This window comes from Ahaetulla prasina, chromosome 1 (assembly GCF_028640845.1).
Source record: "Ahaetulla prasina isolate Xishuangbanna chromosome 1, ASM2864084v1, whole genome shotgun sequence".
In the NCBI taxonomy this organism is placed as follows: Eukaryota; Metazoa; Chordata; class Lepidosauria; order Squamata; family Colubridae; genus Ahaetulla; species Ahaetulla prasina.
This window is the reverse complement of record NC_080539.1, coordinates 118,867,496-119,011,674: the sequence shown is the minus strand read 5'-3', so window position 1 is coordinate 119,011,674 and position 144,179 is coordinate 118,867,496. Positions and strand designations below refer to the sequence as shown.

The 144,179-nt window shown below is 39.6% G+C and overlaps 1 protein-coding gene across 1 annotated transcript; it reads right to left on the bottom strand.

Annotated features, from left to right (window-relative positions):
* Positions 1 to 34,682: 34,682 nt before the first annotated feature.
* On the bottom strand, positions 34,683 to 127,652 carry SCML4 (Scm polycomb group protein like 4). Its single transcript, XM_058174336.1, has 10 exons — positions 127,573 to 127,652; positions 126,123 to 126,233; positions 125,698 to 125,757; positions 85,594 to 85,805; positions 67,509 to 67,638; positions 65,671 to 65,871; positions 63,537 to 63,728; positions 56,180 to 56,449; positions 41,303 to 41,448; positions 34,683 to 36,497 (listed from the first exon to the last, which is right to left on the bottom strand). The coding sequence occupies exons 1-10, from the start codon at positions 127,586 to 127,588 to the stop codon at positions 36,372 to 36,374; spliced, it is 1,464 nt and encodes a 487-aa protein (XP_058030319.1). The 5' UTR covers positions 127,589 to 127,652; the 3' UTR covers positions 34,683 to 36,371.
* Positions 127,653 to 144,179: the final 16,527 nt, after the last annotated feature.

Sequence of the window (144,179 nt, the reverse complement as noted above, 5' to 3'; positions counted from 1 at the left end):
TGAGTCAACCTTGAACCGTTCAGAATCAAATCCTGGAGTGAAAAGCGAGTTGGCCTGCCCTGCAGTACTGCCTTCCTCATTTTACCAACCTCAGAAGGATGGAAGTCTGAGTCAACCTTGAGCCTGGTGAGATTTGAACTGCCAAATCGCAAGCAGCCCGCGGGCAGCAAAAATAGCCTGCAGTACTGCATTCTAACCATTCCGCCACCACAGCTCTACCTGTATAATAATAATAATGACCTTTTCTATTATGTATCCCAAAAGCACCATCCATGCACACCAATTTCAAGAGGGGAATGGGTGGGAAGTCATTAAAATGGACTATTCCAGAGAAGATGATGGCTGCTAATATATAAGATTGGAATGCTGCAACAGTGTCTACTTGGCCCTTTAAATCCGAAAAGTGTACCTATTGCTTTTAGTAGCATTTGTGCAATTCATCACTTCTTCCCAAACCATTGCAAAAATTGGCCAAGAACTCAGCAGACGATCTTGTCAGTCACTCTTTAGGGTTCTTTTTTTTTAAATCGCTTTTTATTTCATCCCACCTGGATGATCTCTGGCCATCGGTGAAAACGCTTCCGATTGTTACATTTGTAATATAGAAGGAAATTTGCTCTTTCTAGTATAACATTTCATTTTCCAGGCTGTTACTCATCCTTCCCAATGACTGTGATATTTTCTCTGGAGATGCACATCATCCATTTTAATAGCAAGATTTCTCCATAATCAGGACTCTTTGACTCAATTAATTAATCGCTCATTACTTTACCAAACAAAATGTATCCACAGATGGGATGAAGTCAGTGAGGAGTGCTGTCTGTGCAGCTATCAAACACTGGGGAAGTCAACCGCATGGAATAAAGTTGAACCATCCTGCATACTTGGGGACAAAACTGGGACCAAAACAGCAGCAGCAAGGAGACCATCTTCAAACAGGGTGGTTCTTTGAGGGGCTGCCACAGAGAGGAAGGAAGGGGTCAAGCTGTTTTCCAAAGCACCTGAAGGTCAGACAAGGAATAACGGATGGAAACTGATCAAGGAGAACTTCAACCTAAAAGTAAGGAGGAACTTTCTGACAGTGAGAGCAATCAACCAGTGGAACAGCTTGCCTTCGGAAGTTGTGGGAGCTTCATCACTGGAGGCTTTCAAGAAGAGATTGGACTGCCATTTGTCAGAAATGGTGTAGGGTCTCCTGCTTCGGCGGGTGGGGGGAGTTGGACTAGATGACCTACAAGGTCCCTTCCAACTCTGTTAATCTGTAAGATTTTTATTTTTTTTTGCAAAAAGCAGAGCCCAGTTTCTTTGCTTCTTCCAGCTGATTTTCCCTTTTACCCTTCTCGATCCCAAAATGTATTGCTTGCGAGAAACAAGGGTAGCTCAAGAAACGCAAGCAGCGTTTTTTTTAAGAGCGCAGCAGGCTTTGCTCTCACTTTGTTCTCGACAAAAATCCTTAAATTGCAAGAACGGGTCCAGACCGTTGCAACCTCGGCACTCTCACCACCTCCTCGATCCAGCTGGTGGTAAGCACAAACAAGCCTCCACATGGCCCTCCTGGCACACTGAAGGGGGACAAGATGAGCTCAGGTGCCTGCCAGACCCAGTGAGTGAGGGGTGGGGGGGGTGGGGGCTTCATCTGAGGCTGCTTAGCCAGGCTGCCGTTTAAGTGCTCTGCAAATAGCATAGTAACGCAGCCGAGGCTAGCACGTTGCCTCCATGGGCTAATTAGTCTCTCAGACCTTCTGCTCTCCTGGAAAGCCCAGCGTTGCTAGACAGCACGGCATGCTGTGCGTCTGGTGTCAAGTGGCCTGGTTCCACATCTGTGGTGTCGGCTTTGGGTTGGCCTGGCGGGCTCTCATTTGGCCCATAAACGGAAGCATCTGTTGGGGTTATGGCTAGCTTGCTGGTATCTTTCAGGAAGGGTGGGGCCCTGCCTGGTGCACTTCCTAGTCAATCAGTTCTGATCAGGAGGAGTTTGGGAAAGCAGGGGGGTGGGGAAAGATTCAGTCCATCCAGCAAAGCGTCTTATGAAATATGACACCCTGAAGTTTGGAAGGGGGGGGAGTGAAACCCAAGGATTGTGGAATGACAAATCCCAAGGATCTCTTCATCCCATCCCAGTGCAGACTCGGCCATATAATTATCCTTCAACGGAGCAAAATGTGGGGAGAGCACTTAGTATTTTTCGTGATTGCAGAGGAAAGGAAGGATTAAGTGATGGTGGGGGTTGGGGGGTGGAACTACTGGGGAAATAGTTGATTGTGTTACAAACTGATCCCATCACTATAAGATGCTGGAACTAAGCAACTGGATTCCCCATGGAAGGCAGTGGCTTCTCTCCCTAGAGCAGGGGACTGCAAACTTGGCTCTTTTAAGACTTGTTGCTTTGCTGGCTGAGGAACTCTGGGAGTTGAAGTCCACAAGTCTTAAAAGAGCCAAGTTTGCAGACCCCTGCCTTAAAGGGCCTGAGACCTTGCTTAGGGCCAGCGCATAGCTGGAGGGACGGGAGCTGTAGACTTATGGAGAGATGGATTGTCTGCCTCCCTCTCTTTCTTAGCTTTATAAAGCTACTTGAGATCACTGAAACTCTTGGCAGGCATTAATATAACACAATATCAAATGGTAAAATACTGTCAGTCCTTGACTTACGACTGCAATTGAGCCCACAACGTCTGGTGCTAAGTGAGACCATTGTTAAGTGAGTTTTTCCATATTTTAGGACCTTCCTTGCCACAGCTGTTAAGTGTATCACTTCAGTTGTTAAGTTAGATCTCAAAAGGGTATCACATGACCTGTGGCACATAAACATGAACCAGTTGCCAATTTTGATCGTATGACTGGGGGGGGGGACTGCAATGCTTGTAAGTGTGAAAACTTAGTTATAAATCACTAGACACAAGAACAGTTTCTTCCCGAATTCCATTAATCTTCTATTGTGTAAAAACTATGTATAATCTATTAATCTTCTCATCGTTCCCATCACCCATCTCCTTCCACTTATGACTATATGACTGTAACTTGTTGCTTGTATCCTTACAATTTATACTGATATTGTTTCCTGATTGCTTATTTGTACCTTATGACTATCATTAAGTGTTGTACCTTATGATTCTTGATGATTTTTGTTTATGTACACTGAGAGCATATGCACCAAGACAAATTCCTTGTGTGTCCAATCACACTTGGTCAATAAAAAATTCTATTCTATTCTATTCTATTCTATTCTATTCTATTCTATTCTATTTTTTCAGTGATGTAACTTTAAATGGTCACTAAACAAATGGTTGTAAGTTGAGGACCACCTGTACAGAAGAGGGAGGGGGAGAGTGTGAGGGAGAGAGAGACAGAGAGAAGAGTAATGTCCAGAAAAAAACATCAGAAACCAATCACAGCCCAAGGGGTCCACCACTCCTTCTAACCCAAGACCTGTGGAAAAATTGGGTTTTTTGTTTAAGTGAAGGTCAGGTGCCAAATGAATCTCTGGAAGATACTGTGCTACAACAGAGAAGGGCCGCTGCTTGGGTCCTATTGGGTGATCTGGTTTAATCAATGATGTTTCAAGGTGGGAGTTATCTCAAGGGTCATTTGAAGATGAGAAAGGAATGAAAAGAGTAGGGAGGGGCAAAGAAGGGATGTTCACTGTCCCCCTGCCATTGTCAACCTTGAAGGACAATTTGCCAATGGATTTTTAAAGTCAGTAGCCTCATGTTCGCATATTCTCTTCTTTGTGGGTGAAATTACCTTTTGAACAAACCCAAAGAATACCGGAGCCAATGCAAGATTGTTTTGCTGAACCATTCTCATTACTGCTTAGAGCCATTAATTTAAAAACCCTCACTGCATGGTTCAAATTCCAATTCTTGTCTCTATCTAGCTACCCTTCCCACTCTACCCATGATGCCACCAGCAAGGTCTCTGACCTTCTCCCTGGCCAAACAGCCCCACAAAAGGAGAGAGGACCGTGTCTTATCCTCATGGTTGTTTTAGAGCTCACTCAACCATCGTTGTGGCAGTAGAACCTCATTACTGGTCTCTCAGCATAAACGTGGCCCTGTTTCATGGATACTGCTTACTGAAAGCATATGGTAGCCATCTATTTTCATGTTGCAGGTCCATCAAGTGCCACAAGGGTCATCATGTCTTCCTACTTATGTCTCAACTGGTGGAGGAGAGACATTCTGGAATAAAGGCTAATTGATAAAAGTTCTGATCCTTAGAATATGTAATCAAGGAAGACTTCACCTGCCGTGTGTTTCCTGGGGTGGCACAGAACCATTTTGAATGGTTGAATTGAAATACATGCCAACATTACAATGTCAGTGGTAATGATAACACCTATTGCCGTGTTTCTCAACTTTGGCAACATTAATGTGGGTGAACAGGAGACTGGGGAATTCTGGGAGTTGAACCAAAGGTGCTTTTTCAGGAGGCAACTGGGCTTTCTTGGGTTTTTTTGAAGATGTTTCACTTCTCATCCAAGAAGCTTGAAAGGATAGTGAGGAATGGAAGGATTTATATTCCTTGCAAGCAGCTAGTCATTTGCATCCTTTTAGAGGGCCGTTGAAGCACTTGGAGGTTTATCTGTGTCCTCAGGGTCACCCAATTAGTGCTCCTGGTTCCTGTAGTCTGCAATTTTTCCTCTGGAAATCCATTCCTACTCCCACACCATTCAAAGGGTGTTCATCCCAAATTGTATAGCTAAAGGTCTGTAGAGATTCTCAGTCATCCAAGTCATGGCTGTCCCAAAGATACTTTTTCAGAAGGCAACTGGACTTTCTTTTTTTTTTTTCTTTGAAGATGTTTTGCTTCTCATCCAAGAAGCTTTTTTGCAGACTACAGGAACCAGAAGCATTACTCAGGTGACCCTGAGGACACAGATAAAATTCCAAGTGCTTCAATGACCCTCTAAAATGATGCAAATGACCAGCTGTCTGCAAGGAATATAAATCCTTCCATTCCCCACTATCCTGTCAAAACTGAAGAAGCTTCTTGGATGAAAAGTGAAACGTCTTCAAAGAAAAAGGAAGAAATCCAGTTGCCTCCTGGGACAACCATGACCTGGATGACTAAGAGAACCTCTGCAGACTTCTGAAATGCACACATCTTAAAGTTGCCAAAGTTGACAAACACTCAGCTATTGGGATTTGTCCTTCTGGATTATGTCTTTGGTGATTTCTCTCTTTTAAAAGCCTCCTTTGAAAATCCAGAGCAGTGAGTAAAAATAGAAAGAATCAGAATTGTAACTGGACTCCAATGGGCACAATCCTCTTTCCTCAGTCTTGAGAAGTTCAGTACAGCGTCTCCCTTCCCCCAACTGTGTACGTAGTACAGCAGCGGCGGTATTTGGCTCTAGGGCTCCATCTAGTGGTGCTGTTGAGGTCCGCTCCTAAATTCAGGAGAAAAATCACGATTTTCGCTGCTTTTGGAAAATCTACATGGACAAAGTGACTACAGTTAACAGCCAACGAGCGCGGTAAACTATATTTAGCACTGAAAGAAGCGAGTGCTCCCTTCCGCTTTTTTTCAGTCCTGGAATATTCTTAAACGCTTCGCTCTTTGACTGATGGGAAGAGACAGGAAAGATTCTGCTGTCGACCACAAGGGGGCAGGCGTGCGATGACGAGGTTGGTCTTTTGAGACGAATTCAACCGGCACCGATAATCCTCTACGATTCCTCCCTTGAATAGAATTCCATTATCCTCATTATTATGTATTATTTTTATCCTCTTCACCACATGCAATTTACTTTATGCTGCTATTACTGCACTATTGTTTCCTTTGTTCACTCTGTTTGTGAAACTATGGGTTAAAGTTGATAACTTGTGTTTTCCCTGCAAGGAATCTGCTACGGAACCTTTTTTAAAAAAAAATATTTATAGGCAGATGAAATGCTGGAGGAAGCCTCAGCTTATTACAAAGCGTTAGTCTTCTCTTTCAGAAAAAGTTACCTTTTATCGAAAGAAGAGTCAGGTTTTTTTAGGTTGCTGAGAGCTTTAGAGTGTGTTCATCAGTGATATATCACCATTCTAGCAGTCTGTAAGTTCATAGCATTGTAATATGTATTGGCCCTCTAGGTAGACAGTTATTATTTCTATTGTCTTGTATAGGGAGGTAGCTTTGTTGATGGATAATTATTATGCATATGAATTAGAGGCATAGGAGCCCTTTTGTTAAAAACAGAAGTTGCTAAACAGAAACACCAATTGATATATTTGCTAATGTTTGCAGATCGTCTATTCCATGGGTCTCCAACCTTGGCAACTTTAAGACTTGTGGACTACAACTCCCAGCGTTGTAGGAGAGCCCTCCTAAGATTTCTGCAAATGGGGCAGAAGGAATGCACAACCAAACACCGAAAATATTTGATACCAGCTAGATGGGAACTTCTGAAATGGAATCTTCTCCAAAGAGGCTCATGGAGGCCCAGAAAAAGACCCAACATGTTCGTGCATCTCCTCTTGCTGTTCAACTTTTCAGTCAAGTCTCTCCCTTTTTCCAGTGGGAAGACTTAACCTGTCACCTCTAGATTTAGAAGTGCTCCCATTTTGGAACAGTTTTCAGAATTTTAAAATAGCGTTCTATTTTCCCCAGTTTCAATAAAACCAACCCCCAAAATGTTTGCTTCTCTTCACACCCTTACATCCTTTTTGCTTACATCCTGTACAGAACTGGGTCTACAGAGGAAGTTTCATCTGCATCAAACTGGGGTGTTGTTACTTTTCAGAGATATGTCCAATTGTTCTAGTCAGATTTTTCTCGTGTCCCCTGTATTGCGTTCAATTACAATTCCCATCATGCTGCCTTTGAGTGCTGGGAATTATAATCAACTATATCTCAAGGGCAGTAATTTAGGGAAAACAATTTTCAGCCATTGTGTGATTTGCCTCTCAAAAGGTCTTTGGGGATTCCTGTGTTATACCTGTGGAAGAAAAATCTCACCCAAGAGAAACCAGTAAATGGAGAGGTTATTGGTTACAATCAGATTCACTGTATAACGAACATACCTGTGCGAATTCATGAACATATTTCAGTGACAGAAATATTCCCAAAGGGAAATAGATAGTTATATAATTGATAGACAGACAGATAGACCCACCAGGCTGATTCTAGGATGTGGGCCAAGGTATGTTTGTAAAAGCAGTGATTAGCCCACAGGCAGTGAAAAAAATAACCACCAGATGAAAGAAATAAGAGCCACTGAGCACCAAAATAGTCATGGCAAGAAAGATCAGAATGGAGGCAGAAAAAGAATGAAAGGAAGAAGTAACAAGGGGGGGAAATCATTAAGAGTGAGTGACTGTCTTTTATTCAGCAGTAGCCTCTAAATTTAGAGTCTGTGCACCCAATCAAATATTTGAATTTAAAGGCACAGATTGCTAGAAATCAAAAGTTCAGATTTGTAGTTTTCCACATGCCTTCCCAAATGTTCCCCTTGCTATCTCCATTCCCTCAGGGCCTCATGCTGCCTGCCATTTCAATGAAAACAAAAACTTTAAACCCTCAGCATTAAACAGCAACCAAAACGAAAAAGAAAAAAAGTAACAGCAGCACCATGTGACAAAATGGATCTGTCTGTCCTTACTTATGCGAACAACATCCGAAAGTTGCATCTCCCTTGGCAATCAGTCTTAGACTTTTAAACTGCAGAACACAGAAGGATAAAGAGTTGGGGCCTAATGCTATGCTAAGCACATGACAGTCAACCCAGATGCAAGTGAAGTTCAGATTTAATGGAACCTCCTGTTTCGGAATCCACACAGAACACTGAAAGGGAGAGGTCAGGGCTCTCCGCCCCGCCACCATTTCAGTTCTCAAGTGAATAAGCCATTGTACTTCTGGGGTCCTGACCTAGCAATCCATCAGAAGATGCACATCATCCTTGAAGCAGGGGTGCTGGTTCGTAACGGATCGCCCAATCCAGTAGCGATGGCGGGTGGTCCAGAGAACCGGTAGCAAAAATCCCTGCCCCCACCCCCATGCCCAGCTGAGCCACGCTATCGTCAGAGCCTTTTTTTACTTTTAAAAGCATTTTGTCTTCAGCTGAAAAAATGCTTTTAAAAGTAAAAAAAAAAAGCCTCTGATGATCGCGCGGCTCAGCTGAGATTGTTAGAGGCTTCTAAAAGCATTTTGTTGTAAAAAAAATGCTTTTAAAAGGCTCTGACGATCCCAGCAAAGTTGCCTGATCGTCAGAGCCTTTTTTTTCTTTTAGAGGCAAAAAAAATGCTTTTAAAAGAAAAGAAAAGCATCTGACGATCAGGTAACTCAGCTGTGATCATCAGAGGAGCCTTTTAAAAACTTTTTTTTTTACAACCTCTTCGGCTGAAGAAGTTGTAGAAGAAATGCTTTTAAAAATTTAAAAAAAACTTGGCCACACCCACCCAATCACATTACCCCACCTCCCACCAAGCCACGCCCACAGAACCAGTAGTAACAAATTTTACATTTCACCATTGCCTTGAAGCCCCTTAAGTGACTGATGAGTAACAAGCGGGCCCTATTTTCTGAGCTCTTGTGATGGTTATTAACTATAGTAGGCATAAGTACCTTGGAAGGTTATTATTATTATTATTACTTGTAAATCACTAGAGATGTGCTATGTTTCTTCTAGCTTCAAACACTCTACTATCATCCCAGTGCTGAAGAAGCCCACTATCAAGGAACTGAATGACTACAGACCAGTTGCTTTAACATCTGTAGTCATGAAAGCCTTTGAAAGGCTAGTGCTTTCCTACTTGAAAACCATCACAGATCTGCTGTTAGACCCCTTGCAGTTTGCATACCGAGTAAATAGATCAACAGATGATGCTGTTAATATGGCTCTGCACTACATCTTACAACATCTTGAATCTCCAAAGACCTATGTAAGGGTCCTCTTTGTAGGCTTTAGTTCAGCATTCAATACCATCATTCCAGACACTCTTCTAACTAAGCTAAACCAGCTACAACTACCTGAACAGATTTGTAAGTGGATCACAAGCTTCCTAACAAACAGGAAGCAGCAGGTAAAGCTAAGCGGGATCACTTCAGATACCTGTACAATTAGCACAGCCCCCCCCCAAGGCTGTGTGCTCTCCCCACTTCTCTTCTCTCTGTATACCAATGACTGCATCTCCAACAATCCATCTGTTAAACTACTGAAGTTCACAGATGACACAACAGTGATTGGTCTCATTCGAGACAATGACGAATCTGGATATAGACATGAGGTCGAACGACTAGCCTTGTGGTGCGACCGTAACAATCTGGAACTGAACACACTCAAAACCATAGAAATGGTGGTAGACTTTAGGAGAAACCCTTCCATACTTCCACCTCTCCCAATACTTGACAACACAGTATCAACAGTAGAAACCTTCAAATTTCTAGGTTCTAACGTATCACGAGATCTAAAATGGACAGTTAACATCAAAAACATCATCAAAAAAGGACAACAAAGAATGTTCTTTCTAAGCTAACTCAGAAAGCTCAAACTGCCCAAGGAGCTGCTGATAACAGTTCTACAGAGGAATTATTGAGTCTGTCATTTGCACCTCTATAACTGTCTGGTTTGGTTCTGCAACCCAACAAGAAAGACACAGACTTCAGAGGATAATTAGAACTGCAGAAAAAAATAATTGCTACCAATCTCCCTTCCATTGAGGACCTGTATACTGCACAAATCAAGAAGAGGGCTGTGAAAATATTTACAGATCCCTCACATCCTGGACATAAACTGTTTCAACTCCTACCATCAAAACGACGCTATAGAGCATTGCACACAGAATAACTAGTCACAAGAACAGTTTTTTCCCGAAGGCCATCACTCTGCTAAACAAATAATTCCCTCAACAATGTCAAACTATTTACTAAATCTACACTACTATTAATCTTCTCATCGTTTTCATCACCAATCTCTTTCCATTTATGACTGTAACTTTTTGTTGCTATCACTAAGGATTAAATTGCAACCTATGACCATCATTTGTGTTGTAAATGTTGTACCTTTGATGAGGGTATTTTTCTTTCTTTTTCTTTTTGTTTTCTTTTATGTACACTGAGAGCATCTGCACCAAAACAAATTCCTTGTGTGTCCAATCACACTTGGCCAATAAATAAATTTTGTTCTATTCTATTCTAAACTAACTGTCTCCACAAGACATTTTGCTGTCTCAGGCAGAAGCGCAGAGCACACCCATGCTGAGCCAAGAGTACCCAAAATACCCAGAACAAACTGTGATTCTGAGTAAAGAAATCCACACACATTTCTCTTCCTGGAAGTAAAAAAAAATACAAGCAAATTTGTTGTCATTTTATGGCACTTAAAAACTCCACAGCCTGAAAAAGCACCTGTTTTTATTTTATTATTTTTTAACATAAGATTTCCAATTATCTGTTTGCTTCATCGTCACAATCTAAGACTGCTATGTATTTCTGCATTCAAAGGAGTGTACAGTTAGTCCTTGACTTACAACAGTTCATTTAATGACCATTCAAAGTTACAACGGCACTGAAAAAAGTGACTTATGACCGTTTTTCATTTTTCACTTACAACCGTTATAGCTCTCCCGTGGTCATGTAATGAAAATTCAGATGCTTGGCAACTGACTCTTATTTATGACGGTTGCAGTGTCCCAGGGTCATGTGATCACCCTTTGTGACCTTCTGACAAGCAAAGTCAACAGGGGGAGCCAGATTCACTTAACCACCGTGCTACGAATGTAACAACTGCGGTGATTCACTTAACAACTATGTCAAGAAAGGTCGTAAAAGGTCATGAAAAAGTCACTTAACAAATGTCTCACTTAACAACAGAAATGTTGGGCTCAATTGTGGCGGTAAGTCCAGGACTACCTGTCATATTTTAAAATGCAAAAGGAGTAACATCTATCCAGATATTTGTGAGATAAGAACCATTATGATTGTCTTGATATTTGGGCATAAAATAAGACATGAAAGCTTAACACGATTAATTTGGCATTATAGCCTACAGAATCGTGGGGTACCATTTTTCTTCAGAAACTCGAAATGAGGTTCCATCGGCTATACAATTTCCATGTTCCGAAGCAGGGGTCTCCAACCTTGGCAACTTTAAAACTTGTGGACTTCAACTCCCAGAGTTCCACAGCCAGCTTGCTGGCTGAGGAACTCTGGGAATGGAAGTCCACAAGTCTTAAAGTTGCCAAGGTTGGAGACCCCTGTTCCAAAGGATTTCCCCTAAAGCTATTGGAGGTTGAGGGAGATGGATAATAAATCTCAACAGCTTCAGAATAGTGTAATGACTATGAAAATGTTTACATTTTCCCCAGCAACCTCCCTCAGGCCTTTGTGCTCTTCCCTGCACAGTTATATTTTTAAGCTCGCCAGTGGAGTGAACCATGTTCCTGACAGTGAAGGGTGGAGGAGCAATTATTCCCTTGGGTGGCAGTAAAACCATCATAACTCTCTTGTGGCTCATAAATGTATCGGAGAGTACTCCACAGAGGAAGAATCCGTGAGATAGATCACAGGTCTAATAATAAAAAAAAGAAAAGCCATTTGGACCGTAAGCTAAGGAAATCATTAATAATTTTTACACCAAATGCCAGGCGGCATTCTGCAAATTGGTAAAAAAAGAAAAACTTCTACGAAGAAACCCCATTCCGGAAAGTGTAATTCATCTTAAACCTTCATCCAGGAACTGCTATTTCACCCTTTCACCCAATAATTCTCACTTTATAAAACAGCTTCAATAATTCCTTCCTAATAAGGGAGGGGTGGGGGGACGGACACAACATTTCACAAATAAAATATGGAAATCCTGCTTCTTTGTTATAATGTATGTGGAAGAAAGAAAAAGGAAATGCATTATTCAGTTTTTGGTCCGTTCCAGTCCTCCCTCTCTGTCACACACACACACAAACATACACTCAGTTGTGTTTCCCCCACCACCAGATTGCAGATAAATGTCTGTCTCAACTCTAACAAGCCTGCATTGGCTAAAATATGGGGTTTTATCCTTAACCATGATGCACCATCCCCTTCATCCCCTAGATTGGCTGGGGACTATTGGGACATTATCTATGAAGAAGGAAGGTTTTTGCTTTCCTGAAGAAGAAGGTAATCTGTGAACAGAACAGGGATTGTGTCATAAATGGGGGTGGGAAGACACTGCATGGAAAAGTAGGGATTAGGCTGCTAGTTTAGAGGCAGATGAGTTTGTAACTTCTAAAAATGGCGGCTGCTTTCCTCAGAATTGCTTGGCTATTCATCAGAGATTTAGGGAAAAGAGGTCCTGGAGAGTACAATCCCGGTTTGTGAGTTCCTAGAAAGTAGGAACTGCTGTTTGAGAAGGTTGATTACAATGCCCTTTGGCTGTGGGCAACAAGGACCTTGGTGGCAAAAGATTATGGAGTAGTAGTTATACACATCTCGATGAGACCAAGTTGTGAAATGCTATTTAACAGCAACTCACTCCCTACAGATTATTTCCATCCGTAAATTTCTGAAGAATATTTCTGAATTGCATCCAGCAGAAGTCTTAGGTAAAGGAAGAGTTAAACACTTCATGTACTACAAAATGATTTATATGGCACAAATTTGCAGGGGGAAAAAATTCTTCAGTCAAGAATTTATGCATACTTTATTTTAGCAAATTCCTATCGAATCACAAACTGGATTTCCAAATATTGGATCATATTTCAAGAAAACACTCAAACTCTTGTCATAGGCCAATGGCCATTTTCGTGTCACCAAAAGAACTAGTACCCTCTCTTCCCCCTTTTACATAGGTACCTATAGACAGTGTGTTGAGCACAATCCACAGTCCAGCAAACGATTCTACTGACTCAGGACCAACACAGGACTGGTCACAGTTGCACTTGCACTGATCAGATCCAGGATCTTCCAATGAATTTGATGGGACTGCTTTTGAAAAAGTTTTGGAACCACAGCACTGAAAGGCTGATGTGGATCAATTATTTGGAACATATTCACTCCCCACTCTGTACTGGCTTCTGCTTGGTTTCTGAGGCCAGTTCAAAATATCTTCATTTTGAGGGGAGAGTTACCTACTGCTGGATTGTCCTGCCATTTTGATATTTGAACTGTTTTTGATATCGAATAGACTGGGCAGGAACCTGTAGCCAGAGTGGGAAAAATAAGCGCACGTCAGTGGCTGAAGCCGCAGACAGCTCCCGTTTAAAAAGAGTTGCCGTGGCTCGGTTTGCATTGCTGTTACTGGAGCTCAATAAACCTGTTAACTGGTTGCAAGTGTCCTTTGTCCTTACCTTCACCCACGACTCCACACCATGTCCACCTCAGGTTCAGTGGTGAGAACAAAAAGTAGAGACCTCTTGGTTAAATCCTCTGAGATTGGCCAAAGTCTTCCACAGAAATTCAGTTGGTCATTGTCCTGTTTTCTATTAGAAAATAATGAAATACATTTTTATATGTTCATGGTCCTTCAGAATCATTTGAATTGCGGGCATATTTTCACTGTTATTTTATTCCTTTCTTGCGGCTGCTGCAAAACTGGCATAGTGTTTAAAGCTGTTGACTGAATATATTATTTTTAATACTGGCTTTGCATTTCCTGATTACTGTACCATACTGCTTTCTCCACCCCAAGAATATCAATTGACTGTTCCTGTTCATACTATCTTAGTTTACCCTCATAGTGAAGATGTTAAGATGTTAACTAAAGAATTACAATAGTATTTGGCCAATATTGCCCAGCAGCTGTATTAGGATTTCAACTTGGGTCTCTAAATCCTCATCTGATGTTATCCATCATATTATACTAGTTCTCTTAATTTTTCATAGTTATTGCATTGGGGATTTATTTTGGCTGAACCATAGCTTATAAATAAAATGAAACAAACTTTCACTGAATAAACCGAGGCTCCGTTGTTACAACATGATGTCTGGAATAACATTTACTGTACCTATGGGCTCTGTGGAATGGCTGGAATGCTAGACTGCAGTGTTTTATAATATGGATGTTCAGCTTTAAACTCTTGGCAGTACATCCACAATGCAAAAACTAATTTGCATCGTACAATATTCATTAGTGCCACCAGTTGTACAGGGCCTTCACTGCCCTTATTGATATGCAGAGCAGCAAAATCAAATGATCAGGAGGCTGCAGGAATTAATCGCTGCATTTCTGTTGGACTTGTTTTATTTCTTACCCTGGGGAGTTAATCTGTTAACTGGGGCGCTCATTTGGAAATATAATTAGGAATACATAAATCTGCCTTTCTACCCTATGAAGAATGCACTCTTGATCCAGTATACATTTAACACAATTGTTACCAAATATTTAGAACAGATCCAGATTTTTAGGCTAATTGGTTATAACGGGTTGCATGCATGGTGGTTTTCATCCAAAAATGGAACAGCAGACTTTGAGTTAATGCATGACTCAATGATATATTTAGCTTTTGGTTTTTTGGAACTCTGGCATTCTTTACAAGGCAACATTTGGACAAACTCATTGAGCACTTCCAGACTTCACAAAGCCTAAAAGGACTACCCTCACATTGATCATTATATCTAAGGTCCTGCCCACACACACAAAGACCCATTCCTATATCTTTGTGGGGAGATATATTTGGAAGGCTACCCAGCTGTAATATGTTTTGTTTTATTCTGGGATGTAAAGATCCGTTTTCTTTTCAATATAAAGACAGTAACTGTATTGCATGTAGCTGTCCAAGTGGCTTAGTGTATTAATGGGCTTGGCTTATTGCCTGACAGCAAGAATGGAGTCTTCCTTGCTGTGGCCCCATATGTATGAAACATCTCTACTGGCTGCCTTATTATCTTTTATACAAGCTCTTAAGACTTTGCTTTGTCTGTCTGCCTCTAACATTGTGTTAGGGAATTTGGAAAGCCATGTTGTCCAAATTAAAGTTTGTTGCTGCACCAAATTATGCATGTGTCTGCTTGCATGTTGAGAAGGACTGAAATTCTGCTGCTCAAAATCACTTGTGTTTCTTTGCCTTCCACTCTGTCCCTGGCTGTAATAAACCTTCCTTCTTGCAGGAGGTTTGAGGGTGATCAGTATTTGTGTCTACATACATAAGCATCGTTTCCCGCTGTAACTTGCAAAGGAGGGAGGGAGGGAGGGAGGGAGGGAGGAAGGAAAGAAAGAAAGAAAGAAAGAAAGAAAGAAAGAAAGAAAGAGGAGGGGAGGGGAGGGGAGGGGAGGGAGGGGAGGGGAGAAATTTGCATAAAATTCACAATTGGACTCTTCAGATCTCAGCCCAAAACCCTACTAAATTGGAAATTGTAAACTGCTCTCTTAGCAGGAAATGTAAATAATGCACTAACCAGAACCAGATGGGGAAAGCAAACACAAGTCATCATCCTTTGGTAACCAAGCCAACTTGTGAACTGAAAACAGATGACACTTTAGTTTGGTTTCCTAAATCCTTCTCCCAATCCAGCCTTGGGATTTTGGGAAGATTGTCTGGGAAGAATGCCTTGGAAGATCCTTTTCCGTACACATCATAGACATCAGTGCTTACCAAGAGAGATATGGAATGGACATGTCATCAGTGTTCTGGGGCCCTTGGGTCCTGCGAAGAGATGGTTTCCTTGTAGCACATTCCCACTGAGAGAGTCATTCACATGCACCCTGTCTATCAGAATTTTTTTCTCTGGTCTCTCCTCCCTGCAGCTGCAGGGATTTGTAGCTCTGTAGCTTTTTTGTATATTAGAGAAAATTGGGCTTTTTGAAGATGAAATGTTCAGTCTTTTGTAGGATGGGATTTAAACTGAACATTTAATTAATGGAGCCAGAGATGCATTTAATGAAAGTGGAAGATCACCCATGGCTCAAATAGCCTTTGGGTGAGCTTCGCCACCTGTGCTTGGTTCCACAGCCATTCATCCCTTGCGCTATTTATGGCAGGTTTTGATGACTTTGGCTATAAAGTGGAAAAAATTGTAATGCAAGCTATGAATCCCGACTGGGTAGAAAAAAGAATCAGGAAACCTGTTTCACTCACAGATGTAAAAAAAATTCCTAATTTACATCAAGGCGGATTGTTTTTGTCACTCATGTTCAATACTTCCATATAGAGCCTATCATTCAACTTTGTTTTCCTTTTGCACGATACATTGCATTAATCGTATTCATAGTTTATAGCAAGATGAGATTAGCTTCATTTAAATCTGCAGGTATGGATGTAATAAAATACTGAATGCCTATTTAGCTGGGATTCAAAAGAAATTGCTTTTGGGATTTCTGTGTCGGCAGTGGACACGCACTCAACAGGTTCACATCCTGTTGCAAAGCTCCTTGAAGACATTCAATGGTGCCTGCCAACATTCCCCACCTCGCCCTAATAATGGGGTGCCATTTAGCCACACAGATGTGCTAGTTGCTGATTCCAGAAATATGGCTTTACAAACAACTGAAACAGGCATTCAGTTAGGTGACTAACTCTGTGCCTTTGCTGAAGTTGGTGTGTTCACAAGGAAGCTCCATAAGTTAAACCATTTAAAGCAGGATGGACATATCTGTGCAACTTTCCTGGCAATAGTCCAAAATGGCTTGTCATTGCCCTTTTCTAGGATGGTTTTCAAATGATTTAATGATACTTGCTGGACTCCCATCCAAGCATTAATCTGACCCAAAGTAATAGCAACGGCAATAGCACTTACACTTATATACCGCTTTACACTGTTTACAGCCCTCTCTAAACGGTTTACTGAGTCAGCATATTGCCCCCAATAATTTGGGTCCTCATTTTACCCACCTCGGAAGGCTGGAAGGCTGAGTCAACCTTGAGCCTGGTGAGATTTGAGCTGCCAAATTGCAGTCAGCCGGCAGTCAGCAGAAGTAGCCTGCAGTACTGCACTCTAACCAATGCGCCACCGTGGCTCATAATATAATGTAGGCAATAAAATAGTCAGATACAGCACCTCCTGTAGATTCATATACATAAATATTTCTTTCAAATCAGACAATTATTCTCCTTCAGCTTTGATAGCAGAAATCTAGACTAAGACTCACCATGATTCCTTTCTGCCTACTGATAAAATATGGGGGGGGGAATCAGGGATTTGTTAGGAACACTGTTTGAATACAATGGACATGTACTTTTAATTTCTTTTAAGACAGTTAATATCTTCCATGAAATATGAGCCAATCTCTGTGAAAGGTTGGGGAGCTACACTAACTTAAGTATCGACAGTGTTGGGTAAGAGCTAAATTTAACATTTGGGAAGAGCCTGAAGGCCATTCTTGCTAGAGGGATGGCAAATGGGTGGAAAGATGTTTGTTCTGGTTTTCCTGGGTATCTGCAAAGCCTTCTAAGATCTTTCTTCAAGCTATGTTAAATCTTCTCAAAGGTGCTTCCTGCCTCAAAATGGAGGGACTCTAGTGGCTGCTAAAAAAGACATTCGGGTTGCAGTTGCAGCCCAAGCTCACTTGTAGGTGTCCATTGTTCAGCATCATATAATTAGAATGACAAAATGTATTGTAGTGACAATATGACACATATTGTCCTTTTGTGTTTGTCCTGGAATATCGCTTATCAGTATCTACATGTGACAACATCACAGGGCACATTTTGCCACTTTTTCCTGCTGACTCACCCACCAGCTGCCCTTGCCCATATACCAACCAGCTGCGTAAAATGGAACTTGACATCAGTTCAGCTCTTTAAATGTGTACATCTTCATAATCTTTCAATTCCTAGAACTTCACAGCTAGAACAAGGCCCTTTCAAGAGAATGTGTTTACTTTCTCATATGTCAATTTAAAAAATCACCACACTTCAGATGCAGAGCGGTAAAGCACCTGAGTGGCTTTTTTAAATCTACTAATAATATGGATCACAGGTGAAATTTTCCAGTGTTTGTCATGTTACTTTTGTGGCTCTGAATAACAATTCAATTATAATATATAATGTTCATTATTTCATTGGTTATGTAAATAGCGTCCAGGCTTGTCTTTAAAAGAAGCCTTTTTTTTCACCTCTGAGAAATGTTACATGTAATATGCAGCTCTATCCAGCAGCGATTGTCTTATTAGGGTGGGGATTTACTGATTAATTGCCATTACCAAAATATCCCCCTTATACACATTTATAGATTCTGCTGGCTGTAGCACTTTTTATTCCTCCCTGGATGCTCGCAGAGAAATATTCCTCATTTCAGCAGCTTTTCCCTTGGCCTTTCAATAATTTTTATGGGCTCAAATAATAGGTTAACAATTAGTTAACAGAAACTTCCTGACTAATGGCAAGCCATTCATGGTGGGAGGGATGGGACGCTGTTCATGGAGAAAAAGCATGTGGCCTTTTTAAAAGCACTCATTTTTCTGTGCAACAAAGAGCTTCGATTAGGCCACGAAGCAACAAAGGCTGTGGGGAACTGATTGAATGCAAACTATAAATCAGTGATTGAAGCAGGAATGTCTCAAGCTGTTCATTTTACACACAGTGGATAAAAAATGACAGGCAGGTGAAACAGGAAGGAGAGTTGATTCTGGAAGCATCACTCTGAGTTGGGGATTAGGGCATCTCTACACAGTAGCATTACCAGCCCAAATGCAGAGTAAATATTTTGTTTCAACCGCTGCCCACACAAACAACATTTCTGCTCAGATAGCCAGTAAATAGCATAAGGGTGCCTCATGGTTTTGTGAATCCTCCCCCACCAAGCATGGACAATCAACTGCAGTGTTTATTCATTCCCCCTCTTCTCACCTCATACTTAAATATAAAACACTTTTGTAATCTAATTAAAGGGCTGTCTGTGGAGATTCGCAGTCATCCATGTCATGGTTGTCCCAAAGGCGCTTTCCAAAAATCACCTGGACTTTCATTGTTTTTTTCCCCCTATAAGACATTTCGCTATTCATCCAAGAAGGTTCTTCAGTTCTGACTGAATGGAACTGAAGAAGCTTCTTGGATGAGAAGCAAAACAACTTCAAGGAAAAAACAAAGGAAGTCCAGTTGCTTTTTGGAAAGCATCTTTGGGATAATTAAAGGGTTGCTACCTTACTCCCTGCAGCCCAGCCTGGGTTCCAGATTAAGGGTATCATTTCCCAAAGCAAATATTTTTCCAAGAATGAAGTACACTGAATTATATCATTAATATCTGTCCCTTCATATATATCTGTTTATCAGTCATATGCAGATATGATAAGTGAAAGTCCTTTGCACAGATCTGAACAGTTTTCTATGCCTAACAGAATAACCGTTCTACAAATATGGAAGTTTGAAAGTCAGACGTTAAGCAAGTTTCAGATCAGATGTGATCTTCTTCAATGCCATTAATTGTAATTCTTGTTGCAGAGATGGAATTACCATTCTTGAGCAAAAAAAAATTACTAGTTATATCAAGAAAAAATAGAACCAGAATTCATCAAAATATTTGACTCTAAAGGTTCTGAACTCATGACATATATTAATCAGCTCAAAAATGCAAGGATGCCTATATCACAGCGTATAATTGTTTTGTGAATGGCATCTATCAATATGTAATCATCAGTGCTTGCATCTTCTATATTTCATTCTCTCTGGATTCACATTTACTGTTATAGCCTCTTCTCAAACCTGGATATATACAGAGGCACCTCTAGGGTATGCAAGCAACGAAACATGAATTTGCACGTTTTGCCTCTTAAATTACATATGCATGCAATTCTCTACTGCAGCAGACTTGATAATGTCTTGTCATTTCGGCACTATGGTAATTAGAAGTGAATACTCACCGTTACAGGAAATCCTCTTTTAGCGACCACAGTTGGAAACTGGCAACTCGGTCAATAAGTGAAGTGGTCGCTAAATGAAAAATTACATGACCGCAACTATGCTTGCAATTTTACTTCAGCTTTTTCTTCGCTTTACTGCAGGGCTGTCAAAACTACCCGCCTGCGGGCCAGATGTGTCACGTGCTGGCCACGCCCATGCCTGGTTGAGTGAAGGGGGGGGAAGTCCCGATATGTCACGTGACACCGCCGTGACGATGTGCGTTTGACTCCTCTGCTTTACTGCATCAGATGGACACACTCTCAAACAAGTGAGACTAAATGGAGGGGAAGATTTCTAGAATTCAACTCACGAGGAAGCTGGGAAAAAGGGCAGATCTTATGGCCCTTTTTCACACTCTCCCATCCTTTGTAACATTCACCCCAGCACTGGGATAATTAGCAAGAAGGAGAATAATGTATTTATATTCATTGGAAAGGAAGGGATTGCAGGAGAATAAGCAGACACACAATGTGGAATACACATAGGAAAATGTGCTACAGCCACCTGTTTGCCTAATGCAAGCCACTTCTGAAAGAAACAAAGGTCTTTAGACTGATTAGGGTCTTGTCAATTTCAGGCAGCAGCTGCAGCTAGTCAAGGAAAGTTCACATCAATTAATTAAGGTCACAAAACTGAGTTAGTGATCTTTAGGATCAGTCTGCACTGAGAGAGAAGCAACTCAGGAAATGAGAACTTGTTTTAATTTCTCCACTCAGGAAGAGGGAAAAACAAAACATTAAGATACAGGACATGTACTAGCTGACTGTAATGATGAACCCGAGAGAGAGAGAGAGAGAGAGAGAGAGAGAGAGAGAGAGAGAGAGAGAGAGAGAGAGGGAGGGAGAGAGGGAGAGAGAGAGAGAGAAGAAGAGAAAGGGAGGGAGAGAGAGAGAGAAAGAGCGCAAAGGTTGTAAATGTGAGAATTAGTTGCCAACTTACGTTTTCATCACTGTTGGAACTCAATATATGAGGCAGTTTCTAAATGAGGACTACCTGTATGTGCATTTAAACACTCAAACGTATATTCAAGTCAATATTCTTCGTATGTCATGAATTGGACTGTAATCCAGAAACTCTCATACTATAATAAAATGGTTAGTCTTTCATACGCCATTTTAATAACATTAATATAAATTGAATATAGGTCTGAAGGCAGATGTGATAGTTAAATATTTCAAAGATGCATGTGGAAATGGAGCCTCAGATAATTTATAATTTCCTTTTCCTCCTCTTGACTGTGACTCTTAATCCAAGATGAGAGGAATTACTTCCACTGTATACTAATTAGAGGGGAAAATAAACCTCAAAAATGAAAAAGCAATTGTGTCGTGAAACGGAAAGTGGAGAAACTGCCCCGTTAAGCGAGAAGGTTGAGAATAGTGAGGAAAATGATGTCATGCAGTTGAACCACTGAGGGACATGATGGGAGAAAGGCCATCATTGTATGCAAAGTCGGAGCCAGATTTATTTATATGCAAGTTCTGCAGCAGTCATTTGGTTTCAAAATATAAACAGCCTCTTAGTTGGTTTTTATATGCAGTAGGTGTTGCTATGATGCAAGCCGATGAGACCAATATAGAGAAACTGCAATGCAATTTTCCAGCAGAAATGTGAATCTAATTAGACGATAACAGACTCAGTCATTTGTTAAGAAATAAAGCAAAGATGAAACACATGTTACATTTAGTCACAGAAATGTAGGCATTGGGAGCCACCATCCTCTTATTACAACAAATCTGTGGTAAATCTCATTTATGTATATCTTTAATTTATAAATTGACAGTATTATTCTCAATAGAGAGATCTGATCACTTCATTATATTTTAACTCATAAATAATAGGTATTTCTTAGTTGAGAAATCTGGCCACAGAAGTAGATCGGAATAGCTGCGTTGACACCCCTTTACTCTTACAGAATAGTGGAAACTGGAATATATGAATATTTTAAGATATTTTTGATGGCATGGTCAAGACTTAATGGCTGACGACACTCTCCTTCGTTTGCACATAATGTAAGTAATTATTTTAAAAATTGAATAAACGCTCAACATGTAAAGTGACCTAAAATGTAAAACCCTAGTTTGGGAAGTCTCCTAAACAAAGGTCATATGAATAGATAAATCTGGAGGCTACCTATACATTGTATTAGGGCTGCAAAAATCCAGTCAATTATTAAATGGCAGCAAAAAAAGATATCAAAATTCTATTTCTTTGCTGCCCTCTAGAGGTTGACTGGATCTTGGCAGCCCCACATATGGTAGCCCTATGGGCTGAATTAACACATTCATACACATACCAGTTATGAGAAAAGCAACATATAGAAAACAGATATGAAAGAGTGAAAGTATTTCTCTTTTGCACTCCTCTGTTTCATTGATTTTTCAGTTCAGCATGTGAGAAATTTCAGTTAGGGTATCAATGATCAAGGGAACATAAGTTGTTTTTGTACCTTAAAGAACTCCTGTAGTGTCTAGCAGTACAGGTAGTCCTCAAGTGACGACCATAATGGAGCCCAAAATTTATGTTGCTAAGTGAAACATTTAAGTTAATTTTGCCCCATTTTATGACTTTTCTTGCCACAGTTGTTAAGTGAATCACTGCAGTTGTTGAATTAGTAACATGGTTGTTAAGTGAATCTGACTTTGCTTGTCAGAAGGTCGCAAAAGTGGATCATATGACCCCAAGACACTGCAACGGCCATAAATATGAATCAGTTGCCAAGCATTTGAATTTTGATCATGTGACCACGGAGATGCGGCAACGGTCATAAGTGTGAAAAACGGTCATAACAAGTCACTTTTTTCAGTGATGTCGTAAGTTTGAACGGTCACTAAATGAACTGTTGCAAGTCGAGGACTACCCGTAGCACCTTCCTTGAGACTCCAGAGATGAAACTTCAGATCTTCTGTAATTCAAGCCTGTGGAGTCCACCACTAAGCTCCAGGCCTCCTATAGATCTTCTAAAATGAACTGTAAGCCACGGGGTTAGTCAATCAATCTCATCTCTGAGGTGATTTTTTTGTGTCGTGAAAGCTTTGAAAAGGATTTGGAAAACAAAAAAAGCGCACCAGTGTTGTATAAGCAAAGTATCACCTAAAGCAATTCATCTATTCCTCAGGCTTGTTTGGACACCTGAAAGTAGATTTCATTGTTTCAGGGGCCCATAGGCTAATAAAGGAATTGGAGCTCTTATAAAGTAATGCCTTTTTAAAAAGCTTATGTAGAAGCCTGGGCAAAAAGCGGGGGGGGGGGGGGAGGCGTTGCTTTGATGAATAGCAGACGGGTGCTGTGCAAGCATTTGTGTGAAATCTGAAGCCATTCTTCTGAATCGGTGTTGAAGGTTGCATAAGTCTAATAAACTTTACTAGCAACTTTCGGAAAGCAGTTTCAATTTTAGTTTTCTTCCTAGTTCTTCTTGGTTTGTTTGAATCAATGTTGACCTCTGGTGACTCCCTGGATTAGACCCTGTCGGGTTTTTTGCCCAGATTTCAAAAGCAGGTTATCCTTGCCTTCTTTGTAGGGCTGAGAAAAAGCGGCTGGTATAAGGTCACTCAGCTGGCTTCATGCCTAAAGCAGGACTAGAACTTACAGTTTCTCGGTTTCTAACCAGGTGCCTTAACCATTAAACCAAATTCTCTTTTTTTTCCTCCCTGTTTGATGCCTCCTAAAATCAGTTTGAAGAGAGAAAAAGACAGAGACACAGATAGAACATACTGATCAGAGGTGGGTTTGAGCAGGTTCTGACCAGTTCTGGAGAACCTGTAGCGGAAATTTTGAGTAGTTCGGAGAACCAGTAGTAAAATTTCTGACTGGCCCCTCCCCCATCTATTCTCTGCCTCCCCAAGTCCCAGCTGATTGGGAGAAATGGGGATTTTGCATTAACCTTCCCCTGGAGTGGGGACGGAATGGAAATTTTACAGTATCCTTTCCCTGCCACGCCCACCAAGCCACAACCACAGAACCGGTAGTAAAAAAAATTGAAACCCACCACTGATACTGATCCCTCCAAATGTTTGTGTACTGTATATTTCATACAGGTACAAATATCATATGTAATACCGGTATTCGCAAAACACTTGAAGCATTTAATAAGAAATAGTTAAATGCTGAAGAATTTTAAAAATAAATACTTCCATTTATATTTCCTACTTCAGGTTCATGGCACACCCATGGCAATATTCAAGGCCTTGTTTAAAGCATTCCTCAAAGACATTGACATGCACGGAAATATGAGCAAAACATAAAATCTGTAAAACCGCAAACTATACCAGTCTTAAGGGAGTTATACCATTTTAACAGAAATCCTATTCAAACGTGGGCAAAATATGATGCATGAGATAATTTTTATATTTATTCATTTACAAATGTTCTGGACTGATTCCAAGATGTGCTCTCTCTCTCTCTCCCTGCCTCCCTCCCTCCCTCTCCCCCCTCCCTCTCCCTCTCTCTTTCTCTCTCCCTCCCTCCCTCTCTCCCTTTCTCCCTCCCTCCCTCTCTCCCCCCTCTCTCTCTCCCTCCCTCCCTCTCCCTCTCCCTCTCTTTCTCCCTCCCTCCCTCTCTCTCCCCCTCTCTCCCTCCCACTCCCTCCCTCCCTTCTTCTCTCCCTCCCACTCTCTCCCTCCCTCCCTCTCCCTCTCTCTTTTTCACTCCCTCCCTCTCTCCCCCTCTCTCTCTCCCTCACTCTCTCTCTGTCCCTTCCTCCCTCTCTCTCTCCCTCTCTCTTGGAGAGGGAGAGAGAGCACCCTCAGAAGAAGTTGACAAAGTATTTTATCAATTGCTCTACTTTCAGGAAGCTCACTGTCAGCATTTCAGGACAATGGCATACAATAAATATACAGTATTTAGCACTTGCTTGCCATCCGTCCACAGGCCTTTCCTAATATTCCCTCTCCTCCAATATCTAATGAGCAGATTGATGCTGCCTCTGAATACTGACCAGTAACAGAGGGGATCACCAGCTACAGTTACTTTCCATCCAGTGCAGAAAATAAAGTCAAGAAAGGGAGAGGAATGGGGTCGGGGGAGAGAATGTCATAGTGCATTTTCTTGACTAGTTGGGTCAAGATAGGAGACTATCGGTGCATTGAGGAGCCACACTAAATTATGGGTCATTATTTATTTAAAGTACACCTGACTCCAACTGACCCAGGGCAAAGAAACAAAAAGACAAGATAACAGAAAAGGGGATATGGGTGGGGAACATACAGAACAAATCAAATATTACAAGACTTTGGGAGAATAGCTAAGTCTTCAGGGACCCTTGGAAAAACCTGAAGATGAGAGCCATATCTGGAAAAAAAAACTTGGCTCCAGAAGTTGTGAATGCTGAAACACTGGGAGTTTTTAAGAAGAGATTGGACAACCATTTGTCTGAAATGGTATAGGGCTTCCTGCCTGAGCAGGGGGTTGGGCTAGAAGGCCTCCAAGGTTCCTTCCATCTCTATCAGTCTGTTATTTTGTTATATAAATCTGTGCTGGAATGGGTCCCACTAGGATGGCATCAGTGGTGGGTTGCCCCCGGTTCGGACCGGTTCTATAGAACCGGTAGTAAAACCGGCTGGAGGCTCCGCCCACTGACCCGAACGTCATCAAAAGTAATCTGCGCATGCACAGAAGAGCACGCGCGGGTGGGCACAATGCAAACTGGTAGTAAAGGTGAGTAGAACCCACCCCTAGATGGCATTGTTTAATTGAGGGCAGGCTGCAGCACACTCATTTAGATCTTCCCAAATGGGCAGAAATTATCGGAGACGGACAAACATCTCAGAAGGGACCCTCCTTGTCTTGTTGCCATGTATACAAAATCTCACTCATTAAGGATTATCCAGATTGCCATATAGAAGAGATCCAGATGAATCCATGGCTCTAGAAATATTAAAGGACTAAAGGACTTCCCTTTTAGGAAAGCTCTGAGTAAATCATTTTAATGTGTTCTTTTAACCAATCTTTCCTCCTACATTTTAATATTTTGATTGCTGCTGTCTTTTTTTTTATGCTATTGCTTTCTTGTTATATTTCATTTGGAGGGCTTTTTAAAATTGATAAATAAATATTTTTGTGAAATGTCATCTAGATTTCAATGTTTTACAATATATAAAAAAACCAGAATATATACACCAATTAAATGTCTAGATATATATGAAGAGTATCTATGGTGTTTGTGCAATCACTTCTGCATGAGTGTACACTACTAAGCAAAGTATTGTCAGTCCTTAAATATTGTACTTTTAAATGTTTTTAAAAGTGCACATGAACTACACCACTCCTTTTAAGTAGGAGAAATGGAATAAAGGTTTGTTATTTATGAATCTGTTTATAAGAGAAAATGCATGTGTGTGAAAAAATTTTGATGGCATTTCTTTTCATCATTAGATATATAATTCTGCTAATAGAAAATCTGGATGAGTGTAGACAGAGATTTGGAAGACATGAGGAAGTGTACTCACATTCTACGGAATTAATGTTCAAACAGATGCTATCAAAATTTCCCCAATACATTGTACATTCTTTTTCCCACCTGGAAGAATTCAGCAATAATGATTTTTATAAATTTAACTATGCACCCACAACTTACATATCAATTAAAGAAAGTACAGGGAAAAAAGTTGGACTTAGAAAAAGCAAAATAGAAAAAAATGGCAATGACACTTTTGAACCTTGATGTTGGCAAAGACTTTTGAGAGAACCATAAATAGTCAAGAAAATAAACAAATGTATTTTACAGCAAATCAATTCTGAGTTCTCATTTGATAACAATGATAGCAATTGAAATAATCACACTCGAATTGTCATAACTAGGACACATTATGCAAAGACCTAGGCCTCCTGAGAAGGTTCTAATGCTGGAAAAAATGGAAGAAGAAGGAAAGAAGAAGGTCAAGGAGACAACCAAAAGCAAGTTGGATGGACCCAGTTACAGTGGTAATAGGTGCACTATTGGAAAATATGAAGGACCAAGTTAGGGACAGATCATCATAAGAAAAATCTATGTGGTTGGTAAAAAAATCACAAGGTGGTCACATGACCCTGGGTCTGGGACACTGTGATCTGTCACATATGAATCAATCTGAATTTTGATCATGTGACTATGGGAATGCTGCAATGGTCATAAGTGTGAAAAATGGTCATAAATCACTTTTTTCAGTGCCATTGTAACTTTGAATGGTCACTAAATGAGCTGCTGTAAATTGGGGACTACCTCTACATCAGAAGAAGTGATGGCCCTGAATGTTGCATCTTATACCTACCAATAATCTATACCTACCAACCATCTATACAATTGTATACATTTTTTTTAAAGTACTGGTATAGAATTCTGTATAATTGGAATACTAAAATTCTAGGCTGATACAGCACTGTGAATTGGATAACAAACATGTTGCATTTGAATATCACTGGGTAATTCCAAATATTTGAACCGAGGAAAAAGAAAAAAGGACAGAGAGCCTCAATTTTGAGGCAGCAAAAACTATTCTGACTGTATGGAGGGGGGTGGAGAATTCATTACCATATTTTTTGAGTCTAAGATGCACTTTTCCCCCCCTAAAAGAGGCTGAAAATCTGGGTGCATCTTATATTCCGAATGTAGCTTTTCTCGAAGCTTTTTTTCAGCCCTAACAAGGCGCTTGTGAGTGAAGCAACCTCCATGCTTTGCCTGCTTTTCTCTCTCCAAAGATCAGCTGTGCTTTAGAAGCTGTTTTTTTATCCCCAAACAGAGGATAAAAAGCACACACACACATGCTCAAAACCAGCAGACGAATGTGCTGAAGCTGACCAGACTAAGGACCCTAGCCAAATGAATACCTAATAGGCAGATTCTCCCACACACACACCCCTTATTTTCTTCCCCAAAAACTAAGCTGCATCTTATACGGTATTTTGTGCAATAAAGGCAAGGAATCCTTAGAGTAACAAGGATTAGGCACCCATCCTCTAATGTATTTCCTAACTCCAACTGAATTTTCAATCAATTTGGAATTTATGCTGTCTCATAAGGGGAGGGGGGGCAGAAGGAGCACTGTGCATTTTTCATACTTTCTCAGAACATGTGTGCTAATAGAGCCACAGCCTAAAAACCATTTGTGAGGAAATGCTTCACAGCTGCTGCTTATTAGCATTAGCACAAATCTTACAAAGCAAATAATAAGCAGACTTGTTTCCATAATATTTAACTTACAGCAATGAATAAAAGTGGTGGGAAGAGCGGAGAAATGTCTAGTTTCCAAAAATAAGAAAGCTAATTGCCCACAAACAATTGAGTACAATCCAGCAGCAACATGTAAAAAGAAATCTGAAGTATTTGTGCTTTATCCTTATTTTTTTGATTTCCCTCCACCAGTCTGTGGATTTATGTATGTTGTTCTTACACTTGGAGGTTATTGCACTTACAGTCATAGTTAGAACATTCCATTGGTGATGCTAAGATTTATTTCTTTCTAATATTTTTATAGCCTCCCATCTCCAACCAAATTCTGGGCAGCTTCTGATCAAGAAGAAAAACCACAAATCCACACTAAAACCCCAAACAATAATCCAAAAACTGAAGAACCTGGCACCATAGCTACTTTCCCCCAATACAGCCCACACATTCTCTCCCGCTCTAACTTCATCCTATATTCAGTTTAGCCCATTATCCCGGCTTAATGTGATTTGTAAATAAATTTACTTGGGTTGGATCTAGTCATGGTTTGAGCAGATCCAGGAAAATCAATCAATTTTAAATTTCCCATGAGAACCAGTTGTCTCCTACTTTTTGCCAATCTCCCAACTCTCAACAACCTCAATCCATTTGCCCACTGCTGTTAAATGTTTTCAGCAATAACTAAGAGGGCCACTGTATCTTCATCCCTGCACTGGAATGTTAATAATCCCAAAGATTTTGCAAAATTAAAAAAACCGTAAAAACAGTACTGTCAAATATGAACTGTGGGAACATTTATATTAGACCAGGTTCGGTGTAATTGCTGCTAGGATGGATATGGCCAATCCCAAAACGTCCATTTACAGAACAGTAAAATGGTGAGGTTGTTCCCCATTACGGGAAGCCCTTGCTTAGCAAATGTTGAAATTATGACACACACAGTCCAAAAGTTACTTATGACCCATCCTCCAAGTTACAACTGCTGCACCTTCTGTGTGGACTTGTATCACATTTCAGATTCTTAGCAACTAACTAGCTTAGCAATTAACTAACTAACTTAGCAACTAACTAACTAAACTAACTAACTTTACAATTGGTTGCAGCAGAAACGTGATCATGATTGCAACATTTTTTGCTTGCATCTAGCAAAAAGACTTACCCATTTCAGAAAATGGATTTGCTTAAATGACCACACGGTTTGCTTAGCCATGGTAACTTGCTTTCCAATCATCATAAAAGCAATCATAAAATCAAATCAGGTCACAGGGTGACTTGTTAATGACTGCAATGACTTATTATAGAAAATCCAGGCTCAATTGTGGTTATTGAGGTACAGTGTACAGCAGGTACAGTGACTACCTGTACCTGCTCTGGTCTCCCAGGTCCAAACAAATTACTGGGCTGCTCCGACCAATGATTTTTGCTCCCCCCCCCTTCCTTTTTTATTTTTACTAAGTAGAAAAGCAGCATAAAAATTAAAAAAAATACATACATAACATTGGAATCCCTAATTTATCTATGTTGTTATTTATTGTTACATTGTTAATATTATTACAAATTATGCTACAGAATCTTTGCACTAAGGTGCAGGTTGAAATGGCATAGGGCCGGGCTATTTACGGGACCGCCTACTGCTACCGAATACCTCCCACCGACCCGTGCGCTCTCACAGAGAGGGACTCCTCAGGGTGCCGTCGGCGCGTCAGTGTCGTCTGGCGACGCCCAGGGGAAGGGCCTTCTCTGTGGGGGCTCCCGCCCTCTGGAACGAACTCCCCCCGGGACTCCGTCAACTTCTGGACCTCCGAACCTTTCGTCGCAAGCTTAAAACGCATTTATTCATCTGCGCAGGACTGGGTTAGTTTTTTAAATTTATGGGTTTTAATTGGGTTTTTATTATTTATTCTAAATTTTTAATTTCGGCCCAATTGAATAAGTTTTTTAATTGTATTTTAATTGTGTTTATATTGTAACATTATTGTGTATTTTATTTGGCTGTGAACCGCCCTGAGTCCTTCGGGAGAAGGGCGGTATAGAAATTTAAATAATAAATAAATAAATAAATAAATAAATGAACATTCAAAGGTCAGGCCTTGATATAGTGATTAAGTTGAAAAAAGGCATTACAGCAAAAAAGTGTTCGAGTGGCCTCCATCTATTCCTTCCTTCCTTCCTTTTTGTGTTTTGAAGGCGGCCTCCCCTTCTTTTTGGAATTAAATACTGATGCTTAAAGCTGGTGCTGTTTTATCATTTGCTGGCTTCTCATTTAATGCCTTATCATTAAAATAGCCCAAGTAAAAGTAAAATACGAATGGGCAAGTGTTTGGCAGACACAGCAGAAGTACCACTGAGAGCACCAATCCTTGTAGACATTTGTGGGCATGTGGCATTGCTGCCTAGGTAGTCTATAAATCCTGGATGGGAAGTTCAAATCCGGGCATTTATTTTCCTGATTTCAATAGAACAAACAGAACAAACTATGAAAAGATGGGAAATAATTCAATTAATTGCCACTGCAGTGGCATCACAAATGATAGATTCTTCCCCATGACTTGGCAACAAAATTCTGTAAGAAGTAAAATGTCTTTAAAACTTGTCACAAACAAAGGCATTGGAAACATCAGAGAGTTCTCCCATAAAAACCAAATGAAACCTACACTGATGAAATTAATTGCACTGGGGAACACATACCTGTAATGTAATCCATACCTGTTTGGAAGACATCAAAACATGCCTTGATTGTCTGTGGTTTGTAGTAAAGCGAAGGGATGACAACAAACAGCCACTTATTTTGTACAGCCTGTGTCTGAAACAGCAGCTAATTTAAAAAGGAATGACGAGGATTTTCTGACGTTTCAGCATCATTCGTTCATAAGAAGTGGTCTGACAAGCATACCTAACAACTAAACAAATGCCTTTGACACCATTCACAAGGGGACTGGGGAAGAACTGAGATAATTGCTATATTGTTTATAGATGTTCAGACTCCTAAAATGTTTTTCCATTCATAACATGCAGGAACATGGCACATGCTAGCAATACTTCATTAAAGCCTTACTTTTTATATATATTTCCTCCCTTAGCACAAAAACATAAAACCATCTTCACACTCTCATTGTTGCACCCATTTTCGCAAAGTTTTAAAAACATCACTATTAGATATCTTAAAGAGCTGTGGTGGCACAGTGGTTAGAATGCAATATTACAGGCTAACTCTGCCAACTGCTAGCAATTTGATCCTGACCAGCTCAAGGTTGACTCAGCTTTCCAGTCTTCCAAGACTGGTAAAATGAGGATCCAGATTGTTGGGGGCAATACGCTGACTCTGAAAACCATTCAAAGAGTGGTATATAAAGCACTACGGAACGGTATATAAGTCTAATTGCTATCTGTAGAAAATCAGAATTTTATATGAAAAATGGGGAAGTTTCATCTGGCAGTTTACTTTGGGAAACCAAACAGTTCTCAGAGGGAAAGCACGATAGATGCTTCTTACTCTTGAGAATTTCCAAACAGGAACTACTCACCTGCAAACACAGATAAACCATCTTGATGCATGTAACATAGACAGAATCTGTCCCTTCACCACTCCTCTTTAATGCATTTAATGGAACATTATTTCATTCTGTAAATTTATACCAATTCAAAGAAAGCTCAGTTATTCAGGTTTCTTTTGTGATAATAGAAGTGTAGCCTGGTGTATTTCCTTTGTTTTGCATTCAGGAGCCACCAATGAATGGATAATCTGAAGACAGATTAAGTGCTGCTCACTTCGGTGGAACAGGACTAATGAACTAATCAGTAAATACATACATAATACCATCTTCTGCTTTAAGGATAATTGCAGTGCAAGTGGTCCTTGACTTACAATGGCAGTTGAGACCAGAATTTCCATTGCTAAACAAGGTGGTTGTTAAGTGAGTCATTCCGGATTTTTACGACCTTTTTTTGCACAGTGAAGCTAATTACTGCAGTTGTTAAGTGAATTACCAGGTCATTAAGCAGATCCAGTTTCCTCCATTCACTTTGCTTGTCTGAAGCTGGCTGGGAATGTTGCAAATGTGATCACATGACCCCACGATGCTGCATCCATCATAAATATATCCCAGTTGCCCTGTTCCTGAATTTTGATCACATAACCATGAGACGCTGTGACAGTCGTAAATGCGAGGACCAGTTATAGCTCCCTTTTTCCAGTGTGGTTGTAACTTTGAACAGTCACTAAACGAATGGTTGTAAGTCAAGGACTATCTGTAATGTCACTCTTGCTCTGGAAAGCAAGCAAAGCAAATACACCAAAGTCTGGCAATGTGCAATTGTAAACATTATTGTAAACAGGGGCCTCTGGTGGCTCAACAGACTAATGCAGTCTGTTATTAACACAGCTGCTTGCAATTACTGCAAGTTCTAGTCCCACCAGGCCCAAGGTTGACTCAGCCTTCCATCCTTTATAAGGTAGGTAAAATGAGGACCCAGATTGTTGGGGGCAATAAGTTGACTTTGTATATAATATACAAATAGATGAAGACTATTGCTTAACACAGTGTAAGCCGCCCTGAGTCTTCGGGCGGGATATAACTGCAAATAAAAAAAAATAAAAAAAATTATCTTTCCATAGTTGGGTCCAACAGGGTGATTTCCTAGATTATTTTTCTTAGCATGTTGTGTGAATCAAGCCATGTGCATGGTTGATAATTTATTCAACAAGCCCTGATTAAGAAAGAACATGCCTTATGGAGATATTTGAACCTGGGTTATTTTCAGCTGCATCCATCTCAAAGTTAAGCCACCTTAATTACTGCACCAGCATCTACACAATTCTTTTCCATCTTCTATTACTAATGACTGAGTGCTCAAAGCCATAAATCCAGTTTATGATATTATGTGCATCTGAATATATTTTTTATTTTAAGGGCATCTAAATGGCACTGCCCCATATGTATTTACAGAGGTAGTCATTTTATACGATAGGTTCAGGCACAGAAATCTAATCCATATTTCTTCAGAACTTACTACCCTCAGCTCAATAGACTTTATTGTCAAATAAGCATGCACAGAATTGTACAGTGACACAATAGGTGGGAAAGACTGTAGAACTGGCAGCCACTATGAGCTATCAGTAAATGGCAACAGATCCATAAGAGTGGGTTTGTGGTGCAGCTCAGACTTGTGAGTCATTCATTAGTTGGGGGGGGAAGAAATAAAATCTAAATTCAGAGGAACCAATACAGCCTTTTAATGTGGGATAAGCTAACATAATCAGGTGGATATCTTGGTTAGTAATAATATAAAAAATCACAAGGATTCATCAAAATGGGAGACATCTTAATGAAAATTGAATGCTTGTTGAAGAGGAACAGTATTTACATATGGTTATTTCCATGAAACAGAACAAAGAATTGCACTTAAAGGACAAAACCTTGTCCCCAATGAGGAGTAAGAATGAGACAAGATTGTCATGGGATTTGCAGAATTCAACAGTACAGTTATATTCAACTCTATATACACTCAGATGAAGCGGAACACCTTTGTCTTAAAAAGCAAGAATTGTGCTTGACTGTACAACTGTACAAATATCTTGTTCGTGTGTTCCCAAATTTTCAAGTTAAAGGAATTAATCCTCTATGCCACCTCAGAGCTTAAGCACTTACTTCTTCATTGGAAACACTGTTAAGCTTATTCACATATGTATTTCAGTTTAATTGACCAAACCTCAGAGGATGTGACCTGATTTAAATGTGCTTACAAAAATAGTTTAAACCCCTAGAGATCAAGATATGTATATACACCTCCAGTCTAATGAGAAGGTGATCTACACATAATAAGACGGTTCTGAAAGACAACTGCTCGTTTGCTTGTGGGAGGCTCCTGTGGGACCCATCCTGCAATTATGCTAACAGGATGCCAAGTTATGGACCTCTAAGGACCAGTAGTTGTTGGTATGCTGACATTGTGCGTGTGACAAGCTCCAAGTGGCCCCTTTCCCTATCTGTAAAACATCGGATGCATGGAGAAAGATCCATGCCTTGCAGCAACAAGACATAACGTTATTCAAGTTAGTAACAATAAGAATATATGTATCTGTTCTATTTTTGGACACCAATACTCTGAATATTTCCAGGGTATTTGCGATTATGTTAATCTAAACAAAAAACTTAGAATAACTGTAATGTATTTCCAATATATATTCCCAATATTAGGGCAAAACACTTATCTTTTTTCTCTGAGATGTACTTACACACAATTTTTAGACCAAGAAAAACAAGATATTATTCAATATTATTTTCCAATTTATCACTTAAAAGATCTTATTCTCGCCTTCTTCCACAGCTTATCAGATGTAGCATGTAGATGGAATAATGTCAGACATGTAGTACAACTGTATAGGAGAACACATCTGTTGATGATTAATGCAATTTTTGTAACTTCAGCCACAAGATAAAATTAATGATAACATATATTTCTTCTAGAGTGAACATCCTTGTAAGTCCGCAGTGCAGTGTTTAATTATTTTACCTTTCTTCCTAATGCATTATCTGAGTTCCAAATACACAGTATTTGCAGAATAGGACCCGATCAAGAAGGAAAATTGTTGGTCAAGCAATTTGTTTGGTTTGTAGGCTTTCTAACCCAAACTCCTGACCATAGGATTTTCATTTGCTGTTCTGGTATCAATCCAAAACCTCTTTTCTACATGTGAAAAGTAGAAGTACCATCTGCAGCTGGAAAGCTTGATTAGAGTGGAAGCTATAAGCCCATATTTGATTAAAGGTGAGATATCACTCAAGGGAAAGTTGCTCTTTAGAGTGCAATGATGCTATCACAGCTCAAGACTGGAGTTGATTAACATCAAATCCTCTCGTGACAAAACAGGATACTTCAGATAAGAGAGAGAAATACTGTTTCTACTGAAATAATTCAAGTTTTCAAAATAGTGCAAACCATGGGAGTTTTCCCATAATACCATAGTATAACATAATATGTTCAGTTAATTGGATACAAAGTTGTAGGTTTCCTGGCTCTTATCTAATCAACCTATGATCACTGTGCATGCATCAAATAAGTAAATGCAGTATTATTTTAGTTAACCAAATCACATCAAAGTTGGGTAGGAAATTGGCTCAGAGTGGATTACACTCCATAAATTTGTAAGCAGTCACCGGTAATGGTTCCTGGCCAGCAACAAGCAATCTTTCTATTACAAGTTGCCAAAAAATACACTTCCCTTGCGTTACTTCAAGCTTGGAGTAGGCAGATGTTAATCACTTCAAAACTTTGGGAGATATGTGACCTCTTGCTCCTGCTTCTCTGCACATTCAGGACAGCTTTGGTAAGCCAACTAACCACCAAAGAATGACTAAGCAAATTAGCATCTGTGACTTTTGTTACAAGTGTTAACAATCGTCATATAACATTTTCAAAAAGTATGGAGCAGTTCTATGAACTACGAATATTTGGCCATGACCTTTCATCTAGAGCCCAGGCATCCAAGAGTTAAAGAAACTGTGGGTTTCTACATTATGTCCTAGACTTTGGGGCCAGACTAGAGAAGGGAGATTTCCTCATTATTTTCAACTGGTGGCATGTTGTATATTTATCGTGTGTTATAAAACAGTCTGCTGCCAATATGCTCCTGGATATCCAAAATCACATTACTGAAACCTTCATGCTGATGACTATGTAGGAAAGCATATGATTCAGGGTAGCAAGGAAGAGCCTGGAGAACAGCATACAGTTAGCTGTTCAGTCAGTTTACAGGCTGAATGCCACATAAACGGGATTAAATTCACAGTGTATCTCCAAGTAAATGCACAATTTTTATCTTCATGTTCCCAGAATATTCTGTGATCCTCCCAGGTCACTGGGCAATATATAGATGGGTCTCCTGTTATAGGAATGCATGGGTGGTTACACAAAAGAATTAGATTATGAGTTTGTTCGCAGAAGCATGAATGTTGCTAGACTACAATTGATGACTGGCAGCTAAATGCATTCATTGATTCCAATTGAAAACCACTCTGTTTGAGGTGATATACGAGTGCTTTGACTCTGATAGCAAATTCATAAGGCAAGTCACCTGACATGACCAGATGCAATGGCCGGACTTAAGTGAAACAGCCCAGAAGAAGGTTTCCTAAAGCTTTTCAAATTTCTCCTTTTCTAAAAAGCAGGGAAGATCTTTTGGCGTACAATTTTTCTTTTATGATTACAAAAATAGGACTTAATAATAATATTAACAATAACAATATGAATAATACAAAATAATTATAATTGTATACCTTTTTGGAAAAGTATTCACACAAATCAGCAAAACACGTCAGTTCCCCCCCCCCAACTTCGTTGAATTAAAATGGTGAAGATGAACATTTTTAGAAAGGCCAAGTTCTCAGTACAAAACAGAGGAGAAGCAGCTTGAAAATGGATTATCTTTCCATAAGGCAACTTGTTACCTTTCATCTACTTCATTGATTTATATTGGAATTGTTTGGTCTTTTAAAAAAGCATCAGAACTTGGCTTGTTTCAATTTATCGATGTGATAACAGAGTTTGAGTGCTGGTCCCAGCTTCAGACCCAAATATTTCATGATCATGTCGCTTTTCAGTAGCAAGAGAGCATTGCCATCAATCTCCTAATACAAAAAGAAAGACAGAAGGTGGAATGAAAAGCATAAATCATAATTTGGAACTGTGTTTGCAGAAGAAATAAAACAATTTGCTGCAATGCTGTCGAAAGAATTGACCTGCACGTCTCTGACGATACTAAACATTTTTTGAGAAATTTGACAAAGTAGGACCTCAATTCCCAAACGTTCTACCATTCCAGAATTGGATCTATTTAACTGAAGTGCTGGTGAACAACATTAAGATGCCTTCCATAAAAATGTAAATGAACACAAAAGTAATAACGAGATCACTGAATAATGAAACACTACCACCCTGAAGAGACAAGCACTAATCATGGGAGTATAAGCCTAAACTGAAGTCAAATTTCAGAAGTAGCTGTTGATTTTCTTGATGGTCCAGCTTCCATCAAGTCCTCCAAGTAGAGCCAGTGTCAGATGTCTGTTCTTGGAGGACTACATAGTCACAAGGAGATACGATCTTTCACAGCAGCAGCAGCAATTACAAACTAACAAATCAGGTAACAGGGATGGAAACTTCCACAAGCCCCCGATAGCAATAGTACTTAGATTTATATACTGCTTCATAGTGTTTTACAGCCCTCTCTAAGTGGTTTATATATTGCCCCCAAAAATCTGGGTCCTCATTTTACCGACCTCGGAAGGATGGAAGGCTGAGTCAACCTTGAGCCCGTCAGAATTGAACTCCTGGCAGCCGGCAGAATTAGCCTGCAGTACTGCATTCTGACCACTGCGCCACCACGGCTCATATGGTCTTAGTCAGATGACTATGAACGGCAAAGGAAAGGACTTAACTAATGCATTAAAGCAAAGCAGTTCAAATATGAACTATAAAAGCTGCCTCTTATAGGATCCTTGCAGAAGATGTCCAAAAAAAAATCAAGATGGCAACCTTGGCTGCACTACTGAACCTCTGTCCCCTTTTTATATGTTCTGTGTCTGAAATCAGGTAAAAAAGATGGAGACTTCAGTTCAAATCTCATGATTGTCACCAGACACGAAACATGCCTGGCCAGTAAAAGCTGAGCAGCTTCTATTAAAGTTGAAAGAATTTGGGGACAATATTCACAGTACAAAAATTGTCCTCTTCGTGAAATGGGAGATTGCAACCCCAAGTAAAAACAGGAAGGACAAGGGGCCCTTACCAGCTAGTTCCAGAGCCCAGGGACAGAGGCAGGAAATAAGTGTCCATAAACAGGAGGATCATGCATTGTCCTAAAAGCCCACACTTCTTGTAAAGAGAATGTATTCCTCAGATGCTTCTCTCCATGATTCAGCACCTCTCTGCACCTTTCCTCAGATGCTTCTCTCCACGCAGCACCTCTCTGATGGCACGTGAACTGTCGCCCCAGTTCAACTTTGCTGCACATGCACATGTGCCTCCCGCTGGCCAGCTGGTCTTTGGGTCTCTGCCGCGCATGTGTGGGGGGTGGGGTATGTGCGGGAGGCCGGTGAGTGCGGGGGGCGGGTGCGCACATGCACAGGGGGCAGAGCACATACAGGGGCTGCACACGCATGCACAGGGGGGGCAGGATGTGTGTGGGGTTGTTTGCAGGGGGAAGGGAGCATGCGGGGAGTGTGCACGTTCATGCACAGGGCAGAGGGTGTGGGGGGCACGTGCACGGGGAGGCAGGGGGCATACGGGGGTACACATGCTTTGGGCACTCGGTACAGAAAAGGTTAGCCATCACTGGTATATTGCATCAATTAGAAAAACTAGGGTGCGTTGCAATCCAAAGTATGGCTAAATAACAGCCAGCAATCTGGGGTTAACATAAAAAGCTCTGGAGAATTTTGTAAAGCAGAAACAGCAGGCCAGGCAGTGATTGAGTACATATTCTTCCATCACAGGCTTGGTTCAGTTATAAAGCTGAACTATATTAATCATTTCAGGGGTGGTTTATAATGGTCACCGGAGCTCATAAGATGCACTGGCTTCTCAAACTCTGCTGTGAGGCTGCAAAAGTATAAAGCAACTGGAAACATTTCATGTTGCTTTATTACAATCTAATCCTGTGAACACTGACTGTCAGGTTTAATATTTCAAGAGTGGTGTAAAGCTCTCCGAAAGAGCCCACTAACCAATGCAAACAAGCTTTAAATCACAAGGCTGACTTTGCTGTGGCTTCTTAAAGAGTAAAACATTCTGCTTGGTAATTGAACAGAAATGGAAGGATTGCTTTGCCATCTCTCTCTTTTTTTCCCCCCCTTTTGCTCAGTTTTTAAAACAACTGGGAAGGCAAACTTTATTCTGCCCAGCAGTATAATCACTCTATTAAGTAAAGGATAAACTAATTGGAAATAAAGCTAAAATAATCCATACAAAGATGGTTCGGTCTTAACAAATACATATGCTTTCAGTTCTATGCATCATCCGAGGAGGCAGATCTAGTTCTGAAGTAAAGGTAAAGATTCTCCTCACACATATGTGCTAGTCTTTCCTGACTCTAGGGGGCGGTGCTCATCTCCATTTCAAAGATAAAGAGCCGCGCTGTCTGAAGATGTCCCCGTGGTCATGTGGCCGGTATGACTAAACTCCAAAGGCGCACGGAACGCTGTTACCTTCCCACCAAAGGTGGTCCCTATTTTTCTACTTGCATTTTTTATGTGCTTTCAAACTGCTAGGTTGGCAGAAGCTGGGACAAGTAACGGGAGCTCACCCCATTACACGGCACTAGGGATTTGAACTGCTGAACTGCAGACCTTTCCATCGACAAGCTCAGCATCCAGTTCTGAATAAACAAGTTAAATCTGTCTTCAGTTAAAAGCTGCACTTTCTCTTCTGTATTAATTTTTTGGTCCCAAATCAGAATTCAGTGAGAATTCTGTTGCATCAAAATCTCATTTTTGGGTTGGCTTTCTTATTTGTTAGTTAGCCTGATGGCTTCAATTTTTAACTGTACCCATGAACTCTGTTTCCACACTCAAGCACGATTTGTTTTACGTACAGCTTGAACAAACCACAAGTGATTGAGTTTATACAATATACTAAGCTATAAATCCTGGTTTAGAAACAATAAGGGCAGAGTTTACATAACCTAAGCTGCAACCAAAGGAAGCCTGTTGCACTCAGCCAATATTTAAATCCAGCCCAACTTTCCTTTTATTGTTCTACTTCTCCCTTGAAAATGCATAGATCGGCCCAGCAGGCTAGGAATGTCTACCGAATGTAGGGATTTAGGATCTGGTGAAGATCAGCCATCCCAAGAGTAACGAAGCATGTCTTAATTAAGACACACAGTGTTGATGTCACGGATCTTGTTTTCAGTATATACATTGCTGATCTCTCTTACGTTAAATGAATAATTCTTTTCATTGGACAGTGGTGGCATGTCACAGCCAAATTAGCTGAATGCAAGTCGGGAGCTGGGAATGTCAGCGGCATTCAGGACATCAGTTTAAATGATGCACCTGCACTTCAAAATGATTTAACGTGCTGAAAACTGTGGTTAAGGTTAATGGAGTAATCACTTGTCTCTCACCTCTGGTGTCTTCTTGTTAATCCAGTTTAGCTATGAAGGTTAACAATTGCTCAGAAATGAGTAATTCAAAGGCATAATTGAGCTGAATACGGTGATAGTTTTAATCAACCACTAGACCTCTTGTAGGTTTCCCTGCGAAGCTGACTGAATTATAAGCAGGAGGTGAGTGAGTGCCGGGGTGGGGGAAGGATTTAAAACCGATGTAACTTTGATTTCTCATCATTCTTACAAAGGATTGTTATTTTACAAAAATGCTAGCAAGCCTAGTTTGGATACTCTTCTGACTGAAAACAAAAAGCCAAACAAGGTCAGCCCATTAGTCTCTCAGCTAGCTCTTCAGCAGACTTTTTCCCACAGCGACTGAAGTGGTATTTCTGGGGAGTGCACAAAAAGATGGTTCTGCGATTCAGTTCTCCTGCAATTGACCCTCAGTGGCAGGCTGCCTGGCCCTGAAGTCCCTCTTTAGCTGTAGCACTAACAATGAGCTTTAGATCCTCTCTGAATCTATCCAAGCTCCACCTCAGGCTCTCGAAGATATGAGTGCCATCAAGTTGTGCGTGAGATCCGGGTTCAGTGTTTCTCAACCTTGGCTACTTGAAGATGCATGGACTTATTTATTTATTTATTTATTTATTTAATCACATTTTTATACCGCCCTATCTCCCAAGGGACTCAGGACGGTTTACAGCCTGATAAAACATACATATAAATACAAAATAAAACACCAATTTAAAAAACTTATTAAATAAGGCCGAATATTAAAATTACAATAAGATAATAAAACCCCGTTAAAACCAAATTTAAAATTTAAAATTCTAGTCCAGTCCTGCGCAGATAAATAGATGTGTCTTAAGCTCGCGGTGAAAGGTTCGAAGGTCAGGAAGTTGGCGAAGTCCTGGGGGAAGTTCGTTCCAGAGGGTGGGAGCCCCCACAGAAAAAGCCCTTCCCCTGGGCGTCGCCAGCCGGCACTGCCTGGCTGACGGCACCCTGAGGAGTCCCTCCCTGTGAGAGCGCACGGGTCGGTGGGAGGCAATCGGTAGCAGCAGACAGTCTCGTAAGTAATCCGGCCCAATGCCATGCTGGCTGGGGAATTCTGGGAGTTGAATTACTTCACCCATCTTCAAGTTGCCAAGGCTGAGAAACACTGCCCTAGTTTAAATCTATTTGCCTGGAGAAAAAATCACTTTGACTAATTTTTGTCAGCTGTCCAATTCAATTTCAATTTAGGTTGGTTCAAGTATAGACCAAAGCAGTTTGCTAGAAGGTTAAATTTGGATGCTGTCATTTTATTGCAGAAAGCCTTCTACGTACATGTTTCCTGAAGAGTTCCACGTGGGGTCCTAAAGCATGAGGATCCGCATCTTTAACAAACCATACCACGTCATCAACAGTCCAGGTCAAAGGATTTTTGCTTGTGGGTCTTGTGGTATCCTGTCTTTCTGGAGATGGACTGGAGGCTATAGGAGTGAAGCAACAATTAGTGGGAGAGAATAACACATGACAATTCATTCACCGTTCCAACAGTTGTGTGTCGGCTGCGACCAGCCATACCAAACAATTTGAAGTCTATATAACTAGGTTACATTGATACAATGACTGGGTTTGCATGCCATTTTAAGCTGTAATAAAGTTTCTTTGGGTTTGATTTAATATAGTGTGTGAACGCAACCTTTGTAAATTTTAAAGCATTTATTTATTTATTTATTTATTTATTTATTTATTTATTTATTTATTTATTTATTTTTCATATTTATATACCGCCCTATCTCCCTAAGGACTCACGGTTAACCGTTAACTTACGGTTAACCAATAAGTCATAATTAAACAAAACATGGCCAAGCCTATTGTTTCAGAGCTGACCGTTATTATTTTTTCTGCATGTTTCAGAGCTGACCGTTTTATTTTTTATTTTATTTATTTATTTGTTGAGTGCGTATTAGATAATATATGTAAGTATAAGCATGAATTGAATACATAAAATGAATACAATTAAAGGGAACATTAGGACAGAGACGGTAGGCAAGCTAATGCACACCCCTTACAGACTCTTAGGAATGGGGTGAGGTCAACAGTAGACAGTCTAAGATTAAAATTTTGGGGGGGGGTTGGATGAAACCACAGAGTCAGGTAATGCATTCCAGGCATTGACCACTCTGTTGCTGAAGTCATGTTTTCTGCAATTGAGTTTGGTGCGGTTTACCTTAAGTTTTGTATGAACGCGGTCAGTTACGGTTAACCAATAAGTCATAATTAAACAAAACATGGCCAAGCCTCTTGTCCGAACTTAACAGGAAGGTTTTTAATAAATGCATTTCTATACTGTTAATGCCTGTTAATTTTTGAACAATGCACAGCTAGGAAACAGAATGTCAGTGCTGCCGTCCAGCTTCGCCTCACTGCTGCTTCGCTGATGCCAGAGTACCATGAATCCTGGGGCAGGGGGAGAGATCGGCCAACCAACTCCAAACTCATAACCATGGGAATGCAATGCGGAACATCACTGAGCCCACTGAAGTCAGAACCATTACCAAAACAGTTTGTTTTTAATCTAGTTGGACACCAGGGAATAGCTGCAGGTGTGGGAACCTGGGAAAGGGGAAAGCAAGTAGGCAGTTTTCACACTCAAGCCTCAGATCTCTTGTAACCACTTGGCTTTAGTAAAGTTATTACTTTTCACTACTAATGCAGTCCAAGGCTCTTTTTTTATAAACAACCAGGTTGGGACAAGTCTGAAACATAAGTTATGTTGCATTCAGGAACAAGCAGTATTTTCATAGGCATTATTACAAATTGAAATAGCATCAAAAACACAGTATGTATAGCATGATATTGTGCAAATAACCTACTTATTTGCAAATAACCTACTATTCTAGATCCTAATCTAGAATAGAATAGAATAGAATTTTTTTATTGGCCAAGTGTGATTGGACACACAAGGAATTTGTCTTGGTACGCTCTCAGTGTACATAAAAGAAAAGATACGTTCATCAAGAATTCTAAGGTACAAGTAGATGTTCTAATGCTCCAGAATAAACCTTGACAAGCCCACATTTTATATCCTTGCCAAATGTCACTGGTTGTTCAATTTCTTTGGTACTAATAATTGTGGGGGATGTGAATGAAATCCAAGTTCCATAGAAAAGGCTTGTGTCTTCTTTTTTCTTTCTCTCTTTCCTCTATAAAAATTTTCCCCAATCCTGCACCCTCCAGAAATGTTCCAACTAGCATTAGACAATTTGGTGTCTCCAAGCCCCTGGAGATTTCAGTTCCATCAGCTAATAGAGGCAAACACAAAAGGCATTGGAGAAGTCACAGACCAATATTTCTAAAGAATTCTAAGCTGTCCATCCTGTTTTAAAGTGCAACTTAAAATTCCTGCCCAGAATAACCATGAGTGACTGGCTGGGAATTCTGGGAATTATAATCCAAACACATCCAAAGATACCAGCCTAGAAAATCTGCTCTTGGCAATGCACTAATGTCATTCCTCCAAATTAAATTATTTTATAGGATTTTTAAATAGCTATAATGACACAAGATCACCAATCTCTTGAGATTTAAGCCGTGGGAGTCCTGAAATGAGGGATCTCACAAGATTTCAGGTAATTTGGGGGAAGAATCTAGGGCCTGAAAACATTGATCAATCTCTGCTTTACAGCCTAAGCAAAGGTGAAGAACCTGTAGCGCTCCAGGAATAACGAAAATGCTATGTGTGGACTTCAACTCCCATGATGGATAGGGAATTCTGGAAGTTGAAGTCTACATATCTTAAAGTCTCCAAGATTGAGGAACACTGATTTAGGCATTCAGTGGTTAAGGATGAAGAGTGCTGAGCGTTTTAATTCAGCAATAACTGAAAGGCTGCAACTTGTCTATCTATGGTTGATATAGCAACCTAAAATGGTTGTGGCAGATTGTGGCGTAGTATGTTATGTGAATCCAATCAATTAGGTTGAATTAGTTAACTATGATTAATTAAACCATGGATTTCCATGTGAGAAAACAGCCTATAATTTCGTCTGATAGGATCTTTCTTAGTGTTTGGTGAAAGTGCAATTCTACACCTTCGACAGATCTAAAAAAGCAGTAACATTTAAATTAGCTCAGCCATTGATTTTTATACATATTTTGCTTTATTGCCACTTCATATCTTCTTGCAATTAAATTCCAAAGAACTTGCATTCAGTGTAGATCATTTTCACTTTATCACTTCACTGTCATTTGCATCCAGATAATGTTGAAATTCAGATAATATATGAAATGACAGCTTCATTCAATCTTTTGCTACGGCAACCCAACTGGGACTGAGATCTTTTCATAGTCCATCTAAGGTAATCCAAGTGGACATACGTTATTTATAGGGCCATCACCAATTTACTTTTTGTGTCCATCTCTGTCTGATAAATGTACAATATGTCTTGCACATTTATATTTCTGTTTTAATGCTACAGTTATGACATCGTTGCAGTTAGTCACTTCCCTCATTTCTTATTTGATTTCCGAGTAAATCTTTAGCATTTGTTTTTCCATTGTACTCTGTGTGATACCAGATCAGGACATAAAAAAAGAAAGATGTTAATAGGACGGGAGAAGAAGTAGAAAGGCAGGTCAGCTATAAATGCTTCCATTTCTTGTGAAATGAAACAAAAAAGATGTTAGCTATCAAGTTGTTGATTGAAAATAGTAAATATCAAATTCTGTATCATGCGTGCAAAACATCTATTTCATAACTCCACTTTGATCTTATTCCCATATCTTATTTATTATCCTGTTCCATTTTTTGACATTAATGTTTTCTGAACTTTAAGTGTGAAACTCATGGACTTTGTCCAGACCTCATATGGCAGCTGACAAATTCAGAAAGTCCTGACAATGACATCCTTTTCTCTGTTTCTCATTGTAGTCATGCCTGCACTTTTCCTTTCGTCAATATTTGGTTCATCAATATTTTCCTTCAACAATATAAAGGAAAGAAAACATTGCACGAGGGACAGGTCTATCCTTTGCATCATTTCCGGTTTTATGCCTTTGTAACCAGGAGTTTAGATCAGTGGTGGGTTTCTACTGGTTTGCCCCGGTTCTGGCGAACTGGTAGTGGCAGCGGCAGGATGCTCCGCCCGGACGTCATCACGGACGCTCTGCGCATGCATAGAAAGTTCTGCGCATGCGCAGAAGTGCCACGCATGAGTGAAGCGAGCACACATATGTGCACGCTCCTGGTTCCGAACCAGTAGCGAAGGTAAGTGGAACCCACTACTGGTTTAGAAGTAATGACTTCCTCTTTGGAGAGCTACTAAACAGCACGATGATGAATATGGTGGACATACATTTTAATGGCATTGAACCTGGGCAGATTAAGGTCATTTGGCATTTAATCAAAGCAATAAAGCATTTTGGGATGAAAGTGCATTTTTGTTTTTATTCTGAAACTACAGTATTATACATCTTGGTTGTTGTCTCCGTGCTCTGCTTCTTTCCTGAGCATTTCCCTTTTTGTTTACTCCTCTTCTCTTTTAAAGCAGGGGTCTCCAACCTTGGTCCCTTTAAGACTTGTGGACTTCAACTCCCAGAGTTCCTCAGCCAGCTTTGCTGGCTGAGGGACTCTGGGAGTTGAAGTCCACAAGTCTTAAAGGGACCAAGGTTGGAGACCCCTGTTTTAAAGTGCCAGATGGCACAAGATTAAATGATACCTGCTTAGTTGTTCTTATATCTGTGGTATGCTTATGTGTATGCATCTGGGGAGAATTTAATTTTAAATTTATTTTTACCTAGTCTTTATAATGTTCATAAATAACTCAAGGTGCCAAACATACCTAATACTTCCTATTTTCTCCACAACAATATCCCTGTGTGGTGGGATGGGCTGAGAGAGAGCGAGTGACCCAAAGTCACCCAGCTAGCTTTCATGCCAAACACTGGACCAGAACTCACAATCTCCCAGCTTCTGGCTTGGTGCCTTAACCTAGTGAATGGAAGGTTAAAGGCTTAGACAATGGGACATAATGTTAGTTACATAATTTAGGTGAAGAAGTCTCGCCTCAGTTTATCCTCAAAATAATCCCACATGATAGCTTGAGGGGATAAGAACTAGCTGAAATTCAAACAAAGAAGTATTTTCATAGATCTCTCCATAATTCCAATTCATCACATTGGCTATGTGGCCCTCTATATGATACTATGGGCCTCTGTGGCTCATATTATTAACAGCAGCTGCTTGCAATTACTGCAGGTTCTAGTCCCACCAGGCCCAAGGTTGACTCAGCCTTCCATCCTTTATAAGGTAGGTAAAATGAGGACCCAGATTGTTGGGGCAATAAGTTGACTTTGTATATAAGTATACAAATAGGATGAAGACTATTGCTAACATAGTGTAAGCCGCCCTGAGTCTTTGGAGAAGGGCGGGATATAAATGCAAATAAAAATAAAATAAAATAAAATAAAAATTTGGTTTATCAATCCTAAGTAGCCACTGGAAAGCAATTTTCAGGAAACCTCTATCTTAACATTTTAGCACAAAACCAGAGATGGAGTAGCTATTAATGCAATACATCTTCAGGACTTGCAACAGTGTTAACTTCTCATTAGCCTGCCTAGTCTGCCTAGACTACAAGAACGATCTGGATATCAGCACGGATGTACGTCATTGATAAGAGTCAAGGAAGGGCAGGATCCCTGTAGATAGCAGCCCACTGAAGACTCCAGATGCCAATTTCCACCTTCTCCTTATAGAGCAGGAACTCATTGTCCTGTTTGAGACTGCAGAACTGTGTTGGGTAATGTTAACAGTTCTGAAAAAAGCAGACCAATGGCCTGATATTCTATATTGCAGTTTTCTATGTTTCTACTCTACTACTGCTGTACAAAGCAGCATCAGAATGTCTGACAGAGCATTATACAATATAAGTGAGTAAAGACAAATTAAGGGTGTGAGAGATATGGAGGAATTGAAATGTCTAGTAGATGAAGAATAGGCGAGCCAAGAGAATCAAATATATTATTAAGAAATGAAAAACCCAGAAGCACCGTGTAATCTGTTAAATAAATAGAGATTACAAGAGATTACAATGATCAAGGTTTATGAATATAAGGTCCATTTCTGCAATATACTGATAAAGATAGACTTACTCCTAAGATTTCCTCTATTTGGCATTTACATGCTTTAAATGTTAAACTCAAAAAAGCCAAAAAAATGAACAAAATAAGCCCAGCTGTTTGCTTATAAACTAACCCAGAAAATAAATTCCATAAAAGGCCTTCCAGGAGAATTTTGGACTCGCATCATAAAGACTTTAAGAAACTAAATTCAACACCATGAACTGAGTCATAATTGATAGTCAGCAGAACTAATGTAAAACTGGTTGACACCCCTCTTCTTCATGAATATTGTATGCAGTTATTTTTTGTTTTGCTTTTTTTTCTTGCTGTAGGAGTTCTTCCTGTATATAAATCCTGCATTTATGCATCTGAAATTATTCACACCAGGGATTAAATACATTAATAACAATCTCATCTCTCACATGTCATAGGTATCCTAGGGCACTTGTCATCAGAATTAATCAAGATGATAAAGAATACTCAAATTACAAAGAGAGAGGACTGTTTGCCACCAATAATTACCCATAAAGATCATAATTTAGATAAAATCCAATTTCCTGGCTTTGGCAGGTGGGAAGGAAAAATGTAAATGAACTATGGGGTGCTTAAAAACTTAGAAAGCATTTCAAAAGAAAAGGGAACCTATTTATCCAGTCTTAAACAGTGTACACAGAACATGATAACATCAACTAGCAGATTTGGATTTACATAAACACCCCTGTTATTGGGAATCAGAAGCTGCATGAAGTTCGAATTTAGCAACTTGACTCATAGCATTTCAAGAGCTCCCATATTAATGCTGCTGCTTTTTTTCCCCTGTAAAGGACAGCACAGTGATTGATCTTAGTGTGCCTTCACTCCATGCGGTGAACTTCTCAAAGTTTCCTTTTTTTTTTTTTAAGAATGGGAATTGCAAACTTACAATAACCGCCAACATAATCAGCTCTGCAGAAAATATAGCAGCTAGTATTGATGAATGGAATGGCTGTCTCCTCTAGGCCAAATCCTAAAGATTGAAGTGCTGCAAATAATTAAAGCTTTGGTCAACGTCTTCTGTTTTACTTTCTCAGTTTCTCAATGTAACTCTTTGGCAGTTACTCAATGTAACTCTTTGGCCTAGTGAACAAGATCTGTTTTGTCTTGCTCTCTCAGCTCCTGGCTTAGAAGCAGCTGGTTGTCCTGTCTTTTTAGGTGTGTGATTGCTCACCTGGGACTCAGTTTCCCTGGAGGTAAGAGAGTTCCATAGCATTCACATTGCAGCAGATTCTGGATCCTCTTCATACTACCAGAAAACACTATGCAGCATGAGCACATCATTTCTGTCATTTAAAAGTGCACAGTTCAAGAAGAAATTCTCCTGCCTCCTTTGTTGCTCAGTCCATGGCAGCCTGAGAATCAGAAGAGCTTTGGGCTATGCTGATCAGGCTTCTGAATGTCATGCCCACCGAAATCTTGAGTCCGGTGTGCTCCAAGAAAGATGGGAGTTGGAGCAGAATTCCAGTCTCCAGGCAGAATGTATTAGGGTTATGCTTGCATCTTGTGTGCATGTGCCTTCAAATCACTATTTACACTTGGTGACAGCCTGGACAAGTCAGTTTTCTTTGGCAACATTTTTCAGAAGTGGTTTGCTCTTGCATTCTTCTTAGGGCTGAGAGAAAGTGATTGGCCAAAAGTCATCCAGCAGGCTTCAATCATAGCTATGTCTAGAACTCACAGTATCCTAGTTTCTAGCCTGAAGCCTTAACCACTACAACAGATTAATTCTCTTTTTTTAAAAAAAGATGCTTGTACCTTTAGGAAAGTTAAGTTTTAGTGACTTAGGTTTTCTCTTGGGTAGCAAAACTGATTTTATCTGGTCAGAAGTTGCATTAATTTTGGTGATAATGTAGTTTAAAATCTTGCTACCACTAGGCTAAATGATAACATTGGATTCTTATACTGAAGTTATCTCCTGTTTTATCAACCCCTTTCCTCATGGCTTAGTATTTTAGGCATAGTAGGTAGTAGGAGAAGGGAGAGGATAATTTCGGTCTGTTTCTTATCTCATCTGAGGATTAATTTATTGATTGCCTCTTGATGGAAATGTATCTAGCAAGAACATTGTGTGAACATGCTGTGGGGCAGGTCACTTACCAATGAGATAAATTTATTGTAGCAGCAAAATCTGCTCCTCAACTGGACAATATCTGTTTAACTAATAGAAGAGAATATTTGTAGCTCAGGGTTGAAGTGTGGGGTCCTGGGTGTTCTCTGAGTTTGGTGCACTGATGTTGTTACCTAGTTTGGCAATGAAACGCCTGCAAGAAAACCACCAACCTCAGAGCACCAAAGACCTCATAATATCTGTTTATATTGTCTGATTCAAGATCCTGGCTACAAAAAACCCAGACACAGGTGGCAGTGGAATAAGAAAACCCAGACACAGGTGGCAGTGGTGGCTCAACGGACTAAGTCTGTCTGTTATTAACACAGCTGCTTGCAATTACTGCAAGTTCAAGTCCCACCAGGCCCAAGGTTGACTCAGCCTTCCATCCTTTATAAGGTAGGTAAAATGAGGACCCAGATTGTTGGGGGCAATTAAGTTGACTTTGTATATAATATACAAATGGATGAAGACTATTGCTTAACACATTGTAAGCCACCCTGAGTCTTCGGAGAAGGGCAGGATATAAATTCAAATTTTTAAAAAAATACAAAAAACTCTAATTCTTTGCTGTCATCTAATGGCCATTTGGATTTTTGGTAATCCTATTTTAATAAATTACCTTCACGTACACGAAATAGCAGAAGGGTTTTCATCCCCCATTAGCCTCAACTGGTATAATAGATCCCATCAATCTCTGAAAGGCTAGAGATTCCCCATTCTATTGTACAGGTAGACGGTGGGAGGAGTACTATATTCATTCAATAGGATCCAATTTTCCTTCATTTTCAAAAAAAGTTGCTTATTATTTTCAAATGATATTTGATATCTGAATCTCATATCTGAACTTTAAAATGTTCCTATTTACAATGTTATTTTCTTCCATAATAAAATTAAGGTGGGGGGGGGGACTTGCAGAGAAATTAAATACAATCTATGTCTTATTAGAAGTATAGGCTTAAGATACAGAAGGATCTTGAGAGACTTGAACATTGGGCGCTTTCTAACAAAATGAACTTCAATGATGAAAAAAGTAAGGTTCTACATTTAGGCAAGAAAAACAAGATGCACAAGTACAGTAAATGTGGTACCTCACTCAATAGTAGGAACTGTGAGAGGGATCTTGGAGTCCTAGTAGATAATCACTTAAATATGAGCCAGCGCTGTGCTGTAGCTGCCAGCATAGTTCTAGGCTGCATAAACAGAGGGATAGAATCAAGATCATGTGAAGTGTTAATACCATTTTATAATGCCTTGGTAAGGCCACACTTGGAATACTGCATCCAATTTTGGTTGCCATGATGTAAAAAAGATGTTGAGACTCTAGAAAAAGTGCAGAGAAGAGCAACAAAGATGATTAGGGGACTGGAGGCTAAAACATATGAAGAATAGTTGCAGGAACTGGGTATGTCTAGTTTAATGAAAAGAAGGACTAGGGGAGACATGATAGCCGTGTTCCAATATCTCAGGGGTTGCCACAAAGAAGAGGGAGTCCAAAGCACTTGAGGGCAGGACAAAAAGCAATGGGTGGAAACTAATCAAGGAGAGAAGAAAAGAATAGAATAGAATAGAATAGAATAGAATAGAATAGAATAGAATAGAATAGAATAGAATAGAATAGAATAGAATTTTTATTGGCCAAGTGTGATTGGACACACAAGGAATTTGTCTTGGTGCATATGCTTTCAGTGTACATTAAAAAAAAAAGATACGTTCATCAAGGTACAACATTTACAACACAATTGATGGTCAATATATCAATATAAATCATAAGGATTGCCAGCAACAAGTTATAGTCATACAGTCATAAATGGAAAGAGATTGGTGATGGGAACTATGAGAAGATTAATAGTAGTGCAGATTCAGTAAATAGTTTGACAGTGTTGATGGAATTATTTGTTTAGCAGAGTGATGGCCTTCGGGAAAAAACTGTTCTTGTGTCTAGTTGTTCTGGTGTGCAGTGCTCTATAGCGTCGTTTTGAGGATAGGAGTTGAAACAGTTTATGTCCTGGATGCGAGGAGTCTGTAAATATTTTCACGGCCCTCTTCTTGATTCGTGCAGTATACAGGTCCTCAATGGAAGGCAGGTTGGTAGCAATTATTTTTTCTGCAGTTCTAATTATCCTCTGAAGTCTGTGTTTTTCTTGTTGGGTTGCAGAACTGAACCAGACAGTTATAGAGGTGCAAATGACAGACTCAATAATTCCTCTGTAGAACTGAATCAGCAGCTCCTTGGGCAGTTTGAGCTTACTGAGTTGGCGCAGAAAGAACATTCTTTGCTGTCCTTTTTTAATGATGTTTTTGATGTTAGCTGTCCATTTTAGATCTTGCGATATTGTAGAACCTAGAAATTTGAAGGTTTCTACTGTTGATACTGTGTTGTCTAGTATTGTGAGAGGTGGAAGTATGGAAGGGTTTCTCCTAAAGTCTACCACCATTTCTACGGTTTTGAGTGTGTTCAGTTCCAGATTGTTTTGGTTGCACCACAAGGCTAGTCGTTCGACCTCTCGTCTATATGCGGATTCGTCATTGTCTCGAATGAGACCAATCACTGTTGTGTCATCTGCGAACTTCAGTAGTTTAACAGATGGATCATTGGAGATGCAGTCATTGGTATACAGAGAGAAGAGAAGTGGGGAGAGCACACAGTCTTGGGGGGCCCCTGTGCTAATTGTACAGGTATTTGATGTGATCTTGCTTAGCTTCACCTGCTGCTTCCTGTTTGTTAGGAAGCTTGTGTTCCACTTACAAGTCTGTTCCGGTACCTGTAGCTGGTTTAACTTAGTTAGAAGAATGTCTGGAATGATGGTATTGAATGCTGAACTAAAGTCTACAAAAAGGATCCTTGCATAGGTCTTTGGAGACTCAAGATGCTGTAGGATGTAGTGCAGAGCCATATTAACAGCATCATCTGTTAAAATCTGTTAATCTGTTAATCATCTGTTAGCAACCTAGAACTAAGGAGAAATTTCCTGACCATTAGAACAATTAATCAGCGGAACAACTTGCCTCCAGAAGTTTTGAATGCTCCAACACTGGAAGTTTTTAAGAGGAGATTGGATAACCATTTGTCTGAAGTGGTGTAGGTTTTTCTACCTAAGCAAGGGGTTGGACTGGAAGACCTCCAAGCAGTGGTGAAATCTGAACTGGTTTGCTACTGGTTCTCTGGGCGCGCATGAGCATCAAGTGCCAAGAGCACGCTGTGCACCTGCATGCGCAATTCACACCAAATGCGCCCTGCACACACATGTGCAGTACACCCCAAAAGGAGGCTTGGGAAGGTAAGTAGAAAGGGGGGGAATCAGCTGTGGCACACAATCTTGGGAACCTATTTTTCAAAGCATTTTTTTTACTACCATTCAGGCGAATAGGTAGTAAAAAATGCTTTAAAAAAATAAACAAAAGGCTCGGACGATCACAACTGTGCTTTTTTTTACTTTTTTAAAGCATTTTTTACTACCTATATGCCAGAATCAGTAGTAAAAAATATGCTTAAAAAGTAAAAAAAAAAAGTTCCAATGATCAGCTGAGCAATACACAATTGTCAGAACTTTTTTTTTTTACTTTTTAAAGCATTTTTAACTTCTGGTTCGGGCAAATTGGCCCAAACCAGTAGCATTTCACCCTTACCTCCAAGGTCCCTTCCAATTCTTTTATTCTAAACTATTCTAAGCTATTATGTTTAATTGACCCCATCAGGCATCTTTAGTAGCTCCCAGGTATGAGGTTCCTAGGCTACCTTTTCCAACCTCAGAGCAGAGCATAGATAGATAGGGCTACTGTTCTGTCCCCTCCCAACCACAACCAAAAAGACACGCGAGCTGACTATCTTTGCCAGCAATTTACTCCGACAACAGATAACAGTTCTGGGAGACGACTTCCGGTATCCGGTGGCAACGGACGTCTGGAAGGCTTCTCCTGCCTCCAGTGTCCGAATCCGGCCGCCTCCGAGGCCCTTAGGGGCCAGGTGTTCCGAAAAGGACACCTGCCGCACGGACGGCTCGCCAGGGGTCTCCCAGCCGATACACAGGACTGGGGGGACCGATGCTGGCGCGTCCTAGGCTCGGAGGGGTTCGGAGGCCTCAGGCCGCGGCCATTACTTTGGTCGTCGCCTGGGCCGCTGTGCCCGGTGACACCGGGGCTTTGGATTTATAATTGCAGCAGCCTGGTGGCGAACAGGGAACGGAGAAGAATTGAGGAAGGGAGAAGGGAAGGAGATATCGGCAAATGTGAGTGGAGTGCTCCGGAGTGCGGGGGGGTTTCTCTCCCCTGCGACTGGAAGGAGCACGAATCATTTTGGAGAGAGGAGAACTTAAAATAACAAGATTACCGGTTTTGTGGAGCTCTGGAGAGAAGAGGTGATGGAGAAATTTAGGAGGGAGGGTTTGAGGCCCCCCCTCCCTCTGGGGAACAATGGTGGCGTCCAGCTTCCGCCTTCACTATGAGAATCTTGATGACATCACTTCCTTCGGCTTCCTGGTTGACTAACTGTACTCTGGCCTCGTTGCTCCTGTGAGTGCCCCCTGGTGGATCCGGAGGAAATTACAAGGATACTGTGCTTGCCTGAGGATTTTAAAATTTTTTTTTAAATGGCAAAAGGTCAGAGACCAACTGCTGGAGAAATGGAGAGAATTTTGGAAAAGTTATCTAATATGGACAAGAAACTGATGAAATAAGAGCAGAAATTGTGACTATCCAAAAGGATTTAAAGGATACTCAACAAGTCTCAGCAGAAAACAAGCAGAAAGTGGAAGGTCTGAGGGTGAGATGCGGCAGTGCAGAAAAGAGAGGAGACGACAGGCAATGCTGTGCTTGGACCACAGATGGATAAAATGTCTTATTTCCTTAGGTTTCAAAATTTGGAAGAAGTGGACCAAGAAGACTTGAGAGATGTTGTGACTAACTGTTGGGAGAATTTCTTGGGAGAGGTGTTGATTTTATGAATTGGGATGTGGATCGAGTTTATAGAGTTAATTCAAAATATGCACGCACGCATGCAGTTCCTAGAGAGGTTCATGTCAAATTTGTGAGAAGAGAGACGAGAGATGAAATTCTTAGAAAACATAGGAGTGGGGCACTGACTTATAGGGGCAGGGAGATAGCCATTCTGAGGCAGATTCCCAGACAGGTACGTGAAATGAGAAAGAAATATTACTTTTTGTCAAGCAAATTGTACCAGAAGGGAGTAGGCTTCAGATGGCTGATGCCAGAGGGATTGATGATTTTCCGGGAGGGCATTACGAAAAAATTAGGTACAATGGGGGGGGCTGCGGCCTACGTGGAGGAACACAAAGCCCTCCTGGAATTAGATGACCCAGGAGTTGAAGAAGGGGAGGTTATAGACCATGGGGCGGAGGCGGCTGCCGCTGTTGCGGCCCTGGAGTTGGGTCAGGCTGAACCCAGAGTTCTGAGATCCAAAACTAGGAAGTGACAATGATATTTGGTATTGTGTTGGTTTTCCTTATTCTCTTTTGTATGATATTCTGATTATTCTTGACCCTTCTTTATTGCGTATGTAAGATTGATAAACTTAGTTACTTCGTATCACCTGCTTGCCATATGGCTGTTGTATGTGTTTAAAATTTTGAGTAAAATTCTTATCTTGTATAAGAAAAATGAAAATTTACCATACCTGATATGTATTTGTATAAACCTTTTTTGACCAATAAAAACTTTTTGGAAACTAACAGATAACAGTTCTGGCAACGAACCTGCGATTGCCTGCCAAGTTGTCCTCAAACCAGCGTAATTGCAGTTCAGGAATAAACAGAAGCCAAAGCCAAAGGGCCGCGGTGTGGCTCAGGCTGTAAGATAGCCTGTTATTAAACACCACTGCCTGCAGTTACTGCAGGCTCGAGTCCCACCAGGCCCAAGGTTGACTCAGCCTTCCATCCTTTATAAGGTAGGTAAAATGAGGACCCAGATTGTTGGGGGGGCAATAAGTTGACTTTGTATATAAATATACAATAGGATGAAACTATTGCCTTACACAATGTAAGCCGCCCTGAGTCTTTGGAGAAGGGCGGGATATAAATGTAAAAAAAAAAAAAAGTCTGAATCACCAAATAGCACAGCCAAAGCTCCCAAAAGTCTATTTTTGTCCATTACGGAGCCCAAAGGCAGCTCCACCCACTTTTATACCCTGTGGGGTATGGCTCCATGACTCAGCACTCCCTGGGCCGGCCCCTTCCTTCCTTTTGCTGCGTACGCTTCACTCGGCGTCGCTGCCTTGCATCTAGCCACAATTGATTCTCCTCAGCTGGCTCTTGGAGCTCTGCCAGGGAGGAGGAGGAGGAGTCGGGGGAAAGAGGCCGTGTCAGCTCCTCTTCCTCCACCTGGCCTGCCTTTGGGACCTGGAGCGGAGCCAAAGAGGAAGGTCCCGCAGAGGGAAGTCCTGTTGGCTCTTCCCCCTCACTCTCAGCCAGGAGGCCCGGCTCGGACACAACAGCTACATTTGGTACTGCCCAGGGTCTTTATAAAATTACATCTTGGTGATATCTGGTTTATAAGAAAGAAATAATATGCAAACTTCAGAAATGTTCCACTATTACATGACGCCCAAAAGGAGCTAAATTAGAGTCCTAAATCATTGTTTTCATCAGAGCATTCAAAGAATTGAATGGGAAATCTAAAGTTACTGTCACAATTGTTACTTATACAGTTACTGTAATTTGTACCAGCACTTAAGCATAACTTCCATAGACTTATATGCATTAGATAGCACGAATAAGCCCTGCATGTCTGCAGACTTTGCATAGAGTTTCCATCTTTGCACAGTTACTGCACAAAGGTTGGGGGGGGGGTTCAAGGTTCGTTGCCACAATCCTACTATTATCTGATTGCAATTACTGTACCCACAATTGCTTTCTCAAGACGAAGCTTGAAATAAAGACTACAGAAATCAGCAAGGGGATCAAATCATTACAAGAAAGGGGAAAGTGTTTCGTTACCATTTCTGTTTCCTTCCAGAATGGTTCCGTTTCTGGTTGGGCTTGATGTTTGATGCCTCAGAGTAGCGGTTGATGGGCCTCCTGAAGCCACTTGAGCAGAACGATGACTGCAGGAAGAAGATGACCCTCCACCGTGCCGTCCCTCTCCAGAACTCTGTCTCATAGAGTACAATGATCCCATGCAATTAAAGGCTGAATCAGAGGGATCAATGCTGTAATGCTTTGTAGCCAGTGGATCAACCAGATAATCTTCAGGTATAACTGTTTCTGCTTGAAAGAGAAGAATTGGGTTATCATGGAACACGGTCCTATTTCCTAAAGCACCAAAATTGATTTTGAAACGTGTTCTTTTTAATTTTGTTTTAAAGACCGGGCAGACAGTTTAAATCCACTAGCAAATTAAAGTGTGAACTACTGCAAATGGAAAGAGTTGTATTATACACAAATTATTAATAAGGATGTATAATTAAAATAAGTTGTGCTTATTTTTAAGACAGTAGCTAGCTAGTTTGGAAATTAATTAATACTGACATCACTGTCAATCTGAGTCTCAGAGCTTAAATTGCTTTAGAATGATTATCTGAATATGTACAGAAAAGGTATTGTTAGGCTTAAATAAATATGTAAGTTCAAGAGCTTTCTAGGGTGATGGAGCAGAGGTCCCATCCTGGCTCCATGGCACAAAATAAATCACAGAGCAGATCGGTGATTACTGACTATTAAGTCTCCTCTTTGCTTGCACTTACAACAGGACGGCATGAAAGGGCCCTTCATTGGTAAAACCTTGCGCTAGATTTTAAGTCACAAGAATAAGCAAAATGGATTTTGTCAGAACTTTAATCTTCCTCAGAGAAAACGCTTTTTATTGGTACAAGCCCTATGCCTTATTTGAAATGGGGCTTTGTTAGCAAGTTACAGGAGAGGAAGCTGAGGTGATCCTTGGCAGCAGTTGTCTAATTTAGAGTTTTCAAACTTTTTCAGGCTGTAAAGCCTGTTTATTAAAAAATTTTTAAAAATCCCGGGATCCAGGCTCAAGAAGCAAAGCTCTAACGATCGAAAACTGTCTGTGTGGATTGAGGTTTCCTTTGCCTTTAGTCTCATCAAGTTTTTATGGAGTTCTATGAAACACAGCTTGAAACATCTTGGTGTAAGTTACTATTTTAGAATGCTTTAGGCATGATACTATAATTATGGGAAGCAGAATCAAAAAGTGGGACCCATGGAAATATTGGAGAGGCTTCTTATCTTTCACCTTACACTTGAACACTAATTCCCAGCTACCTGCTGCTGCAAAATACTGATACTCTGATAAGAAATAAAAAGCAGGGGTTATAATATTTCACATTTTATTTTCCATCGGTGTTCTCTGCACCACTATAGTCTTTTCTTTTATTCATTGGCATTAGCAAGCCATTATGACAAAAATATTAGTCATTAAAATGCTACCAGGGAAGATAGCTCTTGACAGTTTAATTTCAGAAACACGAATGAACTAGACTGTGCATTATGTCCAGAATGTTATCACATTTTCTGCACATTAAAACAATAAAGAAACAAAGACTGCCTGGGGATTTAGAATTTGCTACAGGAGCAAATGGAGCTCTCTTTTCTTGGTAGATGATTTCTCTCCGATAACAAAGAGTCTTCATAATATTATATGCAAATTTGAAAGTCACATGTTGAGGCTAGGGTGAAAGGTTCATCAATTTGGCAACTGACCATATTCCCATGTTCATGATAGCATAATAGCCTTCTCCCTTCAGATGTGGTGATTCAAATGAATCTCCCTTTGCTCTCAAGATCAGGACTAGTGTTTAGGAGATGGATGTTGTAGTCTTAGATATCTGGAGGCTGAAAGGCTGTTCTAAATTTTTCTTGGAAGCAAACTACAGGAACTAGCAGGCTTGGCATTCATTTGGGGTTATAACATTGTTTTCTCCTTTATCTTTTTTCCTTTTCCATTACTGTATTTTCCATGGTTAAAAACAACAACAACACCCTAGTTACTAAGGAATATAGCCAATGTAAAAATATTGTGCTGGATATAAGCAAAGGGTCGCTTGGTGGTGCAACCTTCTGTTCTCACCAGATGCCTTTGGGGAAATCAGAATAAAGGCTTATGCTATCTCATGAACTGATACAGAGAGACCATTAATTTCAATGCAAACAGTATTAATCTGGAGATTAAGAAGGAAGGTAGGGGAACAGGTAATTGGGGTCACAGGTTAGGGTTAACCCTAACCCTAACCCCCCATTTTTCAATGCCCTATAGCAGTGATGGCTAACCTTTTCCGGACCAAGTGTCCAAAGATCGTGTACGTGCACACAAATGCACGCCCGAACCCCCAAAATTCATGCACATATGCCCCACACACACATGCCCTTTCCCTCACACATGCACGTGTGGGCCCACACACATGTCCCCCCATATCTGCACCCCTAAATATACGGCAGAGACCCGAAGACCAGCTGGCTGGCGGGAGGTGCGTGCGCATGCGCAGCAGAGCTGAACTGGAGCAGCGGCTCGTGTGCCATCAGAGAGGGTGCTGCGTACCACCTCTGGCACGCATGCCATAAGTTTGCCATCAGGGCCCTATAGTCTTCTTCCCTTGGATATCTTCTGTTTTCCTTATTGCTGCTTTCCTTATTGTTAGGAAATGGGCCAGAGTGGGATTAGTCAATCTATTTGCTATTTCTTTCAGATGGAAGACAGACAGACAGACATTATGTATCATGTTATCTAATGTAATGAATGTGGGGTTCACTATTTATATACATGGTAACATTTAAATAGCGTTGAAAGGTATAGCTTTGAATGTATTGTATCTAAACATTACCTGTGTTCAGAGCCACATGTTGGGTTCCCTCTTCATTTTAACAATGGCTAAACAGGCAAACTATAGAGGTGCCTGCCAGATTCCAGAGGGTTAATAAATAACACAGGGAGGAAGGGAACCTTGATATCTGTTCTGGGCTCTATTTTAGCCAGCATCTGCCTGGGACATTAGCTGCTTTTGAATTATTCTAGATTATTCAGCTGCCACTCCTGACTCAACCTGTGCTTCCTGAACCACCTGCAGCTTTCAAAGCTTTGCTGCTTATCTATTTCATAAGATGATAACAATGTTTTCTTGTATTTAGCAGTACCAATAGCACTTAGACTTATACACAGCTTCAAAGTGCTTTACAGTCCTCTCTAAGTGCTTAACAGAGTCAGCTTATTGCCCCCAACAATCTGGGTTCTCATTTTACCAACCTTGGAAGGCTGAGTCCACCTTGAGCCGGTCAGAATCGAACTGCTGGCAGTCAGCAGAGTTAGCCTGCAATATTGCATTCTAACCACTGCATCCTCACATCATTCTTCCTATCACAGCTACTTTTCGGAATGCATGATCAGTAGTCAAGCGGCTCCTGGTTCAAAAAACATTGTGAACCTTGAGCTTAGAATTAGATGATTCTTTCCTGCAACTATGCCATGTGGAGCCAAGCCGTGAAGTCTCCCTAAGATTCACCAATTTATATAAACTATTGGGATCACATACTTTTGCTTACAAAATTGAAAATGATATACTGTATTTATGCATTACAAGATTAAAAAAAAACATATATTAACAAAACTGATCAATCTGGTCTGAAATCTACCAAAGAAGCTTCTCCTGTAACATCGGAGGAGCCAAGCACATCTGCCATCAACTGAAAGGAGCAGAGTACATTAACAAGTCTGGTTTGTATAAGGAACATGTTTACAAAATGACACTTTAGGCTGTGGTCACAAGAGAGGAATTTCGGGGGACACACACACACACAAAGAGTGAAGCCGGCCTTATGCCTGCTGAATTGAAACCCTGCCCTTTTGATAAGTGTGCTGCATGTGTGTTCCATACAGTGATGCGATTCAAATAATTTAACAATCGGTTCGCGCAGGGTCAGGTTGGCTGTTTTGGGACGCATAGCCCATCCTCATCCTCCAGCTCTGCCACACATGTGGGATGAGCCTCACACAATGGCTAACCTGACCTTGGGTGAACCGGTTGTTAAATTACACACACACACACACACACACACACACACACAGAGCTATTGAAGTGGATTCTGGGTGCTGTGTTGCAATGGAGAAACGGGCAACAAGGGGAGGAGGAAGAGCAGGGAGAAGGAAGAGGGAAAGTGGCCTTCTCCTTCCCTCGTGCTGGCTGCTCCATTGCCCGTTTCTCCATTGCAGCACAGCGCCCAGGATCCACTTTCATAGCTGGGGGGTGGGTAATTTAACAACCGATTCGCAAACCAGCTGAATCCCACTGAACTTCTGTATAAAAAAGAGAAGGGTGTTCAGTCATGTAGTCACAGACACCATCTTGACTTTTTTTTTTTGACTCTCTTGAAGTTGCCCTTGTAATAGCCTGTCCCTTGACTGTATTGCTGTCATTCAAGACCTGTCCAGGGGAGGCAGAGGCATCAGGACGCACACCCACTTTTGACTGGAGCTCAGCTTTCACAAAGAATAAAAAACCTGCCTCTCATATCATCTCACTGCATCTCATTTCAAATGCTGGAGACAACCTAGCAGCCTTCCCTTCACAAACTGCTTAAGACAGGCAAATAGCTTTCTATTAAATATTGTTGTGGTTGACTAGATTGCACAGATCTCCCGTTCCCCCTTTAAGCCTGACCTTAATATTTTATGTATTGTTTAAAGGATAATGTTCCAGGCAGAGAAATCTATGAGGCAATAAATGAATTGTGCAGGTAATTAAATGACGAACCAAAGCCAGAAATACTGATAACCATAAAAACCATTTATTTTGACTTTACTCCAAAGCTATGTGCAGCAATTATTGTATTGGGGAAAAAAGATTGAATGCTACAGGACTAAGTGAAAGGAAGACTAAAACGGCACATTTGTAGCATACAAGGAACTGAACTCAAATTCTGTTTGTTGTGTTTTTCTGCCTTCAGAAGAACATTTCGAAATCAGGTAAAAGACACATATGAGTATTATGTTGAGCCATTAAAATATGTTTTTAATGAATTCCTCAAAGCATTTAATGCATTTTACAGTTTGGATAAAAGGAAACAATGACATTAAATTTCATAACCTCCTTTGCCAGCACGTTCTAAGAAAGATTCCATATTTGGCAAACCTGAAAATGACATAGAAGGAAAAAATAACCCCTACCTCTCAAATTATATTTGCCTAGAAGTCTAAATACATGGCAGAAGGAAGCCTAACATGCATAATACAAATGCTGTTGAAATTAGATTTCTTTTTACTTTAACAAAAACACATTTCACAGAAAGGCCAACAGTTATATTGAACTAGCTGGATCCCCGTGCTTTGCTACAAAACTATGTGATCGGGCTTGATAAATTGACACTTACAGTTTGAATCCTCCCCTATCCTATCCCCTTCTCTCCCTCAGGCTTGCCCCACAGAAGTCTATCCTATGCTATCCCATTCTCTCCAGAATTATTTTCAAGTTGGGAGGGGGAGTAGAACGTCTAATTAGCATCAGAGTGTGTTATAATAATATAGGAAATATTAATTATCTGATGGTCATTTCAAAAAAATCCTTTCTTAATGAGCACCTAGAAGCCAAGAGGAACATACAGGTCAAATTTCAAGTTTGTAGGCTTTACGGTTCTGGAGATTTCGTGATTAATGCATGAGTGGTTTTCGTTTTTATATATATATTGATTTCAAAAAAAATCTTTCTCTCTCTCTCTCTCTCTCACACACACACACACACACACACACACACAAAATATGGAAGAGAGCAGAACCTATGACCCAATTTGTTTCCAAACGTTTTGTTATTTTGAATCACTTCAAAAATAGTCTTATTTCATCCTCCAGCAAAATTCATGTACTCCAATTACCTACATCATTTTAAAAAGAATTTAACACACTCCTTTTCTTCTACACACACACATCACAAACATTCCCTTCTGTTTCTTTTTCATAATCTTTATAACTCTCTGTTGTTCCCCACAGCCCTTCCTCACTAGTGCTACTTCTTCTCACTGTCACGCTGACTGCTCTTCAGTTCATCCTCAGCTTTCTCCCACATGTCTTCATGCCATTCCAAGCCAGACAGGGGCAAGATTCTGCTACAATACTCTGTTATCAATAAAGCTGACCCCAGAAACCCAAATGGATTTTTGTTTCCTGAGGCTGTTCAGGAAAAACTTGACCTCGATCTTGAAAGTCTCTCAACTAGTTCTCCAGGTCAACTTATACCTAGCGTACTTAAGACAGAATTACTTTATAGCTCCTTCTCACATTTCTGCCTTATCTTTAAGGAATCTTTATCTTAATTCCCTGTGTTTTCTGCTTTACCAGGACTCTCTCCTCTCTGTTTCCAAGGCCTGTTAGATATTTCATCACAATTTGCAATGAAAAATGGATAGCTGGGTAAAAATTTCTATGAACCCCCACCCAGCCACCCAGCCACGTCTGGTTTCTTCACTTGAAGAGTGCACTGGCTGTGACAGGTAAAGGAGTCCTCAGTTAAATTCATTTTCCTTTCCTGAAACTGACATTAATTCTATAATTGACAGAAAATACTGGCTAGAGAATCAAAATTAGGTGGCAGCACCTAGCTAACATTGGCCCATCTCAAAAACTAAGCAGGGTCAAATTCAAAATTCCTTTGGTAGGAGATCTCAGGACTGAGGCCAGCTTGAAAAATGAACTATATGCAGACTAATGGCAAAGTACTACCTTATTATTGCCAAGAAAACTTTATGAACTGAAAGAAGATTTTAATTATATGACAGTATCTATTCTTTCCCCTAGCTTTGAGCTAAAGCTTTTTTAGAAACTTAGAGCTGGAAACTACCATGCAGCAGAACAGCCAAAACTCTTCCCTATGCTGCTGCAATCAAAATGTTCTCCCGCAAAAAAGTCTAATCCCTATATATATTTTAGAAGTTAAGACTGAGTCAGAGTTCTCCTATATCACATCTGATTTGAGATGCAACTTAAATATGTATGAAAAGAATTTTAGTTGGTGAAGAGCAAAAAACAGCATTATATATTTTGGTATGGTGTAACAGCCAAATAGTCAATTGGAACTAACTTAGTGGGATCTTTTTTTTTTCTTCCATTCAATCATGCCTGATTCTTGAACCCTGCCTGGATAAGTCCCTACAGTTTTCTTGGCAAGCTATTTCAGAAATGATCTGCCATTGCCTCTTTCTAGGGCTGAGAGAAAATGGTTGGCCCAAGGTCACCCAATTGGCTTTGTGTCTAGGACAGGACTAGAACTCACAGTCCCCCTGTTTCTAGCCCAATACCTTAACCACTGCACCAACTGGGTCTCTCTTGGAAGATTCATATTTTTATAGCTCTTAAACCTACCTGATTCCATCTGTCCATTTTCATACTCTTCTGGGTTTTCAGAAGTATTATATTGTGGAAAAGGCTGGTTGCTGAAAAGATTGTCGCATAATAAGTTACGGCAAAGCTTTTTGAGGAATCGCAAAACGTAACCAATACTGTTCACAACTGGGAGACTCAAGAGGTGCTGTTTTCCTTCAAAAGAGGCAGAAACTGATGGAGAGAGGGACAAAAATGTAGATAGTTACAGTAGTTACAGTCTTACATGAAAAGCAAGCTAATGTCCCCTTGGCTGAGTATGGCTCTTCCCCACCATTGGCATAGTGAAATTACGACCTACATCAGCCTAATATGACCTCCTGTCAGCACGGCCATTTTTACACTATCAACAGTTGCTAAACTATACATTTTCCATGTTCATTTATGTTATTGAAATGCTACCACTTTAGAATTGTGGTAGGATAATTTTTGGGGTTGGAGTTTATACTAGCGATTCCTCAATTCTGTCAATTTTGATGGAAATAAAAAAAGATGTCCAAGGTCTTAAAAACAGAAGTTATATTTCATCTTTGTTACATTGAACTGAATCTAATGAGAAGCTTTGAACTGCCACTGCATTCACATTTATAGGAATTCAGCCTTAGCCATTAAGAAAATAATAATAATTTTACTAGATATAACAACCTGGCATATTTTCAGGATTCAGCTGAAGTATTTTTTGTATGTGTATATTTAGCTTTTTGTTCTTTCAGCACAGGTGCAAATAGGACCAAAATGCCCAGAGGGGAAACGAAAATGGAAACAGAATATAAATAAATGTTGTACTAAGGGATAAAGCTTAGAATTGCACAACATGACAAGGCTTGTAGTGGAGTAAAACAGATTTAATGGAGAAGATAATTGTCTTAAAGCATATTTCCATCTGTATTTTGAAAAGGATGATATAAATATTGTGATTCATTGCTGTATTTCAAAATACAGTAATGAGGTAAAGAAACTTCTTGGGTGAGAACCGAAATGTCTTCAAAGGAAAAACCAGAAAGTCCAGTTGCCTCTTGAAAAAGCACTTTGGGACAACCATGACCTGAATGATTGAGAATCTCCATAGACATGTATTTCAAAACTTTTATAAATATGATTAATTTTTATAACCATGAAATATGGATTAAAACACTTCAAAAAAAACCAGAAGCCAGTATCCTAGTATCCCAGTATTGTATAATAAGTACATAACATTTACTTTTAAGAGAATATGATCTGAGGGATAGCAGTTAGAGTGCTCACTGACGATCTTTTCATCAGAGTAATGTATGTTATATGTATGTATTTGATTTATATCCCATTTCATTTAAAGTCAGAAGCTCCAAACACTAGACGCAGCATACCCTACTCCCATTTTTCTTCACAACAACTCTTGGAGTAGGTTGGGTTGAGAGAAAATGATTGGTCCAAAGTCACCCAATGAGTTTCTGTGGTTGAGGGCAGATAAAATGGCTGCCTTTGTCACAGCACCTGACTGTACCTTCTTGACCTTAGTTTATGTCAGTAAGTTGAGCAGAGTAAGAGCTGATTAGTGTAGTACTACTAGGATACTATCAAGAAATCCAAGGATTGTAAGATAGATCAGGAAAGAGAACAAACAAGAAAAGTACTTTTTCATATAGCCACAAGGAGTCAAATCCAACATTTTACCTTAAACAATGGCACATTATAAATGTGGAATTACCTAATTATTCATTGTCACAGACAAACAGGCATGGGGCACAGAAACAAGTTGAACAATGAAATCAAGTGGATGCAAACTGCAAAAAATACTGACTGTTTATATGTTTACTGCATGACAGCTCAAAGTGGAGATGAATATCCATTGGTGAACAGCTTTTTGGTCTTTGTTCTACTTATTCATTTATTAAATTTATATGCCACCCATCTCTCCTAGAGGTGACTCTAGGCAACTTACAACCAACCCGGACTTTCTCAAATATGGAATGGATGGAGGGGAATATCATTACAGGCAAACAAAGCTCTACCAATTCTACTCTTAATCATTTTTATCAATGAACGCTGGAGATAAAACTATCCAAGGCCCATGATCCTGGTTAGCATTCCTGAAAGCAGAAATACATTTACTGCAATACACTGTCTCCAGTTTTACCTGACACCATTTCAGCGCCGTAGCCCTGCTTGACAAGTGAGAAGACAGTCTTTTGCTGGTGGGCACAATCAATGCATGCCTGAACTGCCTGCTGTAGCACCATGGAAGGTCGTTCAGGTCCAAAATGATCTGGGAGTTGCTGTACTCTCTTTCGCTCAAGGTATGGCCCCACATTTGCTTGCTTGTTGACATAAAGGCAGACTGCAGGGAGGGAAAAATTCCTTGTCATTGTTCAAAAGGATCTCTAAAGACTTCATAAAACATCATTTCCTTTCTGTGTCCCTGATTGGGTTTGTAAACTAAGAGATTCAGGCCTTTGCAGACCCTGCATATCTGGCATCAGGTTAGGAAATGCTTCACTGGATAACTACAGAAATATGGTTGTCCTAAAGGTGTTTTTTCAAAAGGCAACTGGACTTTCTGGTTTTTCTTTGAAGATATTTCACTTCTCATCCAAGAAGCTTCTCCAGCTCTGAGCTGAAGCTTCTTGGATGAGAAGCGAAACGGCTTCAAAGAAAAACCAGAAAGTCCAGTTGCCTTTTGAAAAAGCACCTTTGGGACAACCATGACCTGGATGACTGAGAATCTCAGTAGACATATAGGAATATATTTGTTGATTTGTTTGCAGAGAACAGTCTATACTTCTGAAGGATTTCCAATTAAATCCAGAAATTTAGGCATATAGAATGAGCTGAAAACCCTGGTTCTATATAATGAAGAAAATCATGAGTATAAAATGTGAAAGAAAGCAAGAAATAAAAATGGTTACAATTTGATAAAATGATTTTTTTTAAAAAGTTACAGTTTCTGAGGAAGAAAAATAATTGTGACTCTTTCTTCATCCATGTTTCTCTAATTATTCCAGAGATCAGCATAAAGACTTTTACTGAGTCTTCCATCATATCTTATATTCCATACTACTTGGTTTTAAACTTTCAATGCAATTTATTACTATAAAATACAAAATTATCTTAATCCAATCTATTATGTAGTTGCACAGAATAATACAGTAGTTTGTAATATCAATATTGGTCTTTTCTAGAACAAAAATGCTAACATTTGATATACCAGAACTTTTTTTTCTTTTAAGAAGGATATCTACTGTATGCAGGTCTATTTATGACTATGTCTTATGACCTGGTCTCAGTCATATTAAAACAAGACACATTATTATTGCTGGCCACAAAAGTATTAGAGTTGTCATCATTCAGAACATAGATCATCATCCTGTGACAGAAATTAGAGAGGTGACAAAGAAATTATTACATAGCAAAGAAGATAGATGTGCAATGCTGTGGATAATAGACAATTATTACAACCATAATAAAAATGTAGTACTTGAAGTGTTAAACAGCTACTCAGACTGAACAATAAAAAGTCTCAAAGCATTTTATTCTGGATAAATAGGGGGATAATGGCAATAATAGCATCACATAGCTCTGTAAGCCACTAAAAGCCTACATAACAAAGCGGAAGATGTAAACAAAGCAGGAGAACCCATTGTAAGCACAAATGAGGGGCACAGATGGCTTTTCTAAGTTCTGATGATGAATCTATTCAAGCAAAAGCACCCATATTTTACTTTCAGCCTGTGGCACAGGGGCTCTTAATTCAGCCAGTATACAAGTTGCTTCTGCGAACTCTTTTTCTATTGTGTACAACCAAAGGAGCAAATAATACTGAAAACAAAAATAGAGGAAAACATCAGTTTGGAAAGACAGCTGGCAAATTAATTGATAAGCTGTCTTGGGGGTCTCAGAAGGACAGGGAAGAAAGCTTTCTTAAAAACATTGGATGTAAAACAAGGCTTTCATTTTGGTGGATTTGATTCCACATACCTGTGAGGGCTTGCGGTGCTGCCGAGTTAGGAATTGTAGCCGCATCCTGGGGGATTGAACTAATGTCAGGTTCTGGGGTGCTTCTTGGTGGGGAGATTGCTAAAGGAGTCATTAGAACACGAGATTTCAGCTGGAAGACACAACAGACGTTGGTCATGAAAAAGACATATCAAGTCTATTCTGTTATACCACAGCTTTGAGCTCTTTCAACTCCCAGAAATCTTGCTTGGCATTCTTTCCCTGATATAGAACATAGAACATCAGAGTTGGAAGGGATGTTTCAGAGACCCTATAGTTCAACTCCCTGCTCAAACAGGAGACTTTATACCATTTCAGACAAACGCCTGTCCAGTCTCTTTTTAAAAGCCTTTTAAAAGGGTGATGGAGCACCCACAACTTTTGAAGGCAAGCTGTTCCACTGGTTTATTGCTCTCACTGTCAGGAGATTTCTCTTTAGTTCTAGGTTACTTCTTTCCTTGGTTAATTTCCATCCATTGCTTCAGGTGCTTTGGAAAATAATTTGACCTCCTCTTCTTTGTGGCAGCCCGACAAATATTGGAAGACTGCTTTAAAGGCACCTTTAGTCCTTCTTTTTACTAGACTAGGCATACCCAATTCTTGCAATCATTCTTCATATGTTTTAACTCCATCCCCCTAATCATCTTTGTTGCTCTTTTCTGCACTTTTTCTGGAGTCTCAACTTGTTTTTTCATATTGTGGTGACCAAAACTGAATACAGTATTCCAAGTGTGGTCTTACCAAGTCCTTATAAAGCAGTACTAACACTTCACGTGATCTTAATTCTACCCATCTGTTAATGCATTTTAGGATTACATTGGCTCTTATGATTGTTGTAGCACACTGCTGGCTCATATGTAAATGATTCAGAGGTAGATTTCAGCAGGTTCTGATCAGTTCTAGAGAATCGGTAGTGGAGATTTTGAGTAGTTCGGAGAACCGGTAGTAAAAATTATGACTGGCCCCACCCCCATCTATTCTCTGCCTCCCAAGTCCCAGTTGATCAGGAGGAAATGGGGATTTTGCATTAACCTTCCCCTGGATTGGGGAAGGAATGGAGATTTTGCAGTATCCTTACCCCGGAGTGGGGTGGGAATGGAGATTTTACAGTGTTCTTCCCCTGCCACGCCCACCAAGCCACACCCACCAAGCCACACCCACAGAACCGGTAGTAAAAAACCCACCACTGAAATGATTGTCTACTAGGATTCCAAGATCTCTTTCACAGTTACTGCCAAGTTTCACCTAATCTGTACTTGTACATTTGGTTTTTCTTGCTTAAGTGTAAAACCTGGCTTTTCTCTACATCACAGGTGTCAACTTGATTGCGACACATGACGTATCATGACATATTGCGATGTTTTTTGTCTTTGCGGAGCCAGGCTGGGCATGGCCTGTGCGTGATGCATCCGGCCTGTGGGCCAACAGTTTGACAGGCCTTCTCTACATTGAATTTCATTTTGTTAGATAAGCCCCAGTGTTCAAGTCTGCTGAGAGTTGATTAATTTCTCTAATTAATAATTAGAGAAATATGAGGAAGATGAAGAAGACGACAAAAACAAATTGCATTTTAAATTGCCATGCACATTATGCACAATGTGCACAATTAAGATGTAATTTGTCCCAGAATTTATTTCTTCCAGAATTTAGAAAAGGGACAGTGAGGAGCCATCAAGTTTTCTATAGTCTCATTCCCAATGTGTATTTTAGTTGGAAAGTATCATTAACTTGCAATTACTCTTATCAATATAATTATTTTCATATATACTGGGATACAATTTAGCTGCTACTAAGGGACCTATTAAAAGTCAGTTATGTATAATCTACATGTTCAAAGACACATTTCCCCCTTTTATAAATTTCAATCTGGCACAGTGTGTAAGGACCTCCAGGAATTACTCAAAACAGAGATACTCTGTCTAGTTAAAAACTATATGCTTGTCATAATCCCCACATCCTAGATGAAAGTTCTGTAAATATATTTCCACCATACTGCCACAAGTGTCAATAAGTAATAGTGATAAAACTGATATGATTAAATCCATCTGTTTTTTTCTATAAATGGCACAAGACATATGTCTTTGTAAACAATGGGCACATTTAGCAATTTACTGAGACAGAATTGGGAAGCAAATATGTAATTTATAGATGTGCATCCAAAGCCAAGATCGTATCATAAGTTAAAGCAGGATAATGTAAAACAGGTTTTCATATATCTGGGATGGAGAAAATAAGTTTGAACCCACTAAGTTTGGCAAAGACTGTCTCTGTCTGCAAATTGGAATGACCTGCTACAGGTTTTTCTTTCCTTGTTCTTAACTTCTGTTGCCATTACCCCTTGTTGCGAGAGAATGAATGAGTTCCAGATGAGTACAAATGCCATGTCCAACTACAGGTCTAGTTCAACTGCAGCTGAGTCCAGTTTGGCCCTACCATTCAGATTCTGTAGGCTGTAATCATCTAGATCCAGGGGTGGAGAACTATGACCCTTTTATGACCTATGGACTTCAACTCCCAAAATTCTTGAGGCAGCATGGCTGGCTCAGGAATTCTGGGAGTTGACATCCACAAATCATAAAGGGGCACTAGTAGTTCCCCACCTCTGGTCTAGACTTTACTAAAGAAATTGGCTCCAAGTTAACTTTTACAGATATACAGCAATATTGTAACTAAAGGTAACTTCCACCAAAGCATCCTTTTCACTCTATTTCCACCCCCTAATCCCTCACAAAATCCAAAATTTGCAGCAGATTTTTTTTATCAGTATCAGTTCTACCCAGCTAGAAATGCTGAGAACCACCAAAGAATACCACATCTTACTCCCTGAACTGCCGAATCTCCTGAAAGAATAAAAATGTATTCACTCACATTCCATGCAAAAAGAAAAAAAGAAAGATACAACGAGGTTCCTTTCCTCCCATCCAGGTCTCCAGTGTGTATGAATGTATGCACCTTTGTGTCAGTGTTGACTCTTGGCTCCATTGTTTTGAACTAGCCCCTGAAGATTTTTTGGCCAAGTCTTTTGGAAATGGTTTGCCATTCTCTCTTTTCTAGGGTTGAGAGTGTGTGACTGACCCAAGGTCACCCTGCTGGCTTTGTGCCTACAATATTTTTTTTCAGAATATATACAGATAAAAAGAATACCTTTCTACATCTCTACTGAAGCTGTTGCAAAGGTGCTTTTTCAAAAGGCAACTGGACTTTCTGATTTTTCTTTGAAGATGTTCTGCTTCTCATCCAAGAAGCTCCTTGAATAAGAAGTGAAATGTCTTCAAAGAAAAAGTTCAGTTACCTCTTGAAATAAACACCTTTGGAAAACCATGACCTGGATGCCTGAGAATCTCTACAGAAGCTATTTTTATGACAAATTACAATGAATAGTAGGCTAGACAAGTGGTTATGTAAGATCCACTCAGAGTCAAGTAACTCTCCAGAAATTGTAACTTTATATTGCTCCATGAAAGAAATGGAGGATAAAGAACCTGAAAGAAAGTCCAACCCAGAACCTTTGTAATGGCCCTTGATTTTTCTTAAGCTTTATATTTTTTTTTCCAAAAATATATTTTAAAATATTTTCATAATAATGCTATAAACCCACAAAGCCAATCCAGAGCAGTAAAGGAGGGGGGGGGGGGATAGGAACCTTCTCTGATTTAAACAGACTTTCACAGAGACAATCAAAAGCAATGGAGAAGAAAATTGCATGTTAGAAATCCTAATTTAGATCTAATGTAGAGTTTATAGAACACAGTAAATCAATAAATGAAATGATGTCTTTTGTCTGCCGAAATGAAAATCACCAGATACAAACAATCTGTCTTTACATGCTTCTGCCTAACCTCATATAGTGTGTTTTTTTAAACTTATGCAACTTTAACCCTATTTTTATTTGTCCCTTGAGTCAGCATACTCTCTCTTGCACTTGCTCGTTCTCACGTGAGTACATACACATAAAGAAACATAAAAATGCTTTCTCTAGGAAAATAACGGCCCACTTAAAATAGTATTTTATGGCAGGTCTAATTTCTCCCAAAATCTAAAATTTGCCACTTAGTGAATGGACCATACCTAGTGAATGGTCTATCAAGGCAAAGTAGATTTCCCTGATCTGGCACTGTCCAACTGGGCTATATAGCATTGTACTTAAAGCTATACAGCCTGGTGATCAAGAAAGTGGCCAGTCAACAGTTCAACAAACTGTGATGACACAGTGGTTAGAATGCAGTACTGCAGGCTAACTCACTGCTCACTGCTAGCAGTTCGATTCTGACTGGCTCAAGGTTGACTCAGCCATCCATCTTTCTGAAGTCGATAAAATAAGAACCCAGATTGTTGGGGGAAATATGCTGACTCTATAAACTGCTTAGAGAGGGCTGTAAAAGCATTATGAAGTGGTATATAAATCTAAGTTCGAATGCTAATACTTCTGGGCAACCCCATATTAAAGCAGCATCTTACTTCCTGGAATGCTCAGCTAATCTTTGGGCCTCCCCCTGGGCATGTCTGCTCCTGTATTACAAACAAACAAATGTGCAGGCTCCTGGATATGGTAGGTCTGAACTCAAGATCTGCTAGAGCATATGCATGCACCAACTCTATAAACACAAAATGCAAAGCTTGTTGCGTCTCCTGGATTAGGGTTAAACTCAATAGTACTGGCTTTCCAGTGAGGTCTCAAATTGGGCCCCTCTTTAATACAGATCATGAACTGGGATTCAGCATCAAGACAAAACCTAATCTGAACAGACTAAATTGCCAGGTCCCTCAGTGACTGCATCTTTGAATTTGGACAGCCTAACTATTTCTATCCAATTAGGTACCGTAGTTGCGGTCTCATTTTGGCTCTTTTCAATTTAGCCTTCCTCGGTGTTTAGCAATGAGTTTAATCCTCTTTTTGAGTTCCTATTAGTCCTTCAAGGTGGACATCATCAGGAAACATAGATACTAGAACTCTGCTGATATGGTCATAATATTGCAAAATATGGTTATAATATTGATGGGAATTGTCCTTTCCTCTCTCTTATACCAAAGAGAGTGAAGGCAGGGTAGTCTTCTGATTTCCTGGGCTAGGTTTATGTTTTCATAACAGCTGCCATATATTTTCTTTTACTGCTTCTTATTTTTGCCCTTTCCACAAAACAGAGGCAAATCCATGCATGGAAATAGCTCAGGGAATGGATGAAAATCTTTGACTTACATATCACAACTGCTAAAATCAAACTTTGGGGTGGGCTCCCATAGTCCATCAGCAAAATGAACAGGAAAGTCCCCAGATACAACAAGGAAGTCTTGCCATATTTTAAAGTTAGCAAACTAACCCATATTGCCATCTATATGTGTATTTAGGAAGCATCATACCGCAAGTCCAGATCAATCTAAGCCCATCACTGTTTATATTGTACCCCACAGAAATAAAAATGTTTATCCATAAAAATAAAAATAAAAAATCCAACTATCTGAAAAATATTTCCTTGCTAGAATAATATATTCCTGGAATCATTATTATTATTAGTATATGGTGCTGTTACAATAGCTACAGGAGACCACAGTGCAATTACTGAGTAGTAGTTTGGCTTCCAAAGTATTACCTTAGTTGTAGGAAATGCTCACACGCATCCCATGGTGTGCCACAAGCTGGTTTCACATCAGAAAGAAAAATAAGTGGCTCTTCCTGCACACCATCCAAGGCCCTCTCCCTCCCTAGAGCTGCCTCACAAACAGATGCTGCAACCGGGAAGGTTCAGAGAACAGAAATCTGACTGCCTGCACTGAGCACCAGCTTGTTCAGGGGCTCATCTCAAACACACAGTGCCAGAATTCGAACCACTAAAGTAGAAACTATCTCCTGTGTCATTAAGCCATCGAGCCACCACGTCTCTTATATTCTTGGAAATGAATAAATCATTCATTTAGCTTTGGTCCTGAATGAAGACATCTGGAAAATGATGCTAAGTACTGCCCACACACACACAAGCATACACATGCACAAACGTTTCACAAACAGTGAAATACTGCTGCACAGTCACATTTCTCAGGACTATTCTTCAGCCTCAGTGGTACCACCTGATAAGTTTAAAGCTTGGTCTGGTCTTACAACAGTTCCCTTTGGATAACTATTACTTCGGTTGGGAATCACACAGCTTACTTGACAATAAACGTAGCAGCAAATGTGAGAGTATGTTGTTTCTTTTCTGGAAAACAAGTGACTATACATATTTCTATTGGATGTTTGCTGGTGCTGGAAAGTGGGCAGAGGGAAAGGGAGCAGGAATGGAGGGAACAGATACTGTATTAACATTTTTATTTTTTTATTTAAATTATGAATAGACTGCTACATACTTTCCCCCAAGGATACAGAAATCCCTCTCTTAGGTTGTTACGGACCCATTTAGCCTTCCCTTCAACTCGATTGCCATTCCTCCATCATTGCCACTAGAAATCATTACGTTGGAGTGAAATAGACTACTTTATTAAACATGGCTTCTCCACAGAAATAGCATTAGGTATGCATAAGCAGCATGGAGATGGTAGTGGAGAACAGACGGCTTCATAAATATGCAGATAAGGGGCAAAGTGTAATAAATCTGGATCTCCAGAGTGGTACTTGTGAAAAGCTATTTTAGCAGAACTTTGAGAGCAAAGCTCAACATACAACCCTGTCAGCTGAGCTGACGTCTTTCCCCAAATTGAGATTAGATGAACTTGCGGTTTTAATGTGGATGGGATATGACTCTTGATATATTTAATTTACAAATAGAACAACAGCACAAAAGGTTACACACAATCACACACTTGCTCCAGTCAAGTGAGAGTGCAAGGTGGCAAACCAAAAAAAACCCAAAACCCAAACATGCAGCAGAACCACCAAAATGAGTGCTTTCTTTTGGCTTCCAGGGAGACAATGTTTGGAAACTAAAGGAAACCATGAAGGCAATGGCAAACTTTCATAATGATTATTTACTGAGTAAAAAGTGGGAAAACGTTTATTCTTTCAGCTAAAAAAAATCTTCTGCCCAAAACTGGTGTCAAAATGAGTAAGCATTTATGCCTCGTATAATGGAATTGCCAAATAAATTCACAAGGAAGAAATAAAACCATCTACTGTAAATAACATGGATACCTGTATAGTTATGCGTTACAATGCAGCACAGAAATACAGGTCCAGAATTCAACTGTAGCTGTAAACATGTTTGCTTTGTCATATGGTCACATTGTCATGTGGTTATTTTGCAAAATGTTTTTTGTATTCTGAGGAGCCTGAGAATTTCTCTAGTCTGCTGAATATTAGCAACTAAAACAATCCTGTCCTATCCGAAAGGCAGAAGATAATAAAATCAGGAATAAAATAAATAATGACCTATCAAACCAGAACTGGTTTTAGAAATAAAACATCCTCAAAGTGGTAATTAAATCTGTAGATAAAATTGACACACTTGTTATCCTAGGTGAAGTCAGATTGTAGGAACAACCTGAAATAATTAGGGAACAGTTCCCTTTGTGTATATTTCTGCTGATGTCTTTAATCTTCTTGTAAACTGCCAAGAATGGATGACCTTGGAAGAAATAAATAAATAAAATGTGGGTAATTCCAAATTGGATGCCCTGCATATTTTAATGGTTACAGCTAAAGCTACATGTTAAGAAATATTAATATGGTTAAGGAATATTAACCTTTTATTTTGTTACCAATTCAACTCCAAGAGTTTCAATAGTCTACAATTCTTTCCAAGGTAGGTAGGTAGGTAGATTATATAAACATACATATATAAGGTAATGGTAAAGGTTCCCCTCGCACATACGTGCTAGTCATTGCCGACTCTAGTGGGTGGTGCTCATCTCCATTTCAAAGCCGAAGAGCCAGCACTGTCCGAAGACGTCGCCGTGGTCATGTGGCCGGCATGACTCAACGCCAAAGGTGCATGGAATGCTGTTATCTTCCCACCAAAGGTGATCCCTATTTTTTCTACTTGCATTTTTACGTGCTTTCGAAACTGCTAGGTTGGCAGAAGCTGGGACAAGTAACGGGAGCTCACCCCGTTACATGGCAGCACTACGGATTTGAACCGCTGAGCTGCCGACCTTTTGATTGACAAGCTCAACGTCCTAGCCCCTGAGCCACCGTGTCCCTTATACATACATACATACATACATACATACATATAAATATACATATACATATACATACATACATACATACATACATACATACATACATACATACATACATACATATATATATATATATATATATATATATATATATATATATATATATATATTTGTTTTCTGAGGTTTTCGCGGGTGTTTGTATGTAGGTCTTTGGTTATTCGGGTTTTCTCCCGCGTAAAATTGGAAGTGTCTTGGCGACGTTTCGACGAAGTCTCATTCGTCATCTTCAGGCTTCAGCTTCGTGCTTCTGGGAGCAATGTGTGATCGCAGCTGTTTCTTCCTTTTAACTGCTAGTGGGGGTTTGAACTGATTGGGTGGGAGCTTGGCTGTGCTCTGATTGGATGGGGGTGTGTCCGGTTTGGGTGGGGACTTGGTTGTGCTCAGTTTAGTCTGTGTTGCAGGGGGATTTGAGCTGGTGAGCTACATTGTTGTTGTTTGGCTTCGTGGTTGTGCTACATCTTCATAGTGGGTGTCAGTCTGCTGCATGTATGGATTGGAGGGGTTTGAAATGGCTAATGTTGCAGCTGCGGTCTGGCTTCTGGTCCTTGGTCGTGCTTGATCGTGCTTCATGATCAGTGTGGGTTTGGGTCTGTTTTCTGAGTGGATGTGCAGTGGTGACATCCTGTGTGGACCTCGTGAGTGTGGGTCTGGTGTCATTCCTCGTGTTAGGGACTCGTTTGTCAATAAGGGCAGGTTTCCAAATGGCTGGTAGGCGGGAGGTATCATCTCGTTTGTTCATGCTGTGTGGGTGTTTTTCTATCTCAATGGCTTCTCTGATTATTCTGTTGTTAAAGTGTTCAGTTTTGGCGATAGTTCTGGTCTTTTTAAAGTCAATATCATGTCCTGTGACTTTAAGGTGTTGGATCAGGGAAGAAGTTGGTTCCTCTTTTTTGACTGAGTTCTTGTGTTCTTCAATGCGTGCACTTATTCTTCTGTTGGTTTGTCCGATGTATGGGGCGGAGCAGGCGGTGCATGGGATTTCATATACTCCTTGATTTTCTAACTCAATTTTGTCTTTGGGGTTTCTTAGGATGGTGGATATTTTTCGGTTTGTGCAGAATGCTGTCTTGATGTTGTGTTTGTGGAGGATCTTGCTGATTCTGTCTGTAGTGCCTTTTATATATGGGAGGAGGGCTGTGCCATTTTCTTGTTCTCTGTCTTGGATTTTAGTGGGGAGTTCTTTTTGGATTAGCTTGGTAATCTTATTTCTTTGGAATCCATTGGATGTTAGTACGTTAGTGAGAGTGTGTAGTTCGGTTTTTAGGTGTTGTTCATCAGCTAAGCATTTTGTTCTGGAGATGAGTGTCTTGGCTACGGAGTTGATCTGTGCTGGGTGGTGGTGTGAGAGTGCGTGCAGATAGCGGTTTGTGTTTGTTTTCTTCTGGTAGATGGTGTGTCCTAGGGAGCCATTGGATTTCCTGTAGACTAAAACATCCAGGAAGGGAAGTTGGTTGTTAGCTTCTGTTTCCATGGTGAACTGTATTTTGGGGTGTAGGCTATTGAGGTGTGTGAGGAAGTTGTCAAGTTTTTCTTTCCTGTGTGGCCAGATTATGAAGGCGTCGTCTACGTATCTGAGCCAGAGTTTGGGTTTGTGATCAGATTTTTCTAGAGCTTGGGTTTCAAAGTGTTCCATGTAGAGGTTGGCAATGACAGGTGAGAGGGGTGATCCCATGGGTGCTCCTTCTATTTGTTTGTATTTTTGTCCATTATAAAGTATGTGTTGGATAGGCAGTGGTTGGTTAGATCTAGGATGTGCTTGGGGGGGTTATATTTGTTTTGGATAGCTGTCAAGGCTTCTTTGATTGGCACTTGGGTGAAGAGGGATATGACATCAAAGCTCACGAGTAGGTCGCTGGGCTGTAAGTTTTGTTTCTTTATGATCTCTATGAACTGGAATGAGTTTTTTACGTGTGAGGTGATGGATTCTGCATAGGGCTGTAGTTGTTTGGTGAGAAATTTGGCTAGGTTTTGTAGAGGTGAGCCTATGGAGCTGACTATGGGTCTAAGTGGGGTTCCTTCTTTGTGTATCTTGGGGAGACCATAGAGCTTAGGGCATCTGGATGATTTCTCTCTGGGAATGATTCTTTGTTGGATTTCTTCGCTGATGGGGGAGGCTTTTATTTTGGATCTAGTGGTTTTTTCTAGGTAGGTGGTGGGGTCTGTGTTTAGGGGCTTGTATGCAGGGTCTTGGAGGAGGTTGGTTAATTTGGTTTGGTAGTCAGATGTGTTCATAACCACCGTGATGTTGCCCTTGTCTGCTGGTAGGATTATTATGCTGGTGTCTTTTTTCAGGTTAAGTAGTGCTGTCTGTTCCTCTTCAGGTAAGTTGCTTTTGGGTGGCTTGCTGGTGCAGAGGATGTTGGAGATTTCGAGTCTGATTTTGTTAGCGTCATCAGGGTTGATTTTGGTCAGGCTGGTTTCAACTCCGCATATAAAGGTTTCAGTGGGGATGTATTTGGGAGTGACTGCAAAGTTGAATCCTTTGGAAAGGACATCGGTTTCAGCTGTGGTGAGGATCCTATCTGAGATGTTATGCACTGTTTGTTTCATGTGTGGCTATGATGGGGGAGGGGTTTGTTTCTGACGTTCTTGTAGTCTTCGGAGTTTGTTGGTGTGTGTGTCTGTCTTGAAGGTGGTCTGTGTTTCGGCTCTCCAGATGGCAAGTTGTTTGGATTTGTCCCAAAGTGCCGGGTGGATCTTGTTGCTGAGCAATGCAACTCACCAGCTCAAATCCCCCTGCTACTCAGACTAATCTGAGCACAACCAAGCCCCCACCCAAACAGGACACACCCCCAGCCAATCAGAGCACAAAAAAACCCCCATTCAATCAGAGCACAGCCAGCTCCCACCCAATCAGTTCAAACCCCCACTAGCAGTTAAAAAGGAAGAAACAGCTGCAATCACACATTGCTCCCAGAAGCACGAAGCTGAAGCCTGAAGATGACGAATGAGACTTCGTCGAAACGTCGCCAAGACACTTCCAATTTTACGCGGGAGAAAACCCGAATAACCAAAGACCTACATATATATATATATTCTCGTAGGTTTTCACGGGTATAGGTATGTAGGTCTTGGCATATTCGGGTCTTTTCCCGTGTAAGGTTGAGAGTATCTTGGTGACATTTCAACGAGGTCTCACTCATAATCTTCAGGCTGGTGCTTTCGGCTTTGTGCTTCTGTGAGCAAAGCGTGGTTGGAGCTGCCGTCTCTCTATAAATACTGGTGGGGAGGTGGGGAATGTTGCTGTGAATGGGTTGGTTGGCTGCATGGTTGCATCTTGATTGGTAGATGGAGTGGGTGTTTGCAGATTGGTTGAGGTGGGGAGTGTTGCTGTGAGCGGGTTGGTTGGCTGTATGGTTGCATCTTGATTGGTAGATGGAGTGGGTGTTTGCAGATTGATCGGCTGCCTCACAGCATCCTGTGTGGGTGTGGTCCAAGTCTTTTGTTCCTGAGCTTTGGTGTTTTGGCCTCTGGAGTTCTGTGATGTGATGTCTTGAGCAGATGGCTGTGATGCAGCATCCCGGGCTCTGGTCTGGCTCCGAGTCCGAGGTCCTGTCATGTGTTCCTGGCATGTGTCAGCTTGCTTTGTGTGGGGATCTATTTATAGCCAAATTAGACTATTACCAGATTTTATGTAGTGATTCCAACCAATTTCAAAACAATATGGTCTTTTATAGGTACAATACATCATGATTTTGTATGATTTTTGAACGGTTCATAATTGTAAATGCAGAGATGTATAGAATGATTAATGCAACAGGAGCATTTTGTTTTGAATTTACTGGATTTTTACTGCAATAGCTATGGAAAAATAATAATGGATAATGGAAAACTGTACAAAGCCCAGGCATAAGAATTCATTTCTTCATTTCAACACTTTCCATCTATATGCACTTAAATATAATATTCAGTATGAACGCTACTACATCTCAAAACAATATTGAGGCGCTTTCAATACAATATAAGAGTTATCACTGTATGATGACAGAGATGCTTTCCTCTAAGAATTATCCAACAAGCCAGATATAAAAACTATTTTGTAGATGATAGAATTTCCAGAGAAACCCTGATGGACAGGATAAACAAATGTCTCTTGGACTATGCTGTATACCAGAGTTCCCCAACGTTTCCAGCTTTGCTGGCTGGTGGGGGTGGGGAGGGAGAAGAAGTTCCCACTGTCAGTTTATTTCTCTGGACAACTCTCTTTCTTAAGGGAAAGGAATGGAAAGCAACCATTCCTTCTACATGAATCTCTTAACCTTTAAAATACTAGAGGAGACGTTTCTTGCTACCACCTCCTCTATCCATCCTTGAGGATAAACAAGGAGCAATGCGAAGGTTATGGAGCTCCTTCATAGAAAAGATTAATCCAGTTGGCTGCTTATCTATTTTTAGGCAAACAGGACCGGCCTTTTCCATTTCCCATTGTTTTTAAAATATAGCCTAGATTTAAATTCACTGCGAGTGCCTTGAAATGCCCTACAGATACCTCTTATAATTATTTTGATTGTCCTAATGCAGAGACAAGCAAACTTGAATGGGGAGGCAATGCTGGTGAGATTGCAACATCACCAAAAAAGAGTAGACCACCAAATAAGTTAGAACATTTGGAATGTTTGGGGGATAGCACTGACATACCTGGAATCCAGAAATCTGGTGTTCTATCAATGCCATCTAAAGGTCACCCAAGTATTTGCAGTCCAGGAATGGCAAGCCTAATTAGGGGGAGGTATTATGTGGCAAATTGGGTGCCTTAAAACTTGAAGAGGTTTGAAGCATACTTACCTCCGTGTCCCCGTGGGTTTTATCCCACAAGATGTAACCAACTTTATGGGGCGGTGCTCATCTCCATTTCTTAAGCCAAAGAGACAGCATTGTCTGGAGACGTTTCTGGAGTCATGTGGACAGCATGATATCATGCTGTAGCACAAAGCATATAGCAAAACATGGGACGCTCTTACCTTCCTGCGTGCTTATATGCAGTACCTATCATCTACTTGAATTTGCATGCTTTCAAATTGCTAGTAGGTAGGACTTAGGACAAGTGATGGAAGCTCACTCCATCTCTCAGCACTCAGATCTCGAACTGCCAAGCAGTAGATCTTTAATGGGCTAAGACTCAGCGTCCTAACCACTGCACCATTGTGTCCCCAAAATTAGAAAACTGGGCCTAATTTGTTAAGAGTTATAGTTTTGTGTGTTTTAAACCTGCACAAATTTAAGGCATGTGTTTCTACCTGTCTTTCCCAAGCCCTTCAAATACAAAATGTTTGGTCCATTCTCTTTTTTGGGCTGGTTGCAAATAGAGTGTCAAGATGTCACTTGCAATTTGAAAACTGCATATGGCTCATCCATGCCTGATTCCTATTTGGGATGTTATTTGTAATTGTTTAAATGGAAAACAAGAAGAGTACATGATTATAAGCTGAAAATAAATTGGCAATCTGCAAGAAAGACAAATGCAATATTAGACTGTACTGTAAAACTAAATTTTCCAAGGCAAGTAATTTCCTCCCTATTCTGCAGTGATCATCTTTCTTTCCCCTCTCCTCCCATTTCAAATATTATCTCCCGTTCTGGCTATCTCAGTTTACGAAGCATTCAGTAGACTACATCAGATATAAGGAAAGGTAGCAAACATTATCAGGGACCTGGAAACTACTGTAAATCCTATTAAGAAAAATGAAAAGAGCGGAGAATGTCCTTGAAAGAAGAATATAATAGTAGCCTGAAAAGGATGCTATATAGAAATCACAATCTGTTCTGTATTACTCCAGGGTACAGAATGTAGAGTAATTGTGGTTTAATGCAGTCAGCCAGATGTTCTGTCTGGATCTGGCATTTTTATCCACCTATTGAGACCTTTCCAAGGACTTGGGATAGGTAGATGTTGATGATGTTAAAGGTATCCTTGCAGGCTGTAAGTTGTTCCAAGTAAAGCTGCCTTTTGCAATTGACTGATGGTGATTTTGTCAATACGATGGAACTCAAGTGGTGCTCCAGTTGTTTTGGGATTGCGTCTAAGGCACCTATTAAGACTGGTACTACCTTTGCTTCCTTTTGTCATAGTTATTCTATTTCTATTTTCAGGTCTTTATACTTTTATTACCTTCTCTCGTTCTTTCTCTTCTGCTGTCTCCAGGTACTGCCACATCCACTATCAAGACTTATTATTCATAAAAAAATTATTTGCCTGAATTATTCCAGACCCAATAATAAGAATAATTATCTATTTATCACTTTCTCACTTTTTTCTTGAGTTTCCCCTCTAGTTGCTATAAAATATAAGGCAGAAAAGTTGTACCAAACGACTACATTTTTTTAAAAAAAACCATGTAAAATAAGGAGATTTGTAAAATTTACTGAGTAAAATTTAGGTGCTAAAATAACTTACAGCCTCCATAATACTGGGGATTATATAAAACACAAGTTTTACTGTTCAGCCTTAGGTGTCGTCATATATTAAAAAGTATCAATAGAAGAGAATATATGTAGCTCGGGATTGAACTGTGGAGTTCTTGGTGCTTTCTGAACTTGGCAGTTTCCTTTAGATATTTCAGTATTATCAGTCATGGTGAATGTGGGGTTTGCTCCCGGCTTATACACAATGGCTTGCCCTTCCAGTGTAAGTGGGGGTGTGGTTATCACAGATAAACAGAGATCAATACTAAACAAACAATCAAGCAGAAAGCAATATTCTAATAAAAAAGCTACCAAGGAGACAATCAAATAGACAAAACTAATGAGATCTTCTAATCGAGGAGCTACCAAGGAAAACCACCCATCCCCACCTACACTGGCAGAGCAAGCTACTATATATAAACAGGTAGCAAACTCCACTTTCACTAGCACTGATGATGCTACCTACTCAGGTAATGAAATGTCTGCAAGCAAGCAAGCAAGATGACAGAGTATCAAGGACTCCACATATTAAAAAATCTTCTTACAATGGAACGATTACATCTGGATGAGAAGTTAGTTTAGAAGTACGGTAACTCATAGTTTTTGAAGTCTGGGTTTCCCATTAAAATCCATGTTCTTTTATTAAATCATCTGCTGTGCAATATCATGGGTGAGCGCATAAACTGATTCTCTAAATAAATATCCATACATGTTTTGTTTTGTTTTTCCTGATCATCTTTACATCTGGTAATTGTTGGAAGTTCAGAATAGGACACAATAAAAACCAGATGAACAAGACAGAATTAATATCACATATAAAAGTTTTGTAGTCTTGACAAGCTTCCTAAAGATTGAAAAGGACCAGCTCTGACTGGACTCACTTTCTAGATTGGATGCATATAAACTAGTAACTAACAGGGGTCTCCACCCTTGCTAGCATGGTTAGCTGAGGAATTCTGAGATTCAAAGTCCATAAACCTTAAAGTTGCCAAGACTGGAGACCCCTGATCTAACAGACTTTGTGCAGGTGACATCTCAAAATAACTAGAAGCAGAACACTCTCTTTGATATTGTAAACATTGTGTGATTCATGCAGGGACCTGGCAAATTACAATTTATTTTACAGCTTCTAATACAATCAGAGGTGGATTTCAGCAGGTTCTGACCAGTTCTGGAGAACCAGTAGCAGAAATTTTGAGTAGTTTGGAGAACTGGTAGTAAAAATTCATACTGGCCCCGCCCCCATCTATTCTCTGCCTTCCAAGTGTCAGCTGATTGGGAGGAAATGGGGATTTTGCAGTAACCTTCCCCTGGAGTGGGGTGGGAATGAAGATTTTACAGTATTCTTCCCTTGCCATGCCCACCAAACCATGCCATACCCAAAGAACCAGTAGTACAAATTTTTGAAACCCACCACTGAATACAATATATTAGCAAATATTCTATAAAGCTTGATTCCTGGAATGAAAAACATTCAATCTTTTCTGGTTTTTTTTTTTGTGGGGGGGAGCACAGTTCAAAATAAGTAATTTCTCCTACCTGATTGGAAAATAGAGCTTTATTTGATATTTTTAACCATGGCGTTTTTATTGCTAAATGTAGGAACTCTTATTTGGTTTAAAGTAGTGTTTTGCTTCTTCAGCAATCTGAGATACTATAGAGAAAACAAAGAAATGTCTGGTTGTAGGAAAGCCCCAAAATGAATTCATGGCAAATGGAACTGGGGGGAAAAAAACCAGTTGTTTGAAGCTCTAGAGAACTGCTGGTGATTAGTGTCAACAATACTATGCAAAGAGATTAATGGCACTTGTACGCTATCACTGTCCACTCCTTTATCCCTCAAAACCTTTACAAATGACCTGCAATCACTTCTACTAGTCAGAATAACCAAGGACATTTCACTGCCCAAGCTGTTACACAGTTCATAACAGCTAAATTCCTCATGCCTTGCTTTACCCAAAGGAAGGAAGGAAGGAATACCAAAGCAATTTGCTGCTTAATACCTGGCCTGATATTTGCCAAAGAAAAAAGAGAAGTGCAGTAAATTGTCAATTTCACCTCTGCTCATTTCACCTGAATTACTGAGGAAGAGATGCAGAGCTGTCAAACCAACATTTCACAACACAATCTGCTAGGGCAGCTGAACCTCAGATCTGAGGAAGAAAGTTGAGGCATGAATTCCCTCAATGGGGAAGCAGCTTGCATCCAAATTCCAGAGATCCCCCCCCCTTTACTGCCTGAAAACCAATTCCTCTTTCCCTACAGCTAAGTGGTGAGTAAACTAGCTCAGCTGCCAAAGAAAGTCAAATGGCATGGGGGTCATAGAAGGGAAAAGCTTGTTCAGCAGCAGCAAATTGTCCTGTGGAGGGAAATATCTTTATGCCATTTCCTAAGCCACTAATTGTGGTTCATGCAGAATAGGTAGTTTCTACTATACGATGGATTTTTGGAAGGTTTAATAAAACACAACAGACAGGTTGTTACAAATTTCCCTGGATCTGGGCAAGCCAGCTAGAAGATTTTACATTTTCTGATAATACCCTGAACAAAGTACTCTGATAAAGCTTTACACAAGGACTGAATCTAAGCAGAAGTTTAATAATAATAATAATAATAATAACAATAACAATAACAATAATAATAATAATAACAACAACAACAACAATAATAATAAATCCACCAACAATCCAAACTGCCAGGTTTGCAATAACAAAGTCGAAACTGTTTCACATTTAATATGTGAATGCAGAAAAATCGCACAAACTGATTACAAAGCTAGACATGACCGAGTTGCTAAATTAATCCACTGGTCATTATGTAAAAAATAAGACTTACCTGTAACCAAAAAGTCATGGGAACATAAAGTGGAAAAAGTTATAGAAAATGGAGAAGATGAAGATTTTGTGGGACTTTCGAATGGAAACGGATCGTCATTTGGAACACAACATGCCAGATATCACAGTTGTCAAAAACTGAAACATACAATTTATTGACATCATGGTACCAGGAGATGCCAAAGTCGAAGAAAAAGAACTGGAAAAAATCATGAAATATTGCGACCTGGCCATCGAAACTACATGGCTATGGATGAAACATGTAACAGTGATACCCATTGTCATCAGGGCACTTGGTACCATGTCCAAGAATTTTATAAGATACATCAACAAATTTCAGCTTCCTGCAATAACACCAGCGGAACTGCAAAAAAATGTGCTACTTGGAACATTGTACATGTTAAGAAGGTACTTGGTTGATACCTAGGATGCTGGCAGCAATCCATATCAACCATTAGCACCAGTCAATGATATTTCTGATGCATTTTTGAATGTTCAGTTGACTGAGTTTTGTGTTTAATGAATAAAATATATAATAATAATAATAATAATAATAATAATAATAATAATAATAATAATAATAACAACAACAACAACAATAACAATAATAACTACTATTACTATTACTACTACTACTACAAAATAAGCAGAAAATATCGTACCTTATATCCAGGTTTTCTCCCTCGCTTCTTTGGGATTTTCACAACCGGCAGAGAACCAGGAGATGAAGAGTAAAGATTATGAACTGCCATTTTCATAGGGCTGGAATGGAGTGGAGGTCTTCCTCTTTTTCGGCCTGGAATTCTAGAAGACTGCATGTCAACAGAATCCAGTCTTGGAGGCAAGAACGGCAAATGATTCATAAGTAAAGGAGCTGAATTTTTAAAATAAAAAAAACAAACATTGAAGAGTGAGGATATATTTAACATGTATAATACAACCATCATTATTCCCCAGCATGATAAGTGACATTTTGTGAATAAAGAGTAAGAAATACTGTAGTAAGTAAAAGAAAAAGAAAGACACGTGGTTAAAAAAAAAGAAAAGGAAATAGATAAATTCAGTTCACGCAGATGCCATTACTATACCTCTCCGTACCTTTTGATCTTTGCAAACTAGCTTTCTTTCATCATGTCCATACACTGTTTGAAATATTAATTTTGTCCTTTAAACTTTTTTGTGTTTTGTTTTGGTTTGTTTGTTTTGTTTTATTTTGTTGCTCACTTTCATTCTCTCTCACCATGCTGTTTTTGGTCTCCCTTCTTCTCAGCCCATTCACTGTTCACATGTACATTTTGCAATTTGTTCTTCATTCACTTTCTCTGTATGATTAAACCATCTGCATGGACTCATTTTGTACTGATCACTCATCTAACATTAATTAATGTTCACTAGGCATACGTTATTCTTGATTCTCATGAATGAAGGCAAATATAGATTCCCAGGATAAGGTTGCAGGATCCAATCTGGATCAGTCACGGGACCAAAGGTTTAGCTATGCAGGCATTCGGACTTGTCCTGGATCCCATCTTCAGGGAACTTCTCTCTTACCAGAAGTTCACTAAGGAGGGGCTCCAGCACGTATCTGAAAGCTCTGAAGACTAAACTTCTGGTCCCGAGTGACTGACACAGGTTGGATTCTTGATTGTCTCTCTTGTTTGACAACAAACAGGTTTTTTTTTATTAAAAAGTTTTACAAAAAATTCCCCCCCATATCCACCCCCTCCCCTCCACCCCCGAGACTTCCCAGAACAGAATACAGGGTATAAAATTAACAATCATAAATTAAAATACAATATAAGTCATAATCCATAGTCCCTCCTTTCTCTAAAACCTTAACTCTCCTTCCAGAAACAAGAAAGTACATTCTTCTTCCAGTCCATTATATATCAGTCCATTCCACTCCTTAAAGTCTTCAGAATCTTCCGATTAAATTGGTATTTCCAGTTCTTCGATAAAGTATTTAGTTTTTAATATCCAATCTTCATCGATCAACGCCAAAACAACGTTCCATCTTCCAATATTAATCAGGAATTCTTCCATAATATCTTTCTTCCTTAAACAGTCTCTCAAAAATAATTCATGTTTCCAACTTAAATTCTTAAATTTTACTGTCCAATCTCCAAAAATAAACGATATTCTATCTTCTCATATCTTTGGTATCACTTACATATATCAAATAGCATTGCTAATATTAATATTAAACCTATATTGTATCCACAATATATCAATTGTACTAATTAAAATCTTCAATTTAGCTTACATATATCAAATAACATTATTGAAATTACACCTATAACTTATATCCAAAATATATCAATTATAACAATTAAATTCTATTTAATCAAATAACAACATTACATCCATAAACAATCTCTCAAATATAATATTTAATCCAAATTCATAAATTTTACTGTCTATCCTCCAAAATTAAACAAAAATTAAACAAAATTAAACAATATTCTATCTTCCCGTTTCTTTATACCTCACATATATCAAATAATACCCTAAAATTACACATTTATATCCAAAATAAATCATTTGTAAAGATTAACCATATTCAAATTTATTAGAATTAAACATTCTCCCTCCCCTTATCTTCTATCTTACACATTTTCCACCATCTGCTCACCAATCAACTTAACATCTAGCAATAAAGGATTTCCAATCTTTAATACATTGGTATAGAAAGCTCTAGCTTTAAAAACTGTATTAAGAAAATACTTTCTTCCTTTATAATTCACTGTTAAGCCAGCTGGAACCTCCCATCTAAAATATATCTGATGTTTCTTAAGCTCATCCACTAAAAAAGCAAATTCTTTTCTCTTTCTTAACATTTTAGGAGGAATTTCCTTCATCATTATTATATCTTATATCTTGTCCTAATATTTGAAATTTATTTTTATAAAATGCTTGTAAAATTCCATACCTAATCTTCTTAGTTGTATAATAAATAACCACATCTCTCGGTAAACACTTCTGCCTTGCCAACCTGCCTTGCCAACCAAGAATAGCCGGTGAATAGCGCAGGCTGGTAAAGCCTGTTATTAAGAACACAAAGCCTGCAATTACTGCAGGTTCAAGCCCGGCCCAAGGTTGACTCAGCCTTCCATCCTTTATAAGGTAGGTAAAATGAGGACCCAGATTGTTGGGGGGGCAATAAGTTGACTTTGTAAAAATATACAAATAGAATGAGACTATTGCCTTATACACTGTAAGCCGCCCTGAGTCTTCGGAGAAGGGCGGGGTATAAATGTAAACAAAAACAAAAAAATTAACGCGATAGATTTTTTCAATATTAACTTCAAAATCTTCTGGTTCCACTCCATCTATCTGAGCAAAAGCCTGAGTAAAAATCTCTTTTAAATTTTCCTGCCTACATTCCTTTAATCCCCTCACCCTTATAGCATATTCCATTAATCTCTATTGTAATATAACCCTTTCTTCATCTGCCCTATCCACCTTAACCTGAATATCATCTATTTTATTTTCTAAATTCAAATTAATTTGATTCATTTGAACTTCCTCTATTTTCCTTTGCAAATCTAAATTAATTTGGTTAAGTTCTTCCAGTTTTTCCTCCATCTGAATACTAGATACCAATAATGTAATTGAATCCTTTACCTTTTTCATAGCCCCGCTCTGCTCTTCCACCATATCTTTAAAATCCAATATTTCTTTCTCCATTTCATTAAATTTTTGATCTACTTCTAAAAAATGAGCCTCCAAAAGTTCCTGTAAAAAATTCCTTAAACCTTCCTTGATATCTTCTTTTAATTTCCGTATCTGAGCTGAAGAAATTTCCAAGATTTTAGTAGTAGTTAATTCTGTTTGCTTAAGAGCCATTTTTAAATTATGTAATCTACCAAAAAGAAAAAAAAAATCAGTAAACTTTTCTTCTTAAACACTGTAATAGAAAAAAGAACAAAGGTTTAAAAAAAAATCATAAACAATTCTTATTCATTCCATTTAAAAAGTATCTTGTTATATTCTTCTTATAGGTTCCACGCCAGCAGTTGTAGTAAGCATTTCCTTAACTTTCATTTCCAATACACAAAGCGCCATTTGCTTTCAATACACAAAACGCCATTTCCTTCCTTCATCTCCAATCTTGACTACAAATATATCCTCTAATAGGGAGTTAAAATCTTCTATAAAACAAATGCCAACGGTCCTGTTTCTGCTCTGTCTGCGTTAGCAATCCATCACAAATCCATTTCAGTCACGGAGATGGGCGTTGCATTTTGTTCCACCATTAGGCAGAAACGTTCCGGATTCCAGAGCTTTTCTTGGGCTATAGAAGGAGCGTTCACATCAAGCCTCCAGAAATTTTTCTGGGGCTTTCCTGGGGGCTCTACTTCAGCCTGAATGCTCACCTCTCCCTCTTTGCCCGAGGGAGAGATTTTCAAGCCGCCAGACAGCTGATTAGCGCTGTTTGAGCGGCTCTACGGAATCACAGAGCTGGCAGTCTAAAATAGACCGCCATCAATGAAGCGGAGCCACCAGAAGTCTGACAACAAACAGTTCTTAACGCTTTCCCCACTACATTCAACTTATGCAATATATACATAATATATCCTCACTTCCATGTAATAAAGTAGACAGAAACCTGCTCTTATATCCATCCGTTTTCACTTTTTTGCCATGTATTCCTCATAACAGATACATACTGTACTAATTCCTACCTTTCTACCAGCATTTGTGCATCCTCAAATTTTTCCACTGATTTTCTCATCTTTGATAAACATTCTACCAAAATACACAATTTCACCATTTATACATAACTTACAATTGCTCATCATTTTCCCTGTCAAACACAATCACAATATCTTGTGCTTTGATACATTGATTTTCAGATCCATACTCCTTGTTGGATTATACATTTCTTTAATATTTGCTGCAAATCATTCAGACTGTCAGCCAACGAAATGATATCATCAGCTTACAGAAGAAATTGCATAGTCATGTCTCCAACTAGCAGCTCTCTAATGTCACCACAAGCATTCTTTATATATTTATCCACATGTACATTAAATAACCAAACATAATACTTGATTTAGCCCATATTTAACATTTAATAATCAACTTTCAACTTCATATTCATTCCACAAATTCTGTAATTCAAGCCCATTTGCTTTATCATTCGCCTAAACTGTCCTTCTCACTTTCACCTATTTCTCAGTGACCCACCAAAGAGCAAAAATTTGACTTGCTCATTGCCTGACATAAAGCTACACTGAACGTCTTAATATTGTTCTTTGCCATCAGTCGTATCTTTTCAATCAAAAGTCTACCAAATATGTTTCCAGGCACACCTAATAAGCCATTCCCATTCAGTTTTTGCCTTTGCTCATGCTACCTGTCCCTTTGGATAGGGAGAATGTTAACAGTGTATTTCCAATTGTCTGCCCTATATGGAGTCTTCATTCACACATTTAATTTGTCAATGATTTCTTCATGAGCACTAATATTTCCACATTTATGTCACTAACATTCCCACCTCCCTTTTGACTCCAAGCTGGACAAGTCCCTGCAATTTTCTTGGGAAGATTTTCCAAAATTGTTTACCCTTGTCTCCTTCCCAGGGCTGAGAGAGAGCAACTGGCCCAAAGTCACACTGGTTTTGTACCTAAGGCAGAACCAGATTTGTCTTCCAATTTCTAACCTTCTGCCTTAGACATGCTTCTCAGAATTCCCATGTAGATTCTTTCAACATTCCCTCATTTCTAATTCACCCCAAACCACTGCATCATGCTAATTTATTATTTCATTCATACTGCCGGAGGTATTTTGATTAGTCCTCTTCACCCACATCCGAAACATTTTTTTTTATTTTTCACCAAAACGGCTCCACATTTTTTCTGCCTGTTTTAATGATTGGATTTTTTGACTATGTTTTCTGCAACTAACTTTTACTCTCCATATACATAATACATCTTTCTCTCATTCCTATTTTTTTAACAATCACTCAACATTTTTTCTCATTCATAGCCTCTTTCTCTTCATCATTCCTCCAAGCATCCTTCTTTGTCCTTCCTAGTTTACACACTATTGTGCCATTTTATAACTTTTTTTAATTCTACTCTGAACAGTGTCCACTTTCTCTTTTCTTCAGTCTACTTTCCATTTATTTGCTTCACGGATTAATTGGAATAATTTTTCACATAGGATTTGTTCTTCCCCATTCTGCAATTGTTCTAGTTTATTCTTATTTCTTTCGCTTCCTCCTTCTTCCATGTCCATTATTTCCTCACGGTCCATTTTTGATACTTTCAAATTATATTCTATCTCAAAACTAAGGACCTAACCACCTTATATCTTTCACTAATTACTTCAATATTACTATTCCATTTTATAAACAATCAGAGATGCTTTTAAATTTACAGTCATTCTTTTGACATCTCTATATATCATATACATTTACATACTGATATAAATACACATACACGTATGTATACAGTGGTGGGATTCAAGTAATTTAACAACCGGTTCTCTGCCCTAATGATTTCTTCCAACAACCAGTTTGCCAAACTGCTCAGAAAGTTAACAACCGGTTCTCCCGAAGTGGTGCGAACTGGCTGAATCCCACCACTGTACGTATACATATACATAAATATACATAGGCTTCTTCTTGCCTTATGTAGTTGGAAGAAACAGACTTTTAAAAAAAAAATCACAAAAGAATCTCTGTTATTCATTCATTCTTGGCTTTCCTAATGATCCAGTTATTTTCTTCTGTATCCCCATCTATCTATTTATGTCATCTAGCATGATTACTTTTCCTGAATGCAATTCATTCAGAATGTTGCACAATTTCAACTCTTGTTCTTCCATTACAATTTAATGGAATTTAAAGAACTCTTCTTCTTCCATTAAAGTATGGGTGCCCCAGCATTGGAGCCTTTTAAGAAGAGACTGGACAGAGGGTTGGACTAAATGACCTCCAAGGTCCCTTCCAAGTCTATTACTGTTACATTGCCATTCATTGGCATGTAACATGCAGCTATCACCAATATATTAATTCCCACTTTCACATGCACTTACAACAATCTCAGTGACACATTCATACTTTCTGGCATACAATTTTGCCCTTTCATTTGTAATTATATTTAAACCTTCACACCCCCGCATCACTTCATCAACTCCACTCCTCAAAATCAAACCTTCATTCAGATGCATTATTTCCTCCTCCTTTCTTTTAAATATGCCAGTTTGAAGCTGCTATAAAGGCAAATTTTCAATAAGAAAAAAATCATTTTAGGGCCAATCTGGTAAGGTAGGGACTATTAATTTTGAAATTCTTTTTTAAGGTTGTTTTTTTTTTAATATAGTTAGTGTAACAGAATTAAAGGACAAGAAATCTGATATGCAGAAAATAATACCTGAAAGGAGTATCCCATTTATGTTCCCGAATTTCATGAATGTGAGTAGTGCTACATAAATTAACCTGTTGTAATAGGTAGCTTTAATGGCTTAATGGATTTTTGATATCATTCGCAAAAGGTCGATGGTGGAATTATAAATGAGCTATAATAACCTTCTGCTCAAGCTTTCATTAATCTTTCAACTGTTAAAGCGCTAATTCATAAATTTAAAGGGTCAAATCCAAGGAGTGATTACTCACATTTGCCAAGCCCCCTCTCCCCAATGCGTACAGATATATACACCCATCTGAAAATAGTTTTGGGAAGAAATCCTTAGTAGTCCAATGTGCTGATGGAGTTCTATGGGATTTGCTGCTGTTGACAAAAACTAAGGGATGCAGAATTTAAAATGGCAGCCGGAGAAAATCCTCTCAAAATTGTTGTCCTCTAACAGAGGTCTTCATTTAGATGCAAATATCACCAGATCAGACACAGTGGATGTTCTCCGCTCCAGTTGTGACAAGATCGGAAAACCTCCACTAGATGCATAACAGTGTGTTTCCCAGTAACCCATTACTGAGTGAAGACATTTAAAGAAGCCTAATAATATCTTTTAAAGGGACTTTTATTTCATTTCTATAGAAAAGCCTGAGTAAGTGATTATGCTGTTGAAGAGGCAGTGAAATTAATGCTTTACTTAAATATGGGTTTCTGCAATGTCCAGCAATTGTTCCTTTGGGGAAAGAAGTTATTACATGCATTAACTCAATTTCAAGATTCAGTGTTTTTAGATGTGCATATTCTTTGGAAGTTTTATTCCTATCACATGGGAGTTGACCTGGTGAAAGAATGGGGATTTTCCATACCTTACCTGCAGCTGAAAGACCTATTGTTCAGCACTGCAAAGGCAAATATGTGGCTCCAATATTCAGCAGACTGCAGAATTGATGTTAGCAGCAAATTACAAATCAATATCTTATCAATATAGATTAGCTAGGGATGACTGTAATGAATTATGATTTTCATTCGTTGAACAGTTTACTGTACATCACTCATGTAATGTGTATGTAATGTAAATCTATGATTATATGTTCTCTATAAATTGTTTCTTTTTACAGCTTTATTATTCTGTTACAATTTTGTGCATTCTTTTCCTTTGCTTTTTGGTCTTAGTTAATAAGGACTGCGAGGAAATACAGGTCTATGTGTTGCAGCCATTTTAAATCCCCATAATATTGAACAAAGAAAAATATACTTTATTTCAAGGTTATATTCATGTGCAAGAGAAATGTGACTAGTATTCTCTAACAGATGTTTTGTTGCTGGAAGGTATGCCGCTCTCCTTTTTAATTTTTTTTTCCAGAAAATTAATTTTAAAGAAGTAATTACAATCACCACATTGTCCTGTGAAATCTCCCATGATCTAATGTAGGGAGAAGTCTATTATATTTGTTATTTCATCCTTAATAGCTTTTCTCCCCACTTACGCTATGAATTTTTCAACTGGGGGGACAGTCAGCATGGTAAAACCAGTGATTTCCTCCTTATTTTAGCCTGACCCATTTTAACTGTTTTAGTACATGACAGATGTGCAGCCACAGTGTTTCTGGCTTCCTCCTGGTGCAAGCTAGATTTCCTGTTTTCCTAAAGGTGTTGAGTTTGTGTGGTGGTGGTGTTCTTAAACATAGTCATGTCAGGATATTTGACTGGCTGGTTTCTACCATATATTACTTCAGATCTTCAGATGAGAAAATACACAGTACAGGCACAGCTCGTTAAAATATGATGCTGGTAATTTATTGACGGGAAGATGTGCTGTGTCTCCATGAGTTTCTCCCCATTGTTGCAATTCAGACCCCCTCCCTTTAACTTAAATGGGATGCACACAAAGCAAATGACCAGAACTGAAGTCCAAAGAAAATGCTAAATAGTCCCATATTGTGCTTGCATGGTTGACTGGCAATTTCCACGCACATTGACACTACACTGAGAGCTTCGCCTCTTACTATTCCAACATGAGCAGAGCTCCTTGTGAGTGTAGAATAGTGAAGTGTAACACATGTAGACAAGGCAGCTATAAATAATTCACTGAGCAAAAAGCTCTCTCTACTGGGATTAGCTATTTTCATTTGGGTATTTATATTGGGAGAATAAAATTAACGTGAGATAAAATAAAACAAGCAGCAGCATTCAGCCAGAGCAGCCAGGCAGATATGAAGATGGTTGTGTATATATTGCAAAACCAAAGATGAGTTACAGCCCGTTGGCAAGAGAATGGATTTCCAACTGGCTTCCGCACAGATTCCCTGCTAACCGAGTAATAGGCAACTTTTGGGGACAATACACATTTGGAACTTTAAATGCGTGCTGCGGATGCATTCAAAAATGGCTCCCATTTACAAAATGGCTGCCATGGTAGGGGGTGGAGGATTTACCAAAATTAAACTAGTCACTGGGATGCTTTCTATCATCCCATTGGGATCTTTCAAACTCCTGGGCAGTCTTGGATTATTTCTTGATTGGCTAACAAGTATTTTCTGCTCTTCATTGCAATTATCTGTTCTGTAATTGTACTGAGGCTAGACTGACCCCCAGGATTCACAACTAAAGGGTTTTTTTAAAAAACAACAACAACAACAAAGCTGAAACTCAAGGAAGTTATCCCAACACCCATGGAGGACAAATCCTCCCTAGATCTATTAGGACTTCCTGATAGATTACTTCTGAACACCTCTGCTCTGGTCTTCAGGGTGGAAGGGAATCAGAGCAAATGGGTCCTTGGTGACATTTTGCAGCACTTTTTTTTAAAGTCATATTCACCAACAATGACACTTTGCTGTCCTTCAGGAGATGTTTCTTTTGAAGTCTGACACTCAGGTGACAGAAAGAAGAGATGCAACTGAATATGCTTCTCACTAAGGTTTGGTTAATGAGCCAGAAGAGCTGGGAAGCCTCCTTGGAGGAAGAGCCCGGAGGAGGAGAAGTGACCAATTTCCACTGCTGCAGATTTACCTTTGTTCTTTTGGTCTGACATTTTTATTGAAGACTAGCAGCCTATGGCAATGAATTGATGATATAAGAGTCTACAGGCAAGCAAGGTGCAGACAGAATCATTTTTTAAAAAGTAAATATATTAAAAAATATAGCTGACAAGGTGACATAGATCTCTATGCTTGCCATGCATGGGCGGGGGAGAGCGTAAAAATAGAAAATATTTAAAGAAGAAACCATCCCAGCATCTTTGTCTTGTACACAATGAATACCAATATTTCTAAGAAATAGAGGAAGAAGAGGGTATGGGTTTTTCTTCTTCTTTAATTGCAAGAATATTTCATCAAAAACTTTTCATTACTATTTTAATAATTGCCATTTTAAATTATTGTTATTTTATTTACACTTAAGCAGTGAAAGGGCCACAATTGGGCAGCCTGGCTCTGAGGCTATATCTTGCATTTGATGAAGAGACAATAAATGTGATGGAAAAAAGCAGTGGTTTTTCTGAGACTTCACACTGTTTCCCACTGTTGGAGAAACTAAAATGAAAAAACAACAACAACATTGTGCTTCTAATAAGGGTCACATACAGCTTAGACAGTGTTCCAACTGTGTTTTTATTTGTGTTGTGGATTAATTTGTTTTAAGGATATTCCTTCCTTCTTTTTGCCACCTTGAATGCCTTTTTCAGGTAAAAACAGAATCTAAATTTAATCAATCAATAGAGTCAGTATTTCAGTCCACAAACTAAAGAGTTTCCTTTATTGGCTTTCTGTAAATGTAAGGCTAATTTAATTATTTTAAAAGCAAATCTTAATTTTCTATTTAAACATTACAATAGAGATCGTGTTTACCTAGTACAAGTAATTTCTGTCCAATAGGTTTATGTATCTTCAAGAGCCTTTTTCATTCTGAAGGTTAAGTATTTATTTTTATACCTTTATTCAAAGCTCTGGAATGCACGCTTATGAAGGTTATAAGTGGATTAAAAGTTCTCTGAACAAATTGCTCATTACAAAATTATTGGTTCATTTTTTTAAAAAAACAGTGATAAATGCTCAATAAATATTCAATCATTACTTTGGAGGACAAGAAAACAGATGCAAATTCAGATACACACACACACCTGGGTATATAACATTATAAATTAAATACACTAAATGTAGGTTCAGAAAATTTTCTGATATTTTAATTTCTTTAAAAATGTGTAGCACAATACTAGTTCCACAATATCATTTCCTATCTTAGCATTCTGCTATTCAAAAATACATATACATGTACACATACACACACATACTCACAAAGACAGGTAGGAGAAGTGTAGGGACAGTTCAAAGAGATTTCACATCAAAGTAAACAGTCTACATTTATGCCTCACTCTATTATCTTGCAATATGTTTTCAGCCTGCATTACAATGTTTTTGTTCTAAATGTATTGTCTTGTAAAGTCAGGCTGCACTTGCACTGCTGGAATTTTAAGCACTTTCTAAACACATTTATGACAGTTACAAGAAGCTACAAGGAGCTTGGATTATAGCTGGTTTGGTATTCTGGCTGTAGATTATTTATACTTCTCTTCTTTCACATTAGGTCCCTTATCATTTTACTCTTCAGCTTCTATGGTCTTCCATTACATAACAAAGAGCAACCGCTGTGCTTTGTGGATGATCCCAAAAGTGCTTTTTCAAAAGGCAACTGGACTTTGTTTTTCCTTGAAGACATTTCACTTCTCATCCAAGAAGCTTCTTTGGTTCTCATCGATAGAACTGAAAAAGCTTCTTGGATGAGAAGAGAAACGTCTTCAAGGACAAACAAAGAAAGTCCAGTTGCCTTTTGAAAAAGCACATTTGGGACAACCATGGCATAGACTTTGTAGAGGATGCCATTTTGGTCATTGGTCAACTCATTAGTCCTCACTCCCAACTATTTCCAGTTGTGCTCTTTATATTCTGTGTGTAGCTCTTTGGTTTATGAAGCACAATTTTCTCTACCAATTATTCATAACCTTTTGCTCTGTCAAAGAAACTAAGTCTCACCAACATGAGTGTGTGTGTGTATGTGAAACTTACAGGAATTTTGTTGAAAAGAAGGAAGGCTGCAATAATGCTGTTGACACTATTGTTATAGCAATAAACTGACAGACAACTAACTGTTGCCAAAGGAGTATTTACCATTAAGAGAGCTGTCTTCATTATCTCTAAATCAAAAAAAAAAAATCTAAGGCTATAGAGTAGCCTGGCAAGCTGAATAAAACCCCGAGACCAGGTAACAGCAAGCTTCTTCTGTATTGCTGTCAAGAGTCCCCAGGAGCCAACTCAACTTATGACTTTACATTTTAATGAAGGAGTGGGTTGTAATACTTTATTGCTTACACCTCTGACTGATGTAATGTTGGAGTGCAGGAATTGCTTTGCCAGGATGCTGTTTCCTATTCTGTGGGGATTTGACTGGAGACTGGTGATTTGGTCTTCTCTTTGATGATTTATTTTTGAATTTGGAAACTGCACCCCAGCAAGATGGATGGATGGATGGATGGACATTGGTTGGTTAGTTGGTTGGTTGGTTGGTTGGTTGGTTCGCTCGTTGTGTCCTGCCTTTATTATTTTTACAAATAACTCAATGTAATGAACCTCTCCAACATACCTTCCTCCTCCTATTTTCCCCCCAACAACAAACCTGGGAGGTGAATTGGGCTGAGATAAAATGACTAACCCAAAGTCACCCAGCTGGTTTTCATGGCTACGGCAGGACTTGAAGTTACAGTCTGCTGCTTTCTAGCCTGGTGCCTTAACCACTTGTTCAAGATGACCTCCATATGTGATTGGTGGTCTGTGCATCTAGAATGAAATCCCAGTTCTTATTATTTATAATTACAGGGTTTCTTATAAAGCAAATACTCCAGATATAGATATTTGGCACTTAGGAGCAGCCAAAAAGAACAGGATTCCACAGGAGAAAAAGGAAATTGTTGGGAGCGGGATGCTCCTCACAACTGCTTACAGGATGCTTATGTCAAGGTTGAAATATGAGACAAATGCCCCATCTACTAAATTCCTGCGCCAGCCTTAAACATCTGCCTTTTTTAGAAAGAAGAACTATTTACTTAACCAAGATAGTTATTTTTCATGACTTGACACTGAAATGAAAGCGCTGCTTGGAATTTAACGGAGGTTTGGCCTTTAAATCTTAACCTTACCTGTAAAATATCTTACTGAAATTGGAAGGCTTGTATGGTTGAGCTCCATTTCATGTTCTCAGTCAAGTGACCGCAAGCACGAAGGACCTTATTATGGCCTTAATCACATAGTGTGTCAGCATAATTTACAAGTTGCTGTGTGAGAGCACTGTTTGAACAAGCTAATAAAATAAATAAAAATAAATGGTGCTGTATTTTTTCAAAAGCCCTAACAGCTTTTATTATCTGTGCCCAGAACACAAATCTGCAAATCATAAATACCTCCTTGAAATTTAACTGCCTTTTCTTTATTGTGCTTATTGTCTTTTTTTGAACTAACAGCAGCCCAGTGGTTTAAATCTGAAGGCTGAAATCATCCAACACATTTATTTGGAAATAAATACCATCGAGTTCAAATGTACTGAATAAATACTTCTTGGGCTGATTTAAGAGAAATAATCATCAGAAAATATATATATATATGGAATTAATATCCTAATTGTGTTTGTACATTTGCTATTCTTAGTTTGCTATTGTATGGAAAACTCTGCGGCATCTTGAACTTTAAAAACATCACCTGAGTTCTGCAAAATGAATACTGAAAAAGGCAAAAGCTAATAATGTAAAACAAAACTATAATTCAGTATTGTCCTAATGTATATCAAAGGAAAATGCTGATTTCAGTATTAAATTGGTTTTGAAGCATTTTAAATACTTTGCTTTGGTTCCTTTGCAAAATTCCAGATAACATATTCATACAGCAAAATGTACATGTTCCTTTAAACCACTCTGGTTGATTAATGTGAACTTGTCTACAGGGGTGAAATGTAAAATTTGTTACTACCGGTTCTGTCGGTTCTTTACAACCTGCCGAAGAGGTTGTTAAAAATTGCTTTTAAAAGCCTGTGATGATCAGGCAACTCAGCTGGGATCGCCAGAGGAAAAAAAGCTTTTAAAGAGTTCTGATGATCCCAGCTGAGCCGCGCTATCATCAGAGGCTTTTTCTTTACTTTTAAAAGCATTTTTTCAGCCGAAGAAAAAATGCTTTTAAAAATTAAAAAAAAAACCTCTGATGATCAAGCGGCTCAGCTGGGCATGGGTGGGGATGGAGGAGGTAGGGATTTTTGCTACCGGTTCTCTAAACCACTCACCGCCATCACTACCAGATTGGACGATCCGGTCCGAACCGAGAGCATTTCACCCCTGCTTGTCTATTATATTCTTAGTTCTGCACTATATAGCTTCTTAACCATAGTCAGAAGCTCCTATATGGTTTAACATACAAGTTAAATGTAACCAGGAGTGGTGGTGGTCATGCTAAATAGCTGGAATAGTTTAAAGTGTCACAAAATCGCAGTGATGATGCCAAGACACTACAAACACTTATAACATTTTTCATATCTGCATAGCAATGAAATTCATTGTATATAAAATGTATGAATACAAACCTAAAAACAGTAATGGATTTTTCTGGAATAGATCATCAAATATTTACTGTATAAATGAACCTATGTTCCTTCTTATTCAAAATTCCAAGCCATAGATTTTTTTGATTTTTTTTTGGTCAGTACAGATAATAGTCAATGATTATTTATCAATTTGGGGATAAGAAACATGGAATGTGTGGCTTCTAATATTTTGAGCCAGAGTCAGAGATATTGATGTCCATTTTCCCAACTGTTTGGATTCAATAGATCTGCAATGTTTATTACAAATAAAGCAGTGGTGAAATGTAAAATTTGTTACTACCAGTTCTGTGCGCGTGGTTTGGTAGGTGGGTGGGTAATGTGACTGGGTGGGCATGGCCAACTTTTTTTTTTTACTTTTAAAAGCATTTTTTCTATATCCTCTTCGGCTGAAGAGGTTGTAAAAAAAATGTTTTTAAAAGGGTCTGACTATCCCATCTGAGCCACGCAATCATCAGAGGCTTTTTTTTTACTTTTAAAAACATTTTTCGGTGGAAGAAAAAATGCTTTTAAAAGTTTTTAAAAAAACCTCTGATGATCACGCGGCTCAGCTGGGCATGGGGAGAGGCAGGGATTTTTGCTACCAGTTCTCCAAACCACCCACCGCCATCGCTACCGGATTGGGTGATCCGGTCCAAACTGGGAGCTTTTCACCCCTGAAATAAAGGCAATATTTTCAAAGACATCAGAGCTATGTGAACAAAGGGAAGCCAAATTTCGCAGTATTGCCCCTAATTTTTTTCAGGTATGTACTAATATCTTGAATTTTGAGACTTCAGAAAAATCTAAAAGCTGTTTCACTTCGATTCACTTAGATTTTAGGCCACAATAGATGTTGGAGCCATAGTTTCATTTTCAATCCAGGTTATAAAGTTACTGCCTTGAACTCTCCAGGGTCCTGATAGTGCTAGAGCCCAGATCTGTTCTGCCTGCCATTTTCTAGGTAACAAATCCTTCGTGGCTTCCTGGGAGGTCTTCAGGTGGACCAAGGCACAATGGCATTTTTTAAATAGCCTTCCACCCAGGGGTGAAATGCTCCCGGTTCGAACCGGATCACCCGATCCGGTAGCAATGGCGGTGGGTGGTTTAGAGAACCAGTAGCCAAAATCCCTGCCCCACATGCCCAGCTGACCCGCGCAATCATTAGAGGATTATTTTTTTTACTTTTAAAAGCATTTTTTCTTCAGCCCAAACAATGCTTTTAAAAGTTAAAAAAAAAGCTTCTGATGATCGCACTGCTCAGCTGGGATTGTCAGAACTCTTTAGAAGCATTTTTTCTACAACTTCTTCTGCCAAAGAGGCTGTAAAAAAATGCTTCTAAAGGATTCTGGGGATCCCAGCTGAGTTGCCTGATCGTCAGAGGCTGTTTTTTCTTTTAAAGGCAAAAAAAAATGCTTTTAAAAGAAAAGAAAAGCCTCTGACAATTAGGCAATTCAGCCGGGATTGTCAAAGCCTTTTAAAAGCATTTTTTTACAACCTCTTCGGTCAAAAAATTCTTTTAAAAATAAAAAAAAGTTGGCCACGCCCACCCAGTCACATTACACCCCCCCCCACCAAGCCACACCCACAGAACTGGTAGTAATAAATTTTACATTTCACCACTGCTTCCACCAGTTTCTGTATGTATTTAGGTGCATATTCTCTTAGAAGCAAATGAAGGCAAATCTACATGTCCCAGGATAATGATGTGAGATTGAATTTCATCCACCATCACACAAAAAGAGCTGCGCCAGAACACTATATAGCAGAGTGAAAATTCACTGTAGTACCCTGCAAGTTAAGCAACTAGAGAGAAGGTACCTACATTAACAATTCAAGCATAATGGATACCAACAAGCATTTATTACAAGATGCCTGCGCCAAAAGAAAAGGAGACAAAAGAAAAAAGGAGGTAAAAGACAAATTATATGGCACACATCAAAAACATTTCAGAAGCTGTAGAATGCAGCTTCTGAGATCTGCAAGTGGGCATCACACATTGCCCAGAGGCTACCATACAAGGACAAATTATGCATTGCAAAGATTGTTTGGAGATGGGAGATACTTCCAATGTAATCTATCAGATCCCCTGCATGGATTGCCCCTGTGACTATGTTGGGGAAATGGAGAGGCAACTAACCACCAGATTGCAAGAACATAAGTGAGCGGTCAGACAAGGAGATCTGAACTTATTGGTAGCCTCACATTGCAATGAACAAGGACACACATTTAATTTTGCAGCAACTAAGATCATTGGCCATGCAAAGATAGCCAGGGAAGTGATTGAAGCCTGGGAGATGAGTCTTTTGTCAGTTAACAGGAAACACAAGGAAACAGCCAATCACCAGCCATCAATACACCATTCAGCCAATAGGAAGGCACCACACATAAACACGACTCACAGAACAGCTCAAAGCATGTATTCCAATAGAGAGAAATTCCTTGAGGATTGGCTCCAGCATGAGTCCAAAAGCTTGGAAGAGTATATCTCTGGTCCCGGTAACCAACCCAAATTCAATCTCGCATCTCTTAGACGCATTCATTTTCTCTACGTTTGACATCTAAAATGTGTTTCTTGATTTTGTGATTGTACTATATTGCTTTGTAATTGCTTGTTTTGATTCATCTGAAAAGATAATGGTAACAGTCACAACTGGTTCTACCACTGGAAAGTTCACTGCAAAAGGATCGAAGAGAAAAATCCCAAAATGGCCTGCCTAGTCTGAGGAAAATTCATACGGACTACATATTGAACGCAGTACAGATCCATGGAACCAAAGGGCAACAAGTCATCGTTAAGGCTTTCTCTTACCCTCAGCAAATAGGAATTGTATTTTTCTTTGATAAGAGAGGCAGTGTGCTCTTATGTCCCGCCTGTGGGCTCCCCAGAGGCATCTGATTGGCTCCACGGGAACAGAACACAATGCTGGTGTTCCACAGCAGGTCTCTCATACCCTTCACATTAAGTCACACTGAGAAATGAATGGCGTTTGCACAGAAGTATTCTCTTTGCTATTTTGTCTTTGCCTTTTCTCAGCAAAGTCTTTTGGAGTGGATGGCCACAATACATTTAATGAAGCTAACAAACAGCATTTGTAGAACAAGCAATTCTTTAAGGTTATGAAGCAATAATACCTTAAACTTTCCTGGGATCATATGGCAGCTGGGGAAGACAGCTGCAGAATTTATTTATTTGATTCGATTTGTTTATGCTGCCTGACTCCAACTGACTCTAGGCAACTTATAAAGTAAAAAGAACGTAGAACAACAAATAAATAATACAACTTGAAAAACCCAAAGTAATTTCAAAATAAAGAATAGTTAGCAATCCAGAGAACACAAAAATCTGAAAGGGGTGGTTGTTCTTCCACTGTCCCCCATAGCCAGGTTTTCATATCCTTCCAAAACATGATGTTCCAGAACTATTTAACACCACCAACAATGCTGCTACCCTTCAAAAAGACTTCGACTTTGTGTCGGAATGGTCAAAAAATTGGCAACTTCAAATCTCAACCAACAAATGCTGTCTTACACATTGGCAAAAAGAATCAGAACACAAAATACAAGCTGAGTGGACACAATCTTGTAAATGACTCTCACTCTGTCAAGGATCTTGGAGTACTCATATCAAATGATCTAAGTGCCAAAGCCCACTGTAACAACATTGCCAAAAAGGCATTAAGGGCTGTAAACCTAATCTTGCGTAGCTTCTTCTCCGGTAATATTACACTACTAACCGTGCATACAAAACATTTGCTAGTCCAATTCTTGAATACAGCTCATCTATCTGGAACCCGCACTGCACATCGGACATTAATACAATTAAATGTGTCCAGAAATATTTCACAAGGCGAGTCCTCCACTCCTCCGCTCACAACAAAATACCTTATGCCACCAGACTTGAAATTTTGGGCTTAGAAAATTTAGAACTACGCCGCCTTTGGTATGACTAAGCATAGCTCATAAAATCATCTGCTACAATGTCCTTCCTGTTGAAGACTACTTCAGCTTCAGCCACAATAATACACGAGCACACAATAGATACAAACTTAAAGTGAACCGCTCCAAACTCGATTGCAGAAAATAGGACTTCAGCAACAGAGTTGTTAATGCCTGGAATGCACTACCTGACTCTGTGGTTTCATCCCAAAACCCCCAAAATTTTAACCTGACTGGCTACTGTTGACCTTACCCCATTCCTAAGAGGTCTGTAAGGGGCAGGCATAAGAGCACCAGCGTGCTACCATCCCTGTCCTAATGTTCCCTTTAATTGTGTTCATTTTATGTATTCAATTCATGCTTATACTTATATATATTATCTCGACAAACGTACTCGACAAATAAATAAAATAAAAAATAAAATAAAATAACATCATTAAGATGGCAGCCATCTGGATCTCAAGGGAAGCCTCATTCCAGGGCTGCTTTAAGATGTTGCCAACATGTGTAATATTTGGGCTCCTGTATACTCACTGGCACATTCCGAAGATCATATCCGTGTATTTTAGAAAATGCACAATCTACAAGCCATGGAAGCCTTCCAAATACAAAATTACAGGAGAAATGTCAACCGGACAGAAAACAAACCATATGTTTTTATATCAGATTAGTTTTGTTTTGAACATTGCTTTTAACTAAATCATGCTCTTGAGCATAAACAATTTTTAGAACCAGAAGTAGGCTAAATAACAACAGAGGAATTGTCTCTTGCTCTTTCCCCCTTCCTTTAACTCTCCCTCGTCAGACCACATTTTCTTCATTCTTCTTCTGCATTTCTTAGATTTCTCTCCTATCTTTCCCTCCAGAAGTTCAGGGGCATGTGTCTGAGATTCCCTTCATCCTTTATCCACACCATGCAACATTACAATATAGGGGAGTGTAAATCAAGAGACAGTAACCCCAAATCACCCAGTGAACTTCCACAGTTGAAGTGGACTTAATCCAAGATTGTGCCTAATTCAGCTCCTTAATCACAACATTAATCGCAACATTCCGCCTTAGTAACAGGTGGAGAAGATGCCAAAGAACTCCATTGAATGCCATCATGCTTTGCGGTACAAGAATCCTGTTCCTCTTTTGCTTCATAAACAATCACAAAAGAAATGAAATTGCAGGTAAATCATGTATTTAGTGACATATTTTACTACTGGTAATATTTGTTATGAAGCCTAATAGATAATACTTTGTTAGTTGCTTTTGTCAGTCTTCAGGACCAAAAAATTAACACACAAAATAAAATATTCAGCATCCTTAATGGGCTTGTCTTTTTTTGCACATTCTACACAGCATTCATGCACCATTAATTGACAGGAAGATCCCGCTTCGAGAACATAGATTGTTTCAAGATGATTTTTCAAAACAGTTTATTGGGATTCAGAATTCAATTGCATTTTTATCCCAAATTTCTTGGTTAAAACTGTCACGCTTTCTGTCCTTCATACAGTTTTAAGATTTCTTGGTTTTTCATATTTCTCAAGAGTGATGGAAGGATTTATATCAAATGTTCATACTTCATTTAGACATGCCCTCCAGGCTTGTAAAAGACCAAAAAAAAAAAAAAGGCACTCTGCAAAGTCTGTACGTGCTGTGTCATACCACAAATTTTTAGATTTGGTTGGTTTGTTGGTTCTTTTCTATCCTTACCAGAATTCTTACATCTGAAATGTTGCATGTAGCAGTCTCATTGATTCCATGTTCTCCTTGCAGTCTCTTAATGCATGAAGTCATTAGACCTGTTATTGGCTTGCACAAAATTTCTGTCTTTCAATAAAGGATCAAACAAAAACGATCAGAATGGTATTTGTTTTATATCCCTCAACGAATAAAGAAATTGTTGGATTGTTAAGTGGGGGCTCGAATCATGTTAAGGGGGTGCGCGCTCGATGCTTACAGGCGATCGCGCGCCCCGAGTCCCCAGACTTTTCCCGTTCCCCGGATGGTCAAGACCCTCAGAGCCTGGGCCTTCGGCTGATGTTGTGTAATGCACGGTCCGTGGCCAACAAGGCCCCCCTAATTCACGATCTTATTCAGGGGGGTGCCGCGGACTTTATAGGCATTACGGAGACCTGGTTGGGCGCAGAAGGGGGCATGCCCCTGGTACAGATGTGCCCGCCAGGTTTCCGTGCATTCCATCAGCCGAGAGCCCAGGGTAGGGGTGAGGGGGTGGCGGTTGTGATTAGAGAGAGTCTGGAGCCAAGGGAGACCACTGTGCCTCAGATTGCCGGGTGTGAATCCCTCTTTGTGAAGTGGGGCCATAGATGTCAGATGGGCTTCCTGGTCGCGTACCTGGCTCCTTGCTGCGTGACAGCTGCCCTGCCCGAGCTCCTGGAGGTGCTTGCCGGAGTGGCAGTTGAGACCCCCAGACTTTTAGTCATGGGAGATTTTAACTTGCCATCTTCCGGCTCGTCATCGACAGCAGCTCGGGAGTTCATGGCTTCCATGACGGCCTTGGACCTGACTCAAGTAGTTGATGGCCCTACTCACACTGGGGGTGGCACACTGGATCTGATTTTTGTCTCTGGTCAGTGGTTGAGAGATCTGGACTTAAAGGAAATAGTCATTGAACCTTTGTCATGGACAGATCACTCTCTCCTTCGCCTGGACTTTCTGACAGCCATCCAACACCGCAGGGAGACGGAGCCGATGCGTTGGTTCCGTCCCAGGCGCCTGATGGACCCGGAGAGGTTCCGGACGGAGCTTGGGCCACTTCCTGAGGGTCTGGCTCACGGCACGTCTGAGGAACTTGTTGCGGCCTGGGAACGGGCCGTGGCGGGGGCCTTAGATCGTGTCGTGCCTTTGCGGCCTCTGACCCGGCGCAGGTCCCAACTGGCTCCTTGGTTCTCCGAGGAGCTGAGGGGGATGAAGCGCCGGAGAAGACGCCTAGAGAGCTCCTGGAGGTCCAGCCGTTCTGAGGCTGATCGGACACTAGTGAAGTCCTATACTAGGACTTACCTAGTGGCATTGAGGGAAGCGAGGCGTTGCTACGCCTCCTCCCTCATTGCATCGGCAGATAACCGCCCAGCCGCCCTGTTTCGGGTGACTCGTTCCCTCCTTCACCAGGGGGAGCGGGATGACCCGCTGCAGGGACGTGCTGAGGAGTTTAACGGTTATCTATACGATAAAATCGTTCAGCTTCGGGACGGGTTGGACCAAAATTGCGGCGACTCAGGTGAGACGTCCAAGGGTGGTCTTGGTGATGTTGTGTGGGATGAGTTTGACCCTGTGGCTCCCCAGGACATGGACAGGTTGTTGGGTAGGTTGAATGCCACCACGTGTTTACTGGACCCGTGCCCCTCCTGGCTGGTGCTGGCCACTCAGGAGGTGACACGAGGCTGGCTCCAGGCGATTACGAATGCTTCTTTGGTGGAGGGTGTCTTTCCGGCCACCTTGAAAGAGGCGGTGGTGAGGCCCCTCCTCAAGAAGCCTTCCCTGGACCCGGCTGTTTTAGGTAATTATCGTCCGGTCTCCAACCTTCGCTTTGTGGCGAAGGTTGTAGAGAGTGTGGTGGCATATCAGTTTCCCTTACACCTGGATGAAACTGTCTATCTAGACCCGTTCCAGTCCGGTTTCCGGCCCGGCTACAGCACGGAGACGGCTTTGGTCGCGTTGGTGGATGATCTCTGGAGGGCCAGGGATAGGGGTTGTTCCTCTGCCCTGGTCCTATTAGACTTCTCAGCGGCTTTCGATACCATCGACCATGGTATCCTGCTGCGCCGGTTGGAGGGATTGGGAGTGGGAGGCACCGTTTATCGGTGGTTCTCCTCCTATCTCTCCGACCGGTCGCAGACGGTGTTGACGGGAGGGCAGAGGTCGGCCCCGAGGCGCCTCACTTGTGGGATGCCGCAGGGGTCGATCCTCTCGCCCCTTCTGTTCAACATCTACATGAAGCCGCTGGGTGAGATCATCAGTGGTTTCGGTGTGAAGTACCAGCTGTACGCGGATGACACCCAGCTGTACTTTTCTACACAGGACCACCCCAACGAAGCTATCGAAGTGTTGTCCCGGTGTCTGGAGGCCGTACGGGTCTGGATGGGGAGAAACAGGCTCAAGCTCAATCCCTCCAAGACAGAGTGGCTGTGGATGCCGGCATCCCGGTACAGTCAGCTAAGTCCGCGGCTGACCGTCGGTGGCGAGTCACTGGCCCCGATGGAGAGGGTGCACAACTTAGGCGTCCTCCTGGATGAACGGCTGTCTCTAGAAGATCATCTGACGGCCGTCTCCAGGAGAGCGTTCTACCAGGTTCGCCTGGTGCGCCAGTTGCGCCCCTTTCTGGACCGAGATGCCCTATGCACGGTCACTCACGCACTCGTGACGTCTCGCCTGGATTACTGCAATGCTCTCTACATGGGGCTCCCCTTGAAGGGCATCCGGAGGCTGCAGTTAGTCCAGAATGCGGCTGCGCGGGTGATAGAGGGAGCCCCTCGTGGCTCCCGCATGACACCTATCCTGCGCAGACTGCACTGGCTACCTGTGGCCTTCCGGGTGCGCTTCAAGGTTTTGGTGACCACCTTTAAAGCGCTCCATGGCATAGGGCCGGGTTACTTACGGGACCGCCTACTGCGACCGAATACCTCTCACCGACCCGTGCGCTCTCATAGAGAGGGACTCCTCAGGGTGCCGTCAGCGAGGCAATGTCGTCTGGCGACGCCCAGGGGAAGGGCCTTCTCTGTGGGGGCTCCCACCCTCTGGAACGAACTGCCCCCAGGACTTCGTCAGCTTCCGGACCTTCGGACCTTCCGCCGCGAGCTTAAAACACACTTATTTATTTGCGCGGGACTGAGTTAGATTTTAAATTTATGGGTTTTAAATTGGGTTTTAGTTTTATATTTTTAATCATAATTTTAACTATCGGGCTTTTAGAATAAGTTTTTTAATTGTTTTTATGTTGTATTTATGTATTTATATGTTTTTTTAAGTGCCTGTTAACCGCCCCGAGTCCTTCGGGAGATAGGGCGGTATATAAATATGATTAAATAAATAAATTAAATAAATTGCAGACAAACAGTGTGAAATAGAATATTCTGTGATGTTTTATCTTGCTTGTGACATTTGGCTTTTGAAATTTATGTTTGGATGGATCAATGTTTCTATTTTCAGGTTTTGGCCGGAAGAAGAGAAAGATGTAGAGCTGAACTTTGCTCTGTTATCATCTTAATGTAGTTGCTGCCCCAATGCAGATATGGAACAAAGTGGATTTTGCCTTTAAACTCTGCTTGAATGCTTTTACATAAATTGAAATATTAGAAAGCACCAATAAATTTTACAGGCGCATTTTGAAGAGAAACAAAAATCTAAATAACTGTTCTTTGTTTCTAAAATTCAAAAATGGGATGACTGAAATATGCTATAAATCACATTATGGGCATCAAAAAGTTTTCATTAAAATACCAGGGAGAGTAAAGAAGGTGGTATTTTCCCCCAAAATAGTAACCTGAACACATAAGTCTTGAAAACTTATCATTTTTATCATTGTACCTATATTCATATTGCTATGACATGTCTGAGATGCACATTGGATGGATGGATAATATGAGGAAGAAGCAGTGCCACTCCTCTCCCAACTACGCAACTTTGATTTTCGATTGGAAATAAGTATGTGAGAACTATTGTAATGAAGTATTACTAATTTCAGAAGTGGGATCAATTGGCTGGAAGCTCTCTATTCCCTAGCTACATGCCTTGATTGCCTATATGATGTGCAACCCAGAAGTACTTATGAATAATAGTTAAAAAGAGATGAAGATCACTACTTCAGCATCTAAACATATCCCTAGAGCCAGGAAAAGAGGTACAGCATGCTCATTCTCCAAGGTATTTGGAGTGAGGACTTCTTGCTACAAGGCAGAAGAACCTAGGATGTAGCTTGCAAATGTTCTCAACTAACAGGCCCTTCACAATCTGAAGTTTAAATATCATCTTCCAACTCTGTTATCCTAGCTTAGCCTAGCCTAGCCTAACCTATGCACAATTCTTATTAGGTGAGGCAACTGTTTGGACAACTATAATAAGGGAAAATATACCTTCAGGGTTAAACCAATTCCTTCCTCTGCAATGCTTCAGTTCTGGGGTCACCCACATCTAGGGAACTTTCATTATAAACCAGTTTCACCCCTCTGGGAACTAGAAGGTGATTGAAGGGGGAACCCTCACTCCACACTGGGTCTGGCTAAATATAGAAAGAAATCAAAACATAACTTTATCATTCTGCAGATCAACCCAGTAGAGATGGGTACCAGAAGAGACCAATCAGCTCCAAGTTTTAAACCAAAATAAACTTTATTAAAGGTGCCAAAAGAGGACAAGGTGTGACATACACAACACACCGCTAAATGTATGTATGTATGTATGTATGTATGTATGTATGTATGTATGCCAGGTTAACTATACCCAAACAACTCGAGTTCTCACCTTGCCTGAATCCTTCAAAACTTCAGCCAACTCTCTCCAAACCCCAAAACTCTTCCTGCCCCCAAACCTGACAGAACCTCCTGCTTTTCCTTTATTGGTTCTCAGGGGTCAGGTGACTCTCCCTGGGCATCTAAGGCTGGCTTGTGATTTAAAAGGCCAGTTGTTTCCCACTACAGAAATAAAATAGCTTTGATCAATTCTTCTGCTAAATTGTTAATTTCCCTGGTTTTGACTAATTTTATTTCAGTATCAAGAATGACACATATACAACAATGAAACTACATAATATACAATGCCTTTATTGAGAACAAATCAAATTTGATCATGCTTTATTATTTTCATTACCAAACTAATTGAAGGCAACTTTTAAAGACAGATTCAAAACCTAATAAATGGCTTCTTTGCTCCCTTTTTTTCTTTCATTTTCTCTCTTTCTTGGTAAAATCAGATCCCTATTAAATATTACAATGTTGAACCCCTATTTGAAAATTCATCCCCAGAACTCTTTGGGGCCATGAAATCAAATGCAGCCTTTTGCTGTTCAAAATTAGGCTGTAATCATATCCTCAGTTTCCCAAATATGTTCCCCCCACAAAAACAAAAAATTCTGGATAGAAATTAATTCAACTGTATTGTTAAACTATTCTGCTGAATTAGAAATAAAACCAATCAGGTTTATTTTTTTTTAATCTAAAAACAGATTTTCAAAGAACAAATTCAAATTTAAAGCATCTTTTTCTAGAACAAAATGAAAATCGCAGCTCATATTTTAAAGCGCAGTTAGTTCCCATCTCCCTTCTTGTCTTCCCTGAAATCAAAAGCATTCCTTCACCACCACTCCAGACCAGTAGCGAGTGAAATACAACCAGTGCTTTTCCGATTCAGGAAGGGAAAAGATGCAGTTGTGATTTCTAATCTCATAAAGTCAGACCAGAAAACTTAATCAAACCCTGCTTGACCTTGAAACAAGATTAAGTGTTTAATCTAATCTGGAAACACAATGCTCTGAAGAAACATGGCTGGAATTGGAGACGCTTAAATCAACCTTTGATAAAACAGTAACCCAGAGGGCAGCTCTCTTTTCACTCTTTGAATGCCCAACATAAGCTTGGTCTTTATTAGCAAAAAGCATGACCACATGCTGGTCTGCTTGAGAGGGAAAAGATGGAGAAATCGCAATTCTCTTTAACTTTTCAAATTCTACACTTTCTTTGTCTCCCCTGCAGATTCTGATGGCACAGCGGACATCAGCTGAGACAAAGTAAGGCTACAACTGAGTTTCTGGATCTGCAAGCTACTCAAGTTATCAACCAAGCCACTTTACCATCATTATTACTACCACCTGGTAAACCAGAGATGCTTTTTGTGGCTAGATCCCAAACTTAAATTACTCCTCAGAGGCTCCAAGCCTGAACAATAAAACAGAGTGCTCACCTAACCAGTCACTACTTTTAAAAGGTGTATAAAATGAGCCCATGAGCCCACTGCTTCTCCAGCTTCTGTTACTTTCTTTTCAAAAAAATTAAACCCTAGGTAATGCTTCTCAATTCTCTTGAAGTGGGATGTATGCTACTATGCTTCCACCACACCCATGTGCATATTTCTATAATGTACTCTCAAAATCTGAAGGTAAGAACACTTTCTCTAACAATCATTTAATTTAAAAATCATCATTTTAACTTTTTTTTTTTTTTGCTATTATGAACTAGCTGATGATATAGTTGAAGAATTGTATCAATTAGCTCAGTGTGGAACTCAAAGCACTCTATTCTGGTAACAGTCTTGTCAGAATACATCTGTATCTCTGCAGAAGGATTGATTAGCCGATGATGTTACAGTGAGACACAATCATTCAGATGACTGAATTTTAAAAAGAAAAAGCGTCATTCAAAAAGTGAAATAGTTTACATTATGCATGAATGTTAATTGACGGGCATAATTGCACGTTTAGAAAGAATGGCTGCAATATAAATAGAAAGGTATATCTCATCATTGCAGGGAAGATTATGACCAAAATGGTTACATATTTATCCTCGTGCTAGTATCAGGTATTAATTGTGAATGAGCAGCTTCAAGACACTGTTCTATTTCACCTCTCTTCCTGCTTCAATCCAAATCTAAACTGGATCACCCTTCAAATAAAGGATCCTTACTAAAGGAAGACACACAGCTATCTATAGAACATAACTAAAGTGACTTTTCCCACAGCACAAAATACTTTGCCTTACTAACAGCAAGGCAGTGCTTGACTTTTGCACCTAAGAACAAAAGCCAACTTTAGAAAGTAGAAGTAAAATGCTGTTATTCCAACTTTAGCAAAGTTAAGGTTAATGAAAAGAGAGGCTGCTGGAATAGTGAACTGTCATTTGCAGAATTGACCACAAACAGATGTGGGAAGGACAGGTCTCTTGGATGTGGCCCACTGAGCACTTGATGGAACAGCTGCATGATTGACATTTATGATTCCTGCTTTTACTAGTTAATTGTAAGGACAAGTGAATATGTCCTTCGTGGCATACCAAAAAGCATAAGTACTTTGTTCAGCAGGTCATCAAATCCACTGCTGTTGAAATCAGCAGGAAAAAAACCACTCCTTTAAAAAAAAATGAAGGCAAAAAATACAACTTGTTGCATTTAGCAGGACAATCTCTTGAAAGCAAGAGGTTTACTTGCATGAAATGAAAAAAAAAAAGTGTAGTGTAAGTCAAAGGGCTTGATTAAAAATCATCTATCTTTTTTTTTTAATCCATAGTTTTTCAGATTTCATTCTATCCAAATATATACATAGATGCATAACCTGTATTTTATATAAATACATAAATATATGTATTGGTGGTGAGACCTCTCCTCAAGAAGCCTTCCCTGGAACCAGCTATTTTGGGAAATTATCGTCCAGTCTCCAACCTTCGCTTTGTGGCGAAGGTTGTAGAGAGTGTGGTTGCATGGCAGCTCCCCCGGCACCTGGAGGAAGCTGTCTATCTAGACCCGTTCCAGTCCGGCTTCCGACCTGGTTACAGCACGGAGACGGCTTTGGTCGCGTTGGTGGATGACCTCTGGAGGGCCAGGGACAGGGGTTGTTCCTCTGCCTTGGTCCTATTAGATCTCTCAGCGGCTTTTGATACCATCGACCATGGTATCCTGCTGCGCTGGCTGGAGGGATTGGGATTGGGAGGCACCGTTTATCGCTGGTTCTCCTCCTATCTCTCCGACCGGTCGCAGACGGTGTTGACAGGGGGGCAGAGGTCGTCCGCGAGACGCCTCACTTGTGGGGTGCCTCAGGGGTCGATTCTCTCGCCTACCCTGTTCAACATCTATATGAAGCCGCTGGGTGAGGTCATCAGTGGTTTCGGGGTGAGTTATCATCTGTACGCTGATGATACTCAGCTGTACTTTTCCATCCCGGACCACCCCAACAAAGCGGTCGAAGTGCTGTCCCGGTGCCTGGAAGCTGTACGGGTCTGGATGGGGAGAAACAGACTCAAGCTCAATCCCTCCAAGACGGAGTGGCTGTGGATGCCGGCACCCCGGTACAGTCAGCTGCATCCGCAGCTGACTGTTGGGGGCGAGTTAGTGGCCCCAAAGGAGGTGGTTCGCAACTTGGGCGTCCTCCTGGATGGACGGCTGTCCTTTGATGAACATCTGGCGGCCGTCTCCAGGAGGGCTTTTTACCAAGTTCGCTTGGTCCACCAGTTGCGTCCCTTCCTTGACCGGGATGCCTTATGCACAGTCACCCACGCTCTGGTTATGTCTCGGTTGGATTACTGCAATGCTCTCTACATGGGGCTGCCCTTGAGGTGCACCCGGAGGCTGCAGTTAGTCCAGAATGCGGCTGCGCGAGTAGTAACGGGAGCCGTTTGTGGCTCCCACGTAACATCACTGCTCCGTAGTCTGCACTGGCTTCCTGTGGTCTTTCGGGTGCGCTTCAAGATTTTGGTAACTATCTTTAAAGCGCTCCATGGCTTAGGACCCGGGTACTTACGAGACCGCCTGCTGTTACCCTTTGCCTCCCACCGACCCGTACGCTCGCACAGAGAGGGTCTCCTCAGGGTGCCGTCCGCCAAACAGTGTCGGCTGGCGGCCCCCAGGAGTAGGGCCTTCTCTGTGGGGGCAGTGACGCTCTGGAACGAACTTCCCCCCGGCCTGCGTCAAGTGCCTGATCTTCGGACCTTTCGTCGTGAGCTCAAAACATATTTATTCATTAAAGCGGGACTGGCATAATTAGTGATGTATTTTAATTGGGTTTTTTAATATTTTTTAACTTCTTAATTTAAATTTTAACTATCAGCCTTTAAAATTTGCTCTTTTTAATTGTTGTTTTAAATTGTATACATTTTTGTTTTATTTTGGCTGTACACCGCCCTGAGTCCTTCGGGAGAAGGGCGGTATAAAAATTTAATAAATAAATAAATAAATAATTATTGATATTTTTAAATTTTAAATTCAAATTCTTAAATTATCAGCCTTTTGCAATTTGTTACATTTTAATTGTTGGTTTTAATTGTATATATTCTGTGTCTTATCTCTGGCTGTACACCGCCCTGAGTCCTTTGGGAGAAGGGCAGTATAAAAATTTAATAAATAAAATAAAATAAATAAATAAAAATAAATAATATATATGCAGGTTGATGGATGGTGGCATAAAAATAACTTTAGAATTTAGACAAAAGCAATTTAGTCCATCAGCCTGGTGGGAAATGGCTAAATATAATATAACAACATGCTTAATGTATAAATAAATGTGTTAATAAATCCACATTAAGCATTAATAAATGCTTAATGTGGATGTGTATTATAGATTTTAGTCATTATTTTATAGTAGAATTTTTAATTGTATATTTACTGAGCATTTTTATTTGTTCTGGTCTCTGGTCTAAGTCTGTAATAAATTGATTGAATTGAAATTTGGATGGCGGAAAAGCAGGGGTGAAATGTTCCCGGTTCTGACTAGATCTCGCGATCCGGTAGTGATCATGGGCAGTGGTTCAGCAATCCAATAGCGATAGCAGAGCAAAGCTCCACCCACCCCTCCAGGTGTCATTACTTATTGGTTTTAACCAGGAAGTAATGTGTTTTTTACCTTCTGTGCATGTGCAGGTTTTGCACATGCGCAGATCTGCGCACACATGTGATGCACACACATGCCCAAGCGAAGCATGTGCACTTCTGAACCAGTAAGGAAGGTAAGTAGATTTCACCCTTGGGGAAAAGCATATATGAAAGGACATCAGAGAAACCTATGAGATGTACTTTTAATTGGTGCTTTACTAAAAGTAAAATTAAGGACAGAAATGTTTTATTTATTTATTTGCTTTTTTTAATCCTACCTTCATAACATTATACTTTATTGACTATTACTTTTCTTTTTATAAAGTCAAGTCTCATTCAGAAGAGCTCGGCTGGTGATTTTATTGAGTTTTTACAATATTACAAATTCCAAAGGCTTGACATACACAGATTAATTGAAGCAGTGCTGAATGGACATGCTCTTAGTAACAATAATTTAGTATCAATAATTTGATGTGCTGGGTAGCATCATACAGCTCATGGTTCTGGCCATAAAGAAACTCTTAACTGGGTAAAAATTGCCGGCAATATATACAGAGAGACAGAAAGATACACAAAGAAAGACATTCATTTTGCAATATTGTCTTCAAACTGAAGAACCTTGTCCAGTAAAAATGGTGTATGACACTCATAGAAAATAAATTTCACGTAGATATGCTGATTGCTTGACTTTACACAAATGTCACCATCTGTATCACTTCTGTTAATAAAAAAAAAGGCAAGCTAGAACACCTGTTTAAAATTGTTAACACTAATTCACTGCCCAGCTGCTTACTCCATACAACGGCAACTTCGTTTTGAACATCTAAGGAACCTGTTCGCCTATAAAAACAGAAAAGAAATGGCTAATTAGGGAATCTTCTCAGATGGTGAAAACGGTCTCTAATTCACAGAAATGGTTGAGATTAAATTTTGCACCAAGTCCTTTAAACAAAACAGATGAATCAGGTCTCAGCAGAGCCCAGAGATAGTACATCATCTGAGGCAAAGCTCAAAGAAGGGGACAATGATTAAGAGAGCTTCCAGACAAGCAATTCCGGGTATCACCATTCAGAAAGCACTATGCAGTTAATCCATCTTTCCCTCCTTCACATATTCCTAGGGGGAGGAAGGGTGGAAAATATTAAAGGGTTACAAGAAGATGATGGCATCTGGACTCCTCTTGCCACCTCCCCAGTAAAATGCTCTATTTGAAGCATACAAAACATTTCCCCTGGAAATACCTGGAATTACTTCAGTAAGGAAAGTGCCTTCTTATTTAAGTGCATGCCAGGACTGATAATCAAATGCTACAGTAATGAATGGCTAAAGAGAGAGAAAAAGGTTGTAACTATTTCAAATTTCAAGCAGCCATACTTTTTTTTAAAAAAATTGCTTTATGTACTCAAGAAGCTATAAGAAGTGTCTATACTTGCTCAATTGTTTCAGAAAAAAAAATAAAAATACTAATTTTATTAATAATGGACAATAAAAATCCCAAGAAAATTATAAGACAATTCACTTTATTTACAAAATAATCTTATGAATCTTACTCTAAATGGTTAAACTGAATGATCTTAATTTTAAAAATTGAACAGTTTAGTGGTTAGTAAACACGCACCCAAAATCACCACACTTGTGAATCAACAGGCAAGGGAATGAGCTGTACGTCAAAAGGGAGCTTCTCCATCTATGCATAGGAAACCAAAGATAATTCAGTGATTTGGGGATCAGACAAAATGCAGGATCAAATGGACACCAGACCAGATGAGCTACCAAAGTTTGCTGAGCAGAAGGTGCTGCATTTTCAAGGTCACAGAATAATTTCAAGAGCAATGTGAAGAACCAGAACTGCTCTCCCATATTTCTCTTTCAGTCCAAAGATTTATATAGTAGGTGACATTGCTTTAAAGGGGTAGTGCTGGGGTTTTGTTTCACCTCCGACATGTAACATTTACAACAATTAATATATTCCTGTCACTTTGAAAAGACATGGGATTAATTCAGATGCAATCAAACTTTCTGCCAGAGGGAAAAACAAGTAAGGTAAAACACAAAACCCTCTTGTTAAAAATACACGACAAATCCTTTCAAGCATGAGAATTCTCCTGGAACAACCATCGTAATTGCCACTATAAAGAGGAAACCGGAGCAGGAGACCATCTAATCTTAAGAAGTGAGCAAGTCTTCCATAGGGAAACTTGGGAATACATCCCAGATATTTGCAGCTATATCTGGCAGGTGAATGAAGCCATTCTGACAAGAAAGGGCCACAAAAGAGGTTGAAAGGATCTCACTGAAATTTGTAAGAGATCAAATTTAATTTGCATTCTAACACATCATTGTTAACTGTATTGCTAATTTATGTACCGGTTGCTTTCTGCTTATTCAGACAGACAATAATTGTCTGGAGCACAGCACTGAAGAACGTTCCACATTCGTTTTTATTCTGAAATAAAATGAAAGCCAGGGCACAGAAAATAAACACAAAATACAAACAGCCATTGGGGCAAATATGATTAAAGCCTTGCAAGAATGTAACTGTAGCACAAGCGATAAACTTTGGCTTTTAGAAGAGAGTTGTAAGGAAGAACATGTGTGTAATACAATCACAGGGGAGGCTGGGCTAGTAGTTTGGTCCTCCTGCCATCTATTTCTGGTTTCAAGCTCTGAAATAAATGATACCACAGCTTTGAAGCAAGAGTTTGCTTTACATTGGCCTGGATGAGTGTCCTCCCATTTCATCAACACAAATTTCTTCTCCAAGTCTAACATTTAAATATCTTTTAACAGAAATAATTTCTTTTGCTTAAAATGTTTCGCAAAAAATAACATTAATTAAGATAAAACCATGAAGGCAAACGGTGGTTGTATGCATACAGAGATCAATGGATCATTTTTATTTTTTTTATTTTGCCCCAAAATAAAAACTGGGCCATATAAAAGAAACATAAAGTGCAAACAATTTTGAGCAAATGTGCTTAACTGCTCTGATGTTTCAGATACAGAATGTTCCCCTGCTGAAAAGCTTCAGTTCTTTTGATAGGTCATCATTCTCCACAACCAAAATCGATAACAATAATAACATGCTTTTATAAGATATAATAATTTTAGATAGTGAGATTTATTGAATTTAATAAACATTTTTGGATGCTTAAACACCATAAATTACTTCCTGGCCAATTTAAATCATTGAATGAAAAAAATTCAGTTAGAATTTAATAAATATAAACGGGTTTTTTTTTCTTTCCTATTCAAATTCATGAACTGCCTGAAATTTATCCAAATCTATCCATGGACCCTAGGTTAAGAGCTTGCGCTTTAACATATTATTAAATCTACATTATATGCATAATTCTCTATCTTCTCATTTCTATGAATAAGCACATGACATCAGAGAACATCCTTCTTAAATCCACCATTTAATATTTACATATATTTTAGTCATCTTGGGTAACTACATACAGTATGCAGAAGAAGCAGTTTTCATCTCTTGATGCCTTTTTTTGTTGTTAATTTTCTTTTCCCATTTTAAAGAAACAGTTTCATTCTTTCCGGACAATTATATTTAATGAGGTTTAATTCAGGATATTCTTCATATGCTATATATTAATGTAACCACCTTCAATCAGATACCTCTGAGTGGGTTGGACTACATAATCCCTCAACCATTCAATAAAAACAAAGTTGAGCTAAAGTATAAAATTTAGAATGGGTAGCTTTCATGTTTGGAACAACTACGTTTTTCTCCTTCTTTACCAGAATCCCCAAATCTACCAGTGAAGATCTGAAAAAAATAATCAGTAGAATTCAAGAATTTTGAGCCCAGAACCTTATTTCAACCACCAGAACTAAAATGTCTAACTAAATTTAAAGTCCATTCTTAGTTTTGTCAAGTTTTCTTCATATCAATTGTATAATTTAGGTTGGGGTGAGGAGCCACTGTGTTGCTTCTATTTTCAGATAATTAAGAGACAGAGGCTTTTACAGATCTACTGGAAATAATTTGGTCCTTTCCAGTATATCCTGGTTTAATTTCAATCAATTTATGTTTCAATCTACCTACCTTTGTTGGAATGGATGTGAGTATTTGTTTTAATCCCCCCTAGATTTAGTAATCCTAGTGATGGATGCTGTTTTATGCAGTGAAGATATATATTTGAGATTGAAGGTATTTCTAAACTAGTAGCCGAGATTTATTATTGTCTAATTCTGGAATAAGAGAAAGGTATTGCATCTATCAAATACTGTCCTGATTCAGTCCAGAAATCCAGACAGCATTGATAGTTTTCTAGTTTCTGCTTGAATATCATGGCAGTATAATTCTTTACATAGTTATTTGTTCCCACATGGATGAGAGCAGTGGATAATTTTCAAAGATCAGACCTTGATAAGTCTTGGAAGTTGTTTATCACATCCTTGGTGCTCAGTTGAGAAAAAGGATAAATATGTATCTGTACATATTTCCTGCTGTATCAAGAATGTAAAATAATTTCAAACGTAAGAGCTGTTCCATTGTTGGATTCAAGCATCTAGTTACTGGGTTTAAACATTAGGACATAATGTCATTCATTTCATTTTAGATTCATGCAGTGGGTCAACCCAACCACTCACTATAAGTTTATACCTCAGTACTATGGATGATCCAAGCCATTATTTTTTTCCCAATATATCCAGACTATAGTAAAGTATGATTTAGCATAAGCTGTGCAATTGGTCTATGAGATCCTCACTAAAGAGAAGATTCCTGATTTCAGGCTTCTTATACACCCAAGACTGAAGTCTTCTCCCTTTAGCTAAAAGCTAATGTTTCATTTAAAATCTTTGGATGAGAAATTCAATAAAACGTGTGTGTGTGTGTGTGTGTGTGTGTGTGTGTGTGTACATATGTATGTATGTATGTACATATGTATGTATACATACTTTTTTATTTTATTTTTATTTTATTTATTTATTTTGTCATAACAGTATATATAAGCATTAACATGAATTAACTATATAATATATAAGCATATATATGAGCATAATACGTAATAACTATATTAATTGGATATAATGAAGAGGAACAATAGGACAGGGAACGGTAGGCACGTTTGTATGTATGTATGTATGTACGTATGTACATATGTATGTATGTATGTACATATATGTATGTATATACATGGTTAAGGGTCACACGTAAGTGCACCAACATGCCTACTGTCCCTGTCCTACTGTCCCCATTTATTCATATCCATTTCCTGTATTCATAATTTATTTATTTATTTATTTATTTATTATTCATATTTATATACCGCCCTATCTCCCAAAGGACTCAGGGCGGTTTACAGGCATTTAAAAACAGATAAATACAGTCTAAAAACAATTTAAAAACTTATTCTAAAAGCCTAATAATTAAAAATATAAGAATAAAACCCAATTTAAAACCCGTAAATTAAAATCTAGCTCAGTCCTGCGCAATTAAATAAGTATGTTTTAAGCTCGCGGCGGAAGGTCCAAAGGTCCGGAAGCTGACGAAGTCCTGGGGGCAGTTCGTTCCAGAGGGTGGGAGCCCCCACAGAGAAGGCCCTTCCCCTGGGCGTCGCCAGACGACACTGCCTCGCTGACGGCACCCTGAGGAGTCCCTCTCTATGAGAGCGCACGGGTCGGTGAGAGGTATTCGGTATTCGGTAGCAGTAGGCGGTCCCGTAGATAACCCGGCCCTATGCCATGGAGCGCTTTAAAGGTGGTCACCAAAACCTTGAAGCGCACCCGGAAGGCCACAGGTAGCCAGTGCAGTCTGCGCAGGATGGGTGTTATGCGGGAGCCACGAGGGGCTCCCTCTATCACCCGTGCTGTAGCCGGGCCGGAAACCGGACTGGAACGGGTCTAGATAGATAATCATCTGTATACATGTTTGACAAACTAAATAAATAAATAAAAATAAATTAATATATTTTAATATTATATAGTTATCTTTTGCAAATGCTATAGGGTCTCCGAAATGTAACTCTTCATACAGATGGTGAACTAGACACATTATGAAGTTTTTAAAAAATGATACATTTTGCTTTACAGCTAACTTAATATGCAAATAGATTCCAATATTTACTCAGCCATGACGGAGCATACTAGGGATGCCTCTCGTTTGTCACTAATTGAGGAAAATGCATGAAGGTTATCAGATGGAATCAGAACATATGCAAAATACTCCTCTCCTTCTAAGGCTAGTGCAGAGTTGCAATAACATTAATGATAAACTTGTGCATTTTAGCTCAGTATTTACAAGGGGAGGAAATACTGTGTATCTCAGGAAGGAAAAGTAAGGTATGCATCCAGTATATGAACTAAAATAAATATATATGGATACTCAAGTCAAATAAAACATTTTTTTACATCCAATAGCCAGCTAAAAATGAGCCCAGTGTGCATGCTGTCAAGCTAAGGAGCATTTGTGGGATGCAGTCTAGAGTAAAATGTATCTGTTACCCCATATATGTTGGCTTATCCAGACCACAGCAAATCTGGCCTAACATTAGCCATATTTGGACACTCTACTTCATGCAACTGATCATGTGAAAGGGGAAAAAGAGCTTGTCAGCTGCCACCTTATGCTTGCTTGTGCTTGCTGCTATGTGGTGACAGACTGCCACGAACTGTGGGGAGGGGGAATGAAGGGGGGAATGCTTGGGAAAACGAAATAAAGTGCTGTATCTCCTCAAGACGCTGCCTCAAGGTCACCCCACCTGGAAGGAGGAAGGAGCCACATACCAAACTCTGCTGGGACTGACTGCTTTGAAAACATCTTGCCTGAACCTGATTGGTTACACTGGGGTCGGCAATGAGAAATAATTAAGGGAGGGAAAAGTAGAATTTAGGGATTTTGGAGTGTGATTCTCAGTTCTGGCTTTGCAATACTGCAATACACTTGATCTCTAATAAACTATACCTTTCTCAACAAAGGGAACCAAGGATCGATTCTATGTGGAGGTTTAAGTTGTGGCAGGTCCAACAGAGCTACTATATGACTTATGGCAAGCTGTGAGGATAGGATTGGGGATATCTATACTTAGGGTAAAACTGCCTACAAATTGTCACATTTGCCTAAGGCATCTTGGTCACCTGCTTCGCCCTTTGACCCTTTGGGGAAAAAAGAAATTGTTCCAGCGTTTGGATGACAGAAGAAGCTGACTCCCCATCTGAGAGGTAGGAATCACTAGCAGGCAATCTTTCCAATTGAATGCATGAATTGTGTTTGGAGGCTAGAACTACAAAATGAATTATTCACCTGGTATTGACATAACAACCTGCATTCGATAGCAGAGTCACAGAATCTGGCTTCATATCCTGACTGTTTCAGAATGCAATAAAGATACGTCCGTCATCTTTCACGGAATAATTAACATAGCAGTAGCTAATCTTTTTAAAGTTTCTTTACAATCTCTGGTTACCTAGGTGATACCTGTGATTAGAACATTTCTCATCACATTAGCATTTTCCAATAGTGTAAGTCCATTTTGTAGCACAGTGGTATGGACTTGACTATGTTTCTTTCACATAACGTTTATCTTCAGGGAAATATCCAGTGATGATGTTGAAAATTGACAATTTTGTATCTATTATATGAAAACACTATAGGATTTAATGAATAAATAAAGTTCTAACATATAGCCCAAAGGGGGATGTGCATGTACTAAAGATTGTATTTTCTTTAATGCTCCTTTGGACTATTTTTTTTAACAAATGAAATTCCTTAAAAGGCTAGCCGTTTTGAAAAAATAAATGAATCGGTCTTTTGATCTATGCTTATGATCCCTGGCACTATTATTTATCAGTTCACAAAAAAGACAAACAGGCAAGTTATTTTTAACTACAGTTAGATCACACATAGCAGAACAGCAGCGAGCAAAATTCATGATTATGCAAACACAGCTACAATCACTGGTCCAATGACCAAAATAAAGTGATTCGATTTGTTCAGGAAAAAAACCCTCTTCTGCATCATTTTAGGGTTTTTTAACTACACCACAATTAGCTTTCAATTGTAATGTAGCAATATTACTTACAGTGGGGATGATTGCTTCTACCCATAATTTAGACATAATTTTTATATCATTACATAATCAATTGCTTCTGCTTTTGACTGATGGGTTAAATAAATGACTTAATATTTATTGGATATTTCAGTCTTCAGTGAAAAATGCAATGTTTTAATTGACATGCTGCATACTCACAAACAATATTTCAGTGGGATCTTTTTTTGCTGCTGAGATATTTAGTCTACCATCTCATATTTAGTTCTGCTTTATCATCTTTTCATGAAGTACATAGAGAAAATATTCCTAAATCCTAAGGTAGGCATACCAGGTATTTTCTGATTTATCTATATATGTATGTAACTTTAGCTACAATGATTTTCAATTGTTAGCCATGCAAGTAACTTTCAGATCTGACAGTGTAAAATAGAGTTTATATATATATGATTTTTGAATATTAGGCATTAATATGTATCTTGGGTTCGTAAGGATATAAATATAGATAGCATTTTGTTCAGGAATGGATACTTGTAAAGAACTGTATCTTCTCTCTCTGCAGCTCTAAAATATATGAATGCAAAAAGAAAAATATGCACAGTACTCTATGGTTGGAACTCATTGATGGCAAATATTTTAATTCCTTGTTACATATATTTTTGCTGGAGGGCAAACTAAGGAAGAACACTGCTTGATAGGCCACTAAATGTCCTGTTAAAAAGGCTATGCGGCCCAGATATTCTCCTCTGCTCCTTTCTTGACTCTTGATTGGCACAATAATAACATAGGGATTTCCATAATGTAAATTTTCAGGTGATTTGTCCCACTATATTATTCCCTGTGCATTTTGCTCAGTGCAAAACTGCAATAACAGTACGTTGAATAAAATAATTAACTTGAGGGTGTAGGTTGAGCCAATCAGAGAATACAGCTAGAGAAACAGTTAGATGTTTATATTACAGGGTATTTAGTATTTTAATGTTCAGACCATGAAGATAATGTTTTAGTTTGTTAATGTATAATTAAACAAGATGTTCTTCTACATACTATGTTCCTCATTGAATGATTAGTTGCAGAATTTAGTGGATTTCCATAGGCAGAACTGTATGTGTTGCTAATCAGCCAAAACGTTTAAAAGAGTTTTCAGTGTCACTGGCTTCTGACTTCCTTATTCTTGCTGTAATTAATAATGGGGGGAAGAGATATATAAAGTTCTGCAGTGATCCCTTTGAAAGTTTAAATTGTTTCTCTTATTTCTCTGCTCTGTATGTGCATATATAAATGTGCATGTAACTGATTTCCCAGAGAACCAAATTAATGCTGTGGTTAGATCTTCAACCATGTTTGAAGCTTATCTCTTCACCTTGGGGCAGTTATTCTGTTTCAGTGGCAGCCTAATCAAACTCCTAAGGCTGTTATGAAAATAATCCGGAAACAACAACAAAAAAAACACCCCATAAACTGGAAATTCTTGAGCAAAAAGCCAGAGAAATCTACTCAAGAAAGTAAGTACCTGTGAAAGCAAAAGGGGCTATTGTGAAGGGACCCTTGTGTATGCCATGCAAAAGAAGTGGAAGCTAATACAATAACGAAATAAAGCATGACTTTTTTTAAAAAAAAAACCTAATTTCAGATAAGCCAAAGCTGTCCCATAAATTCCTCAATTACAATTTCACCTGGTTATGAATGAGTGTGTGGCAGGAAAGAAAACTGCCCTGTAGCAATTCATGTCATCAAGGGAAAAAATAGAGAGAACATCCTTGTATAACCCAGGACGGGCTTACCTATTACAGTTAACAACTATATTTTAAAAAGCATGCTCTTCTTGTTGTCCAATTGCATTCAATTCACAGATACAACAAAACAGGGAAACAAAACTCACTTGACAAGAAAGGAAAGGCAGTTCCTCCGTTAGAAAAAAAAAAAACTTAAATATCTGCTTCACCCAGCATCCCACCTCTGACAGGCCAAACCAAGTCTTGCCAGGAAGCCATGTGAATCAGAAAGTGCTTCTCTAGTTTCTGCCCCTTTCTCATCTGGTACACTGTCTCTAAACATGGAAGATCTGCCAAGTTATCATGGCCTGATAAAAGCATGATCTGCAAGTTACACCAATCCTTTGGAAACTATATTTAAATCAATATCTGAGAGGGAAAATTGTACTGCAGTACACAGATGTGTGTGTGTATACCATCTTCTAATAGGTAAGCCCTATTAGGCAAAGCATAAAGATCAGTATGCAAAGAAGTATGAAATACCATGCTAAAGAAATTAAGGCACAAGGTAAGAAAAAGAATTTTGACCACGAAGATTTTTTTTATCCTACCTGTAATTAATGATAAAGGTGATTGATGATGATGATGATGATGAATGATATCATGAATACCTGGATAGATTGAAGGAAGAAAAGTATTCAGAAGCTAAAAATTTTAGTAGCTTTCAAGTCCAATATATTCAAAAGTTGGGGTGCTGGCAGTTTAAATTATTGAAAAACGCCCATTTTCAAGCATGATTGATTAGGAAGGAGAGACTTTTGTATTATTTCATTTTTAACATAAGCTCAGTAAGCCCCATCTCTAAGAGGAAAAGAAAAGGATTTGCAAAGAACATCATGCTATTTCACTTTCAATCTTCTATTTTGTCTACACTGGGACAGAAGAAGCAAAGAAAAACAAGGGTGAAAATTAACTGGGAATCATCTCTGGGGAAATGTATTAGTTAAACTAGGAAGTGGCTCAGAGAAATTCTCACTTTTATGCTGGGTAGTCATTGTTTGCTCATTCACAATATAAACTCTTGCTGTAGGCTGCTCAAACTCACATATCCATTTGTAGTTTTTATTCTGTTCTCCATGGCATCCACCTGTGTAGTAAAAAGTATTCTGCTTACAAATGTTTCAAACAAGTTTCTGAAAATACGAAATCCATCCAGCTGCTACATTTATACAAAGCTCTGCTTAGAATTGATTCTGATGGGAGATTCAGTTTGATTTTTTTAAAAATCTAATCCAGACATATTTGCTTTTTTTTTTTGCTCCAGATATGGAAATTAAACTACTGTCCTAGTCCTTTTCCAGCAATAAATAAATAAATAATATAATATAATGATATTTAAGCAAAATCAAATCTCCAAAAAATTATTCTTTAAAGAAATACATGCATACTCAAATAAATAGAACAGAAATATATTTAAACAATGCATTTCTCAAAGCAGAAATTTTAAATGTCAGTCTTTGATTCACAGACAGATTCTATCAAAATAATTTGGAGGAAAACCAATGAATAAAATATTAATTAACTGGATCTAAATCTAAACCATATAGTAGTTTCACTGGTTAGAGACCACAACTGCCCTTGATGTGGTATTTAGCTCCAAAGGCTTCTCTACACTAGAAATAGCCATGACTACCAATCTAGGAACAGTAGAAATATTTTAATCCAGTTTCTTTCAGGATTGCCTCTGTACACTCCAACTCACTACATGAGATTCTTGTTTATGTCTTTCCCAGCCTTGCTTTTCCTCCAAATTCAACCTGAGAAACTAGAGATAGATTTCTCTCTCTCACACACACACCTTTAAAAGCATCTGCTTCTCCAGACTATTTGATTACGAATCTAAAAGCATTTTGTTCAAAAATAAAATCTGCATTTCCAGAAAAAAAATCACACACACAAAGAGAAAAAAAATCCATACTGACACCTAAAATCCATTCATGGGTGCTTATTTACAAACTATTGTGACAAGGGGGTGGGAGAGAAAGGAAAGCCAACTTCTAAAGATGCTCATTGTTCAATTATTCGCATGATCTCCTTGGTATAAGTAATAATGTAATAATGTGCTTTATTAAACAACAGAGGCTTTTCACTGGTCACAAAAGAAAACTGTGAAAAGCTATTTTCTATTTTCTATTAGCTGTTAAACACACATTGCAATAAACATTTTCAAAAGACAAAAAAAAAAAGAACACACAGGCAAGCACATCATTTACTAAATCACATATTTTGTTTATATATATATAAGTTCTATGCTTTATATTCTCTAAGCGAAAACTGCCTAGCTTAACAACACAAATTCACAAGAGCTTCTCCCAAATATCCGGACAAATTTGTAAACCAGCAGCACCAATATTCAGGTATGAAATAGATCAGAGAGAACAACTCCAAGAAATCAGTCTTAGGAGGAAATTAATTTGAGAACGTACTATATATTTTCTGCATTAAACAGCCGTCACAAGAAGCTGCACACACACCTCTCCGCTGCTCAGAAATGGGGAAAGTGCACTTCCACGGACATGCGAAATGTTTAAAGCACTCGTATTAAAGGCACTCCAAACAAAAAACAAAAAAAACAACAAACCACGGAACTCACCACACACCCACAGAGTGTCAGTCTCACGGACACGTATTTAAAAAAAAAAACCGCGAAAGGGATTTTTTTTTTTTGCCTCCGACACCGAACAGTTCCAAAGAAGACACTATTAATTAGCTGGATAAACTTAAGCCGTGATTCGAAGCGCCCGTGGAAAGAGTGGATCCCGTGCCACAGATGCCCGCCTGCACACGACACATGCATGCACCCTAGCCGAAGCTGAGTGAGCGCGCAAGGGATGTGACAGGCGAGTCGTGCACGCCGCTCGAGTCTCAGCTGATTTTTCAAGAGCAGCGCAGAGCAGAGCACAGCAACCCAACCGCGCCGAGCCGGCGGAGGGGGAACTGCACACCGTCGCCTCGCCTCCTCTTACCTAAGCGCTAACGTTTAATGCTGGATCAGCTCCTTTACCAGCAGGTCTGTTGGCCCAAAGAGTAGAGGACTTGTAGCACGTGTGTAGCGACCCTTCCACAAGCCATCTTTTCCCTGCCTGTTAGCACGCTGAGCTTCCCCAGCTGCAAACATCTCATTAGACTAATGCATTCAGCACGGGCAGAAAACTCGATTTACCATAGCTACAGCAATGAATTTCCATTACGATGACAGCTTCTACCACATCATGTCCGGAAAAACCAGCCAACCACTGCCTTTTAAAGAAAACACACACACGCACACACACACGCGCGCGCAAATACACACACTTTGCATGCAGAAAGGGAGGCCTGCGTGTGGGTTCTGTATTTTCGTTCTCCTGCTGCTGTTGCTAAACTAAAATGGAAAAATCGTGGCGTTTGACAGGCTGCATAAATGCATTTTGCACGATGGATTTTTTTAAAAACGTTTCTTACACACACAACGACAGCAATTTGACAAGGGACGGAGTGAGCGTTTGGAAGCCCTCCTCTTTTTTCTTTTTTCCTTTCTTTTTTTTTTTCTCTCTTTTTTTTTAACTATTCCTCTGTTGTTGCCATAGTAACCAGACTGGATCCTCGTCTCTTTGTCCCAGCCATCCAGCAATGTGGCCCAGGATTGCGCTTTAGACCACGACCCCAGAGGCAAGCGGGACTCAAGCCGCCGCTTGACTTGGGAGAAGCTCCAGCAGCCGCTCCGCAAAACTTGGGAGTCCCCCGACTGGGCGGCTTCGGAAGACCGAGCCTTCTGCGCTCCGCCCCGCCCCGCCCCCGGCGCCCCGGACCCAAAGCTTGGAGAAGGGCGCCTCCCGTGTAACAGCGAAGGGGCAGGTCGCGCTTAAGGACTGAATCGGTGCCAACGGCGGCAGAGGACAAGCCAGGGGGGATAAAACGGCGACACACGGTGGAGTACCTCTCCGCCTTGCCAGCCCCCTGGCTGGACTGACTGCAACACAGCGAAGGGCTTCCATGGACGGTGGCAAAGTCTGAAACAATTTGAGATTTACTAGATTAGGGGTCTGCACCTTAAACACTCAAAGAGCCATTTGGACCCATTTCCCACAGAAAAGAAAACACCGGGAGCCACAAAACCCTTCCCCCCTGCCTGACTATTTCTTGAGCGGCCACTAAACTAGCATATGTAGTTGAATTAAATGTTCGGTTTTCTTCTGAAACTTTTCTTTTCTTGGATTTATCCATGGTTGGCCCACTGGGGGTTGAAAAGCTCAATAAATGTGGGTGTCTCACATTGGCAGTTGTGACACATATTTTGAGTGACAGGGAGCTGCAGCAGAGGGGTGAAAGATCCACAGGTAGCCCCAGAGCTGCAGGTTGCTGACCCCTGTACTAGACTATGGTTCTTTCAAAAGTGCTACAGAATCAGTAGCACTTCAGCTGGGCTTGTACCAGTTTCTACTTGGATAGGATACCACCTGAAAAATCCCAAGCTTATCAGCCAAACTCTCAAAGGTTCTTTTTCAAGAGGCAACTGGACTTTCTTCTTTTTCCTTTGAAGACATTTCACTTCTCATCCAAGAAGCTTCTTCAGCTCTGAAGCTCCTTGGGTGAGAAGCAAAATGTCTTCGAAGAAAAAACAGAAAGTCCAGTTGCCTCTTGAAAAAGAACCTTTGGGACAACCTTGACCTGGATGATTAAGAATGTCCATGCATAGTGAGGATGAAAATGCATTCAAAAGAAAGCACTTCTATGTGGCGGTCACGAAAAGTGCCATGGACGAACTTACAAAGCCATCAAAAGTCAAGAACTCAACTGAAGGGGACTACTTTGATAACCTGTACCTATGCTAAGTATATACCTACACAAACTGTATTTATGGTACAGTCCCTTGGATAAAATGCTCAGCAAGTGTAGGGAACCTCTGATAGGGAACCTGTTGCTGTGTGACTCCAACACCCTAGACAACAATGAGGAAAGTTTACAGGGAACAGAACTCATCAACATCTGGACAATTATAGGTTCCATATCCTAGTCTTAAGTAATTGTAAGAACTGCCTCATTGGCTCAAACCAAATCCATAATTTGTTAGGCTCCTTAAAACAGAATAAATGATTGATGATGGTGATGATGATAGCAATTTTTGGGCTGGTCCTCCCATCATCTAGCAACAAAAGGGAAGCAGAAATTGAATCCAAAAGTTCTAGAGATGTCCTCTAGATTCTAGAACATCTTTCCCCATGCAACTCTAAAGCTCAATTACTTCCAACAGAGCTGCCTTGAAATTCTGAGGATAGGAGGAGTATTGATGCTTTTGAACACTGGTATTGGAGAAGACTTTGGAGAACACAGTGGACAGACAAGATGAACTATCAACCCAGAGTTCTCACTCATGGCACAAATGATCAGGCTCTCAAATTATCCCATTGTAGACACCTTATGCAAAGACCTAACTTTCTGAAGAAAGCGCTAATGCTGGAAAATATGGAAGGAAAGAGAAAATGACTAGCAGCAAAATGGACGGACTTCAGTTATGATGGCAATCAATTGACAATTGGAATACCTGAAACACCAGGTTAGGGTCAGATCATCATGAAGAAAATGTATATATGTGATTGCTAAGAGTTGACAATGACTTGATAGCACATAATCAATCAAGTCCCAATCTGTCTGTTGGTAGTATCTTCAAGAAGGTTGATTACATGCTGATAAATTAAATTAAATGCCCTTTCCTGCAGAAGGAAATGGTTCATTGCCTGAAAACATAATTGGAAGTTGTGACCAAACATAAGACACTCAAAATCATGCTGGTTTTCCCTGTGAAGCTATCTCTTTTTCCTCCTTTTCTACCTCCTCCACCTTCCATTTGAAATGTAACTATTTAAGTTATTGCCAAGGGAATAGCAATCTATATGTTTTAAAATAGAGAAATATTTAACGAAAATACATTATTCAACACATTATCAGTAAATATATCTGTATTATTAAGTCATAATAGATAATCATTTTTTAAATGTGCACAAACTGTCACTAGCTTTGCAAAAAGATAATCTGTTTTATTAAACAATTAATACTTAGCAATCTATGTACTCTTAGAAATGAGACCAAATTATTTCATTATGTTATTATAAATGAATCGTATCAGTTAATATCCATGTTATACCTAATCTTCTTAAACTGAATGAAAAGATTCCAATTGTCATAACATTTCCTTTTCAGTTCCATCTCTTAATTTAATATGTACAGTAATTTAGCCAATTATTGCTAACTGTGTTTTAATGCTGGTATGAGATTATTACCTCCAAAGCAACTTTTTTTAGTATTTCAAAAACCAATTTATGGAATGTCATACTGGCATAATATTAAACTTTCCAGTATTATTGAAGTATTTTAACCAAACTGCAGTAGCCACAGCCAGGAAAAGCAGAATAACAGAATTTCCTTCTTTTGTACAAATATCATGATATAACGCATCCAAGCTTACAATATTGCTTTTATTACTTTGGGGGGGGGGGGGAAAGCCCATAATACAGAGGTAGGTAGATTGAATGTTCACAGTTATGTAGATTTCCAGGACCCATCAGCCTGAGTCAATAAAAATAGGTAATGCAAAGTATAGTCCCAAACTTTTCAAGGCCACAAAAATCCTTTATATCCTTTAAAAAAATATAATATGCTGAAAGATGGTTTCATTGAACCATTTAAGAAAATGTCATTTCTGATGTTACCACTGCTGACAAAAATCTGTATATGTGCCTTTGTAATGTTGATATTGTCTATGTTTATACATTTTGTACCACTTTGCCACTGATAAAGAGTTCTTTCTTATGTTAAAGCAGGTAGATTATTGCTGGACAATTAAAAAAGGGAAAATGTTGCCTTTGATTTGAGATTTTCATTCTCCATACAGCACCATTTGTCATGATTCTCACTTGCATAATTTCTTCCTAGAAAAGCTGACACTGAAATTCTCTTAGATACACAACCAGAACAAGGAAAATACATATAAAAAAGAACTACCTGTATGATTTGACGAGGCACACAAAAAGGATATAACAGAGCAACCCACAAACTCAATACTCAACCCAATACTGAGGACAGGATGCTCATTAACTACCATCTGCTCAGTGCTAGTTGGGAATGAAGTTAAACCAGGGCAAAGGGGAAATGCTTAATAGACTGGCTTTACCAAACATAGTACAGAGAACAGAACAAAATAACAGAGTTGGAAGGGACCTTGGAGGTCTTCTAGTCCAACCCCCTGCTTAGGCAGGAAACCATATACCACTTCAGAAAAATGATTATCTAATATTTTCTTTAAAAATTCCAGGGTTGGAACATTCACAACTTCTGGAGGCAAGATGTTCCACTGATTAATTGTTCTAACTGTCAGGAAATCTCCCTTTAGTTTTAGGTTGCTTCTCTTCTTGATTATTTTCCGCCCGTTGCTTCTTGTCCTACCTTCAGATGCTTTGGAGAATAAATTGACTCCCTCTTCTTTGTGGCAGCCCCTGAGATATCGGAACACTGCTATCATGTCTCCCTTAGTCCATCTTTTCATAAGACTAGACATACCCAGTTCCTACAACCATTCTTTATATGTTTTAGTCTCCACTCTCCTAATCATCTTTGTTGCTCTTCTCTGCACTCTTTCTAGAGTCTCCATATCTTTTTTACATCATGGCAACCAAAAGTGAATGCAATATTCCAAGGCATTATAAAGTGGTATTCACGTGATCTTGATTCTATCCCTCTGTTAATGCAGCCTAGGATTGTATTGGCCTTTTTGGCAGCTGCAGCCCATTGCTGTCTCATATTTAAGTGATTGTCCACCAGGACTCCAAGATCCCTCCACTGTTACTATTGAGCCAGGTACCACCTATACTATCTTGAAATAGAAATAATCCTAAACTTGCAACCACAACTCAGCCTGGAATTTTTATCATGTCATTGTGGTTATTAAGCCACAATGTCATTTTAACTTTTTTGAACGGGATTTGCTTTTCCCATCTGTCTTTCCATTTCAATTTCCCAAGAGCTCTCCTCCTGATTCATTCTAATTTCTCCATACCTTTTTTAAAGAGTGATGCTCCTAATGAGATACAAATAACCAGTGGTGAAATCCAAAATTTTTTACTACCTGTTCTGTGGGCGTGGCTAGATGGGTGTGGTGTGGATTTGTGGGCGTGGCTTGGTGGGCATGGCAGGGGAAGGATACTACAAAATCCCCATTCCCTCCCTACTCCTGGGGGTAGGAAATTGCACAAAATCTCCATTCCCACCCCACTCTGGGGTCAGCCAGAGGTGGTATTTACTGGTTCTCCGAACTACTCAAAATTTCTGCTACCGGTTTTCCAGAACCTGTCAGAACCTGCTGGATTTCACCCCTGAACTAATACATAACACAATGCAACTCTATGATCTGCATACTTTGATTCACACTTCTGATGAATGTCCAACTGGCTATTCACTGGAATCCCTTCATGTGAATGGTCATTCAACCAGGTAGCCTCTATCTTGCATATATACATTTAATTTTTTTTCTGCTGAGGAAATTTCCCTGATCACAGTTGTACTTCATCCTTTTAGACTGGGCCCATTGTTCAAATGTGCCAAAATCTTTTTGAATTATAATTTTTGTGTCCAGAGCGTTAGCCAAACCTCATACTTCGGCTTCAGAAATGATTAATAATCCTTCCATTCCATCCTCTAGGTCAGGGGTCCCCAATCTTTTGGACCTCAGGGACACTAAATTCATAATTTTAAATATTGTGGACCATTAATATGATCTGCCTAATGACCAGCTGGGTAGGTGTGGCTAGATGGCATTGTAACTGGGTGGGCATGATCAACTTGATGTCACTCGTGTCGAGGGGCACCTCACCAGCCTCTACTCAACCCTCCCCTCCTACCCACTCCTCCCCTCCCTGCCTAGGCTCCTTAGGGCCCCAACAGGAAGCAGATGTTGGAGCTGAGCAGCCATCATGAGAAAGAATTGGCAAAACAGCTGGCTCAGTTCAAATTGAATCTGACCGAGAAGGAAGCTCAGCAGAAGCACCTCACTGAGGACTAAGAACATAGGCTTTCCAAGCAGAGGGAAGAACTGCTGGAGTGCAAGGCCAGGTAACAGTGCTTGGAGGCTCAGTGGGCTGAGATGGTCAGCTAGTTCCAGGCCATGATGCAGTTCCACTGGAATAAGGTCCTCCGGCTCTTCACCACCAGCAGCACTTTCCTGCAGTCTTCGCCCAAAGCCCCACACCAGGAGGCTGAACCAGACCCCAACCCACACAAAAAGGCTCTGAAGGGGGAGACTCTGTAGTAACACAAGCATTTATTGCACGTATCCGGTCCGGGGCCATAGTTTGAGGACCCCTGATTTAGTGCAATATAAAAAATGCAAATAATTTTTCTGGGGACCACCAAAATTTTCTCACAGACCATCAGTGATCCACGGACCACCAGTTGGTGACCACTACTCTATGTCACTTATAAAGATGTAGAAAAGTACTGGCTGAAGGATGGAGCCCTGGGCTTCTCCATTTGATACTTTCCTCTAGGGGGACTGAACAACCATCTATGAGTATGAATATGATTGTTCAACTGATTGCATATTTACTTGACTATAGTCTCCTCTAGCCCACATTTAATTATTTTGCATGAATATCATGAATGACTTTACCAATCATTTATCTGAGATCAATCAAGTCAGATGATGTTGACAGGGTTATCTAATATATATTGGTGGACACAGAAGCTGTACAGCATGGCATATGCAGTTATTTTCTTTTGTATAGGAAAGATCTCAAAAAAATCTGAATAATTATTTTTTTGGGTAGAGGAGGGAGGAGTTATGACCAGTCCTGAAAAACAATGTTGTTCAGGATTCATTTAAAAAAATTGGCTCATTTTTGCAAATGCATTATTTAAAATTTTTTAATTTATTTTCTTCTTCTTCCAACATGTTAAAAACAAGAAAAAAGTCAAGGAAACAATTAGTCCATTGCTGGCAGAAAGTGGCAAGAAGGTGACAAGCAACAAGGAGAAAGCAGAACTACTTAACTCAGTTTTTGCATCTGTCTTTACACAAAGGGAAAAACCAGTCCAACCTATCGAAAACAGCAGCACAAAACACAGATTAGGAACACAAGTTAAAATAGGGGAGAAAATGGTAAGTGAGCACCTGTCTACCCTAGACAAGTTCAAATCACCAGGACCGGGTGGATTATACCTCAAGGTTCTGAAGGAACTGGCAGATGAACCACTGAGCTATATCTTTCAAAGATACTGGAGCACCAAGGAACTGCCAGAGGACTGGAAAAGAGCTGATATAATTCCCATCTTCAAAAAAGGAAAAGAAAATAGATCCAGGAAACTACAGACCTATCAGCCTGACCTCAATACCAGGGAAGATTCTGGAAAAGATAATCATGCAAAGAATCAGCGAACACCTAGAAGCAAACAAAGTAATAGCCAAAAGCCAACATGGGTTTGTCAAAAACAGATCATGCCAGACTAATCTTATTGCATTCGTTGAGAAAGTGACAAATTAGTTGATCAGAGGAATGCTGTCAATATAATTTACTTGGACTTCAGTAAAGCATTTGATAAAGTAGACCATAACCTACTACTAGATAAAATAGAAAAATGTGGGTTAGACAGCATGACCACCAGATGGATTCGTAACTGGCTGACCAACTGCATTAAAGGTGTGGTCCTCAATGGAACTGCATCTGCATGGATGAAAGTATGCAGTGGGGTACCCCAGGGCTCTGTTTTAGGTTCAGTACTCTTCAACATATTCATCAATGATTTGGATGAGGAAATAGATGGGGAATTCATCAAATTTGCAGACAATACCAAGCTAACAGGAATAGCCAACACTCCAGAAGATAGGCTTAAGATACAGAAGGATCTTGACAGACTTGAACATTGGGCGCTATCTAACAAAATGAAATTCAGTGGTGAAAGAAGTAAGGTTCTACACTTAGACAAGAAAAACAAAATGCACAGCTACACTATATGTTGTGCCTCGCACAATAGTAGTAATTGTGAGATGGATCTTGAATTCCTAGTGGATAACCATTTAAATATAAACCCAACACAGTTCTAGGCTGCATAAACAGAGGGATAGAATCAAGATTACATGAAGTTTTAATACCAGTTTATAATGCCTTGGTAAGATGACACTTGGAATACTGCATCCACTTTTGATTGCTATGATGTGGAGACTCTAGAAAGAGTGCAGAGACGAGCAACAAAGATGATTAGGGAGCCGGAGTCTAAAACATATGAAGAACAGTTGCAGGAAGTGTGTTTGTCTAGTTTTATGAAAAGAAGGACTAGGGGAGACATGATAGCAATGTTCCAATATCTCAGGGGCTGCCACAAAGAAAAGGGAGTTCTCCAAAGCACCTGAGGGTAGGACAAGAAGCAATGGGTGGAAAATGATCAAGAAGAGAAGCAACCTAAAACTAAGGAGAAATTTCCTGACAGTTAGAACAATTAATCAGTGGAACAACTTCCCTCCAGAAGTTGTGAATGCTCCAACACTGGAAGTTTTTAAGAAAATATTAGATAATCATTTGTCTGAAGTGGTGTAGGGTTTCCTGCCTAAGCAGGGGGTTAGACTAGAAGATCTCCAAGGTCCTTTCCAACTCTGTTATTCTGTTCCGTTCTAATGGAGGAGAGAAATAACAGTTTTCTGAAACATTTCCCCACCCACATACTGTATGTAGATATAATTGAATATCTAATTCTTAACTAGGTATTTATTTCCATAATTTCATAGATGACTTGCTGGCTGATGGAAGAGGGATTTAAATTAAAGATAGATTAATTTAGATCACTGAATATTTAGATTTAAATCAGTGAAAGCTTAGTCTGAATTTTAACAATTTAGTCAGGTAATATATTGAAATAATTTTGTAAAGGAATAATGTCAGCAGAAGCCCTTATTCCAGCCTGTAAGGGAGAAAATATAGAGGCAAAAACCATACTGGTTTGGATGCATGTAAAACAGTAGAGACTTTTTTTCCTATCAAGATCCATATTTCTTGTTATGGAAAGATATGGCAGAAGTGGGCAGTGCTGAATCCAAAAGTAGGATGAGACAAATCTTAAAATGGGCAGAATCACCTGTCTTTCCTTCCATTCTTTTGTGGGTTGCTGGAGAAAGAACAATCACAATTTACTGAAGACCTGAGTGGACATAGGTCTTCTACAATCAAGCCAAGACCACAAGAAGATGGGATGTGTAAATTAGTATTTTTTAAAATTCCAACAGTCACAGATTCATGCAAGAACTTTCGGAAGATAAAGTTCCTAAAGTAGGGAATGTATACTATCCCAAACCCATTTTTATCCTAGCCCATCATATGGGACTCTTAGCACAAAGGAAGGAAGTGGAGAGAATACGGAAATACAATCTGATTTTAAAAAAAATAAGGGAAAGCATTTCTTTCTGGGTTTCCCACAATATGTTGCTTTCCTGAAATCTTTTCTTGAACACAAAAAGTAGAGTTTACCTTAAAAACAATAGTGCGCCTGTCGCATCTAGTTTGGGCCTATCATGAGCTCTACATTTTGGATCTGTCAGTGCGCAGCAGAAGACGTAGGTGAGTAATTCTTTAAAAAAGAGACCAGCACGGTCTATATTCAGGGCCGGTATGGATATATCACCATTCTTAACTCCAACAGCTCTTCAGATTTGCAAACCATGCTTAGGCAAATAAATCCCCTTAACAATCCAGCCAGTTTCTTCAGAACAGTTCAAGTAACCATATTAGAAAACAAACTACTTTCTGTATTTAAAGAAGTGTATCTGGAAGTTCTGACTAGAGGACAATTTAGAAATTTGGTCACCTGTGTTTGTAAATTCTCTTTTGAGATAACTGGCATAAAAGTAAACAAATAAATTGTGGCCAGTAAGATGAAATATATATAGGAGACTAATTGAATAATATATAAGTGATGAATATTCATGCGGGTCCTGTGTGGGTGTTCTGTTTTTCTTTTTATACGCGAAAACATTTTTTCATATGAAATCCTACCTGTTCAAATAAAATTTCATTTAGCTTTTAAGTATTGTGCAGAGGCAGTAGTTGCATCACTAGATTATACTAAAAAAACAAATCAGTTGCAATCTTTTGTCTCTGCAAGAAGTGAAAATCCACCAGTGTCTTTTCCCAGTTCTCAGGCATCAGAAGAATATTTGGAGCTGTCTAAGGTCCTGTTTTCTACTTCCATTTTCAGACATTGTAAGAGAGCCGGACTGGTCTATGGTGGCAAAAAAAATTAAATCTGGTAGCAACTTTCTATGGTACTAAGAGTTTTTATTAAAAGACATCTTTTCATGATCTACAGCTTTTTTTCTATTTTATTATATGTTACATGTCACTTTCTAGGTTGATTTCTGGTGTTATTGTCCAAACACTTGATTAAATCAAGCCTTTTTTTCCTACTCATTGGGATATCATGGCATATTACAGTCTTGGATTCCCCCATCACAGAATAGTTCCAGGTCCTAATTTGCTTATCTTTTATTCTCTTTGGGTGTCCTAATTTATGATAAGAGGTTTTCAGTATTGCCATTGATACTGATATTGATGCTCCTCAGATCTATTGCTCTTTTGTTATCTTTGGTGACAACAAAGACTTCATCTTAGATACTTCTCATCACACAAAGATGAAGATAAAATGGAGAATGTTGTCCTTTGGCCTGATCATGTTTCCCAGCCTCCATTGTGTTTTATCCTACATGGCGTCTGAGCTCTTGGTTTATCCTGGTTTCCTTCCTTTGTAAACTCAGGATCTTCATAAGTGATCCACTGATTTTGCTCCCATTTACTGATCTTATGACAAGGACTTTCATTTGGTGAGTATTCTTAAGATCTAGTGATGGCCAATGGAGGAGATGGGTCAGTTGGCTATTTCATGCTTACATGAAAGCAATAGTGTCCTGGTAAGTGTTCTAAATTCCTCTACCTAATCCTGATATGAATCCAGAATAATGAAATTCAGGCTTTTCTGGCTCTTCAACATTTTCATGCTTCGTTACCTTACAAGGCTTTTGATGGCTTACTACCAGAAGCCAGAGCCCAGTTCAAACTACCAATGCCTGGACTTATATTTCCATCCTTCTGACTATAATTCCCTTTCACCATCTCCCAACCCACCACCCCCATGTAATCTACCTTCCCTTATCTCTTCATACAATCTGTTTGCTCATTATATTCCTCTGGACAGGGTTTTCTTTCTATTCTGTATTCCAAGATCATGATCTCCAAGCTTTCAAGGACCTGAATTAGCTCACTAATCCTCTTCAGCTATATCAACATGTTGATATCTGACTAACTATATCTGACTGCCATTGAAAAGGGGATCTCTGTATTTCACTAGAGGGTTACTGTGGGACTTAATGTGCTTCCTTTTCCTCATTACTGTAATATTGACACTGTCCAGATTGGAGTTTTGTTTTTAAAAAATATATGAATCATGGATCTACATTTATTCTGGAAAACTGTGTACTACTTCCTTAAGAATCAAATGTGGGCTTTATATGTTTTAACTGTAAATATTTATTGCTTTGGTTGTTAAGTTGTAAATTAACTTTATTGGGTGTAATTGTGCAATTATGCGTATGTTTTAATTTATACTGCACATTGGTAAAGATATATAATAAATTTTCATTATAATCATTATCACACACTTTACCAACCTAGTTTTATTGAATAATTAGCTTAGATGATTGTCTAGGGAAATCAAACATTATATCATAATAACATCATTATTTTATAAAAATATTCAAGTACCTGTTGTAAAATTTTGATTTAAGAAACATCCTAGCTACATTAAATCCTAAAAAAATTATTATAGTGAAAGTTTTCTTAAGATATAATCCATTTTGTCAGATTATAGGATATAATAATCAGATATTTGTATCTATGATTCAGGATAATAAACTATTCCATAACTACTATGATTGTGTATCTATTGTTCCAATAGAAGAAAATATATGTAGCTTCAGTTTGAACTGTGGCATACTTGGTGCTCTCTGAGCTTGGCTATATGATTATAGACCTTTAATTACCCAACTAGGTAACGTCATCAGTGCTATTGAGTGTGGGATTTGCTCTCTGTTTATATACAGTAGCTTTCCCTGTCAGAGTAGGTGGGGATATGTGTCTACTTGGTAGTTCCTTGATTATATCTTTTTTTTCCTCCTTGATTGTTTGACTGATGTCAATCCCTGCTTCTCTTGGTCCAAGATGCTCTCAATTTCCCATTTGAAACTATAATTGAGTCTGTCCATGTGTTGTGAGAATAAGAAGTTTTCATTTTCTCTACTGCTAGTTGATGTTCCGGGATCACTTTGCTAATCTTTTGCCTGTTTTTCCTACATAATGGCTGTTACAGTCATTACGTTGTATGTTTTAGATCAGGGGTCTCCAACCTTTCGGACCTCAGGGACCACTAAATTCATAATTTTAAATCTCGTGGACCATTAATATGATCTGCTTAATGACAACTGGGTGGGTGTGGCTAGGTGGGCATGTGACTGGTGGGCATGACCAACTTGATGTCACTCACATGAGGGGTGCCTCACCGGCCTCTACTCGCCCCTCCCCTCCTACCCACTCCTTTCCTCCCTGCCTAGGCTCCTTAGGGCCCCAACAGGAAGCAATTGGTGGAGCAAAGCAGCCACCATGAGAAAGAGTTGGCAAAACAGCTGGCTCAGTTCAAATTGGATCTGACAGAGAAGGAGGCTCAGCAGAAGCACCTCACTGAGGATTAGGAACATAGGCTTTCCAAGCAGAGGGAAGACCTGCAGGAGTGCAAGGCTAGGTACCGGTGCCTGGAGGCTCAGCATGCTGAGATGGTCAGCCAGTTCCCAGCCATGATGCAGTCCCACTGAAACAAGGCCCTCCAGCTCTTCGTCACCAGTGGCGCTTCCCTCCAGCCTTCGCCCAAAGCCCCACACCAGGAGGCTGAAGCAGACCACAAGTTGGAATCTCTTAACCCCTGACCCACACAAAAAGACCCCAAAGAGGGAGACTCTCTGCAGCAACACAAATATTCATTGCACGTATCCAGTCCAGGGGCCATAGTTAGAGGACCCCTGATTTAGTGCAATATAAAAAAAGCAAATAATTTTTCTGGGGATCACCAAAATTTTCTTGCGGACCACCAGTGGTCCATGGACCACCAGTTGGTGACCGCTGTTTTAGATGACTTTTTTCTTCTTGGGCTACTAGTTCTTTTGGTTTACTTAGGAAGCCTTGAAGGGCTTTAGTTGGTTAGTGTGCTACAGTGATACCATGTGGTTGTGATAGTTTGTTGGTTGTTTCTGAAATGTTTTTTGAGGTATGATAGTTTTATGCTTTCCATAGTTTGCATTGGTTGTGTAATGGTTGAATGGTCAGGCACTTTTTGATAAAGCTGTGAGGGTATCTCTTAAGTTGGAAGGTACAGGCAGTCTGCTTTCTTGTTCAGGTCTTCTAGTCACTGCAGTACATTTATGCACATCTGAATAAAATTCTTATACAATTCATCTTGTGGGAATTCGAGTTTTTTACTTTAGCAATTGAGCATTTAGTTAGTGTGGGTAGTTTTTCAATAGAGTTGTTTTTCTAATATGTTGTTGTTTTGTCTGCTGATGAGGATATCCAGAAAGGGCAGTGTCTTGTTGTTTTCTTCTTCCCTTGTGTAATATTATTTCTTTGAAGATGTTATTATTTCATGGGTCATTTCTACTTTTCCTTTTTTATTATGACAGTGTTGTCTACATACCAGATCCCTAGTTTTGGTTGCATGTGAGGGAGTGCATAGTTTGTAAGATGCTGCATTATGGCCTCTGAGTCCTGAGAATGGTGATTCCAGAATGAATGAATTTCTGTGATTTGTTGGTACATCTGACCATCAAATTAAAAATAGGTAGTGATGCAGAGGTTGATGAGGTCCATAATTCTGGGTATTTTAATCTCAATATATTTGGCCAAAGCTAACAATCGATTTTTGCTGCACAGATTAACATAACTGTCCTTTGGAAGTTATCAGTATTTTGTGACATTTTAGTTAGTTCAAATAAAGATAGTGTCCTGATGTAGTTTTTAGCATTTTCCCAATAAGTTTATCTGCTTCAAAAAAAGAGGCAGAAGTTATGAAAATTCTATAAAATATAATTTCCTTACAATGCCTAATGGCACTTACTTCCGTCGGTTAGTTCATTACTTCGTATTATTTTTAACATCCTTTGTTTCACTGAAAAAAATGAAAAAAGCAGGCTGTGCCTTTGAATACTAGCTACTCAATTTATTTCAGTATGTTGTGGTTGAATATAGGGCATAACATTATCCTCGGCATTGACATTTATAGATCAGGCTTTCTCAAGAACCTCCAAATCAGTTTGGTCTTTTTAAACATTCAATACTGACATATTTGTAATTACATGACTTAGACTGTTTCACAATGCCAAAACTGTCATTCTTTTTTCAAATATGCTGTGTGAATAAAATGCAAAGAGGAGGAGGAGGAAAGAGGAAGAGGAAGAATCTTGCAATACCTTAAAGGTTTGTAGCTTTAGGATAACATGGCTCTTCGTAGATATAACTGCTATTAAGGAAGCATTTGAGATAAGACTAAGTAATTGGCGCCAGATCACCATGGAGCTTTGTAACTAAATGCTATTCAATATTTAGACCAATATTAATCATTGTAGCAATTGACACAGTTTCAGTTTCTAACACGATAATGTTCTTTATATAGTTCCATCACAGAAACAATAATCAACAAATCTGATTATCATTTTAAAATCCCATTACTTTGGCAATATGAAAGTATTTAAGATTATTAGTTGTCTTTCATTTTAGGTTTACTAGTGTTTTAAATCTGCTTATATTTGGCATATTGTGAGCCCCTGAGAGCCTCTGGATTGGAGCGGAGGGAGGGAGGGAGGGAAAGAAGGAAGGAAGTGTTAAGTTCGGGAAGTAACGAGGCTGGAGACCAGGGTAGTGACAACAGCTCTTTAATATAGGGTGAACCCAGCAACCTGGCTGGGGAAAAACCTCTCCTTATATACTGTTTAACCGGCGGCTTCAACCAATCAGCAACGTGCTTGTTTCCCGCCAAAACATTTAAAGATACATAACACTCCTCCCCTCCCAGAAAACACTTTACCTATATTTACATATTATTTACATGTTATTTTTCGACGTAGTCACGCAAATAACCTGGGCGTCTCCTGATCCTTTCGGACCTGCGCGGTTCAGTCCTTGGGAGTGGGTTGAGCTGGTCGGAGGGGCTGTTTGCTCCTCCCAGCTCTTTTGCTGGGCCATCCGGCCCTGGATTACTTGCAGACTCTTTTTCTAGGCCATCCGGCCTTGGATTACTTGCAGAGTCGTCCCTGCTGTTTCCAAGGGGAACCTGATGGCGTCGCTGGACCTCCTGGGACTCAGCTAAGTCTTGCGCCTCTCCCGGGTTACGGTCAGCTGTGGGTTCAAATAATGTGTGGTCATGGTCTGATTCATTTAGCTCGGATTGTTCGGCTATTCTTTTTCTTATTTGATCTATGTGGCGCCTCCATACTCGGTTGTCTTGTAACTCAACTAAGTATGACTTTGGACCGGTTGCTTTTATGATTTGCCCTGCCAGCCAACTTGGGCCGTCCCCATAGTTGCGGGCCCACACTCGGTCGCCTATGCCCATTTCTCTAGTTTTTTCCAGTTCCCCCTTGTAACCCTCTGGTGTGTAGTGGGGATTTAAACGGTCGAGTGGGCACCGGAGCTTCCGTCCCATCAATAATTCGGCTGGGCTTCTGCCTGTGGCAGTGCTGGGGGTTCTATGCTGAACTGCCAGAAAGAAATCTATCTTTGTTTGCCAGTCGCCTGGCTTGAGTCTGGACAATGCCTCTTTAGCGCTCCGGACGGAACGCTCTGCAAGGCCATTCGACGCCGGGTGGAAAGGCGCAGAGAGGGCATGTTGGATACCCTCATCTGCCAAGTATTCCTCAAACTGGGTTGCCGTGAATTGCGGGCCGTTATCGGATACTAGCGTGTCGGGCAACCCGTGGGTTGCAAAG

What these genes read in the sequence shown, in the direction of transcription:
- SCML4 (XM_058174336.1), bottom strand. An exon ending in GGAGAAAACCTGGATATAAG is followed by an intron (nt 67,639 to 85,593) that starts GTACGATATTTT and finishes TGTGTCTTCCAG; the next exon opens with CTGAAATCTCGTGTTCTAAT. An exon ending in CGGCGCTGAAATGGTGTCAG is followed by an intron (nt 63,729 to 65,670) that starts GTAAAACTGGAG and finishes TCTCTCCATCAG; the next exon opens with TTTCTGCCTCTTTTGAAGGA.